The sequence below is a fragment of the Sphaeramia orbicularis genome, chromosome 14, assembly GCF_902148855.1.
Source record: "Sphaeramia orbicularis chromosome 14, fSphaOr1.1, whole genome shotgun sequence".
In the NCBI taxonomy this organism is placed as follows: Eukaryota; Metazoa; Chordata; class Actinopteri; order Kurtiformes; family Apogonidae; genus Sphaeramia; species Sphaeramia orbicularis.
The window spans coordinates 50,724,023-50,845,930 of NC_043970.1; the positions used below are offsets into that span (position 1 = coordinate 50,724,023).

The 121,908-nt window shown below is 37.9% G+C and overlaps 5 protein-coding genes and 2 pseudogenes across 9 annotated transcripts; 1 reads left to right on the plus strand and 6 right to left on the minus strand.

Moving 5' to 3' along the window:
- Nucleotides 1–9,074: 9,074 nt before the first annotated feature.
- On the plus strand, nucleotides 9,075–24,305 carry LOC115432446 (uncharacterized). Its single transcript, XM_030153287.1, has 10 exons — nucleotides 9,075–9,099; nucleotides 14,810–15,110; nucleotides 15,340–15,402; nucleotides 15,770–15,832; nucleotides 15,932–15,988; nucleotides 16,070–16,098; nucleotides 19,139–19,159; nucleotides 19,260–19,691; nucleotides 21,705–21,935; nucleotides 23,132–24,305. The coding sequence occupies exons 2-10, from the start codon at nucleotides 14,810–14,812 to the stop codon at nucleotides 23,390–23,392; spliced, it is 1,458 nt and encodes a 485-aa protein (XP_030009147.1). The 5' UTR covers nucleotides 9,075–9,099; the 3' UTR covers nucleotides 23,393–24,305.
- A 3,339-nt stretch (nucleotides 24,306–27,644) lies between these two features.
- On the minus strand, nucleotides 27,645–60,591 carry nup98 (nucleoporin 98 and 96 precursor). Of its 5 annotated transcripts, none has more exons than XM_030153869.1 (35): nucleotides 60,434–60,591; nucleotides 58,613–58,722; nucleotides 58,292–58,381; nucleotides 57,574–57,759; nucleotides 57,154–57,290; nucleotides 56,710–56,817; nucleotides 56,215–56,395; nucleotides 55,974–56,137; nucleotides 55,192–55,329; nucleotides 54,803–54,938; nucleotides 54,583–54,675; nucleotides 52,761–52,910; nucleotides 52,451–52,584; nucleotides 51,871–52,058; nucleotides 51,062–51,178; nucleotides 49,943–50,132; nucleotides 49,464–49,563; nucleotides 47,867–47,980; nucleotides 47,633–47,771; nucleotides 47,106–47,283; nucleotides 46,693–46,848; nucleotides 41,504–41,758; nucleotides 41,282–41,417; nucleotides 39,692–39,948; nucleotides 39,052–39,233; nucleotides 38,273–38,535; nucleotides 37,281–37,556; nucleotides 36,273–36,430; nucleotides 35,351–35,491; nucleotides 35,075–35,226; nucleotides 33,574–33,795; nucleotides 32,372–32,613; nucleotides 31,599–31,753; nucleotides 30,479–30,590; nucleotides 27,645–29,232 (listed from the first exon to the last, which is right to left on the minus strand). In XM_030153869.1, the coding sequence occupies exons 2-35, from the start codon at nucleotides 58,689–58,691 to the stop codon at nucleotides 29,033–29,035; spliced, it is 5,529 nt and encodes a 1,842-aa protein (XP_030009729.1). In that variant the 5' UTR covers nucleotides 58,692–58,722; nucleotides 60,434–60,591; the 3' UTR covers nucleotides 27,645–29,032. The 5 variants fall into 5 exon arrangements, with proteins under 5 accessions (XP_030009729.1, XP_030009730.1, XP_030009727.1 ...); XM_030153870.1 differs by having other exon boundaries at nucleotides 52,767–52,910; nucleotides 54,803–54,935; nucleotides 58,292–58,387; XM_030153867.1 differs by having other exon boundaries at nucleotides 54,803–54,935; nucleotides 58,292–58,387.
- A 3,057-nt stretch (nucleotides 60,592–63,648) lies between these two features.
- On the minus strand, nucleotides 63,649–64,611 carry LOC115432639 (odorant receptor 131-2-like; annotated as a pseudogene).
- A 2,200-nt stretch (nucleotides 64,612–66,811) lies between these two features.
- Nucleotides 66,812–67,774, minus strand: LOC115432640 (odorant receptor 131-2-like). The gene has a single exon (XM_030153548.1). It carries the CDS (start codon nucleotides 67,772–67,774, stop codon nucleotides 66,812–66,814), a length of 963 nt encoding a protein of 320 aa, XP_030009408.1.
- Nucleotides 67,775–77,380: 9,606 nt separating this feature from the next.
- LOC115432641 (odorant receptor 131-2-like) lies at nucleotides 77,381–78,342 on the minus strand (annotated as a pseudogene).
- Nucleotides 78,343–87,770: 9,428 nt separating this feature from the next.
- Nucleotides 87,771–88,733, minus strand: LOC115432642 (odorant receptor 131-2-like). Its single transcript, XM_030153549.1, has one exon. It carries the CDS (start codon nucleotides 88,731–88,733, stop codon nucleotides 87,771–87,773), a length of 963 nt encoding a protein of 320 aa, XP_030009409.1.
- Nucleotides 88,734–100,962: 12,229 nt separating this feature from the next.
- On the minus strand, nucleotides 100,963–101,907 carry LOC115432643 (odorant receptor 131-2-like). The gene has a single exon (XM_030153550.1). It carries the CDS (start codon nucleotides 101,905–101,907, stop codon nucleotides 100,963–100,965), a length of 945 nt encoding a protein of 314 aa, XP_030009410.1.
- Nucleotides 101,908–121,908: the final 20,001 nt, after the last annotated feature.

Below are 121,908 nucleotides of genomic sequence, written 5' to 3' on the forward strand. Positions count from 1 at the left end.
TATGGTGTAGGCCTGTTCAATATCAAAGGTGCTCTGAGATGCTCCATGATTCAGCACTACATGAATGAAACTGACACCAAGGCTTTGAAAATAGAAGATCTGAGCTGAGAATTCTGAGCATTTTTAAACTGTTCTTTAGTGTCAGAAGCAGAGCCAGGAGCCAGTAGTGATGAGGGGATTGTTCCTGTCAGGATGGAAGGAAAAGGTGAGCTGTTGGAACAGACTGTGTGAACAAGCAGTAGTTCCAGTAAAACCACTTTCTAGACCCAAACGATAGTCCTGACCTATTTTATTTTTTATCATTAAAAGTGAGACAGTAAATACACAAAGCCCACAATTGAAAGGCAATAGCATAAAGTAATATTAAATAAGCCTGCATATTTGGCCAATGTAAATATCTGAATTGGTTAAGTAAGTCCAAATGTCTGTAGATATTATTTTTTATTGTGATCCAGGTGCAGGCGAGTCTAGGGAAACTGGAGGAAGTGTGAAAGGGAGAGCAGAGTCTACTGATGACAGAGGAGCAGCTCAGCAGCACAACCCTGAACCACTAGGCACAAATGAGACAGATGAAGATGAGTCTGTTGTTAGCTTTGATTACTTTGCTCACCCTCAGTCACAGGATGTGCATACATTTTTTTCTTATCCTCGTTAAACCCCTAATATCACTATACCAACAGTTTTTTAATAGCAAAATTGGAACAAACCACAAGTGGCTGACTTAATGTGAAAAAATTCAGTCTCTCTACTGCTCTGTTTGTCTCAGGCTTTGCAGAACAGTGTGTAGACCTAACGTGTAAGATTATAATTACATGATTTTAATAATAATCGGTCATGATCGGAAGTGGGCCGGTCAGAGGTATGAAACTCCAGGGCTGAAAATGAGTCTCAGTCCGGCCCTGATTATGTGGGTGTTCATATTCATGCAGTAAGTGTTTTGTTCCTGTGCCTTGGCCTTGTGTGAACATGTGCAGAGAGTGGGGAGAAAAAGAAAAGACATACAGCTGTGTGGCTGTTCGGTTGATCAGTTTTAGCGGCATAAGTTGTGGCTGTTACAATAACTTGTGTTCCTGTCTGATTAGTCTATTAATAAAGCCTGAATCCAGTGGAGCTATACTCTGTCTCTATGAAAGCGATTAGTTACCATAATCTAAACTAAAATGCATCAGCAAAAATGCTTTTTCATTTTAAGAATATGGCTGCATTATTTGACTCCTAAATAAAATGAGTAATCAATCATCCAGTCTGCATTTTCATTTTCTTATTCAAGACCGCTCATTTTTTAACTTCATTAACATGAAAAACTTAATTGAGATTTAATTTAAAAAATCTAGCCCAGCAAATAGTTACCAAAATTCAATTTGAAATCCAAAATTTGAAAATGCAAATGCATTAGCAAAAATGCTTTTTCATTTTAAGACTATGGCTGCATTATTTGACTCATAAATAAAATGAGTAATAATTATCCAGTCTGCAGTTTCATTATCTTATTCATGTTGCACATTTTATGACACAATCAAAAAGAAAACAGAGGACATTGCTTTTTCATTTTCGTGGTCTGCCCTGCAAAAAAATCTACCATATTTCGAAAATGAATTTGCAAAGTAAGCGGCGCAGAAGAGTGAGGTCAGCAGCCTCTCTTCACCTCTGTGCTGACTGTGGTGGTATAGAGGGGCGAAGTGGACATTTCCGATCTCTAAACCATTTCCATTTAAGGATCATGGAACTAGTTTAGTTTACAGAACTCAGACCCAAGCCGTGCTGCAACCTCCAAACCCTGCTTAGCGCCCTCAAAGCTGCAGCTCCTGTGGGGCTTGGAGGGGCTCTAAACCCCAGTGAACTGAGACACCAAGCCACACCTCCACAGACCTCGGATCTAGTTACGAATAATGCTCTCCATCAGGTCCGAGGCATAAATAAACACACATTTGCACTCTTCTGCTGTTCATATTTTCTTTAATGCTGGTGAATGTCATTTTGTTTGACTTCATTAACTCTTTCAGTGCCATGGGCCGATTAAATCGGCTTTACGAATACAACCTTTAAAGTGCCACGGGCCGATCAGATCGGCTTTGGAGAACACGCCATATTTGTGTACAAACAAACCATCCACCCCCATTTCTTTCTCACATTTCGATGACGTTCTTTCTGTGTCCGCCTTTTGAGACCAATCAGACGGGAATTTGAGGTCACGCAACCGAACAATATTTTTATATCTTTTTAATGTTTCTTATTCTCCGGTGTTTCATCAGAGGGAGCCCTCCATGCCGGGGGGCGGCTGTGGACTCCGGGGGCTGTGGCGCCTTCTCTCACTGTAGTCCGCTCCTTTCTGGTGGGTGGGGGTCCCAGTTGGCCCTCTCCCACTAGTTGGGATGCGGGGCTGTGTTGCTGGTGCCTGGTCGCCGGGGTCGGCGGCTGCATCCTGGTGCGGATGGCTCCCTGAGACAGCGCCTCCTAAACTGATGTTTTACTTTTACTTGTACATTTTTGTTCTGGTCTACCCGTGCTCAGTCAGTCTTCTTAAGTATGTGTGAGCTTGTGGGTTTGCATGTGTATGTGTGTGTGTGTGTGTGTGTGTGTGTGTGTGTGTGTGTGTGTGTGTGCGCGGGTGAGTGTGTGGGTGGGGGGCGGTACTGATTTTTAAACTGATATGTAAAGCACTTTGTGCTACAGTTTTTAATGTATGAAAAGTGCTATATAAATAAAGATTATTATTATTATTATTATTATTAGAAATTATGCAAATTACGATCAATAATGAATCGGCTGCGTCCGGTGCGTTTTGAATCTAATCAGCAATCGGTCGGATGTTACCGAGCGGTTTCCTGCAGGATTCTTCAAATATTATAAAAACGACGCGGAATACTGAAAAACGGCCAAATTCTGTGGCACTTTTAAGGCTTATCAGCCCCTTAACTGTCTGGCACCGAAAGAGTTAATGCCATCCCCAACTCCCACATCGCGCCCTTCAGGAAGCTGTGCTCCAGGCTCCGAACACCGGCTCCTGCGTGCTTACAAACCGTTGCACGTTGCTGTCAGCCAGATCCGCTACTTGTCTCTTACACGCAAACAAACACGTCACATGACTGAGCCGGAGGTGCAGCACAGGCCTAGGTCAGGGAGAGGTCACTTGGGGAGAAACTGAGGCGGGGGGGGGGGGTTGTTGTTATTTACTCATTTCTTTATATTTAATACGGAGCACTGGAAATTATTACTTTCTCTTTTTTTTTCTCCTTCCCGTCCTGCGGCACCCCCTCAGGCAGGTGGCGCCCTAGGCGGTCGCCTATGCCACGGGCCGGTCCTGCCAGGGGTGTCGAACTCATTTTAGTTCAGGGGCCACGTACAGCTTAATTAGGTCTCAAGCAGGCCTGTTGGGGAGGTGCTAATTAGGGCTAGTTTGTTTAGGGGTAAACTGTAAACAAGATGGTGCGTCGGTCAGAACGCAGGTGATGAAGAGACTGGACTCCAGTATATCTGTCAGCAGCCTTTACTTGATGTTCTTATATACAGATGTAGCTGCATATATATATACACACACATTCATTTTACTCTGAAACCACAAACAAATCAAAGGCATTAAATTCAAACATTTACAGTGCTCAATCATCATAAACAAACACACACATACATAAAGAAACCCGAGTGTGTTTCATGGTATACATATAGCATGTAAACCAAACCCATAACTCATTTAAGATAATACAATGGCGCCATCTAGCAGCGTTAAATAAACAAACATGGCGACTACATCCACACACGATCTACAACTTTATATCCACTCCCGCACCGACACAACAATAACAAACCTTACAGCACTACATGGCTCAGCAATATGTTAATGCTCATTGACGAGCTCTAAACTACGCATATTAATGACCCCGACCGGGCCGCCGCCCTAAGCTAATAGGCTAGTGTGGCTAACGGAATCGCACACAGAAGTTACACTTACATCGACCGTATGCTATGAACACACACAACATGCACTTACTTTTTTCATTAACTTGGTGCTTAGAACATCGGTGGTAAAGGTGAAGAAGGAAAAAAAAAGCTTGTACTTCGGTGTGTTTCACATCAGCTGAAACAGGAAATCAAAACGAAACAACGCGAGATCAAATACATAATCTCGCGTGACTTCCCTAATGAAGGGCTGAGCCTTTGTTACAAGACCAGACGAATAAGATAATAGAATAAAAACCTATAAATTATGTCAACTCCAAACTTTTCTCTTTGTTTTAGTGTGAATAAAGAAAATATACATTATTTACATCTACAAACTACCCTTTAAAAAATTTAAATAGCATGAATAACCATGGAGAATCTGAAATTTATAAAGAAAAGTAAGTGCATTTTTAACAATTTTTTGCCTCACTTTATCATTTACACATGTGTATTAGCTACAACCTACAGATCACAGTGGATCTACAAATACACAAAACATTTAGTAACAGGCAGTCATGTTACTGACCTGTTTTGTAAAGGGATAGTTTGTAAACTATCAGTTGTCACTGTATATAGGTTATGTTATTATTTTACTGGTCCAACCCACTTAAGATTTAATTGGTCTGTATGTGGCCCTTGAACTAAAGTGATTTTGACACCAGTGATTGTTAATATCTTCAGTGTAATTTTTGCATTTCACAAATTTCCCATGGGCAGGATCAGACCCTTTGGCAGCTCGGTTTTGGCCCATGGGCCATACGTTTGACACCCCTGCTTTATATTGTTAGTAGTAGATGAATTCAGATCCTTTACCTCAGTTCAACAACTAATATCACAAAACTAAAAAAAAAAAACAACCTTGACAACAAATGAAAGTTGTGCATTAATTGAAAACCTTTGTTTTAGTAAAAGTACGTGAACATGATCAGCAAATGTTGTTAGCCCACATATTGTGTTCCAGTCAAGTTAGAACACTTTACAGATTTACATGTGTTAAACATACAATTTTTTCTTTTTTTGGATCAAAATGGGGCTTCATTACATCTCCAACAATCAACTGACGAAAACTTTTTAAGACATTCCTTCTGTTGTTCTGGGTCAAACATGACCAGGGTCATTTGCATAGATGTAAATTATGGAATATTCCAATATGTAGTGTGACACTGACCAAATTTTATGCAAACAGAATCTTTACCATCACATTTCATGACATACAGTTTGACCAGTGAAATTAAAAGACTTAAAACTAATTAATTTTAACCAACTTTTGTGGTCACATCCAAATACGCTTTCCTCTTCATTCAACATTTCTTGAGTAATTTATCGGCAGTTATTATTATATTATCCTCTGCGTTTAGCATTTTTCTGTAAAATTCAGGTATTTTCCTATATTTAATTTAATTGATCATGTAGATATTCATGAAAGCTCAGTGTAAATTCGAAGATTATTATATCAATACAAAGAAAACCGAAGAACAGTGGACTTTTTCAGCAAAAATATCCAAAATTGGACATGAAAACAAGCATCTAAAACTATTGTCATTTGTCAAACTACATGGGCTGTATTTATGCATTAATGTTGCAAAAGACAATTACAAAAAAGAGCTATTAGAATAATTAATAAAGTAGGATATTTTGAAGTGACTAGTAATTTATTTATTAAACTCAAAACCTTAAAATTGCAGGATATTAAAATATTAGAGATGATTTATAAAGTAAAAAAAAAAAAAAATTGTTCCAAATAGCATTCAAGATTTCTTGAAATTAAGAGAGAGTAATCATAAGAGGTCTTTATATTTTTGAATGTACTAAAGTGAGGACAAAGGAGAAGTCTAGATGTATTTCAGTTGTGGGTGTGAAATTATGGAATGGACTTGATGATAAATTTAAGTTTTTCACGTCTTTGACAAAGTTTCAAAATGCCTTAAGTATAAAATCCTTCAGTAATATTAAATTGAGATGGTAGATATGTCTTTGTTGTTGATTCTTTTGTTATAATGAGAATGCTCAATGCTGTATATATTTAATTTAATGTAAGCAGTGGATCAGAGGAAGAGGATAGGCAAAAAAAAAATAAGCTTTTACTTCTAACCTATTCCTTTTTTGGTTTTTATGTGTATTCTAATTATTGTACTATGTGCAATGATTAATGTACAAACCAAAATAAACCATTCATTCATTCATACACAGTAAAAAAAACTGTGTAAGTTTAACTCTTAGAGAGTTGAATTTACTTCTGTTTCAGGTAACATTTGGTTCCACTCAAAATTAGAGTAAAATTTACTCTATGGCCAGTGTCAAATTTTTAATTATACTCAATTCAGAGTCAAAATTAACAATGAAATGTGCAAAAAGGTTTAACACTGTGGTGTTTTCATGCAGTTGGACTAATATGATTACACTTCATACAGCTATTTTTACTCAAGATTTAATTTTAAAATGACTATAATGTTTTAATATTTATTTCTCTGCAGTATGATCTACTTCATCACTTTGCACCCTCTGCTAAATATTGAAATGTGTGAAATGTGTGTGTGTGTGTGTGTGAGAGAGGGGGTGTATATGTTTTCTCTATAGGTTTTGGTCACCCTTTAACGTGGTTTTCCTTTGTAAGTTAAGTCTTACCTGCTTTTAAGACAGTTACAGTTTAACAGCGACAATCAGGTAAGGCATTGTTCTGCCTACACGTTTGACTAATGGTGTCACATTAATAAAAAAATAAACATAAAAAGGTCAATAAATGTTGTAAAACAGACATATTAACCTAAATAAACATTAACATACCCCCCCACCCCCTGCACATAAAATAGAAAACAATGAGTAAAATGTCCAGTACCCACAATGCAATGTGGCAGACTGGCACTAATCATCAGTCTGTAGAGTTGAATTTTATACTGCATCTGTGCAGAACTTTACACTGACTTTTAACTCTATTCTTAGGGCTGGTTTACTCTCCATAGAGCTATAAATACTCTATCTAGGTTAAAATAGCATGACACTGCATTTTTTACTGTGTACATACAATGGTGTTTTCATTTTCACTACGAAGCCTCTGAACATCCATATGTCATATCTGATGATGATGAAAAACTGAGAAACTGCATTTTACCTGAATTATTTGAGGCAATAGCCATTTTGATTATTTTAACCCATAAAGACCCAGTGCTACTTTTGTGGCACATCTGAAAAGATTTTTTTAATCTATATTTAACATTTCCTAAGTGATTTATCAACATTTACTACAAAGTAATTATCCATATTTTGCAGTTTTCCAGTTTAAATCAGGTATTTTCCAATATTTAATTCACTGATCATGTAGATGTTCATAAAAACTCAGATTACAGCTGAGGGTTATGATATCAGAAACAGAGAAAACTGAAGACATAGTGACTTTTTCAGTCAAATCTATCATTAACTGAACATAATCCCAGTGTGAGCCCTGCGATGAACTGGCGACTTGTCCAGGGTGTACCCCGCCTTCGCCCCTATGTAGCTGGGATAGGCTCCAAGTGACCCCCGTGACCCTAGTGAGGATAAAGCGGGTTCAGAAAATGAATGAATGAATGAATCCCAGTGTGTCCGTCCACTGTCACTGATGCAATTCCATGGGTTTTACTGGTGAATCAATGTTGTAGAAGATGACGGTGTTTCCATGGTAACTACGGAGCCTCTGAACGTCCGAATGGATCAAATCTGATGACCATGAAAAGATGACAAACTGTATTTTACACCAATTATTTACATGTATTGATAGGATTAGTGGATCAACAGGTATTAAATATTTTACATCAGTAGATGGTTTTGGTCACTGGTGGATGTTTGGGTCTTTATGGGTTAATGCATTGATAGGATCAGTGGTTTAAAGGTTATTAAACAGTTTAGATCAGTGGATGCTTTTGGTCACCAGTGGGGTGGATGTTGAGGGTCAACATTTGCTGAAAGATGGAACCTGGACATTATTACCTCCGCCAAGGAGGTTATGTTTTTGCCAGGGTTTGTTTGTCTGTCTGTTTGTTTGTCTGTCCGTTAGTGTGCAACATAACTCAAAAAGTTATGGACAGATTTTGATGAAATTTTCAGGGTTTGTTGGAAATGGGATAAGGAAGAAATGATTAACTTTTGGGGGTGATCCGGAAGAAATCCTGGATTCTGGATCACTTTGAAATTTTCGTTAACATTGTGGTAAATGGGGCCAAAATTTTCGTTTCCCAATATCTCGCTTAATTATTGACCAAAACTCATGAAATTTAACTCAGGAATTGACAATGGGGTCCTCTATCACATTTCAAAGGCTGATCCGGATCTGAGCCAGAAGGCGGATTTTATTTTAAAAAATAAATGTAGGATTTGTATCACCGATTATGTGGGGAATTTTTGCACTTGGCGGAGGTCTGCGCTCTTCGAGTGCTTTTCTAGTTATCATTATATAACACTCAAACAATCAAAAACATTTTAATGCTCTGTATGATAGATGTGAAATATTAGAAGCAAAATAAATGAAAATTGTTGTGTTATTGTGAGGAGCTGAGTCTGTGATTGTTAAAGATGTGGAGAGTTTTTGCTCGGCAGTTTTCATCATGCAAAAATGATCTGTAAATGTGGAGAAAAGCCACACTTTATGGGTGTGTTTGTGAACGTATCAATAAAAAAATCCTATGTAAATATGTCTTTGAAAATGGAGTGGAGTCCAGGTGTAAGTATCATGTAAACTTATACTAATAGTTGGTAAAATCCTGTCTGAGTGGATTTGACTCTAAGCCACAGTGAGAAGAATTACTTTCGCTTTCATTTTTGTACTAAAACACTATGGGAGGTTTTGTTATTCTTACCTACAGGTGGACATAACTCACACTGCCTCAGTTTTTGGGCGGGAAACCCTAGACTGCACCATTTTCATCTGAGAGGGGTGAGGTTTAGTGGACTGCATAAAGATGAACACCCAAGGCTGAAAAAAAAAAGTCAGATTCAAGATCAGTACAAGTGGCATATTTGTGTGTTGTAACATTAGTATTTGAAAACTACAATTTCATGCAGTTTTCAGCATGTTTGAACTTGGTATGTGCCAGTCACCTGGTCTGAATCGAGTCCACCTTCTTCCCACCACAGGCTGCTGTTAATCTGAAGGAAGAAGCCGTGGGATAAAGAAACATACGCAGCACAGTGAGTATTTGACTTTTACGTTAACAAAAACATTTACTATGAGAAACCATTTTAATCCAGGTTGGGGGGTGGAGTGTGTGTGTCTGTAATTAAGACTAGCTTGAAGCAAAAGTGAAACTTAACATGGTTTCAACCTCTGACTCCTGGCTTCTAAATCATCAAAATCAAATCAAATTTTATTTATATAGCACCAAATCATAACAAAAATTATCTCATGACACTTGCTTCCATCAGGTCGCAAATACAGTATTCCTAAATGCAGGACCAATAGGATGAGGAATTCTTTGGTTCCGGCAGCCATTGTTCCGCTGAATAATTCTTTGTAATTTTGGTGCTATTGTTTTTAATGGATTATTTATTGTATTTATTGTTGGTTTGGTGTCTGTGTGAAACTGCTGGCTGTAGAACAAATTGCCCCTTGGGGATAATAAAGTTTACTTTGAACCTTTACATATCGAGTTGGTCAAAACCAGACTCTAAGACAATTTACAGAAACTCAACAGAATCCTCCAGGAGCCAACACTAGTGACTGGTGACAGTGGAAGGAAAAACTTCCTTTTAACAGCAGAAACCTGGAGCAGACCCAGACTGAGGAGGATGGACGACTGACAGGAGCAGTTGGGGTTAGAGATAGAGGGTAAAGGAGGAGAAAAAGAGAGAGCGATAGAGAGAGACTGGGGGAGGGGGGGAGAAGGGGGGAAGTAGGGGGAGACACATGGATGCAGCTGATGCACAGATAACTGAACTAGAACTGTCAAAAGTAGATCAGCTGGTGTTAGTATAATTATAATTACTAGAAACCAGAACAAAGGTCCATGACTGTTAATATTACTACTACAAATACAAGTACTAACAGTGGATATACTACTACTACAACAGTTAGTACAAATAATAGAAACCTCTACCATCTATGGGATTACCTATCTATGTCTCTCTTGTAAGGCAGACCTTACATGAAATTTTCACAACTTCTAACCTGTACCCACTGGACCCCCTCCACTGCTCTATGGGTCACCCAGAAATGCTGGGCCCCATGAATTTGTCACTTTAACCCCATCACTCCCCCCCACCCCCCACCCCCTCCAGCGCCTTTCTGGGTAAATATCATATCCACTGTGCAAAATGGAGAAATAACAAGCCCTCCTTTTCTGGATTTACAAATGAATTTAAAATGTTTGTCTTGTCCCTAAGAAAATTAGAAAAAAAAAAAAACTGCAATGAAAATAAGCCAGAACGTTGCTTGTTATCTATTATTTTAATTTAAAAAGTCTTCTCTGTTGCACCTCTGCTTATATACGTTAATTTAAAATGTCTAATGATTTGCACTGTATTGGATTTGAATGTATTTTTGCTCTTGCCCGACATATCCCCATGATTTTTGTACTTTATTTTATTTATGTTCATTTGTATTACTGTATTATTATCATCGTTGAGAGTTTGTAATTTTCACAAGTTCAGTAAATAAATAAATAAATAAATAAATAAACAAACTGGAGCTGAACATAAATAGAACACTTTTTCTCAACTAGTCGTGTTTCTTTCATTTCTGGTTCTATTTTATCATATAAGATTATCATTATTTTATTATTAGAGGTCCAAGCTCAGGGGCGAAATCTCAGGACTGAGGAAATGACGTAATGATCATCGTCCCCGCCCCCTTCTGTCACTTCAAACCAACAGGCACCATTTGCACTCATAGCACTCTAACAATCTTAGAATGTAATAATGTTTAAAAAAAACCTCAATAAATAAATGAATATATATATATATATATATACATATATATATATATATACATATATACACACACATATATATATATATATATATATATATATATATATATATATATATATATATGAAAAACTTCCTCCAATGGAATGCCACTGACATTTTGCCCATCCCAGCAACAAATCCTACCTTTGTGTATCAATGCAAGATGCATGTGGTTTTCAAGGTGAACTATATTCAAATAAAGTGAAATTTACAACAGTAAATCATAAATAAACAACAGGACTGTTGCGAAAAACTTCAGTACAGCTTAAAGGGGTATGTTTTATTTGTAGATATATAAAAAAATATATATTTTTTTTAGATCTATGTAGCAGTATTATTGTAATGGGGTATAATTAGCACAGGGGGTAAATTTAGTACAGCTTGAATGTAAATTCAGCATGTAATAGTAATAGATCTCCTCAATTGCAGTAACGCAAATACTAGTATGCAGCAACTCCTCTCAAGTTGATCACAATTAACAATTCCATTGTATATCATGTATACAGGGTGGGGAAGCAAAATTTACAATGAACATTTAGTTGTTTTTTCTCAGCAGGCACTACGTCAATTGTTTTGAAACCAAACATATACTGATGTCATAATCATACCTAACACTATTATCCATACCTTTTCAGAAACTTTTGCCCATATGAGTAATCAGGAAAGCAAACGTCAAAGAGTGTGTGATTTGCTGAATGCACTCGTCACACCAAAGGAGATTTCAAAAATAGTTGGAGTGTCCATAAAGACTGTTTATAATGGAAAGAAGAGAATGACTATGAGCAAAACTATTACAAGAAAGTCTGGAAGTGGAGGAAGCAACAAAAAACGTACCAAAGCTTTTATTAAAGCTCTCAAATCCAAAATCCTAAAGGATCCAACCAAATCCATGAGAAAAATGGCAATTGAACTTGAGTTAGACAACAAGACCATTAGAAATGCCGTAAAATATGATTTGAAGTTAAAATCTTACACAAGAACACCAAAACACTTGTTGACAACAGCAACAAATCCAACTTTAGCAATTTTTGGGAACCATGTTTATGGCCGCCTCCTAGCCCAGATCTACACCCTCTGGATTCTGCTATTTGGGGCGTTTTAGAACATGCTACCAATAGAACATCACACAGCAATGTCGACTTTCTTAAAGATACTATTAAAGAAGAATAGGAGAAGTTGTCACCCGAATATTTGAGGAACACTTGCGCAAGTTTCAGGAAGCGTGTGAAGGCAGTTATTGAGAAAGAAGGAGGACACATAGAATAAAAACATTTTCTATTATGGACATTTTCTTGTGGCAAATAAATTCTCATGACTTTCAATAAACTAATTGGCCATACACTGTCTTTCAATCCCTGCCTCAAAATATTGTAAATTTTGCTTCCCCACACTGTATTGTAATTTGCAATTAATTACTGACTGTGTAACTGTAAGAATAACACAGCATACAAACTAATAATCATACATTCATTCACTATTGACAAAAATGATGCCAACTAGATAAATAAAGTTAACCCATAGTCGACTGTTATAGTGATCCAAATAATATGGAAGTTAACTCGTCTAATGGTTACTGTTTTCCTCAGAAAATCTACATAGGCGTAAAATCAGTACAACAGGTTTCACTACCGGATGTTTACATCGAAAAGAATGTGGTTGCACATGCCTGAGGGTTTGGAGCATGCGCATAATTCTTAGGGGGTAAAAAAAAAAAATATGGGGTTAAAAATTGTACGCGACACTTGTCCTTAGCGAAGAGACTAACAGTAGCTAACGTGGACAAGCATCAGTCATTTTTACGAGAATGTAAGATTATTATTTTAATGCCATCTTTCTGGGACCTAAATGCAAAGTTTCTTTGACAAAATGTTTCTTTGATTAAACATGTCAGCGTATAAAACTTACCGCCACTGACGACTTCAATATACACTCGACAAATCGTGAACCTGCTACGTCCAGAGATTACTACTACTACTACTACTACTACTACTACTACTACTACTACTACTACTACTTCTTCTTCTTCTTCATTTACGACAGTTGGCATCCAGCTTAATGGTGCATTACTGCCACCTTTTGCTCAGGATTGTGGAGATTTTTATTCTGTCAATCACTTCAGCAAAATGGCTGAGTCAGATGTGGGCCGTCTCACAGGTCGCAGCAAGATGCTTCTTGAAACTTGTGAACTGTACCACTGTTAGGAACGGGGCAGGGGATTGTAATTTCCAAAACTTAAAAAAAATCCAAACATTGTTTCACTTTTGTTATATATAGAACCACTTGTATCATGCCTTCATTGCATTATAAATGTCAATATTTCTTTAAAGTTTATTTATTATTATTATTATTATTATTATTATTATTATTATTATTATTATTATTATCATCAATAATAATAGAACATTCAAAATTATAGTCATGGATTTTTATAAACATTCATGAGAGGACACATCATGTCTACAGCTGTAGGATGTCCTGTTCATACTGATTTGAGATAAAAACATCAATATTTCATTAAAGTTTAATGGGAGATTTTTTTTTTTCCTAAGTGAGATGTGAAGAAAGTAGATGGTTAGTTGTGGTAGAAAATTATTATTGACAGTCAGAGCACCAACAATATTTTAGAAATTTAGTGGTAGAACATTTAAAATCATAGTCATGGATAGGGCTGTGCAATTAATCGAAATTCGATTACGATTTCGATTATTACACGCAACGATTACAAAAATTATGTAATCGAGAAAAAACGATTATTAATTTTGAGTTGTTTAATTCACGCGCACGCAAGCTCCCATGAGCTGCTCTGCCCCGCCCCCCTCTAAGCTACTGCTGCCTGCTAGCCGGCAGGTCCACCCCAAGAGGACAGTTGTACCTAGCGACCTGGAAAAACGGCAAGAGAATCACAGCAGAAGTGCTTGGTAAACAAAAAAGGCAAGTCAAATTCAATTGTATGGAATCACTTTGGGTTTGATGAAGAAGACGAAGAGCAAAAACACAGCACGTGCACAAAGTGTTTGGTAGTTGTGTCCGCACCGACCGCTAACACAACAAACCTTTGTAACCATCTAAAGTTTAACCACCGCCACCTTTATCATAATCTTATGAAAAACTAAAACACATAAAAACAACTCCGTTTACAACTTCGCCCGCAATGCAATCTTCAGTCTCCGAATCTCTTTACGCTGCAACTCCCGTATTAACCTAACCCTAACCTGTATAACCCTAACGTGTGTATTCTAGATGGCTGATGTATACAGAAGGCCTGAACTGAAACCTCACGGCACGCCACTGAATTTACTGTTTCATACTACATTGAACATACTGGAATTTATAATTTGCACTTTACGTGAGTTTTTTTTTTTTTTTTTATTGCTGCAGTTCTATGGCAGGTCTATAGCAGTTTAATTACAGTGCACTATTTATTTACAAAAGGAAACATACTTGAATTTACAGTACACTTATTTGCATTCAAAGATTTTTTTGTTTCGTACAAAAGTGAACACACTTTGTTTTAGTGGTTAAAAGCTTTATTTATGTTTAAAGAGTATATTTTACATTGTTTTGCTAGAAAAAAATAAACAACTTTAAGGTTAACAAATAATCGTTTTTAATAATCGTGATTTCAATTATTGCTAAAATAATCGTGATTATTTTTTTTTCCTATAATCGAGCAGCCCTAGTCATGGATTAAAAAAATCAATTTTGAGAGAAATTGCGAAATTAAGTAAAAACCTTCTCTGAGACATTTTGGAAACAAAGATAACAATTTAAACCAAATTAACCAATGCAATGATATTTATCACAATAGAAAACTATATTATGACATTTGTCATTATTGTTTTGTATCCCAGACCCCTGTTAGAAAAGAAACACCTGAATTCAATGTGTCCCAATACTTTTGTCGATATAACATATGTTTTCTTGACTTCTTTAGATGTCGAAGGCAAGTTTTGAAAGACACTGGAAAAAAGACCTAACGTGCATCCTGGAGGAGCTGACGGATGATCAGTATCAGAAAATGTTGGAATGTTTGGACAACATCCCTCAACAGAAGAAAAGTAGCGTTAAAAAAGCAGAGATGCCCAAAGTCATCATTGAGCACCTGGGAGTAAACGATTCCATCCTCGCCATCTGTGAGGCTATGGATCAGATTCCGAGGAAGGACACGAGGGTCCAGGAACTGCTGCGCCCTTTTGTGCACAGAGTTGAAAATAAACAACAGAAGAAGAGAAAGAGTGAGTCTCAATGGTTGTGAATTACTGGCTCTGTTCAAAGTGTAGAACTATGCATGTGTTAACTCAGTTTGAGACATAGATGATGCCAAAGTAAAAGTTTTAAGTTTTATGGACAAGTGTCACTGCAGCTACAGCTCTAAGTCTAAGTCTGTTTCTGCTGGTGATAGGTGATTGAGTAAAAGACCCTTGGATGGGAGGCATTTTATATCTTCTTGAATTAAATTTTCAGAGATGAACGGGACCCATGACAGTGACTCAAACGAATCAGAGGAGGAACTGAAGCCTGTAGCCGGTAAAACAACTTTCACTGCCATTTTTTTTGTCCTTATATTGTGTCATTAAGCTCTGACAAAAGGTAGGCTAATGTAATTATGCAGGAATGTTGAAATGCATATTAAGTAGTGACCTAAGTGAGTAACAAAATCTATATGACTAAACTATATGGAAGTTTATTGCTGCCAGGCCATCAAAGGAAAACACTGTAATCACATTATTACAAGAAAAACTTGTTCTAACAAGATATTTTCTTGTTACAGTATGAAAAACATCTTGTCATAACATGACTAATTCTCTTCTCTTTATCTGGCCTGGCACCGACACACATTTACTTTCCACTAACCTGACCACAGAGCTCAGCTGTGTGCGTATGTTATTTTCAGGGAAGAAGAGGAAACGTGAAAATGACTCAAATTTATCAGAGGAGGAGCAAAAGTCTACAGCTGGTAAAAACCAAATCTAAAAAAAAAGTTTGCCTTCAAATCCTCCATTTTGTTTCCATATCAGTCAAATGCAGGGTTTCACTTTTCAATTCTAATTTTCAGGACAAGAAAAGAGTAAAGTGGAGACTGATTCTGATTCCACAGAGGAGTCTTCAGTTGGTGAGTTTACATACAAATGCACAAATCTCTTAAACCTACACAAATACATAGTGCTGACAGGTGACGTTTCTTTTCTTACAGAGGAACAGACAAAGTGCCAACCTAAAAAGGTACGATTCTAACAATTAAAAAAATATGCAATGAATTTTATTTAAACACATACGTATTGGAAATATTTACATAAATGACATTAAGGATTAAGGGAAAGTTCTTTCCAGAGGTGGAATATAAAGTATTTGTACTTCGTTACTGTACTTAAGTACATTTTTACGTATCTGTACTTTATTTATTTAGGTAAAAATAATAATGTATACATTTTATTTTACTCCATTACATTTTGGGGCAATTATCTGTACTTTCTACTCCACTACATTTCTACAATTTAAGCCGTTACTCATTACATTTAGTGAACACAGTTTCCTCAAACTCTTGCCTGTAAAAATAGTTCTCCTACTGATTGCGTTGTGGCCTTGTTTTCATTGCATCAGGTGACTCTATTAGCTCCAACGATTGCAGAGCGTGCATTTGGCTGAATCTCCATTTTAATTTGTGTGGAAAGTGCAGATGTCAAACTAATGCTGTAAAGTCAATCGTGTTGAAAGGACAAGTTAAACCAAACTTATGGGACACAAGAAAAACATAATTCTTCAGCAATAGTGTGCGCGTTCGGTGCAGGAAGAGAGGGTAAAAATGGGCTTCTTAGTGAATGTCTTACAAGCATGAAGTGCTTGCATGAAAGAAAACATCACTGCGTTTCTGTTGGTGGAAAAGTGCATCATATGGACCAATCAGAAGTTCATACTGTGCTGTGCGTAATCTGGTTGCTGTGCAACAAGGAAAGTTGTGGGAGTAATGGTGACGGAAAAGAGACAGCAATAGGATTAGCGAACTTTTCAGAGATTTGTGCATTTTTTGTAGTTTTCAAGTGTATAATTAGTGCGTGGTGCAGTGCGAGTCTAGTGTAGTTGATTTTTGTTTTGTGCGTCTAAAAAATGCTGCACGTTTACTGCTCTTAACAGAGCACAATGTTTTGAATAGTTTTGCAATTTAATAAATGATTTAAAGATATCATGTTTTAATTGGTTTAACTTAATAAATTCGTGGGTAGTACCTCGTAGATAACTTGTCATCCACAGAGTTATAAGTTAGAGTATGCGCAGTATTACAGAGAGCAAAAAACACCAACCTTTCCAATACACATCTACTGTGTAGTTGGTTGTAATTATTACAGCAGTGACATCAGCAGAAGCATAAGTCAGTATATCTACATTCTTTATAAGAATGGCACAGCCCAGACATTGAGAGAACCCACTGAGTGAGTACTTTTACTTAAAGGTGCAGTATGTAGGAATTCTGTTCTAAGTAATTATAAAATGGCCTTGACTGTCACCGGACATTAAGGAATCATGTTCATTTCAAATACTGATTTCACTGACAGTAGTAGTCCAGCCAGAATATTTGCAGTTGAAAAGCTCAGTGTCAGCCCCGAAATTATGTTTATGCTGACATTGTGTGTTTTGGTCTGAGGCTCCGCCCATCACCTGTCTTCCAATCACAGAGTCAGTAGCCTTTCAGCATCCAGGTTGCCAGTTCCCACTGAGCTGCAGCTGGAACATTTCTGATCATAAATGTCTGACGTTAATAAACCTAAAAAGGACTCTTATTATTTCCAAATACATCATGACGAAGTGAGAAACAAAATAAGGAGATGTATAGGAGATGATTTAGAAACATGGAGACAGCTGAAAGCGGAGAAGAATGTGAAGACCGACGCCGGCTCTGCCTTAGTCTGACCCCCGGTAAGAACCACTGAGAGCCGGAGCCACGGCCTCTTCACCCAGTCCCAGACCATGTCTTCTCCCAGGGCCGGGCTGCAGTCTCTTCACCTGGCCCTGGTGAAGAGACTGCTGGTCCGGGACTGGTGAAGAGATCGGGCACTGGTGTAGGACTTGTCTCTGTCCATGGTAGCTCCTTGTAGTTCAGTGTTTTCTGTGGAAGTGACCTCTTCATGTAGTGGTGTGTAATCCAGAATGGGGTGGGGGGGTGGTACAGTAGTGATCTGTGATCCGGGGGGGGGGGGGGGGGGGGGTGGTCCGTGCCTCTTGTACTTGGTGGAGGTAAAAGTGAAACTTAAGGCTCATTTCCCTTTTCTCTCTCTCCTGAATCTGTGCAAACTTTCATTTGAGTGGGCAGGATGTTTGTCCTGGTCTATTATATATTATACTTATGTAGAATAAGTCTGGTGATAATTTTTTTGTATTAAATTTATGGTGTGGCGGCAAGGATTAGTGGAAATGCTAGTAGTAGATGCTCATGTTGGATCTGGCAACCCCTAGTCTGGGGGGAGGCAGAGAGGATACCATGCTCTACAGCAGGGGTCTCAAACTCAGATCCTCGAGGGCCGGTATCCTGCATGTTTTAGTTGTTTCCCTCTTCCAGCACACCTGACAGTCGTTATCAGGCTTCTGCAGAGCTTGATGGTAGGCTTATCATTTGAATCAGGTGTGTTGAAAGAGGGATACATCTAAAGCATGCAGGATAGTGGCCCTCGAGGACCGGAGTTTGAGACCCCTGCTCTACAGTATTTTGAATGTGATTGCAGTACCAGTTTTAGCCACAATCCTACATACAGCAACTTTATAAAAAAAAAAAAAAAAAAAACTTTAAGTAAAATTAAAAATAAGTACTGATCACCTTTACTTGAGTAAGATTGTTGATGTAGTACTTCTACTTGAGTATACATTTTGCCAGATATTTGTACTTTTGCTTAAGTACTATGCTTCAGTACTTCCTCCACCACTGGTTCTTTCACATATAGATTTCAGATGTATTATTTCTTAGCGTAGATGAGAAACGTGCCTTTCAAGCTCACATTGTTTTGATGTTGAGATCTGACATTAAAAAGTTTAAGGTGGTGTTAAATAATATAACTTTATTTTAAATGTGCTTCCTGTGTAGTGATTTAACATTATTTCTGTTATTTGAGAGGTTTAAGACATGAGCACAAAAAGATGAATCACATTTAATCAAATACATTTTTCCATCATTGTGACAATTGTGCACAATAATATAACGTTTCTTACATAAATAGGTTACAGTTGGTTATCACTGTCTGTTTTATGCTGAACTAACAAAATGCTTACCTTCTAGGAGGAAAAAAAGCCGTCATGGGTGAGTTCGTTTGTGATTTATTTAAGACATTGCCCTGATCTGTTTAGATACTATGTGTTTGGTTTTGATGTTTTGATGGATCTTCTTCTTTTCTATCCAGAAAATATCAATTTATGATATGATCTCCAGCAGTCAAAATGAAACAAAAAAACCCATAGCTGGAAAAGTTCTTCAAAAATCTGGTCTGCGCAAATACGACACAAAAATCAAGCAGGGAAAGTTTTTCTTCTACCTTGGGATCGCTGATGAAACGGACTGCTACAAAGTGATGGTGTATGGAAAACAGAAGTATGACAAATATGAGGAGGGGAAGTGCTACTCGTTCAGAGATATAATTGTGGACAGGGAATGGAGTGTCTTCAAAGTTACCAGACGGAGCACAATATCAAAGACGAGCGCTATTAACGTCCCAGAAGACATCCAAGTGAAAGCCCAGACGCTCCTTTACCCCCATGCTCCAGTTTGCTCCATCGCAGATATCAAAGCATCCTCGGAAAACACACCAGTGAGTGTTGACGGAGTTATAAAAAAGGTGAGTTTACATAATATACTTCCTCTGATTCCACACACATCTAGTTAATTCATTCTTAAATTTGGTGAGGCTACAGTCACCTGGTGGACTGAGGCGTTTAACTACAGTATCTGTGGAGAAGAAGCCTCTAGACCAATGGCTCTCAACTGGTCTGGCTTCAGGACCCACCATCAACAGTGTCAACAGTGTTGGGGAAGTTACTTTTAAAAAGTAACTTTTGCTTGTTAGTTACATGTTAAACATTACTTTTTTAACAAGTAATGCATTACTTTACTTACCCTCTATGGAAAGTAACTTTTTACGTTACTTGTTACTTTTACATTGCTCGAATTTACATAAAGTTCTACTATGGAGGACATAACAGGTATTTCTTTTTGTGCTCTTTGTTATAAAAAATGCCACAGAGCACTTGACAAGAAAACATTGAACTACTACAGGCTTCAACACCAGCACTAAGCCCTGTCAAACAATATGAAATAACATGGCACAAAATACATAAGGGCTTCTCATTTTTTGTCCAACTCTTGTTTAATTACCTGGTTAAACGAGGTGAAATGAGAGCCTGTGACTGTGTCCAGGCGCAGCTGTTTCACTACCAGATGACTACTGGATGTTTACATCGAAAAGAATGTGTTTGTGCATGCCCAACGGTTTGGAGCATGCACATAATTCTTAGGGTGTAAAAAAAATTTGGGGGGAAAAAATTGTGACACTTGTCAGATCTGTCCCTAAGAAAAGTAATGTTGTGCTGAATTGAGAAAGGAACTATGTTTTGTTACCAACTCTTCAGTAGTAACTCGTTACACTACTTTTTACCCAAAAAAGTGGTTAGTGTAACGTGTTACTTTGTAACTCGTTACATACAGCACTGCCCCTTAATGACAAGCTGTGACCCAAACTGGTAAGTTAAACTTAAATGTCTTTAATAAAAAGATGGTGTGAGATTAAATTGGTATGTGACCCCTGAACTAAAATGAGTTTAAAACTGACTGTAAATACAGAATCTTCAATGTAGTTTTTGCGCCTTGTAAACCCATAAGTTTGACACCCTTGATTTTTTTGTAGACTTCAGTTTTTCTTTGTAGTTTCAGTTTAAAAGTGCAGTTCTTGTAAGTTTAAGCACTAAAACTATTGATTAAGTTTGGCTACTAAACAACTGTTAGCTTTAAGAAAACATCATGGATTTGGCCAAAATAATACATTTTGAGAACGTCAGTGGAAAGAGAATTTGGCCAGAGTTACCGTACAAGGTCAAGAACTGCAGCAGCACAAAGTTGGACCAGTCTAAGTTTAGAGTTAATTAAAGGATTTCTAGACAAGTGCTGCTGGAGTTTTTGAACTGTTTTTTTTTTTTTTTTTCCTCTCCATGCACCTTGGAAGTGGCCAAAGTTGTGCTTCCTACTGAGAACCATTTCTGCTGAGCACCAATAAGTGTTTCTCTCCACTTCTTGTTCCCAAGATAAAAAAAATAATACGGAAATAAATTGCCTGTCAGTTATTGAATTTACCAGTAATTATTGGTCCAGTGGTGGCAGTTGTCTAGATCAGGAGTGTCAAAGTCAGTTTAGTTCAAATTCCACATTTAGCCCAAGTGGGTCAGACCAGTAAAATAATTCTAGAAGTTAGAAATAATGACAACTCCAATTTTTTCTCATTGTTTTAGTACAAAAAAGAAAAAAAAATACAGTATGAAAATGCTTACTTTTATAAACTATATTTAAAAAATGTGAATAACCTGAACTTCCATTAACAACCTGAAATTTGTGAAGAAAATAAGTGCAATTGTAACAATATTATGCCTCTGTCTATCATTTACATGTGTACATTATAACTAACCACACAATGGTTCTACAAATACACAAAACATTTATAGTAACAGGCATCTGGAACTGAAAAATGTAGAATTTAACTTCATGGTCAAAACAACTTGGTTGTCAATGTCTTTGTGTAATTTTGCTAATCCTGTGGGTCGGATTTGGCCCACGGGCCGTCTGTTTGACTCCCCTGGTCTAGATCAATGCTGCTGAACGGGTTGATGTGGAGAAACAACAGAGGAAGACAAGAAGGCAGGAGTTCTGCCTCAGCGATGGTGAAGATTCAATATTCATCAGCCTGTGGGGTGAACACATCCAACAACTCCGTGGAAAATCTGAAAGAGACTCTGTCAGGGTGACCAACGTGAAGACCAAACACTACTATGGAACGACCACACTGAACTCCACTTTGTACACCAGAATTGTCACGGTATCTGTAATCTTGTCATGTTTGTCATCTATTTATTGGTAAAATGAGGCGATTAGATTAGATACAATTTTATTGATCCCTTGGGCAGAGCCATCAGGAAATTGAGGTTCCAGTAGCAGCACAACACCAAATATACACATAAGAAATACACACCTGACCAAAATTTTAAGACTAGTTGAAAAACTGCATGAATTTACATTTAGCACTGTTGGATCTGAAGAAGGTTCTAAGTAGAGTTTCAAAATGCAAAAAGAAGAAATGGGAGTGAGACAAAAAACAATGTAAGCAATTATTGTAAACAACAATTAAACTGAAATAGGCTGTTCATCAGCTGATCAAAAGTTTAAGACCACGACTCAAAAAACCGCAAAACCCCCTAAAGTAGAAATAAAAGTTTCAAAATAGGACTCACTAATGAGTAGCTTCACCGTTCTTGTTGATCACTTCAAAAATTTGTTTTGGCATGCTTGATTATTATTATTATTATTATTATTATTATTATTATTATTATTATTATTATATGTGTGAGTGTGTATTTGGTGAAACTTAACTAAGTTGTCACAAAGTGGTGAAAATAGCTTCACAGAGGGCATCCACTGCCTGGAACTGATGTCCATTTTTGTAAACTTCCTTTGCCATCCATCCCCAAATGTTCTCAGTTGGATTCATGGATTCAGATCAGGGGAACACACAGGATGGTCCAAAAGAGTGGTGTTATTCCTCTGTTCTCAGTCCTTTGTCAGGTGGGCATTTTGAACTGCAGTGTTGTCCTGTTTCCAGCTGCTCTTAAAATTTTGATCAGAAGTGTATTACAAGAAAATAGTAATAACAATAACTATAAAAACAGGCAATGGCACATTGGAAAGTACTGCTAAAAACTACAAATAAAGTAGTAATAATTATAAAAAATAACCAATTATGTTATTAGAGTTTACAGGATAAAAATTATAAAGCGTTAACAGTATTAGTAGTCGTAACAACAATATATAAGTAATAAGTTATGTAAGTATGCAAGTAACAGTAATAATAGGCAATTAGAAATCTAAACTGACAACAACAAGCAAACATTTCACACTGGATAAAATCAACAGTGCACAACTTAAACTGCAGGTTGTCATCAATATCATGTGGCTGAAGAAACGGAGCATGAGGGACTGAGGAGTTATGAATAACTGATTATCAATCTGTGTGTGCAGGTCCAAAGTGCACCGGTTCAAAATGTCTCCATTGAAATAGTCGGTGTCATAAAGGCGGGTAAGCTGAAGACTCACCTGGAGGCAGAGTTGAATGAAGAGGTGCAGACGTTGGTCGTAGGATCGAAACATCTGGCGGCAGCATTTGGAATCACACTGGACGAAAACTTTGAAGAAAAGCTCCTGGAAAGAATCCCCCTCTCAGCAAAAGCAGAAATAAAAGGAAGTAAAATAAATGCAATTACAGCCACTGAAAATGTGTAGCTTCTGGATTAGATTGGGTTTACGCATCCACCATGAAAAATCCCTCCTGTAAACTGATAAACATGTATAACTCACACTTGTATCTGTCATATTACAGTAACAATGTGTGAAAGTGCATTCACAGAATCAAAGACCTGTACATAGATAATACATTTGCTAGTTTTGACAGCTTTCTAAAAAATATTCTTTAACTAATTCTCATTTTTATTGCTATTTACAAATCAGGGACTTTGTACAAAAGAAATTTGCCAATTTTCCAAATCTGCCCCCTCTATCCGGTTTGGATAATGTCCCAGAGGTCAATATGATGGACAAAGGCAAAGTGTCAATGATTTATGCTCGGATTTTGGAGGCTCCGAGTCCGTCTGTATCTCACCTTCATGAACAGTGGGAAAGTGACAGGGATGCCACTCTCAGACAAGGAGTGGGACATGGCGCTTCTTAGGGTCCATTCCTCCATTTGTTCATGACATTCCTTAATTCAATTCAAGATTTTACATAGATTGCAATTCTCTAAAGTTAAACTTGCAAAAATATTCCCCGATATAAACCCTATCTGCGACAGCTGCAAGCAGGCCCCAGCAACAGTATACCACATGCTATGGTCCTGCTCCAAAGTTATGCCCTTATGAAACTTTTTTTGATTTCATTTCCAAGGCATATGGGTGTCGTATTCAGCCATCTCCCCTTACTGCTATTTTCGGTCTCATTTCATGCACAGATGACTCAGTTCCTTCAGCTAACCTAAAAAAGTTGTGGCCTTTGCATCTTTACTAGCTAGGGGTACCATTGTCTTCAAATGGAAGGACTCATCACCTCCAACACATGATCAATGGATTAGAGACATCATGCTTAATATATAGTTAGAACAAATTAGGTGCACCCTAAATAACTATCAATAAATTTTACAAAATATGGGAGCCTCTCTTACACTGCATGAATATGTTGCCTGGCCTGGAACTCTAAAAACATTTTAGGTGTTTATATTGTTACTGACCTGTTTTGTTCATTTATTTATTTATTTTCTTTCCTCCTTTAACGATACCAGAATGCACTGTCTTGACTGTCTTTATGCGTGTCTTCATATTTTTTTTTTTTTTTTTTTTTCCTTCCCTTGGGTTCTGTTTATCATGTCCAGTGTCAATCTTTGTATTATGAATACATTGCTTGAAATTATAAATGTTAACTTGTGAAATGAAAAGTTTTATAAATGGTGAAAAGTTCTATAAATTAAGTTTGAAAAAAACAAACAATGTGTAAAAGTAATACTGGACATGGACTGGTTTAAGGCGAGTCCAGGTCTGGTGTTTTTTAGAAGTTAAACGGTAAAAGCAGGAATTATGAACAGTACACTAAAACCAATTACAGGACAGAAAAATGTCACTTTGTAATGAAATTCTGTATTCTTCCCATTGCATCATATGTTGAATTCTATATGCAGCTTTAATTTGTAGGATTATTGGTGATGCAGACATACATTACCTGGACAAAATTATTGGGACAGGTTGAATTCAAGTGTTTCTTTTCTAAAGGGTTTGGGGTACAAAACAATGATAAATGTCATAATATAGTTTTATATTATGATAAATATCATTGCATTAGTTAAATTATCTTTGCTTCCAAAATACTTCAGATGTTTTTTTCTCTTAATTTAACGGTTTGTTTTTCATCCATGTTTTTTTTTTTGTGTGTGTTTGTGGTTTTAGTAATTTCATGTTCAGTCCTTTTTATTGGCCTATTCTAAATATTTATTCCGACTTCAACTGTTTCATGTTTTGTTGGTCTGCTTCTCATTTTGTTTTTAGGCAAGGCAAATTCATTTATATAGCACAGTTCATACACAGTGCAGTTCACTTCTCAGACACTGAGGTTCTCAGGGTTCAAGATGGTTCATATGGGACCGACATGTCACAGATGTGCTTTGGTGCTAGACCATGGACACACTTACCCGTGAGCAGAGCTGTTTTAAAGTATTCTGATGACAGGAAGTCAGTGCACAGACCTGAGCACAGGACTAATATGGTCGTACTTCCTGGTTCTAGTCAGGACTCCAGCAGCAGCGTTCTGGATGCACTGCAGCTGTTACAGAAGTCTGTTAAAGTAGTCTAACCTGCTAGAGATAAATGCATGGATAAGTCTCTAAGTCTGGTTTAGACAGTAAACCTTTGTTTCTAGCAATATTTTTCAGATGGTAAAAGGCTGTTATTGATTTAATGTGGCTGTGGTGTCCCTGCCAATCTTCAAGAAGCTCCTGAAGACCCAGCTCTTCAGAGAACACCTCCTGTCCTAGCACTTTCAAACATTCCATTTTAATTCTATTATCTTTATTCTGCTGTTTTACTTGGTATTTTTATTTCACAATTTTAATTGTACAGCTATTTTTATGTCTTCTTAATCTATTCTTGTATTTTAGTGTATCGTTTTGATTTTTTATTCTTCTGTACGACACTTTTTAATTGTACAACTGCTTTATGTCTTTAATCTATTGTAATTTATTTTATTTATTTTTTAATTTTGGTTTCCCCTTGTAAGTCACTTTGGAAAAAAACACCTGCCAGATGCATAAATGTAAATGTTAAAGTGTAGGTCTGAGTCCAGAAGAACAAAATTGGTTAATCTGTGAAAATAAAATGTTTGCTTCACAAAGCACTAATAAACACATTTGTTCTTTGTATTAGTTTTGTTTTAGGTATCTTAGAATTTGCAGCACTGAAGTGGTATGAATAAGCTTCACCCTTATCAAACTCAAAAATAATATAATAACCTATAAATAATGACATCACCAATTTTTTCTCTTTGATTTAGTGCAAAAACCCCCCCCCATTAAATTATGAAAATGTTTACATTAACTATCCTTTAACAATAAAATGTGAATAACCTGAAATGTCTGAAGTAAATTAAGTGCAATTTTAACAATATTCTGCCTGTTACTGAATGTTTTATGCCTTTGTAGATCAGATCTGTAATTCATATGTATAAATGATAAGTTGAGGCAGAATATTGATATAATTGTGATCACATTTCTTAACAAATTTCATTTTTTTTCAGGTTATTCAAATCCTTTTTGTTTGAATAGTTTGTAAATATAAATATTGGCATAATTGAATGTTATTTTTGCGCTAAAACAATTTGGGGTTCTCATTATTTATTAGCTGTCATGCTATTATTTTACTGGTCTGGCCCGCTTCAGATTAAATTGGGTTGAATTTCGCCCTCGGAAGAAAATGAGTTTGACACCCCTGTTTTAAAGCATTCAAGTGTTTCTCATGAGCTGCAGTTCAACACTTAACATTTTTCATAATGATGAAACGGCTGCGTATTTCAACTTGACTTTATTAAAAAATATTAGCAACAAACTCATCAGATAACATGCACACTCGCACACAAAGCCATATTCATCCATGTAAACACACACACACACACACACACAAACGTCCTCAAAACAAGATTTACTTTGGAAAATTGAAAAGAAAATCTTAGCAAGCTGGCAGTTAATCTACAACAAAAAGCAAAAAAAAAGACCAATAAACCATTTAATCATTAAGTGAAGAGTTTCATTCCCAAAACACTTTGCATCCAATTTATCAATGGTTAACATCGAAGATAAAAATGACCTGATATTTCCTATTCAATTTCCAAAAATATACAATATTTCTATAATTACAGTGAAATCTGCTTAAGAAGGAAACACTTCACTTGTTTGTTGTCATTTTCTGCTTCAAGTTCACATCCAAAACAAACAAACAAACAAAAAAGCCAAGAAATCTACAAAAATAGACCATTATGCATTTTTATCTGTGTGGAGTCGTCTGTACAACATCGCTGCTCGGCTTCTTCTGCTGCTTTAATACAGACGCACTGTTGTATTCACATATGGACAAATACACTGAGCTAACGGCTACTGTTATCATACGACTGCGAAAAACACAAGTGTAACTGAACAATAATGAGCATATATTTAAAACAAAAAAAAAAAAAACAAGAACGTGTTTTCTGGCACTTTTCTCGGGAATCAGACATCAAATGTTCAAAAGTTTTTACATTTACACCTTTTACAATTTAAGTCTTTTAAGAGGGAGTGTTTCAGGAAAATAACCGAACAAAAAGACGTGTCAGATTTCAGCTCCTCTAATGCCAACAGCAACTTCACATTTACATCAACTATGTGGAAAATGTGCAGCTTCTGGTTTACATTCATTTCGTTTTAACTAAGATGGATGAACAAACTCCAAAAAACTCACATGTATTTAAAAAAAAATGGGATCATGGAGCCTCGACTCGATACAGGAGACAGAATGGCCGTGCTAATAGTTTTTCATACCTTTATCTTAAGATCACAAATCAAGCAAAAGATAAACAAAGCTAATTTTAATCAAAATAACAGATTAATTTTTCATGTTTTCTCCAGACCACTAAAGGTGGTTTCCTCAAATTACATATAATTAGAGACAAACGGACACTGGTCAATACGTGACCAATGTGACGACATTTATTTGATGTGTGATATAAATAAAAGGCTGTGTCTTTCAATGTACGATCTAATTTATGCTCATTCAACTGTGTGATGAAGGCCTGAGAGGCGTGAAAGATTAAGTGATTTCCTCAATACAAAAATGATCAAAACATCAGCTATCGGCCAAATGATTTTAAACATCGGAGTGAGCATGAATCTGTATCTAACATTACATCATCGCACACTAGTTTCAGATCCATCATTCACTCCAAATAAGTTGGTGTCGAGCAATATTTGATCAATGTCTAAAACAGTGTATTACAGTAGCTGTGTATGTTTCTTGACTCATTGCCTTACCCTGGTGTTCTATTGTGTTTCACATCATTTTTATTATGAATAATGCATCCACACATTTTGCTGGAGAAAACTGTTTTTGTTAAGACATTTTGTCATCAATCATATGTTCATACAAAAAAAGATCCATTTATAAATAATGACTCATCCATTCAAACTACAGATTTATTATTTGGTTACCTGGACAAAATACCTCATGAAATCATAGTCTCTGAAGACAAAGCAACCCATTATCACAAGAAAACTGACTTTGTTACTTCAACTTTATGAAATATTCACTTCACAATCTCAGGATGGTAGTATTAAAAAATATTCCAAGCATGACTTTTCTTATTTCCCTGCATTGGAGCAGGTCTGATTCCAATGAACGAGTGAATCTGCAGCTTTCATCTCTCATCTGAGAGTTTCAGTAGTTTGTTTGAATATTAATGTTAATGTTCATTAGAAACGAGGATAAACTGCCTGGAAAAATACAAAACTTCCCTTCGAGGTCTGCAGATGGCACAGTACTTTTATACAGGTTATATGAGATTTGGATTAGACAGGCTGAAATATGACAGGAGACTCATCTTTTAAGGGGAACTCAGGTCATTTTGTGTCGTTCTCCGATTGGTTATGACCAAAACACTCCCTAAACACACACACACAGACACACACACATACACTTAGTGAGGAATGGCATACTGAAGCGCTGACCTGATGTTTAACTCAAGGCGCTGGAGAAGCAGAAACACAAATCATCCGAACTAAAACCGAGTCGGCGTCAGTAAACATTGTGTGTCTGAATGTTTGATTTCTGTCATTTCCCGTCCCCTCACCGCGGTTCTGAGCACTCACTGGCTGACGATGAGCTGCCTCAGGTAGGACTGTGTGAGCCCTCGCAGCTCCTCCAGTGTGTAGTCCTCGGGCATCGGCAGGCGGCTGATGTGCGGCGCCAGCTGAGCCAACGGGATGCTGAGGGCGTCCGTGGCGCCGTCGCCCTGCTGCAGACTGAGGACCACGCGCAGGATGTTTGCCACGCGCTTCGCCATTTCTGAAAGTAGGGGGTGGGGTTTGGTGGGAGGGGTGGGGCTTAATTAGAGTTCGGTTTGTTGGGGAGAAGCCGCCAACAGAAGCAGAAACTGGTTTCTTTTTTGTCCTGGTCCTACAGACATATGTCTCGAGTTCATTTACACTATATGACCAAAAGTATTGGGACACGTTAAATTCAGGTGTTTCTTTTCTAACAGGGGTCTGGGATACAAAACCATAATGACAAATGATATAATACAGTTTTATATTGTGATAAATATCATTGCATTGGTTAGTTTGGTTTAAATTATCTTTGCTTCCAAAATGTTTCAGAGAAGGTTTTTATTTAATTTCTCTCAAAACTGATTTTTTTTTTTTTTTTATCCATGACTATGATTTTAAATGTTCTACTTTTAACTTTCTAAAATATTTTTCATGCTCTGACTGTAAATAATAATTTTCTACTACAGCTAACCATCTATTTTCTTCACATCTCACTGAGAAACAAAAATTTTCAATTTAACTTTAAGGAAATATTGATGTTTTTTTTTCTTATCTCAAATCATCATGTACAGGACATCTTACAGCTGTAGACATGATGTGTCCCAATACTTTTGTCCATATAGTTTATAAATATCAATGTTAAAAACCATCTCTGAGGCACTTTGGAAACAAACATAACAATTGAAACAAAATTAACCAATGCAATGATATTTATCCCAATATAAAACTATACTATGACATTTGTCATTATTGATTTGTATCCCAGAGCTGTTAGAAAAGAAACACCTGAATTCAACATGTCCCAGTACTTTTGTCCACATAGTGCATTTCAACTTTTCATGCTGTCCTTCATTCTCCTCGGAGGGTTTTTTTTTTTTAAAACGGTTTTAAATCTTTCATTTTAGCTTTTACTGCTTTTTAAGCATCTGGTAGTCGTGGGATTATGCAGTCCTCTCATATTCTTATTCAGTTCAAGTATAATAACAGAAAAAGGCAAAGCTGTGGTTCTTTTTTGACCGTGTTCTCCAAGATGGAGCTGTAACAGTGGAGCGACCAATCAGCTTCCACCTCTTATCAACAGAAAGAGTTTGTTAATGCAGTGGTACTACTGTAGTCGGTTCCACACGGTCTGACCTGAACTCAGAATCCAGTCCACATGAAACCAAATGACACTGACCTTTGTAAAACATCAGCCAATCAGAAGGCTGATGAGGGAGTGAACCAACTGCTGCTGTTTTTCAGAGTAAGGCTGCTGATTCTCTTACCTGATTGGGCGAGTCTGTCTCTAGCGGTGCTGCATGGCAGTAACTCAATTCTACTGCACAGAGATGTCACCTCGGTGTAAAGACGCTCCAGCTCATAACCAGTGTTCTCCATCTGACAGAACACATTGATATCAGTTACAAACATACAGCGGCAAAACAAATACTTCTAAACAACTCATCAACTGGTTGAAACAAAAATTCATCGGCATCTGTTTTAGTGAATCGTTACATTAAAAAAACAAACCAAAAAAACAAACATTTCTCAACATTCCTGTTTACAAGAGATCTTTCGGTTTTAACTTCTACTGTGATCAGTTTGTTTTCCTTTTCATTCTATTTATTGCTGATATTAGCCTTGTGTAATGAAACTGACCAAAAATCCGGTTTAAAGATTAGTGGTTTTCATTTTTTTTCTGTACTTTTTCAGCTGAAGTTGAAAAAAATCTAGGTTTAAGTTTTTCTAATCTGTATAAGAGCTGCAATAACTAATCCATTAAAAATATCAGCAGCTATTTAGATAATAGATCAATAGTTTCAGAGATATTAAAGTAAAAGTGTAGAGTGGCAACCGATTAATCAACTCAAAGTGATCCAAAAAAATCATTCAACCACAATTCTATTGAATCAAAGCTTTGTTTCCTTCATTTCTCTGCTATTAAACATTGGTTCCACTGTTGTGTTTCACACAGATGCTTATTATGACATACAAAGAAGCTTCAATTCAGGAAAACCGCAATAGAATATTTTCCTTCAATCAATTCGAGTCGATTAATCGAATCGTAAATTTTTGCATTCGCTTATAGCACCTAATCGATTAATCGGTTGCAGCTCTATAAAAGTGACAATGATTTGGTTATTTTCTGGTCTTTTCTGTCTTACTTTAGGTTTTCCATTGTTGGTTGGTGAAAAAAGTTAATCACCAGCACAATATGAGTAAACTAATTATTTAAATGCAAATTTATCCGACTCCCGTGTTCCCTTTGGCTTGATTATTTAAGTAATAGTATCCACGCTGTAAAAAATGTCTCCAACATTAATTAAAACACATACAAAAGTATCACATGCTTTACAATACAAGTTGTAGAACAGAACTTCCTTGTCCTCAGTTGTGTCGCAGTACCTGCTGAATGTCCTGCAGAGTCTTGATCACCCTGATGTAGTCCAGGTAAACCCTCCCAGCCATGTCCCAGTCCTGGATAGTGGCGCAGTGTTCAGGGACCGCCAGCCCCTCCAGGAACTCCAGAAGGTAGTCGTGATTATCGTTGATGATGCAGTCTACTTAAAGAAAGGGAGGGTTAGTGTTGTGGTCAAGACAAAGTCATTACCAAGACCAGAGTATGTTGAGACAAAGGCAAGACCAAGACTGGACAAACTTTGACTGGACATGATGCACAACGAGGGCACAACAGCAGTCAAGTTTAAGTTTACACAAAATTATGACTACTATGATATGATGCAGCCAAACCAGGTAATTTTGTTCTCATGATACTGGCATAAGAATAATAATTGAGCCATAATTGGCACTAGCTAATATAATAATTATCATTGTCATGGCCTGTAATTAGTCCCAAACTAAGGCCTGAAAATGTATTTTGCTCTTGTTTCTGTTTGCCTGAACTTGAGTTTGAACTTAACAGTGTAGGGATTTAAGGATTTATTTCCAATACAGTTAAAGTACTTTGCATGTTTACAGTAAAAATGGCAAAATAAATAAAACCTGTATGAAATGACTACAGGCAGAGATAGTAATAACCGACTTATTACAAAGTAAAGCTGCTTAATTAAAAACCTGTGTTACCATTTGTCACTTGAGCGATACCTCATAACATCATCTGCTGCTTCGTTTACTCCTCTTGTACAAGAAAAGATCTTTGTCTAAAACTGGTGACTGACCTGAGGCCAGGTGCTGGATCAGCAGTCGGTGACACTGGTTCCAGTATCCAGCCCGGTACAGGTGCAGAGCCTCCTGGTGTCTGTCGCCGTCTCGTCGGGCTCTGGTGGCTTTGGCCTCGTGGATCCAGCGCTCCGGGATCAGCAGCCTCTCAGTCAGGAAGCGCTCCCTCTGAACAGACTCATCTGTGTCCTGCAGGGGGCAGTGGAGGGTCAGCAGCTCTCTGACAGCTCGCTCTCGCTGACTGAAAACCAGAGAATAAACAATTATCACCCAGTGCTCACTGCTGCCACCTGTTGTTGAAGATTAAGCACTACTGTAAGAGGGGGGAAAAAAATCAGATACAGTAGAACCTTGAAGTACGAGTTTAATTCCTCCCATGATCAAGCTTGTTTTGTGATTTACTTGTTTTACAAATCAATTTTCCAAATTTAAATTAACTGAAATATAATTAATCTGTTCCAGACCCCAAAAACCACCCAAAAATCCTTTTTAACGGCTTTAAACCAGAAAAAGTGCAGCTACAAAGAAAATAACAATTATAAAATCTAATAAAAGAGAATGCAAAAGAAATAAACTGGTTTTATTAACTTATTTACCTTAAAGATGAAATAATGTGTGCTCAAGGAAGGTGGTGGAGTGGGGAGGAGAATTATTGAAACATCAGGTAGAACAATTCCTGGCGTTTTCTCTCTCTTCACTTAATTTGGGCTGTTTCGCCTCACTTTCTCCACTGTCTGCACTTGCAGCTCAGTGCTGACTAGCGGTGCCTAGTACAAAGCTCGCTTGTACTGTGGATTTCTACACATATTTCTAGACAAAAATGCTCACAAGCTGCGGCTCATAAAGCAAATTACTTTTACAATGGTACACTCGTACTGTGATTTTCCACTATATGTGTTTCCACCTTTTCATCAGCTACAAAGTTGAATATTTACTATAAAAAACAGATTTAACACAAATTAGTTACAGATGATACTGTCTGAAATGTGTATAAAAGTTAATGGTGACCAGTACACTCCAGTTTAAATGTTTGTCTCCTCTCCTTTTCGTGTTAAGGTATCCTGATCGGTCCCTGACAAAAGTGAAACAGCACAAGATGTGCTTGTTTCGGTGAAAAACAGAGTGGAGTACTGATAGTACATGGTTAAATACATCAAACCATTCACAGGTGTGTGAACACAGGAGGAACAGGTAAACATACATGTGGTCAGGGATGTGCAGGAGGATGAAGACAGCCATGTGCCAGAGGCCAGCGCTCTCCAGCTGAGCGGCGTAGCTGGCGTGGAGGAGTCCCTGCCTGGAGGCGCTCAGATGGCTGTAGTGAAGCGACTGCAGGACGCCCCACAAGTGCCAGCTTAGACGATAATCCAGACGCTCCCAGGTGACGCTCAGAGGGTCCAACAGCTGCTGCAGACTGTAGTGTCTGCACCGAAACAGCATTAAAAAGGACAATACATGTTAAAATCAATGAAGAAACATAAGCCAAAGTCATGTTGATGTGTCAGTAATCTACAGTTACTGTACAACAGGCAAGTGTATCAGAAAATAAAAGACAGGACTGAGTTCAGTATTAGGCTTTAAGTTTCTTAACATTAGATCTAGATGAATTTGGCTCACTTTGACGAAAAGGATCAAAATGACACTTGTTATGACTTAAAATTAAAACACTGAATTAGGGACATTTTACCCCTATTAAGCCTGTGTGTCTCAACAACACATTGTGTATTTTATGATGTTCAGAATACCCTAACTCCGGAAGTGTTCTCACTATTGCCAAAATTCAAATGGCATCTGAAAGCTAAGATCCAAAGCTGTTATTGCTAAACACATTATGGTAGAGGCCTGCATTTCCTGAGGAGGAAGGGCAGAAATGAGCTGAGCAGAGAGTAACAGACCGAAGCAGGAAGCAGGTGCAGCTGGTGAGAGACACTTACATACAGCAGTGTTTTAGCAAGGTCTTTGCATGAATTCTTGTCAACAATTGTATATAATAGTGTTAGTGCTGTTTTGGACTGCTCTACTAGAGTGTTTTTGTTGAGTTTTTCTTTTTTCTTTTTTTTTAAACTTTCTGTATTTGTCCAGTTGGAATAGTTCATTGATAGGTGTATTTTGGCTGCAAATATTATATATACTGTATATAAAAAAATGTCTTTTACTTTTTGGCTATAACACACAGTTTTAACCATTTATTGCATAAAATAATGATAATTTATGGCTAGAGTTAAGTTCTTCCTGAAAAAAAGTGCAAAAGAATTGGCACAAAAGACATTTTCTGAGACTTCTGTTGCAAAAACAGCATATAGAAATCTAGGCCTGTTATTAAGGTACTCCTTAAAGGGGTAAGACCTGAGACGCATCAAACATCAGAACTTCACTCTACTGTTGTCTGTGGTACCACGACCTGGATAAACTAATGCAGCCAAATACCATGAACCCTATCAGAATGACTGTGTATTAACTGTACATTACTGTTCACACTGTTTTTACCAGTGTACATACCGTTTCATGTTTCTTTGTATATATACACAATGTATGTATTCTGGTGTGTTGACATTTTATCTTGAGTATTTAACTAGGCACCTTAGCTCAGAACTACCTGCCTACATTTCGTTATGTGTTCACATAATGACAATAAAAAAATTCTTGAATCTGTAATTAGAGTCTGTTGACATGTGCTGGTGTCAGGTGACATGGTAGGTTACCTGTCGCTGTAGAGTTTGAGCAGGTGAAAGCAGAGGTCGTACAGTGGCCGTTTACTCTCCTCCTCCTCTTCACTGTCCTCCAGATCTGGCTGCTCGGTTTCTAGGTATGGAGGCAGAGGGGCGCAGGCGTACTTTCCACCCTCACATAAACCCTGCATTACAGAGAGGAGGGAATGGGAATTCTTTCATGTGACCGTTTTACTTTATAATAACCCAGTTTATCACGGAAGAAAACAGAGAACACTGTGTAAATATCACAACCTGACTGCAGCTCACCTTAAAGGCAGCTTCGTACTTGGCGAGGGCGTCAGCCACAGAGGCAGTAGGAGGCAACATGAACCAGAGGTGAACGGCCACACAGCGTTTCCAGTCCAACTCAGAGCAGACATTCACCACTGAGTCTGAAGACTGCCACACCTGCAGCCACACAGCAAACAAATCAGTATCAAACGACAAGAGAGATTACTGCAAAATGTAACACAACACATTAAAAAGATACAAGTGGGCTGTTCTGTTTCAGAGCCATTATTGTCTATTTTATTGGTCTCTAAACACATTAACCCTTTATGGTATACCGTTAGAACAGACCGCCTAGATTTCTTTTTGCACTTTTTTTTTCCCAGAAAGAACTTAACTTTCAATATCTGGCAACTGATTATCAATATTATATGTAATAAATGCTTGAATTTTTTAACTTGAATTTTTAAAATTTATTTACAGCTAAAATACACCTATCTATGAACTATACAAACTAGAAAAAAAACAGCAAAACTCAACAAAAACACAGCAAAACACACTAGTAGAACACTTCAAAACAGCACTATCACTATTATATACACAATTATTAACAAGAATTCACAGCAAAAATACCACTAAAATGTTGCTAAAAGTAATAAATGTCTCTCACTGACTGCACCTGCTGGTCTCTGCTCCCCTGACTTCCAACCCTCCCCTTCAGCCAATGCAGGCCTCTGCCATAATGTGTTATCAATGCAGAGCTCTGAATCTCAGCTTTCAGATGCCATTTAATTTTTATCAATAGCAAGAACAGTTCAGGAGGTACAGGCATTTGAAAGCCGTAAAATACAAAATGTGTTGCCAGACATGCTTCGTCTTAAAAGGGTTACATAAATCTAAATTCAGTAAATTTATACTTTTGTCTGTGACTCAAACCGAACGTAAACTGAATGTGTCTTACAGGTTTCCCGGTGAGCAGGGCAAAGATTCGAAGCCTCTCTTCTGTCAGGTAGCTGTCGGTCTGCATGCGGTTCCAGTCTGCGAGCTGAAGGCCCAGTAGGTCTCTGCAGTACTGCGAGCCCATAGCCTGAGACAGCAGCAGGGACAGACGGTGGTCTCCTGAGCACATGAAAGACCACGTTATTGTAAAACACAGAAACATGCAGCAGGACAGATGCTGTTATTGCAATATATATAGATATCTATAGACTGATAGACTTTATTTTTAAAGTCGGCAAAAGAAATTAAAAATTTAAACAGGACACTCCAATATATTGAAGGAAATATGTCCACCAAAAATGAAAAACAAATGTCACACAATGTATAACTATGCCATTGTGGCTCTTTAACAATACTTTATGTCCAAAAAGAAGAAGGAAGAAGCTGAGCTCATATTGTCCTACCCCAGTGGTTCTCAACCAGGGGGGGCGCAAGCACAGGACAGGAGGAAAAAAAAAAAAAAAATTATGGATGCACTGGCTATTAGTACAAAGTAGATGCAGCAGATTCCCCCCATGTTGAAATGCAAATGGTTGGACTATTACAGTACTTCTCAACAGGAACAGTACCCCCGCATAAAGACCCTGTCTAAGCTCTGATGTATAACAGAGGCACATACGTATATTTTCATATAGACTTGCATTCATAGATATACATATTGTTAATATTGTGTCTATTAATATTCTAATTTTATTCCACTTTTGATTGCATTCTTATTTCACTTTTGTAAAATTTTATATTCTATTTACTTATTTTTTAGCTTTTGTAACTTTTATAGTTGTTCTATTCTTATTTTCAGATGTATTGGGTTTTTTATTCATATTGTTAAACTGACTGGAGTAGCACTCCTATTTTCAATACACACAACAACAATAACAGATATTCTATTCTATTTTCTTCAAATCTCAATCTCAAACATGCTGACTTTATTTGCTGTGTTTTCAAATTTCTGTGTCACCTCAGACCTCACCTTCCTTCTGAGCGAGTCGGCATGCCTCGCTGATGCGGTTTCCTGTCAGGTAGCTGAAGATGGCGTCTGTGTGACGTCCTTTTCCTGCCAGTGACACCTCATCCTCCACCCTGTAGGTGGCACCATGGGCCAACCAAGCAGAGAAAGTCCGCCTCCTCTCCAACTGCTGCTGATAATCGGTGGTGGTCTCCACGTCAGACTCCTGGTCTGCGGGGCCCAGTCGCCCCCACAGGGCCTCACACAGGGTCCAGACCTCGGCCCAGTACCCAAGCAGGGCTGTAGAGACAAGGAACAGGGCTTTACTGTTCGTCCCAGTAGATCAGAGTTTAATGGAAGCAACCGAACATTTCAAGGTCATTCACTACAACTAAGGATATGTTACTTTGTTTTTTAAAATTCAAATTCAGGAACAAGTAACTACTAGATCTGATTTAGAAATTAGAGCACTAAACACTTAGATGTAACAAAGTTTATAATTATGACTAATTCTTTTATCGGGTAATAACTTATTTAAGCTGTTGTCTTCTGCTGGTATTTATGCTGTTTATGCTTAAGTAAACTTAACTTCTATTACGAAAAATCTTTGGTTAGAATCACAAAACCTATCATTATTTGAAGACATACAGCGGTGACATGAGAAACTTTTATCACTGTATATATTGACTGGTTCCTCGATAAGTTCTGCAAATTTAAAACAGTATAAGAGGGAGAGTCAAACAGTTCTCACACAGAAGACTGTGTTAAAGATAGCCCCAGCAATTCTACAAAGACGGAATCTAACAATGGAAATACAGATTGCAAAAGTGTTTAGACTCTAATGGAGCTTACGTAGGAAAATATTTTTTCTTATTTTAATAAACTTTTTATTACATTTGTCTGAAAAATGTTTGACTTTCCCTCGTATGTGTCCAAATACATCAACCAGCTCTCCACACAATGTACCGTCAATAATAATAATAACAATAATAATCTGTATCCCGTCCTCCACTCACGGTCTGTGTCACCCTGCTTGTCGTTGAGCTCAGTGATCCACTCTGCGTACTCATGCAGCGCTGTGACACCGGGCTGAGGTTGCACCAATGGGCATTCGGACATATCTGAGCTGCTGACAGTGCTGTGCTTCAGGCAGATTTCCAATGGGCGCTGTAAGACCACCTGCCTCTCTTCGTCCTCCTCTTCCTCAGCGTTCTTCCCTTCCGTGGGGCCTAGACCCACCAGTTGCTCCAGAACCACCTTATAGGGGCTCTCAGTGAGGCTACAGGGGCAAGAGCACAGTTCGGTTAGTACTGTTGGGGACATTTGGCTGCTTGTCCGTTTACACTCAGTTCTATGCAATTCACACAAACCCATAAACAGTTTTTCAGAATGAAGTAGAGATGTATAACCAAAAGACACAGTTCCACATTAATCCAGACACTTTTACTCTATTATACTTACTTAAATTATCAAATGTATTCATTTTTGGATCCACAATAAGGTGAAAAGGCCATTTTACATTTACTGTGGACAAAAGTCTACTTTTATCACACAAATGAACACTTGCAAGGAAAGCAAAACATCCCTTTAATGTTGGTGTCTCAATTTAAAATATGCATTCACTGGGCAGTACATTTTGATAGTGGCTTTTTGATTAGTAAATCAGACATATAAAGCCACAGTAATAGTAAAATCAAACTGCCATTCAGTTTTATGCTCTTTTGCTGACACTTGAGATACAATACATTCATCAGTTCTATCGATCACGCTGTGACTGTGCTTGTTTGTCTCTTACGGTTTGCTCCTGGCAGGTTTTGGCAGGAAGCTGAAGTCAGTTTTGGTGGTCTCTTGGTTGTCAAGTTGTTTGGCCGGTGGTGAGCTTAGCCGGTCTCCACAGTGCGCCAGAGTCCAACCAGGACCCCATCCAACCCGAAACGAACGCCCAGCGAACAGCCCTGCATCCATCAGTAACCCACCCTGCAGACAAAGGACATACACTGTTATATTGTGCTGTTAAGTTATGTTGTTTATTGTATAACCTTGTGCAATGTTTGTTTTTCATTGTCAATATATTTTTCTTATTATTACTACTACCAATATTATTACTTTATTATAACTTTTATCCTCAGATTATTAAAATATGTATAAATAAATAACAATTACTTATTTATTATAATTACTACTTTTTTATTTGTTGTTTCTATTGTACTTTCTAATGTCAAACTGACTGTTTTTTTTTTTTTTTTATAGTTATTGTTACTGAAATTTTTCTTATGTGTATATCCAGTGCTGTACTGCTATTGGAATCTCAATTTCCTGAGGGCTCTGCCCACGGGATCAATAAAGGTCTATCTCATCTAATCTAAAAAAAAAAAAGTAATCTCAGGCTCTACTCTTCAACACTCTGGCGCCTGATGCATAGACAACAAACTCACCTTGCCCTGAGTGACCGACTCTTTCAAGGGCACAGGGCCCCCAAGCCTCCGGGCCCCAACGGTTCGAATGGCGGGCTCTGCAGTCCGAGGTGGTAGCATGAAGAAGGAGGGCCCAGGCCCCGCCCACTGTATGGAGCGGGAGCTGTCGATAGCAGCCGGAGATGCTCGGGACAGAGAGGGAGGGGGGAAGGGAGGTTTGGGTGAATCTGGGAGCTGGGAGAGGAGGCCTGAGGTGAACCGGGCCTGAAGGAGACCACCTAAGAGGAAAGAGACGAAGAGATCAGATGAATAAACCAGGACCCAAAACCTGTATAGACCTGTGTAAGTCAGAACAGAACTGGGAAAGATAGCTTTTAAATGTTCTGCTCCCACTGCCTGGAACAACCTACAGAAGAAGCTAAAACTAGGACCAATGTCCCTGTATCTCACCGGTATGTTCTATCAAGAATCAAGTTGAATTTGTAAGGTTGTCAGGTTCTGTCTCTATCGTTAGAGTCCTGTGGTCTTCATGCAGGACATTAATCTCCCAGTAGAAGTGGGTGGTGCTTTCACTGGAAGAGAACTCAACTAATTCTATCAGTGATCAGTAGCTTTTTTCCTGATACTGGCATATTTACAGAAATGTTCATTAATGTGCACTGTCCCTGCTAAACAAACAAACAAACAAACAAATAAATAAATAAATAAATAATAAAATAAATCTGTGACCATTTCTGTCATAAGCCATCAAAATATGGCTCATTATAAGCAAAGGCAAATTTTTAACATTTCGAAAATTTGTCCAAAATTTTAAAAAAGTCTCAAAACTGTGTTATAGCTCAACGGCCGAGCTGAACATGAAGGAGCTGGTCACTTTAAATGCATTCAAAGTCACTGTAAATGAATGTGAAAAGGATAAATATGGATATTTTCTAACTGACGGAATCAGGTTCTGCTTTGAGATACTTTTAAGGAACATTGTTGTGTATTTTTAGTACCATTTTAATTATTGCTGGTGTTGTATATCTGCGTTTTTACTATGTGTTTTATGTACATTTTTATGTGGATGTATGGCTGAAATTTCTACTTTCTGTAACTTCTGCTGCTGCCGTCTTGGCCAGGACACTCTTCCAAGAGAGATTTTTAATCTCAAGTTATTTTTTTCCTGGTTAAATAAAGGTTAATAGAAAAAAAAAAACTCTTATATTAGTAATTTCATATCTAGATAACAATATACTATATGAGATGAAATCACATTGTCTGTAAATTCAACTAATAATTTTTTATAAAATGATTATATTTCATAATGTAACATTTGTTATGCCATATTGAATTACTGCATAGGAGGCAAAAAGTTCTCAGACAAATGTAATAAAAAGTTTATTAATCAACATAACAAAATTACTTTTCTACATGAGCTTCATTAAAGTCTAAACACTTTTGCAATCTGTGCTTCCATCTGTAGATTCCTTCATTGTAGAATTGCTGGGGCTGTGTTTGACATTTGTCTGAGAACTTTTTGACTCTCCCTTGTATATGAAACAAAACAGTGCGGAACTGATCAAGCAGCTGATATACACTGAAAATGCAGAGACAGTTTACTGTTGGTACCAGGCGTTCGGCTCGGAGCTCCAGGCAGGACAATACGAGGAGATGAGATGTCAGTGGACATCTTCATTGCTCCGTGATCATGGAACAGGTCTCCACACTCCTCCTCATCCTCAGCGAACAGAGATGCCTTCATGATCTGCAAATACAAGAGAAGAGGATTTAGCACTTAGGTGTTTGGAGGTGCGTGTGCCTCCTATGTGTGGGCGGGGCCTGCGTCGTTACCTGCAGCGTGTGTGGGTTGATTCCCAGTGAAGATGCAATATGTGTGGAGGCGGACAGAGAGTCGTGCTCTGCGGAGATCAAACCTCCGAGTTGACTGCTTGTCATGTCCATCTCCCCCGCCGTCAGCCCACCACCACTGAGGTCACCCTCCTGTTCTCCTCCCAGCATGCTCTCTGTCGGGAAGCTCTGGGTGATGTCAGCCATGTCGCTGTCCACCTCTGCCACACCGCTAGGAAGATCCATAACGACTGTGGACTGCATAGGAGACATTTTGGTTTAAGTATCGTTTATTCAAAGTAAAGGTCAACATAACTGGTAGCTTCTTAAGCCTGGTTGCCCCCGGTGATGGAGGCAGCCACTGTTGCATCTATGTTACTATGGTAATGCTACATGCCACTTGTAGCAATACGCACATGTTATGAACACATGTAACCAGAAGAACATCAGCTAAAAGCTCAACAACCCTATAAAACTACATACATTCATTTCTGTTAATGATTTTAAAAGTATCATGGAGAATGCAGTGAAGGAGGAATGTCACTGTTTTTCTTGATGCCGTTATGGATGAATAGTTGTTATTGTGTTTTATTGTTCATTGTTGATCATGTATGTGCTTTATGTTGTTTGGACTTTGTATGGCTGCTACTTTGGCCAGGTCTGCCTTACAAAAGAGATTCCTAATCTCAATGGGACTTCCTGGTTCAATAAAGGTTATAAAAAAAAAAAAAATTCAGACCACAGAAGACATTCCAAATAATAATCGGTAAATATCAGAAACACGCCAACAGTCCGAGAACACTGCAATCAATTGCATCGCTAAGCTAATACGAAGCAGATCCAAAAGTACAAGCATTATTTTTCTACCATAAAAACTCACTGAACGAGCCAATGAAGAGGAAACATAAAAGTCATATTATGAGGCGATGATTATGGATTTTGTCTTATGTTCGCAGCTTTCTGATCAGAATTTGGATTTTGGTGCAAGGATTCCAATGAGAAGCAAAAGCCTCAGAGCTTAAATGCTTTTCTTTCTGATCCACAGTCAAATATCACTGGTCAAAAATGAAAACCTAAGTAAAATGAGCCCAACTACATGGTTCATTGATGAGGTTAAACATTAACAATCTGGGAGGCTACAATTTAAGAATATTTTTACTCTTCCATACAAGAATGATGGTAAATTCTGAAAACCACTTGCTCAGCTCTTTATCTTTCTGTCTGACTGATGTCACCTTCAGATCCTGGTAACAACAGTTTCCTCTGTTCTAATGACACTGCATCAGGTTGTTAAGTCCAAAAACTCTTGTCACGTCATGAAAGCAAAAGCAAATCTGCAAAAGTAATGTCTACCATCTCTAGTAATTCTATTACATGTTAAAGGGGTCATAATTTGCTAAACCCACTGTTATTAGTCTTTGGTACGTTTATTTATGTATTCTGGACCCTAATAGTTCATGGAGTTTGAATTTGAACCCTCCAGTGCTGAACGGGACCGAGCAGCTCAGTCAACAAACATGTGGGGGTGGGGCGTGAAGTGGCTCATTTGCATTTAAAGAGCCAACGCTCAAAACAACCTGTCTCGTGTCATTACTCAGAAATAGGGTTGAATATGGACCTGTGGAGTTGAATTAATGAAGAATTTAGACCCGAGCATAGCATTTACAGTTTATGTAGACCACAGGGAAATGTTTTAAAATGCATAATTCCATTTAAAAAAGCAAAATATCACTCCTTTAAAAGGACAATTTAAGACAATTTTGTATTTATTTGTTAGTTTATCTTTAATCCACCTTCAATGTGCTCCCAATAGGGCTGAAAGATAAAATGATTAAAAAGATTTAAATTTTATCTCATGTCACAATTTCCCTTTATATTGTGATAATTTTCCTCTGAGATTATCTAGGATTATGGTGCTAAAATTTTACATTGCAATAATTACTATTATCTTAACATGGAATTAAGTTTTTTTCTGTAAACAACATAACATTTCCCCTCTAGATTCCTGAAATGTTCAAGTGCTTGTTATGTTCTGACCATAAAGACTGTAAAATCACAAATAACTGTTTTCATTTTGGTGAAGACAATTGTATTAGTTTTCTTTACTTTTACTTATTTTATTTACTAAAGTAAATACCGAATCACTAGGTGTGTTTTTGTCATCTTCTGTCTTTCCTGTCGTATGTTTTTATCTTGTTATATGTTCTAGAAAATATAAGTGAGAGGAAAGAAATTATTTGATACTTATGTATAGATTATCAATATTGACTTACAGAAATCTTTTTTTAAATCAGGACAATATTTTTGGATATATTGCCTGGGCCTTAGTTCCCGATACTGATATATTTCAGACTAAACTGATACGATTATAGTATCTTCACTTACATTTTTAAAAAGTTTATTAATCAATACAGTGCCAGCCCTAGGCAAGCAGGGGGCTGTTTATCATTTGCCACTGATGCACTAGTAAACAACTGCTCTACCCTGTGTATATTGGTTTTTATCATCTCAAGAATTAGAAGGCTCCTCTGAAGTCAAAGTCTCAAAAGAACCTCAGATTTAACCCTAAAAGCAGATGCATTTCTAATAACCTGGTAAATATGTCCTAATAGAGAAACTGTTGGGTTTGAAAAAACAAAATAAAAAAACCTTTTAGACAAGACATTAATGTCATTAACTTTATTTTCTTTGAATGGTCTGTGAGAAATAGAAGAATGTCACATGAGTCAAAGCAGGTTTGAATTCAAAATATTCTCTCTCTCTCGTTCTGTTTTTTTTTTTTGTTTTGTTTTGTTTTTGACAAATGGCAAACTGCCTTAACACCAGTATCTTGAATGTTCTCAGACAACATAAACATCCCTTTTCAACAAACTGAATGTACCCCCTAAGGTTTAAAATCACTGAGTAAAAGCTCATTTGTGGGTCAATCTGTTCAAATTAAAACTGCAGCAGAAAATATATTTGAAGTGGAGAGATTAAGATTCTGCTCTTCTGGTACATATAAACCCGGTCACTATCTGACATTGAAACCCTTTCAGTGAAATTCAAGCCACACTTGTGATAAAATCCGGTATGCTTCAGATTTTGATAAAGTAAAAACCCAAACCAGCAGCCAGAAAACCTCAAAAGAACCATCACATTCACACAGATGGTCAGTGCACACAGAATAAAGAATGCTGACAGAAGAGTCCGAGATACTGTAAATGAAAGGTATTGTACAGGAGGGCTGCGCGATATTGGAAAAAACTGACATGGAGATTTTTTTTAACCCTGCGATATATATTGCAATAAGAAAAACTACTCAGGAGGATATAATAGCTGTGTGGTGCCGACGTAAACGGTCAAACCAATTAGTTGTGTTTCTACTCGTTGTGGCAACAGGTGCAAGATACTGTCAACACAGAACATGTTTTTAAATCATCCTTCCTGTAGCCGAAACAATTCCAGATAACTGATGTTGCTTTTCTTTTTGGCACCAAGTCTTTGTTTTCGGTGATTTTCTCTTGTTCGTTGCTCATTTTTCAATGTTGTTACCAGCGACTCACTCCATGTGCAGGGGTGTGGTCTGCTTCGGCAAACTGATTAAGAATGACTGTGATTGGTGGATCGCTGTGCGCAGTGTGTGTCAGATACCCAGGCTGAAATTAGATGAGAACACGTTGAGTTCATTTGCCTCCTACATTGCAGGACCTGTGATGTGACTATTGTGCACAAGTACATTGCGATGACGATGCTCAAACAGCTCTGTTCAACTGTGCATATAACAAGTGAAAGGGTTGTATCTGCACTCTTCTCTTTTACTTTGTTTTAACTGATTATTTTTTATGTTGTATTGATTATGTTTTAATTGTAATTGTGTGTTTTTTAACCCGTTTCTTTTCCATTTTTGTAAAACACTGTGAATTGCCCTGTGTATGAATTGTGCTATACAAATAAATCTGCCTTGCCTTGTCTTGCCTCAAACGATATACTGTGTAGCTCTACTGTACAGCAAAAATTGTAAGGTTCTGATCACTAGGACTAAATACAGGAACTGGAAAAAACTCAAATGAACTGATCCAAGTCACCTTCAAATCAGGGGGAAAAGAATTTGAAGGAAAAAATAAGTAAAAATAATTTTTCTACTGCAGCTTCTCCTCCGAGTTAGCTAGTCACAACTGAGAGAACACCAACAGCTATTTGGACTTACATCCATGAATCTATATACACCGAGCAAAAATATAAACGCCCCATGTACAGTATTTGTGTAACACGAGACGCACTGCCCAAAAAGAGCTCATGATATTTTACAATTGTACATCACGGTTAATTCTTTTGATCTGCTAACAAACTTTGTGTCCATCTCTGTGAGTGAACACTTGATCCAGTGATCCCACCCACAACACAGGTGTGGCATGTCCAGACCTTTTTGCAAAGTGTATAACCCCCTACTGATCTGAAAACACACGAAAGCTACTAGAACAACAGGGAAAATAGGGTTCCAATAAGGGGGTGGAACTCTTGTCTCCTCTCAGATGACTCAGGAAATCTCTAAACCCTAAAGATTAAATTTGGGAGATATGGATACAGATTGTGCAACACATTGTTCCTATTCCTGAGGTTGTACAGTAGCAGAAGAACTGATTTTTAAAGTTAAACATCCAATGAGTGTCTATCACATTGTTTCCTTCTGGTTTTAATGAAAGGAAAACATACAAGTTTTATCTTCAAAATGCGACTCCGTAAGAACAGAACTGTTTTATCATTTTTACAAATGTCGATAGAAAAATCAACATGTATCAATCAAATTGTTATGTTAAACATCCGTGGTAGTTTTTACACCCGTAACCACATCTCATCTGTAAGTAAAATAAAGACACTGCAGCACATTAAATCCAAAAAAGCCTATTGAGTTAATGATGCTTTGTTAAAAATCACTTCAGAGGCTTTTCACCCTGAACAAACTCAACTAAACACCTTCAGATTTAGAGTTAAACAATGTTTTGTGTATGTCTTTTTTCAAAGTGCTTTGGAGCGAAAAAAGCCAGGTGAAAAAAAGTTCTATGTTTGCACTTAAAGGGTTAAAGTGAGCCTCCAGACCAAACAGAACTGAGTGAAATGCTCCTTTAATCAGCTCAGGTGTAACAATGAAGAGAAGGATGATGATGATGATGATGATGAAGGTGAGTGTGGATGGGCGCAGGCTGCTCTACCTGAGCCTGTGGCGCCACCTGCTGCTGTGTAGGAGGAAGCTGCTGCAGCCTGGAGGGAGGGAGAGTCATCGTCTTCAGCTTCTTAGGGTCGACTTTGGGAGGGACTTCCTCCTCCTCGTCTGAGTCCTGGAGGCCATATTTGGAGAAATGGGCCACCTGGGAGAGATGAGGGGAAGGAGCTTAGTTACTCCTGAATGACAAACAAAAACCACCTTCTAATACGTGGGCCTTTTGTGGATTCTATTATTGTCATTTATATGGTCCGTGTGTGTCATTAGTCTTAGAGGCACAAAAAGCAACTGACATCAACATCTACAATAAACACACCTTCTGATGTTTGCTAATGTGCAGAAATAATAAAAGGGTGAATAAGGTTAATGACTCAAATACTTCAATGCTGACGTGTAACTGACCTCAAAGACCCAGGATCCGGTCTCAGGTCTGTACTCCAGGAAACGCGCTCCCTGCTTGCGTGAAGCTTTCTCCAGTCGACCCTCATAGTTCATGTCGGTCAGACGCTCTGGACTCCTGATCTGAGTGCAAGTCGTCTTATCATTTGGCCAAACACCATCCAGGGTCACCTCTGCCCGTCTGGGACAACAAAGACAGAGTTGTATTAGGATTATCAGCAATGTGATGATGCAGCGAATAATCAATAAGAAACCACATTAAAAAACAATAATAATAAAATGTATGATGTATACTTTACCTCTAACCTGACCACAAACATATAAACTCAGAATTAGCTCATACGCTGTTTATACAATGTTTTCTCATTAGATAGCCTGAGGCGGACATATTAAATGTAATCCAGTGGAACACGCATTCTGACATGTTTATACCAGTATAAAACACTCGTAATCAATGTAATTTGATTTCTAATGATTTTGATTCGACTTCACCAGAGTGCTTCCTCTGATTGGTGTCTCCTGTCACTCACCTGTTAAGGCCCTCCCCCTCAGGAGGCTTGTTTTTGTCGTCAGGGTATACAATGACCTCTTTGCGTCTAAAGTGGACGATCTCATCGAGGTGCAATCCTGTCACATTCACTTCTCCAGGGAAGAAGATGGAGCCATACCCTGTGAAAGGCAATCACAGAGCCATCACAAAGCTGTCCAAACAGAGCTCACATACTCAAGGGAAAACTTCGACTCAAGTTTTTATTGGATGCTACCTTTGCGGCCGACAGTGAAATTTTCCACCACACAGTCTCCATTACTATCAACCATCTCAGCCAGATCCTCCAGAGAAGGGATGGTGTAGTAACCCACACGGTTTAAAACAATGCCTGAAAGAGCAGAAACACAGACAGGACACATTCACTGAGGGTTCTCCACAGCAAAATAACAGCAGCAGTTTGTTTAAAGTTGTCTGAGATATAAGTGATCTTCTACTGAAGCTTTGGAGCACATTTTCTCAGTCAGTCCCTGATGCTGCAATATAAAACACAGTGTTCTCACATGTTGTCTTTCAGAACCACAATTGTGTTTGTAAAAGCTGCTGCTGGTTATTAATGGGGAACCAAACAATTTGAACATTCTGTGTCACATTATTTAAGTGTACAATTACGTATGCATTGAGGCTCAACAAGTACTCAAATTGCAAAATCAATGCATGTTATTATACAATAACAAACAGCTGATATTTATAGGTTCAATGTTAGGAAGGTTTAGGGTTATCTCAGTTGAATGGTGATACTTTCAATTTGGTGACACTGAGCAGAGACGTATTCTGTAAAACAAAGCTATCCTTCTTGAATTTTAAGTTTCTGTACTTTTCTGTTTTAAGTTTCATATTTGAACTTCAAAAAATTATATTTCAGTATCAGCAATCTGTGCAATCTATGGCTGCTAAATGAGAATTTGCCCTCTTATCACATCAATTTTCTCTTTTTCCATCATATATTTACTAGACATGTGGGAATTTCTTGTTTCTAATATTAATCCCAAAGTGGACTTCTGCACTAATGCAGATTTTTCGTTCTTTCAAATCAGCATTGTCAAGTCAGACTGTTCACCGTAATATTTTTGGTTCATTGCAATATCATGATGCAGCAAAACACACAAACAATCTGTATCATGAATGGAAAACACTGGGTTTAATGTTTATTACAGGAGGTGGATCTGCCAAGTCAAAATCTGTATTTTTATCAAATCCAACTCTACTTATAATACACTGTCTGCAGATGGATTTGGGTTTTGTTATGTCATGGTTACAAACGGAGGTTGGCACACAGACACTGCTATGGCAGAATGCAGCTCTTTATATTACAGACTCTTGCAGTCTTGATTTTTTTATAATACCCATTCTTAACAAGATGGAGTTAAGATTCACCTGTCTGAACACTGACTGCATTAACTGACGGAAATGTAAAAGCACAGTAAATCTGAGAATATGACCATTATGATGAAATGCATATTGTTGACAGGTGAATCAATATTGAATCGACTGATGTTGCCAGGGAAGATTCACAGCCCTGATATTTACAACTATAAAAGTTGCAGCTTGGTGCCCAGTATATTCATAATAGTAACACAATCACATTGCAAGGACATAAATATGCAACTGACAATCTAGCAACATGTAGCTTTATAAAACCAGGCTTTAGCTACTTTCCACTGTAGACAGCAGAGGCAGACCAACGCAGCTTCTGTGGAGTTTAGCTATAACCAATGGTTTTTTAGATGTAGTGTAAAAACACATTTGATCAGTTCAATGTAACATACCGGGCCATCCCTCTGACTGTGAGTTATGATGCATGTGTGTCTGACCTGCTGGATGTGGAGATTGTTGTGACTCCACCTGCTCCTCCTCTTTATCCTCCTGCAGAGACTCCTCTCCCAAAGACGCTGATACATCATCACTGCTCAGCTGGGGAAGATGCACACAAACCAAACACACTGAAAATTGACTTGATCTAACACTAATTCATTCAAGCAGTTTGTCCAAAGCTGAGTTCTTTGCTCTTAAAACACACCCGGATTGTTTCAGTTCTACAGAGACAAAATTAGAAGAATTACATCATTGTCCAAAGACTTCTGACTGACAATTTGTAAATACAGAATGGATTAACCCTTTGCTTGTTATTTTGAGTTCAAACATATGCAGCGGTGAAAGTCTTTTTCTTCTGTAATGAAGATACTGGCTGATCTCTGTTTGAATGTTCATATGTTCCACTAAAAAATGCAACTATCCCGACAGAGAGCACAAAATAATAGGATAGATTTTAGTGATGGCCATCGACACTCACCTCCAGACTGCTCCTGGTTGGTTTGTGCATATTCAGGTCGCTGATGGTGTCCTGGAGGCTGGTCTGAGCTCGGCCTTGAGGGATTGGTTTGGCGATGGGGTTGACATAGAACTGGGTGACCTCTGGGTCATCATCTGTTTGGTTGCTGGGGCCCGGGGCCTCCCTGAGCTCCTCCTCCTCATCCATATGGCTACAGAAAGAACAAACTAAAGTGAAAACTAAAAAAAAAACAAACAAAAAATGCAATATTCAAAAGTAACTGAACATTGTTGTATACCCCGATGTCGCTATTCTAACTCGGCACAACTAGAATGTTTGACTGCACAGACTGCAATTCTATTTTTCCTCATGTTTGAAGCATGTGCTCTGAGTAAGCCAATTAAAACAAGAAATATCCTAATGTTAATGATATCTAACACATGATCAGGGCTTTCACTCCACTGCTAAAGCCTGTGTAGGAAGATACATGTGGGGAAACATCTTGTATTCTTCACTGTTTTACACGTAAAAACATGTGGGTGCCAACATGATAAAATGTTACATTCAAGTACACATCAAAAAATTGAGAAATCAATACTCATACGGCCACAAATGTTATTTAAAAAACAGGAATTTATATTTTTTCTCTTCTTTTCCTAGATTTGAATGTATGGCAGTCTATCTGTCGATTCTCAAAGAATAAAAATGTTTTCCCATCTTAATTATTATACAGAATAACTTAATGAAATGCACACCTCTGTGAAAGCATCACAGTATAGTAATGCCATCAAATACTACTCTACAATGTTCAAAAAAGTGAAAACAATTCCTGACTGCTCCCCTTCTTATGGATCTGTGACCATGATGTAACATTTTTTAAACAATACCATATCTCAATGAGATGTACTCGAATATATGAATATGTGACAAGAAAAGGCAATTTGTTACTATGTATTTTTTTCCCCTCCATCTACCCTTTGGTGGTGAGTCAAAAAGTTCATGTTCAACACTGAAAGTTTGAAATTAGGTCGACGTAGACTGAACAAAATATACCATTAAAATGTATAAAATAGCATTGTCATTTGACTTTCTGAGCAGGCTAAACAAACAGACAGGAGGAAATAGGAATGTGTCTGGTACTTGTGTCCATTCTGTGGATACTCTGACGGTGAAGCGAGGTCATCTGTCTCTTTGTTGAGTGGACTGCTGTACTGACTGCTGTTCAAGTTTTTCAGCACCAGCTTCTTGATGCTCTTTCTGAGTACAAAAGAAAAACAAATATTATAAACTACATGTAACATCTTTTACTTCTTGAGTATAAAAAGTAAAATTTTAACAAATGAAGAGTTTGGTAACATGTTGAGAAAATGTCTGTAGCACCTGCATTTGACCTACAGGTGAAAATACTAAAAAGAACTGTGTTCAACACTGGGCCTGTTCATATGACCAAAACAATCCAATAGCTGGGAGCAATCAGATAAGTGTAATAATCAGATCTGATGTGTTTACATTGACTCAAGTAATATGATAATCAAAAAACCCTGGTTTAGGCGTTTCACTCAATTATTGGATTTCTTTCGGAATACGTACGTACATAATGATGGTAAATCAAACTTCCTGTTATCGTATTCCACTCAAGTTTGACTATGTAACTTCCGTTTTGTATGATTTTTAATCGTGTTTACACATGCGCAGATGTAAAAGAATGAAATAAATCAGATTAACCTTTTATACAAGCAGGACGACGTAGGGGTATTGTAGAGAAATCCAGGTAAATTAATTCAGTTTCTCATAATTAGATTACTGTGGTTATATGATAAAGCATACTGGATTATGCTGTTTACATGAGCACTAATAATTTGATAACTCCAGAAATCGGAGAATAATTGGAGTGTTAGTGTGCGTGTAAACAGGCTCAGTGTTGCTATGGAGATTTGGGTGATGGATACCTGGGTATGAAGGCCCCATTGGTGAGCGAGGGCTCATCGTCATCCAGGCCGTCAAAGAGCTGGGACTTCGACGCCCCTGAAGACGTGAGTGCTTTTGGCCGGACTCGGGTGGCGGGTCGAGGGGTCAGCTTGTAGTGGGCGGGTGTGGTCAGAGCCTTCTGAGCCGTTGGATTAGTTGGTTTCAGACGCTGGGAGTGGACAAGAGATGACTTGTGATGTTTTGGCTCAGAGATAGCATGAAGTGGTAACTCAGTGTTAACATTTTTAATCTTTGCATTCATTGTGTTTTAACTTTTATGTTTTGGCTCTCACATCCTTAGACAAAAATTTCTGACCTGAATATATCAATTTAAAGACAAACAAATAATACTGGAAAAAAAAAAAAAAGACAATGTCAACTAGAGTTATTATAGTTAACAAAACCTAAGACTTAAACACTAGCAGTGACATAATTGTCAACTTTTGCCACATAAACTATGAAGTTACAAAACACAAATTACAATGAATAACTAAAATAACAGAAACCAATGCTTTCTTCAGTAAACCTAGTGAAAGAATGACCTTTTTAAATGTCACTGACCTCTTCTTTCTTTTTTGGGTCTGACATGGGGTTTCTAAAAAGAGGTGAATCTCCATATGGTGAGTATGCCAGAACACTGAGCTGTTGCTGGAGCATGGCCTGCTGGGCTGCTGTTGCGTTCGGATCACTGAGCGCTAAAGGAAAAAAAAAAAAAAAAAAAAAAAAAAAGAACACCTCATTATCTCCTAGTGTCCCAGGATCACACATGTAATGGAAGCCTTTTATTTTTGTGAAAAGTGTACATGGATTAGACTAATGCAGCAATTACAACACAGTCTAAAACTTGTTTTTAAAATAAAAACAGACACACACTGACCCACAGGCTGTTGCGGAGCGCCAAAGCATACATTGCTGGTTCCACTGTTAAAACCTGTTGCTCCGAACGTCCCCATCGTTCCTAGTGTGGTGCCCAATTTGTTCTGGTTATTCCCGAACAGAGATGTCTGCCCAGTGCCCACAGCTATAAACACACATGATGCTGAATTAACACACTTGTGATGACAGTTCATCTACTTTCTATTTACAGTGTCCCAGAGGTTGACCATTAGTGAATTTTAAAAAGATTGATATGATATTGGGTGAAATTGTTACATTTCAATATTATTTGTCTAAAACAATCTGAATAATTACTGAAATGAACATATAAGTTAAACATGGGCACGCTTGAAAACCTTCAGCCTGACTTATTGGTCACACTACTGCCACCCAGGGGTCTGACTTATCAGTGCACGCTAAAGTTTTTGCACATACAGACAGACGGCGAACCGTTGACAATACCCTGCGGCGAGGGCCAAGGATAAAAATGTAAACACCATAACCCATTAATCTGGATCACTGAATACAATGCTCCATGTAATTAATGAATAAATAAAACTAAATGTAAAATACCAAGTTGATTCAAGGTGCAGTTGCAGAGATGACATAAAAGACTCAAGAAACAACAGCACATAATTTTTTCAAATAACTGAATAAATCAGGTAAATTGTTTACATTTACCTTTATTCTGAGTTTGACAGGTGTCATGTAAACATCTTACTCCACTTGGATATTCTGAATACAGATATAATTCCAGTCTTAGGAGTATTCTTTGGACATGCGCATTCAGACTGCCTAATTTGCTGTTTTGAACTGCAGGTTGTCACATACAGGCCCCGTTTAGTAAGCTGGAGCCCGCCCTGACAAAGACCTCCAGTGTCTCTGAAGTCTGAGATTCTGGTTGGACCTTTTAAACCTCATTAAAGATGATTAAAAAAAAAAAAATAGGACCAAAGGCCCTGTATGTCACTGGCATGTTCAATAACAACTTGAATTTGTCAGGTTCTGTCTCTGTTAGAGTCTTGTGGTCTTGATGTGGAAAATCAATCTCCCAATAGAAGTGGGTGGTACTTTCAGGGGAGGAGAACTCAACTAATTCAGTCAAAGTCATGACGTCCTATCAGTGATCAACAGTAACTATATTGACATCTCTAACCATTTCCATGTTATAAGTCATTAAAATATGGCCCATTATAAGTAAATTTAAATTTTCAATATTTCAAAAACTCCTCAAAAATCAAAATTTCTCAAAACTGTAAGAGTTTGTAGTAGTGGTAGAGTGTAGTAGAGTGTCTACTGAATTGTCTATTAGATCTAACCAGTAGTTTGGTCACAGATGATGTTTGAAGAAATTGCTAACAAAGACAACAACACTGGCCCAGCGCCTTCACAATAGCTCACAGCCTCATCAGCCGTTGAGCTAAAAAATTACATTTTTAAAAAGGAAATGAAAGAGGGAATCTGTATTCACAGTAGAAAACTTTAAAAACAAACATATTTTAAATGGATATACACTACTACCTGTAAACAAGAATATTAGAGGAATATTCATTTAAACAGGTCATTTGGCAGAAACACAACAAAGATGTTGTGTATGTCAACACAGCCTCTGTTGATTAGACTTCTCATTCTGCCGGCTTGGTCCATTTAAGCTGAACCAAACAATGCCAATATAATGCTTCCTCAATGTAATTTTAGTCAGTAAATGTATCCAACTTTCTTATGCAGCATTTTATTTCAGTCTCTCCTCATTAACTTAATGAATGAAAAGCTCAGTATCAGTGTGTTCTTTATTTAATTCTTAACAAGCTGTTAACCTGTTCCAAAGCCAGTGCCCAGTCCAGTCCCCAGTCCACCAGCAGCTGGCTTGTTCCCAAACAGACTTCCTCCAGCAGGGTTTGCACCAAAGCCTTTAGCCAAACACCAAGTGAAACATATTAGTGAATGGAGAAAGAATCCATACATATTTAAAACAGCAGATAAGTAAAAACAAAAATATTAGAGAGCTTTAAATGTAAAATTGAAGGTGGGACTTGCCAAAGGTTGAGGTGTTGGTTCCTGTTCCGAGTGTGAGCGCTGGTTTGTTACCAAAGAGACTGGTGCCAGTGCCGAAGGATGGTGCACTGGTGGTGGTGGCGCCAAAACCTGTGGTCTTATTCCCAAACAGACTCTGCTTTAAAAGATGGTAAACACATCACATTAAAACCTGACCAGAACAACTCTGTTTCAGTCTTTAAATGTTCCAAGTCTTTCAAAATGAACAAATTCATCCCGAGAAGAACCTGTAAATTAATCCAGGTTCAAAGTAACAACTAGCTGTAGCTCAAATCTGTAGTAAAAGTAGTGTAAATATGAATTCAAATCTGGAAAACAGTTTCAGTATTTTTTGGAAGGTATAAATCTAAGTTGTGCATTGGTCTCAGTACCTGTGTGCCGACATTTCCAAATCCAGTGTTGGTTTGTCCAAACAGCCCAGTGCTCGTCCCGAAGCCAGTGGCCGTACTCGTCTGAGCGGTGCCAAACAGTCCGCTTGATTGAGACGCTGCCGTGTTCCCAAACAGACCCTGAAACACAGCAGAGGACCACCATGACACCTTGAAATTAGCAGTTAGCTTGTGAAACGACAGCACGCATCAGCATCAACTACCAGATTTTCTTTGTCTTATTTAAATGCAACTGAAAACAGGGTTGTTCACACATTTATACCATTTCAAAACATTTCCATGATGTTTCAAGGACAACTTATGTAATTTCCAAAAGCAATGACAAATTTAAGAACATGAGCAGGAGCTAACTTATTTATTGTATGAATAAAAAAAAAGCCAAATTCGTCCCGTCTTACCTTTTAGGGTCTTATCATAATCACTTGAAATACTCAGAACAACTATTAAGCTAATAAGCCAAGAATTTTACTATTAAAGGCCTTAAGTAAGCACAAGGTTAAATGTCCAAAAGCCATCCCAGCCTCAGTCTCCACACACCTGAGGAAAACTAAGGTCAATTCATTTAACATTATTCTTCAGGGTAAATCTGACAGATTTGCTCTTATATTACATTAGTTTATTTCTACAAAGCCATGTAATTAAGATAATCAGTATCAACCCCTTAGTCTGCCCCTTCAGTGAAGGACTTTTGTTACCTAGTATGACCGCAGGGAATGATTGTACTCCATAGGGAAAAGGGACATGGTTCTAAGCAATGACCTTACCATGCTGCTGGTGTTGGCCTGACCCATGGTGTTTGTGTTGCCAAAGGAGAATCCAGTGCTTGGGGCGGTGGTGGTCTGACCAAATGGTTTGAAGAGGCTGGCAGCCTGCTGTGGATTCTGCTGACCAAACAGACCACCGGTGGTCGTGCCAAAGCCACCAGTACCTGTCACAGAGAGCAGCAAATGTTGGAAACTGATCTGTATAAAACCATATGCTACTTGACTTCTTTTTGTTGCTTACTTGTGCCAAAGGTGCTCTTGTTCTGTCCGAAAGAGAAGCTGGTGTTGGGGGCAGAGGAGCCAAACAGGCCAGTGGGAGCACTAGATGTGGCTGTGGCAGAACCAAACAGACTGCCTGTCCCTGCAGCCATGGGATTGGTTGGGCCTTTCCTGCCAGCCTGGTAGTCCTCAAGTCTCAATTCCTGCAGGACATAGAGAGAGAGAAAACTCAGGCAGCACATGACATTCATCACACAGAAAAGAAAACTCACAGCTTGCAAAAATAAAATAAAATGAGACTCTTCTGGCTCCCTTCCTATTCACACTGTACACTGTAGACCGAGTACAGCTCTATGGCCTGTTTCTGACAGTCTGAGGCCACCATCAAACTTCTCCAAGACCAAAGAATAGTAGTGAACTTCATTCAATAAAATCCAGAAAACACACTGGGAAAAGTAGGGAATTCTCAGTGACTTGGTTCCAAATGACCCATTAGACAGTATTCTCAAACACTCACCTCCAGAGATTTGTTTTCATACTCCTTCATGGCTGTGATACACTGGTGTTTAGTGTTGATGCTTGTAGTCACACCTGCTTTCACCATTGTATCACTTCCTGTTGGAGGCTGAATGCAGAGAGAAAAAGTCAAAAATGCTATGATCTTTAGTTTCAAAATCAGTTTCACTTTTTTATGAGAAATGTCAACACTTTTAGGCTACCTCTGTTGAGGATTGTACAGTGTATTCTAAACCTTACTACATACTAATCAGAGCTGCTATCATCTCAAAATAAACTAAAAATATTGTGGTGGGTAGTGACCAACTTAACAAAAACACGCCACTTTCCAAATCACTCACATACATATATGACCTGCACTAACACAGAGGATAGGTAAGTGCTGTGACTCTTCAAGCCTTAACCCTGTTAACCCAGGAAACCCTGCTGTCCACTCATGACTCACGTTGAATTTCACTGTAGTCCCTGGTTGCTGTGCAGCAGAGAACCCAGAGCCTCCAAACAGGGAGTTACCACCGAATGGGTTAGAGGTGGTGTTTGTTGACCCAAACAGCCCTCCGCTGCTAGTACTTGTCCCAAAACCTGAAGAACACAACAAGCAGTATATTAATACAGATACAAAAAACTGTCAAGCTGGATTACTTTTAGCCAACACCCATTTTGCCAGCAAAAATGTTCACATATATCAAACACTAAAATGTGGCCTGTTTTGTTCTAATATTTCTGACATTCAGGTGCATTGTCTTCAAATGACTGTCGCATGTCCACTGAACTGGTAAATGACAATACCTACAATATTAGTAGTACTAATTGCTACTAGTAGCTATTGTTGGTGTTAAGTGTAAAACATTCCAGCAAAACTCACTCCCAAAAGATGCGGGTTTATTCGCTCCAAATGCATTGTTCTGCTGAGAAAAGAGACCTCCACTGGTTCCTGTCCCTGTGTTTCCAAACAGACTGGTTGAAGTACCGCTGGCAGGTCCGAAACCAAAGCCAGTGCTGGTGGATGATGTCGCCGGCTGGCTGAATGTGTTTGTACCAAACAGACCACCTGAGAAAAGACATGGACATATATAGATTAAAAACCAACAAAGATATGAACAAATATGTATGAAAAATATGTGCTGTGTGAAAAGATAAATATGTTGAATAGCTATGACAAGCACTCAATGCCTAGTTTATAATACAAATTTAAAAAAAAAAAAGGCTAGTTAATAGAAAAGTGATACATGATCATTATAGTTAAACTTGTTTGTACAGTTGGAACTTAGTGCTAAAAGAGCTACTAGCTTTGATATGTTCTGTACATTGGGTATGTGTAATAACTGGTATGATAACCAAGCTTCAGTCTACATCTTTTTCTTAATTATTAATTACATCTATTGTAATTTAATGCTCTATATCCATCATCAGATTTTGACAACTGATTTGCTAATACAGACTCAACAACACAAACTACGGCTCAGAAAGTGCCTTCAGAAACTCCCTGGTAGGTACTGTCTCTTCTCTTTGGAGGAGATAAACTGAACAAATCTCTCTTGTTCCATTTAAAACATTAGCAACTGAAACAAAAGTCGACAAACCTGGTTTATTCTGAGTGGAACCAAACAATCCTCCAGCATTACTGGTTGTCCCAAAAGCAGATGTCCCAAACCCTCCTGTTGTTCCAAAACCTGTATCTGCAACGACAGAGACCCCAGTCATGATATTAAAACAATGTCAGGAGAAAATTTTAAAGTATTCTGATTCATGTGTAACAGTCTGAAACTGTTACAGTGCAATACTACAGCTTAAAGTAGAAATGTACAAGTTCATGTGCAGAAATATGTTTAACTGGTGGTGTCATAGATTCATAAATTACTGCATTATATTTATAAACAAATTAAAAATAACAGAAAACTTACTTTGCTGACCAAATGTCGATGATGTGCCGAATCCCCCGGTCCCTCCACCAAAGGGAGTGCCGAACGACTTGTTGAACATCTTGGCCTGCTAGCAGGACCACATACGTCCTCTATACGGAAACAAGATCAGATTTTTAAAAATCATAAATAAAAACAAGTGGAAAAACTAAGTAAGCGGAGCTTACTAATACCCCCACCGGGTTGTACAACACTTCCTGCTCACTGATACCCTGCCTACCTAGGGATTAATTTTGAATCTTTTGAAAAACTTTAAAAAATTTATAATAAATAAATAAATAACATAATAATAATAAAATAAAATACAAAAAATACAAAAATAGAGAGAAAGTCACATGTAAAGAACATGTGTGTGAAGTTGGAAAAGAATCAGGCAAATAATGTCAGAGAAATCAGCTGGACAAATTTTCTATATCACCCTCTCTATAACATCAATATAGAGATATCTAACAGACTTCTCAACAATCAGTCAACAATCACAAGCCTGTTCCACTCTTGGTTACTGGCTGTGTTAACCCTTTGGCATAATACTGCTGAGCTATGTGATAACAGTGTTTATTATGTGGCAAAGAACATGACATCATGACATATAATGTTCATTTACTTTGCTGTGATTTCATCTTACAGATTAAAATTTTAATTTTAAAAATCTAGCGAGCCCACACCTGGGCAAACTCGTAGTTAATGGTGCTTTCATGCTATTACGAAGATGATCCTTCCCACTTATGAATTCTATCTGCATTGTGGTCGAGTGCTTTTGATGTCGTACCAAAATGAAAAATGGCTGACAATTTATAACCTGCTACTTGAGTAAAATAGTTTTGGACGTGTCAATTCATTTGCTACAGCATTTGTTTTTGCAAGCTGTGCATATTATAAATATGCAAAAATCATCAGCTAACAGGAGCATAAGTTTAATAAAAGCATTGTTTGTTGTTTATATTTATAACAAGGCTGTGGTATTTTAAATATGATTTGTTTGTATCAGCACAACCAGCACTTTAAAAAAAAAAAAAAAAAGTCAGGGACTTCATGTATGTCTTGTCTTGATATGTCTCGTTTTGCGTTTACATATTTTTTTGTTAAGTCAATGACCCAAAAAACAGCTTTTAAGCTTAAAAAATAGTTTGATATATCGTGTCGATATTGCATGTATGCACTGTGGTAAAATTCGGCACTTATCAGCCAGCCCTAGAAGATGTCAGCCTTAGAATCTATCATTAAGAAGGGAAGGCTTTGTTTTGAGTTACTAAGCAGCGACGACGAGTAAACACCAAAGCAAGTTGTTGATCATTATCAGCCTCTTCTGAACTCTGGAGAAAAACACCGGTTCACACCGGACTCATCAAGATCCACGTGCAGCTAATCGGGCTGTGCCATTACTTACCGCTGTTTATCTAGAATACTACATCACCGCTAACTCTTTCTAGGTTAAGGAAAGCCCAACCAGAACCCGTTACCTGAAGAGTCGTAACCTGGTGACACCGAATTTAAACTCAGCCCAGGTTAGCTAACATTAGCACGTAGCATAATTTCAGCTGCTGCTAACAACATGGCAGGTCCATGAGTCCAAAGAACAAACAACAATCAACAAGTCAACTGGTCCCAGGGGCAAATTTCGTCTCCCAGAGTAAAACCTCACGCCATTATCGAATTTAGTCAGTTAATAATAAGTTATAAGCGGATTTCAATCAAAATGCCACAGCTAACTGCAATTCTAGATGCTAACTACTTAGCGCTAATGCGTAGTTAGCAGTTAGCAGAAGAAAGCCACAAAACAGTCGTTATTTTTTGTATGTTTACCTTCACCTGTGCTGTACTGATGTTCAGTTTGTATTCAGCCTTTCCCTTCTCAACGGAAATCAAAACGGTGAACAGTAAAAGTGTCTTCAGCTAAACATTAGCACGGCTCGTTAGCTTAACACCGAGGAGGGAAAACTGACTTAACAGCCACCTCGTATACGCACTTTCATACGTCATGCGTCATGATAGAGAACGTCATTACGTACACACGTCCAACGCCTTAGAAGAATCCTCCTAAAAACATACTTTCCGGTGAAATGTACTTTTATGTTCAATGGTAGATGGTTTAGGGTAAAAAATTAACCATCCTAGCAGATAGATTATAAATTATAAGTATATAAAAAAGAGTAAGAATCAAGGCGTTATATTTTGAAAGAAAATATATATTTTTCCAAGAATAAATTCATAGTGTTAAGAGAAACATGTGGCAATATTTAAAGAAAAGAAGTCTGAGTTTTATCAGAATAAACGCACATTTGATCTCTATAATTTTTTACATCAAAAAAGTCATTACAAGGAGGAGGTAATTAAGGCTGCACTGTGGATGATTTAAAAAAAACAACAACAACTCATTCTACATAATTACTACATTGCTTCACTGCTTGGACTTTTTCCTCTAATCTCTTTGTCAATACACATTATTACTTTCTAAGAACTAAATTAGTTTTTTGTTCCATGGAAACAAAGGTACAGAGCAACACAGATATCCCTTTGCAATTATGGAATGAAAACACGAGTTTCATATTTTTCTTCTGTTCTCTTTGGATACACGTGAGAGGCTCAGTGTGTAAGAGATATGTAGTGACATCTAGTGGTGAAGTTATAGATGTGAACTTAAGTCACACTGATGTTGCACCTAAACAAAATTAGGTTTCACTTCTTGCCAGTCTAAGTTACTTAAAAGTACGACAGACACAGAGAGAAAAAGGACAAAACTGTTGTGCTTTTTCAGAACAGCTTACAGTCCAAAATGGTGGAATAGCAGCTGTGTTGGTGGTGGGATTCTGATGATTTATTGGCATTACTGGCAGTCAAATTTTGGTGGTGAAATGTTTGAATCTTCACTCCACCTTCTTCTGCAGCAGCTGCAAAAAATGGGAAAACCCCATTTGGAGAAAGTATTCATTTTGTTTGCCCTAGACTTTTTAGCTAAGGGGATATTATGGTAACAGCAATTAGAAGCTGCTAGTTTTGGGACACAATCGTATGATCAGGGCCAAAAAGGGAAAAATAAATAAATAAATAAATAAATAAATAAATATCAGCAGGAGTAGGTAGGAGACGGGCTTCTATGATATCATTCTGAATGCAATAGATCAGAACATTCACCTCCAATGCACTGACAAAATATAATGTTCTGTATCTGGTGCGTTTTAAACATTACAAACCTCCATGGCCCAAAACTGTGATGAACTGGTTGAACATACAATTTATGATATGCAAATACATCATGCAGGAGAATGTCAGGCTGATACCTGAGAATTAATGAAAATAATGACAAAATTGATGCTCAATTTGTTTATTATTCGTGCATGAACACACATATTACAGTTAGTACTGACCTGACCCCTTCATCCACTGTTATTTATTTATCTGTTTATTGCAGTTTAACAACCAGGTTTTGATCTTATATGAATCATACCATCATTTATGGATGTTATGTTTGGCAGTTTAACCCATAAAGACCCAAACAATCACCAATGGCAACCAAAATCAACTACTGATATAAAAAGTTAAATCACTGTTGATCCACTAATCCTACCAATACATATAAATAAGTGGTGTAAAATGCAGTTTGTCATCTTTTCATGGTCATCAGATATGACCCATTTGGACGTTCAGAGGCTCCGTAGTGAACATGGAAACACTGTCATCTTCTACCCATAGAGTTGGATCAATAACAGTGGATGGAGACACTGGCTTCATGTTCAGTTAATGATACCTTTGCTGAAAGTCACTTTTTCTTCAGTTTTCTCTATTTCTTATATAATAACCCTCAACTTTACTCTGAACTTTTATCTACATGATTAGTAAAAACAATGTAGGAAAATACCATATTTTCATTGAAAAAAATCACAAAATACAGCCGATAATGTTACAATAAATGGTGATAAGTTACTTAAGGATGGTTAAATAGAGAGAGAAATTCATTTGGAAATTACCACAAAACTAACACTGGGTCCTTATGGGTTTGAAGATAATGTTAGAAGGTGCTTGTACTTTGGGATCTCCTAGTCGTGATATGTGCTAATAGTGCATCCGAAAACTAACTTGCATACTACGCCCCACCAAAAAATAATTTCACCAGCCGCATTTGCTAAAACCATAGCATCAACACATGCAGTAATAGTGAACATTTACCTGCTTATTTATTTTTGGCTAGCCCTAGCAATTCCAAGTTTACAGTTTAACCTGACATTGGTACACAACTTCACACAAAAGCTTCTGCTCAGAGTGTGTTTAGTAGTACTTGGTCCACAGCATCCACACTTTAAAAACTAGAAGAAACAATGCTTTTGGATCGGGCTGAGTTGAACCAGGAGCTGGTGGGACACTTTCCTGTATGTGGTTGTTATGGACGAGGAGTGGAATGCAAAGTTCTGTGTGTGTTTGAGGTGCTATCTGAGTGAGTTTCTTCATCCTCACATTGTAGTAGAAACACCAGTGAAGAGAGAATCAGCATTTTGAAAAGGTTATCTGCACAGTCCACTTCCTAAAAAAACACCTGTGCATGCTCAGAAGTTCAATTTTAACTTTCAGTTTAACAAGCTTCACATTTAACAGTGAACAAGACTCTTTTACTTGTAGATGAACAGGTAAGGCATAGTTTGGCTTACGGCTTTCACTTATGGTGCACCTCAACAAAAATAAAAAACAAACACAAAAAGGCCAATAAACATTGCCATACACACATTAACCCCAAATTCACACGAACGCCATGACCCTGCTGAACCCCTGCACATAAACATACCACATACTGCAATCAAGTAACAAGCCCAACACCCACAATGCAATGTGGCAAACATGCCACACTATTATATGATGACTGAGTTATTTAATTTACAGATGAACATCAGGTTGATATCAATTAAATGATAGAAACTATGGAAAAGTGTTGTTTAAATATTTATTAATTCTCAAAACAGACTTAATATTCTAATAAATAACACTTGAACAAAACAACTTTGGATGACTCAGGATGTAAAAAGATAAATTCATTTAGGATCAACTTTTGGCTTGGACAGTTTTAGTCGACAACAAAGGTGATACATGAAATAGAGTCTGATGGTCTGGTCTCTGAGGCCATAGATGAGAGCACTAAGACATTTAGGGAGGATGATAAGACACACATAAAGAAAAGTCTGAATACGCACAAATATTATCCTACTGACAATTTTTACGACAGTTAGGACTACAGGATTATGTACAGTTGATAAAAGACTGAATCCAAGCTGCACCAGATGCAGCAGCAGTGTGTTTCGAGCCTTTGAGGAGGAGGATTTTTCTGTGGAGGCCGACCTGGCTGCTACTGTCACACCAACATAAGAGGAAGTTATTGCAACAAAAGCTGAAACAAACACAAAAATATTATAGGCTTTGTCATAATGATCAGACACTGGTGAAAGAACCATCACTAGTGAATTACAAACTTGTTTCATTTCCAAGCTCTGCAAGTCTTCAAATGGAAAGTCTAACAGCAAAACAACTCAGAAGAGGATGTTTAATGAACTGAAGGTCCAAATCACAGTGATAGCCACTGATGTGTTTCTGACAGTGATGATGGTAGAGTGTCTCAGTGGGTAACACACAGCTACATATCTTTCCAAAGACATCACCACCAGTGTTTGAGGAGAGATATCCTTTGTGAGACTGGCAAGCATTACAAGAAAACCACACACAGGATAAGTGAGTTTTACCCTGACAGTAGCCAGGATGAACAGTAACTGACTCAGTACCATCTGTACAGTGTCTGCAAAAAGGAGGTTATACAGAAGAATGTACCGAGAAGTCTCACAAAACACTGGTCTACTCCTCAAAGTGAATAACATGGACCCATTAATGAAGAGGAACACACAGCATGGTAATGAGGCCACGATGGAAAACAATACTCTTTCCAATACCCCCTGATACTGCTGTTCAGAAGTGATGTTGGTCTGAGACTGAGCTACAGTCGACATCTTACAACCAGTCTACATAGAGAACAAGAGTAAATAAAACAGATTTCTAAGAAAATTTATGTCCAGTTAATTCTACCATCAGTCAGTCTGGTTATACTCACGGATAGCTGAAAAGAAATCTGAGTCAGCGTACACTGAATAAAATGATGACCTATATTTTACATTGAAAGAACAATTTAAGTTATACTCATTTAAAACATGTTGCTGTTCTTCAAACACAAAGAAACAATTATATTCTAAGGTAGATTAGAGGATACAGAAAAACGTTTAAAGCATGAAAAATACTAACCTACTTCTGCCATTCAGACTCAAAGAAACAAACCCCTCATTATACAGGTTAGAGGCGGTGCTCTGACCATGGCAGCCGAGTTCTACTGGGTTTGACTATCCTTGAATGTTTTATATTATTTTGATCCCACAATGACTTCACACAACATGGTCACATGTCGATATGGTTACTGATGTAATGTTTATTTCACCTTTCACCTTTCCACACACTTGTAAAGAGTATGTTTTGTATGTGTGGCAACCAGGGGGTTGAAAAGAGGAGTTAAGGCCCACTGATTCCCCACTAATCCAACTTGACGTGATAATTTTTGCTGACAACGCCACCCTAAGCCATAGGCCCAGGGATAGAATCCTAAATTTAGCCCACTCTTTAGGCAAACACAGGGTAGTTTAATTATTGGACCAGAGACAAAAGTTACAAAATAATTCAATATTTATATTCATTGGCATAGACAAAATAGAAATCTTTAATTAATTACATGTCTAAAAAGCAACATGAAGCTCTCACACACACACACCGGTAAAATAGCTGTACAACTAATCATACCCGCTTAGGACGGCAATGGTGTGACGCTGGGAGTCATGGTCCGGAGGATGGATACATGCCGTGCACAGCGAGTGCAGGAAGCGCTCAGTCAAAAGGGAGGAAGAAGAAGACGAGGCTCATGAGGTTCTCAGCTCCTATAGATTTTAACAGTAATATTTAATAGATTGATAAGCAGTATGGATTACTCCGCTCCACCTGACACAGGATACTCGTCATGTAGGCAAAAGCGTGAACGCACCACAACCGCAAAAAGGGGGTGTGGGGGGGGCACACCAAGCTGGGCCAAAAAGACACACCACTAACAATTTATTTTATAGTGAGTGGGGCACACAGACAATACCATATGCTGTGTAAGCTGAACAACATGGGAGCCAGCCCCTATAAAATAAGAAAACAGAAGTTTTAGGCAATGATCAGCTGAATGAATGAATGAATGAGCGAGCATACTACAGTGATCGGATGAATGAAGAAATGAATGAATGAGCGAGTGTACAACAGTGATCGGATGAATGAATGAACCTACAATAAGGTTCCTCACCACGGCTGCCTGTGCTGGCAAGATTACCGGGCTGTGAGGCCTTTGATTGGGTGGAGGTCTTTGTCAAGTACACGGTATTAGAACAGTAAACCGTGTGCCTGTCCCCGGTTCCACTACCGACCACGGTGTGTGACTTCAGAGGTGTCCAAAACAATCGGGCCAGGTAATGGACCCTCCCTTTATAGAGTTTGGGGGCTAGCACCAGGAGCTGACCATTGGATGTACAGGTGTACTGCCACATATGTGTTTCTACTTCTGTGTTTTTATGTGTCTCTTTTCAAATACTTTTACTGTTTGTATCTTACTGCTTACCTTATTGCACTGGACCTGAGTTCACATTTCATTCTTTCGTGTGCAACATGGAATGAACGACAAAGTGAGCCTAAAACCTTCCAATGAACCGCAGTGTTATTTAAAGTAAATTTATATGTCATGTATTTATCAACACAGTTCAGAGAAGCATTAGAAACATGAAATCTGGTTTGCCTTCATCAGTATTTTTTAAATTCCTGTTCCTATCTGGGCCTTTCCTCTTCAAATTACATTATTTAAAATACAGTCTCATTCTTAAGCCTAAAGTGCTTTATAGATATAAAAATCGTGTGATGATTGTAACAGCTTACATGGAATTGAATTGGGCTGAAAACATATATGATGACTGAGTTATTTAATTTACAGATGAACGTCACGTTGATATCGATTAAATGATAGAAACTATGGAAAAAGTGTTGCTTAAATATTTATTAATTCTCAAAACAAAGTTATAATTCTCATAAATAACACTTCAATAAAACAACTTTAGTGACTCGATATGTAGAAAGATAAATTCATTTAGGATCAACTTTTGGCTTGGACAGTTTTAGTCGACAACAAAGGTGATACATGAAATAGAGTCTGATGGTCTGGTCTCTGAGGCCATAGATGAGAGCACTAAGACATTTAGGGAGGATGATAAGACACACATAAAGAAAAGTCTGTAGGCGCACAAATATTACCCTATTAACACTTTTGAAGACAGCTAGGACTAAAAGATTATGTACAGTTGATAAAAGACTGAATCCGAGCTGCACCAGATGCAGCAGCAGTGTGTTTCGAGCCTTTGAGGAGGAGGATTTGTCTGTGGAGGCCGACCTGGCTGCTACTGTCACACCAACATAAGAGGAAGTTATTGCAGCAAAAGCTGAAACAAACACAAAAATATTATAGGCTTTGTCATAATGATCAGACACTGGTGAAAGAACCATCACTAGTGAATTACAAACTTGTTTCATTTCCAAGCTCTGCAAGTCTTCAAATGGAAAGTCTAACAGCAAAACAACTCGGACGAGGATGTTTAATGAACTGAAGGCCCAAATCACAGTGATAGCCACTGATGTGTTTCTGACAGTGATGATGGTAGAGTGTCTCAGTGGGTAACACACAGCTACATATCTTTCCAAAGACATCACCACCAGTGTTTGAGGAGAAATATCATTTGTGAGATTGGCAAGCATTACAAGAAAACCACACACAGGATAAGTGAGTTTTACCCTGACAGTAGCCAGGATGAACAGTAACTGACTCAGTACCATCTGTACAGTGTCTGCAAAAAGGAGGTTATACAGAAGAATGTACCGAGAAGTCTCACAAAACACTGGTCTACTCCTCAAAGTGAATAACATGGACCCATTAATGAAGAGGAACACACAGCATGGTAATGAGGCCACAATGGAAAACAATACTCTTTCCAATACCCCCAGATACTGCTGTTCAGAAGTGATGTTGGTCTGAGACTGAGCTACAGTCGACATCTTACAACCAGTCTACATAGAGAACAAGAGTAAATAAAACAGATTTCTAAGAAACTTTATGTCCAGTTAATTCTACCATCAGTCAGTCTGGTTATACTCATGGATAACTGAAAATAAATCAGAGTCAGCGTAGACTGAATAAAATGATGACCTATATTTTACATTTAAAGAACAATCTAAGTTATACTCATTTAAAACATGGTGTTCTTCAAACACAAAGAAAAGTCACATTCTAAGGTAGGTTAGAGGATACAGAAAAACATTTAAAGCATGAAAAATATTAACCAGCTTCTGCCATTCAGACTCAAACAAACAAACCCCTCATTATACAGGTTAGAGGCTGTGCTCTCTCTATGGCAGCCGAGTTCTACTGGGTTTGACTGTCCTCGGGTGTTTTATATCATTTTGATCCCACAATGACTTCACACAACATGGTCACATGTCGATATGGTTGGTGATGTAATGTTTATATCAGCACTGTCCACACACTTGTAAAGAAGCATACATCCTAATACTTGTAAATAACCACACATTCACATTTTCTCCTCTACTCATTAACATTCTCATTATAAACTTCAGTCTTTAACATGTCTTGGTTATGAGGTGCATCCTAGTTTTGACTGTATTCGGGATATGGTGTTTGCATGACACAGTGAAATCTGAATACTCTTATCCCTGTTTGCATGATAAATACTAGTATTCTGGTTACGCATGAATGCTGTGTGCACCTGTGATGTTTACAATGTAATATTTTAAATCTATGGGACATTTCATTAACTGCTGTTACTGTGGCAGCAGAAAAAGAGACCACTTCAATATATAGCAGACTTAACTCTATTAAATGACAGCATGGCTTTGTGGATTTCTCTTTCCTGTTTTCATCTACTGTCAGAAACACAGATCAGATCAATGTCATGAGATCATCAGATCAATCCGCAGTTCTTCAGATTTTCACTGTGTTAGTCCTCCCGTGTGTCCCTGACTCTGCATCAGCTTCCAGACCACCTCCTACAGCTGTCTCCTCACCACCTGTCGAACTCTACTTCAAACCTCTGCTGATATGTGGATCTACATTAATATCTAGCAATGACCTGCCATTATATGGATGACTGTGTTAAACTAGCCACAGTATTTTCGGGACTGCTGCCTTTCCCTGAAGCTCATAGAGCTGGTATTATCACTGTTATAATGAGGTCTCTCATGGAGGAATGGGGCACTGAAGGCAAAGTGACCTCAATAGTGACAGATGTAGGAGTTAATATGATTTCTGCCGTCAGAAGGTTAATTCTAAAACATGAACTTTGCTTTGCTCATTCATTCATTCATTCATTCATTCATTCATCCTGGCGTGTAAGAAGAAGACCTTCGCACAAGGGCACGAAAAGTAGTGACATTCTTTAAAACTAGCACAACAGCAAAGAAGCTTAGAGAAGTGTAGCAGCAGATGAATCGACTCGTGGTAAAGCCTCTTCAGAAAGCGGACACGCTGGAACAGCACCTTTTTCATGTTACCATACCTTTTTAAAAAGAAACAGTCGGTGGGGGCAGCTCTTTTGATGCTGAAAGCCAACGTGAGACCTCTGTCCTATGAGGACTACGAAACAGCTGCTGCATGTCTGCAATTGCTGGCCCCCTTTAACCAGGCAACAGCAGAACAGTAGAAGTAGAAGAGAGTGTCAGGGACAAAGGTTATGCCAGTGACAAAATTGTTAATGTTATACTCATATGACACAACTAGCGCGTTGACCAGTGCGGGTCCTCGGGTTCTAGATGTGGTAGTTTTTATGTTGTTGTGTATTTGTGCACGCTGTACTGCATTTGACCAGCAGTCACCGCCAAAGCATTCTGGGCATAGCAACATGACTGTAAGGATATTGTATTCCAAAATTACTAATATCTCCCAAAATATACTAAATGTCCAACCAACTTGCTGTTTCCATAAGTGTCTTCCTTGACCAAAAATATATAAGTATGTCAAACTGCAGCAGTCAGCGCTTACCGGATTTTGTGTGATTCCTGAGACACACATGCACACACACACACACACCTACATCTACACACACACACACACACACACACACACACACACACACACACACACACACACAGAAGCCACTTGGGTTTTACAATATAGATGGAAAAAAATAAAGCACAACACCACTAAAGGACTGGGATAGAACTTAGTGTCACTGATGCAAAACAAGTTTGACACCATAGAGAACTAAACAACACTGACACTTTGAACACTGCTGGATCCTCGTTTCAACACCATTGAATTCTACAATCAAGTACACGCACATGCATCAGTAAAACCACCGACAGCAGTGTTCACAAGTGGTGAAGTACACACCACCTAGAGTGACCAGGTGTCCCGCTTTGTGCGGGACTGCACAGCATTATGACCACTTTTTTCCATGTCCCGCAAATTGAGACGATGTCCCGCATTCCATTGGCTCTGTCTGAACAAAGTGCAGGACAGTCGCCTTTCTCCAAACATAATTTTCATTTTATACCGGAGACAGCACTATCACCATTGGCTATGTCCGCTGTCAATCAACCAACATACACATGGGGTCAGGAGCAGGCCCGGACTAGATAATCGGGAGGACCGGGACAATTCCCAGTGGGCCAGTGTAATATTTAGGCCGCGAGGGCCGGAGTTCACTGTAAATATATGCTTAATATTTTATTTATTTATTTTGGGGGGCGGTGTTCAGTCATAGCACTGGATTGATAACGTAAGCTGCAACCGCTGTTCCTGGGTCCCACCCCCTCTAGTAGCAAGCTGTTGTTTTTCTTCCTTTTTTTTGCAGACGCACCTTGGCGTAATCTGTCCTTGCCAGGGCCAGATTAACACTTCATTGTACCCTGGGCAACAATATTCAAGGGCCCCATCATCACAACCCCAGGATCCCCATAATCTGGCAAAATACAGAATGAGTTCCAGGAATATATGTAAATATACCCCATACTTCAATATCTAACTATCATCAAATGCATTTTGATGTACAAATGTGTAAATGCTGGTAGAACTACAAGTGCACCACTATAGCCTCTTGTCAAGGCCACTCACTTGCATATGATGATATGAAAACAAAACACATTAGCATCAGTATAATCTAAAATTGATCCACTACATTAGAAAGAGAGGGAAGTGTCCTCCATTTTCACAAAAAATAAATAAACCATTTCCAAAGTATCCAGTATTTATTTAAGAACACTTTTTGCAGACAGTTTCATTTATAAGCAAAAGATAACCAGATATTTTCGTTATGCCCGAGCTACCCAGGGCCCTTCAGAGGTCGCAGGCCCCTGGGCAATTGCCCAGTTGCCCATATGCTTAATCCGGGCTTGGTCCTTGCATTCGGTTAGTAGCTCTATACTGTAGCTGTGGAGCATATACGATCTGTGCTCTGTAGGCTGTCAATGGTCAGCTGGTTTGCTGTTTGAAACATGGATAATAGAAAGAGCAAAGGTGGTGCAGAGAAGGCAAGAATTAAAAAGAGGGAAGCTCTGGAAGCAAACGCAGCCAAATGTGACAAAATCGGCAACTTTTGCACAAAAACGACCTCCCGGTTGGAGACAACTAAAGAGGACGATGAAACGGGTAAACCACCTTTAAAGGTAGTTAATTATCGAGTCAGTGAATTGTGTGGCATTGTGGCGTGTAACATAACGTTATGCATTTTAAATAATAGTATGATGCGACGCCACATAACTGGGAAACTTTGTCTTGTAGCTCCTCAGAGTCAGAAAGCAGATCCAGCAGCAGACACCAGCCATGAGCCCACAAGTCCAGAGTGGGCAGGAAGGACTGCTCATAGAGGGAAGAGGATTAGAGGAAATAGGCTCCAATGAAGAGTATGGTGTAGGCCTGTTCAGTATGAAAGGTGCTCTGAGATGCTCCAGGATTCAGCACTACATGAATGAAACTGACACCAAGGCTTTGCAAAAAAGAAGATTTGTGCTGAGAATTCTGAGCATTTTTAAAATGTGATTTAGTGTCAGAAGCAGAGCCAGGAGCCAGTAGTGATGAGGGGATTGTTCCTGTCAGGATGGAAGGAAAAGGTGAGCTGTTGGAACAGACTGTGTGAACAAGCAGTAGTTCCAGTAAAACCACTTTCTAGACCCAAACGATAGTCCTGACCTATTTTATTTTTTATTATTAAAAGTGAGACAGTAAATACACAAAGCCCACAATTGAAAGGCAATAGCATAAAGTAATATCAAATAAGCCTGCATATTTTGTCAATGTAAATATCTGAATTGGTTAAGTAAGTCCAAATGTCTGTAGATATTATTTTTTTATTGTGATACAGGTGCAGGCAAGTCTAGGGAAACTGGAGGAAGTGTGAAAGGGAGAGCAGAGTCTACTGATGACAGAGGAGCAGCTCAGCAGCACAACCCTGAACCACTAGTCAGAAATGAGACAGATGAAGATGAGTCTGTTGTTAGCTTTGGTTCCTCTGCTCGCCCTCAGTCACAGGATGTACATACATTTTTTTCTTATCATCCTCATCAAACTCCTAATATCACTATACCAAAAGTTTTCAATAGCAAATTTGGAACAAACCGCAAGTGGCTGACTTAATGTGAAAAAAATCAGTCTCTCTACTGCTCTGTTTGTCTCAGGCTTTGCAGAACAGTGTGTAGACCTAACATGTAAGGTTATAATTACATGATTTTAATAATAATTGGTCGTGATCTAAAGTGGGCCGGTCTGAGGTATGAAACTCCAGGGCTGAAAATGAGTCTCAGTCCGGCCCTGGTCAGGAGTCCATCAACTTGTCACCAGCATCCTTCTGAGCTCTGCCCACCAACACACAAAAAACAAAGGAAAAAGCCTCAGACACCAGCATATGCAAATATTGGCAGAAATCATGGAAACTACGCGCAAAAAAAATAAGATAAAACTACAGAAAAGAATGGGAAAATGTTTATACATTAGTGAAAGCAGTGGGGATGATTCACAGAGGGTATTCTGCGAACCATGTCAAACTTATGTTTCTGTCGCGCATGGAGGCGAGTACAACCTGAAGCGACACACTATGTCTGTGATGTTTGGTCAGATTTGATCCGTATTCCTTTTACTTATTTTTTAGCTTGGAGTTTGAACTGAGAGACTTGAGGTGACAAAATATGCTTTTTGTTTTTACAAGCAAAAAAAAAAGTTGCTGAAACCTGTGCAAAAAAAGCAAAAAATAAATGCCCAGTGAAAAAATATGCATACTATGTGCAACCAAATTAAATTGTCATTATTCATAATTCATTATTCATTATAAGCTCAAAAATAAGATTCACATTGTTTAAAAATCTAGAATTTGTTCCAGCATTACAGTTACGTGTCCCACGTTGTCCTACACAAACACACCCCTTGTCCCACATGTGGCTCATAAGCACCTGGTCACCCTGACACCACCTGATACACTGACAAAAGAGCAGTCCTCCACATCAGTGTAGTTAGCACTAGCAGATGATGAAAATCCATCATCCACAGGTAATGTTAAAAAAATGGAATAGTTAAAAATTCATTCATTCATTTTCTGACAGGGGTTGCTGGAGCCTATCCCAGCTACTTAAGGGCGAAGGCTGGGAACACCCTGAACATGTCACCAGTTCATCGCAGGGCTGACATATGAAGACTAACAATCACTCTCACATTCACACCTATGGGCAATTTAGATTAACCTATCAGTGCATGTCTGTGGATGGTGGGAGTACCTGAACTGAACCCATGTGGAAGCGGTAAGAACATGCGAATTCCACACAGAAAGGTCCCACCCCCATCGACTGGTGTTGGAATTGAACCCAGGACCTTCTTGCTGTGAGGTACGAGCGCTATCCACTGTACCACTGTGTCGCCCAGAAGAGGTAAAAATACACGACAAAATAAGTAAAAGTAAAGCAGATGCAAATTGATACATAACAGTACTGGTGATTACTGCCATGTTTGTCTTTCAGACGTTAAACTTTGGGAAACTCTGGACAAAGATGTTTTTGGAGCAAGGAGGAACGAGGAATGCCACAGGGGATGCTATCAGTGGTGGACCAACAGGGCATGCAAAGCCTTCTCTGCTTTCCTAAAAAAATATCTGACTCACAGACTGATGTTAAATATATTTTGTCCATGAATACTTATTAAATAATTCCAAATGGCCTGTCTGCTTCCTTTCATAGCTTTTCCCCTGGTTGTGCTGCTTCCACACATGTATTAAAGCATTGAACCAATCACATTTCAGCCATCATTTGTTGCCAGGCAGGGGGGAGGCCTTCGCAATTAGTTCTGCAGGCCCTCTAAGCAAAGCATAAGTTTCGATGACACTGTTGCTTCAACCAATCAGATTTTGAGTTGGCGACACCAAGGCCCTCTAGCAGGCGTACGGTGACATGAGCATATTCACACCCTTTGATTGGAGAGTCAGAGAGCGTACTACCCAAAGCTAGCAAACTGCATCTGTAACGAGCTGCACGAACAGAAATATAGTTGTGTTGGTTTAACGGCTGTTTTGTCAAAACACAATGGCTGAAGGAGGAGAAGAAATGGATTTCGTAGCAGATTTATTGTCAAAGCCATTTTCAAGATGGACTTTTCCAGAAAAGCTGGACATCGTTAAGAAAGGTCAGAATATTCCGAAGCTAGCAAGCTACTCATAACCAGGAAAAGGATTTGTCTGTCACTTTCACTCCACTAACTACAACCGGTACCTGCACAGATAATCTGTACAACAGAGTAGTTGAACTCTTTTTGAGGAAAGAAAGGAGGATGGATTTTGTGTACAAATAATCAGAATTTTTGGTGGGTAAAACATTGCTATTTTCCTAAATAATATTGCAAGTTAATGAGGTTATTATTGATGCTTCTTTAAGCCTCAGTCACAAGGGTTCGTACGAATCTCCCAGTTCGTATGAGTTCTGGAGTTCATAGAAATTTGTGGACATTCGTGGAGGCAGCAGTAGTTTCTTACGGCCGTCTTACGAAGTCGGTACGGCTACTATTCAAAATGCAAGAACATGTTGAGGCCGTCGTGAGAAAATTACATGATTTTGAGTCGTACTAACACTATACAATTGTCACGGTCTTCCTAAGAGTGCTTTGAGACCTTCCTATGTCAGACCTTCGGCCACTTCATCAATTATTTTGTCGTAAGGTCAATGCACGTCACCCCTATGTGAAACTCAAAGCGCTCGCTAGTCGATGGTAGGAAGATCTAACGCTGTTTCAGTCCAACAGCAGCGGAAGAAGAGGGACATTCTAAAGCGCTTAATAAAAAACATAACTTAACGTAGTTTAATGCCCCAGACCAGTGATCAATCAGCACCAAAGTTCGTGTGGACATCTGTAGTCATGTCCACTTTCACCTTTGCAAAAAAAAAACTTAACATAGTTTAATCTAACAGTACTGTTCATTCATCATTTTATTCATTCATTTATTTTCTGAACCGCTTTATCCTCCAGATGGTTACAGAGGCACTGGAGCCTATCCCAGCATTAAAGATGTCAACGTATAATTTGGTGATTATTGATGCTCTTTTCGGATATTAAACTATGTTAACCTATTTTTACATTAAGCCTTTTGTGACTGTGTGTTTTCTGTTTGGGATGGTGCACTGTCCATGGTGCTGAAATCACACATTACTGTATGAAAATGGACATGTACTGTTAGAAATTAGGAGTCATAATAAGATATCCAATGAAGAAATTTGAAGTAGAAGGTATAATAATAAAACAAAGATACACAAGAATAACAGAGAAGTGAACGTTAAAAAAACTAACCATCCAACACGCACATCCATCAGCCTGATCCTCGTCCCAGTGGACTGTGCATTATCTCTGCAGATTTGTTTCAAGTTTATTTTTCTGTTAATAAAAGACTTTATTCTTTACATGTTCTGCACCGTGCGTTTGAGACCAGTCATTCACTCCGTCTTGACAATTTGTATTCGACCCCTAATAAGAACGTCACAAATGTCGTACTACTGCTGCACTGCACCTTACGTCCACCTGTCTGTATGTTCATTCGTGTCAATGTCAGATGGGACCCCTAATAACATTGTAACATGTTCTACTTTTGGCCACTGCAGGAACATGTGGGTCCTGGAAAAGACCTCCTGATCCACGAACGTAATGCGCTGTTCTTACATAGTTCATAAGACATTTATTAGTGTGCCGTGCGAAGGGGGGTTTCGTACCGCGTTCGTAGAAAATCTTGGACAAGATCGCTCACCTGGCTATGAACTTAGGAACGGTCCACGAGCACTCCATGAACGCACCATTCTTATACGGCTGCCTTGAGAAGGTCAAGCGAAATGGTCCATAAATCGTTCGCACAGTGTTCGTAGCCATGCGTAACAGCACTTGTGACTGAGGCTTCATGTATGTCGCAGTTGTAGCGACAGTGGAAGGAGACTTGTGCACCCCGGGTTTGTTTATTCAGTAAAGGCATTTACTGTGGCTACACGAGTTATCTATTTGCGATGCAACGGCTCTTTATACTGCAATTCTGTATAATAAGATGGTTTTTATAACCATAAAATAGTTATTGAGGGGTGGATTGATTCAGACGGAGCACTACTGAAGGCCTACGTGTGAAATGTACGGTCCGCCACTGGATGCTACAGTGGGGGTGCAGCAGTGCATAACTGACCCACCACTATCAAAACATGTACCCTCATCTGTATAAACTTGCAAAACAATTTTTATGCATGCCAGCATTATCTGTCCCTGAGAAAATGTGAGCAAAAAAAAAAAGAAACTGGCTCAATCCAAAAACTGTTGAAAGAAAATAATAATTCTATCTCAATAAAAATTGTATTTACAATGACCATCTGACCTTTGTAAATATAACATGATATGAAGTTTAAGTGTGTGTGCAAATCAAAGAATTTTCAAGTCAAAAGCCTCTTTTCCACTCAAGGAATTTTAACTTCTCCCAGGATTTAGAGGAATCATCCACTGAGACTACCCAGATAAAAAAAATATTCCTTAAACCCCAAACTATGTATTTATGTTGTATGTATGTATGTATGTATATATGTATATGTTTTTACTTATGTGTGTGTTTTTATGTCTCTTTTCAAATACTTTTACTGTTTGTATCTTACTGCTTAACTTACTGCACTGGGACCTCAGCTCACATTTCATTCTTTCATGTGCAACATGGAATGAATGACAATAAAATGAACCTTAAACCTTCCAATGAACCGCACAGTGTTATTTAAAGTATATTTATATGTCACATATTGTTCAACACAGTTTAAAGAAGCATTAGAGACATGAAATCTGGTTTACCTTCATCACTATTTTTAAATTCCTGTTCCTATCTGGGTCTTTCCTCTTCAAATTACATTGTGTAAAATACAGTCTCATTCTTACACATAAAGTACTCTATAGATATAAAAAATGTGTGATAATTGTAAAAGCAAAACATATATGAAGACTGAGTTATTTAATCTACAGATGAACATCAGGTTGATATCAATTAAATGATAGAAACCATGGAAAAAGTGTTGTTTAAATATTTATTAATTCTCAAAACAGACTTAAAATTCTCATTAACAACACTTGAACAAAACAACTTCAGTGACTCAGTATGTAAAACGATAAATTCATTTAGGATCAACTTTTGGCTTGGACAGTTTTAGTCGACAACAAAGGTGATACATGAAATAGAGTCTGATGGTCTGGTCTCTGAGGCCATAGATGAGAGCACTAAGACATTTAGGGAGGATGATAAGACACACATAAAGAAAAGTCTGGATACGTACAAACATTATCCTATTAACACTTTTTAAGACAGCTATGAGTAAAGAATTATATACAGTTGATAAAAGACTGAACCCGAGCTGCACCAGATGCAGCAGAAGTGTTTTTCGAGCCTTTGAGGAGGAGGATTTGTCTGTGGAGGCCGACCTGGCTGCTACTGTCACACCAACATAAGAGGAAGTTATTGCAACAAAAGCTGAAACAAACACAAAAATATTATAGGCTTTGTCATAATGATCAGACACTGGTGAAAGAATCATTACAAGTGAATTACAAACTTGTTTCATTTCCAAGCTCTGCAAGTCTTCAAATGGAAAGTCTAACAGCAAAACAACTCGGACGAGGATGTTTAATGAACTGAAGGCCCAAATCACAGTGATAGCCACTGATGTGTTTCTGACAGTGATGATGGTAGAGTGTCTCAGTGGGTAACACACAGCTACATATCTTTCCAAAGACATCACCACCAGTGTTTGAGGAGAAATATTTTTTAAGAGACTGCTAAGCATTACAAGAAAACCACACACAGGATAAGTGAGTATTTCACCGACAAAAGCCACAATGTACAGTAACTGACTCAGTACCATCTGCACGGTGTCTGCAAGAAGGAGGTTATACAGAAGAATGTACCGAGAAGTCTCACAAAACACTGGTCTGCTCCTCAAAATGAATAACATGGACCCATTAATGAAGAGGAACACACAGCATGGTAATGAGGCCACAATGGAAAACAATACTTTTTCCAATACCCCTGATACTGCTGTTCAGAAGTGATGTTGGTCTGAGACTGAGCTACAGTCGACATCTTACAACCAGTCTACATAGAGAACAAGAGTAAATAAAACAGATTTCTAAGAAACTTTATGTCCAGTTAATTCTACCATCAGTCAGTCTGGTTATACTCATGGATAACTGAAAAGAAATCAGAGTCAGTGTAGACTGAATAAAATGACGACCTATATTTTACATTGAAAGAACAATTTAAGTTATACTCATTTAAATCATGTTCTTCAAACACAATGAAACAATTATATTCTAAGGTAGGTTAGAGGATACAGAAAAACATTTAAAGCATGAAAAACATTAACCTGCTTCTGCCATTCAGACTCAAACAAACAAACAAACCCCTCATTTTACAGGTTAGAGGCTGTGCTCTCTCCATGGCAGCCGAGTTCTACTGGGTTTGACTGTCCTTGAGTGTTTTATATCATTTTGATCCCACAATGACATCACACAACATGGTCCAGGGCTCAAAATTAACTTTTTGACCTAGGAGCACTGTGCTCCTAACCCTAAAAAGTTAGGAGCACAGGCTAAAATCTAGGCGCACCACTATTATATAAAAAATTTGGAGAACAAGCAAAACTCTTGGCCATACCAAGTAATATTCCTATATGTATTTAAGCAATGTTAACAACCTAGAATAAAGTATTTGAATAGAGTATGAAAGAAAAAGCTTACATTGACACAGGTGCAAAACAATTGTCAATGTGTGGTATATACTTTAGTTGGTTCTTGGAGAAAAAAGACGAATCACACCATTATTTGCAACAACCAACTTTTTTATTTCATGGCCTAAAGGCCCTTAGGGGCCGTTTACACGGCGTCGGCTTCAGTCGACTCCAGGAAGATTTCATCACGGATTAGCCTTCTGTTAACATGGAAACGGTGCCTAGAGTGCCTGAATTCGGAAACTTTTGATACCAGGGTCCAGGGTGGAACGTTATCGATACGCTCCGCATTCCAGCTCCGTGTTAACGCGAGTTGGAGTGTTCCGGGGTAAAATATGACGTCACCGCATGCGCGCGCAGCCAAGAACCGCCAGTTAACCCACTCTAGGCCAGTTGGTGGCGGTAATGCGCCTCCAAGCTGGTTTGCCAGCCTCTATGACACAATAAAGCTGCAGAAAAAGAAGGAACAACCACAACAACAATGGCCGGTTTCAGAACAACATACGTGCTGCTAACTGTGCTCAGCTCGTCTGTCCAGACAAAGAAGTCCTGCGTCTTTGTACGACCACTCGCCATTGTTGTTTGTAAATAGTGTCCTCCTCCTCCTCCTCCTCCTCATTTAAAGGCTGTCTAAACCGGAAATTGTTTGTGCGCAGGCGCCTGTTTTACCACCACTGTTTCACTACAGCTCTACATCGCCGGCTACTGGTCTGGCATGGCCACTACAGCGTATTCAGCCGTCCTCGCGGACTCATGTTAACGCAGATCGTTATCATAGCGGCGGCGTCTTAACGCGGAATGATTTTATAACGCAAAGGAGAAATCTCTGCGTAGTGTTGCCGTGTAAACGTACCCTAGTCACTGTGGTCTACACCACGCCTGAAGTCAGGAGATTGTTTCAAACGTCGGTGGAGTTATTTGATCCCTTTGTTTATGCTGCCTGCGCACGCGAGGGGCGGGGACTAGATTTTCCACTTCAGTCAGCGGGGCGTGGAGCTTGTTTATTTTCAGCTGACGAGTTACTTCTGCAGCCATTATTCTAGGCGCACGTATTAATTTTCGCTCATTTTTTTATTGGCGCACCGTGCGATCGTAATCTCAAAAACAGTCGCACTACCGAAATTCTCAGGCGCATGCGACCGTAATTCAGTCGCAGTCACGAGCCCTGTGGTCACATGTTGATATGGTTGGTGATGTAATGTTTATATCAGCATTTTCCACATACTTGTAAAGAGTATGATTTCTATGTGTTTTTACTGAAGTATTTGTGTTTATGTGTTTCTTTTCAAATACTTTTACTGTTTGTATCTTACTGCTTTCCTTATTGCACTGGGACCTGAGTTCACATTTCATTCTTTCATGTGCAACATGAAATGAATGACAATAAAATGAGCCTTAAACCTTCCAATGTACCACACAGTGTTTTTTAAAGTATATTTATATGTCACACATTAATCAACACAGTTTAAAGAAGCATTAGAAACATGAAATCTGGTTTGCATTCATCACTATTTTTTAAATTCCTCTTCCTATCTGGATCTTTCCTCTTCAAATGACATTATTTAAAATGCAGTCTCATTCTTAAACATAAAGTGCTCTATAGATATAAAAATCGTGTGATGATTGTAAAATGCCATGGCAACTCAATTTGAGAAATTCAACCCGTTTTCACATACTCTACCAAACCCAGACTCAGATTTTTTTTTTTTTTTTAAACTACCACATCTAGAACCCATGGTTTCACATGGGCCAAGGCACTAATTTATTTGTTTTGAGGTAAAACTTTATGCATGAAGTTGACTAAAATAAAAGACATTATTTTTTCTGGGTACATTCTGAGTAAGGTACAGCAGCTCTAAAATAAGCCACACTTTTGAACTTTATTTAATTTTCTTTCCTCAAAAATACACGGAGAAAAAAAAGAAGTGATATCAGATTTTTTTATATTCAGATTTTCAATTTTGTAGGCATGGAGCATCTGTAAACCCCATTATTAAATATGTGTGGCCTAACTATAGGGGAAAATAACGTTGGGCCATAGGGTAATTTCTCAGGAAGACAGGGTGGGGGCACTAATGAAACCAGTGACTTTTTATGTGACTTTTGGGATGAATGTAAAACGATACTGTTCACTACAGAAAAGAGTGGAAATAGGGTAGGCCTATAGGTGCTGGAGAGAGCAGCTGACATGCCCATGTTGGCCTATCTACTAGCAGTTGGAATCATTATGTCTCATATGTCATAGTCTCTTTATGATACATAGTTAGGCTTCAAATCTTGTAATCCATATTTTTACACCTATGTGTAACGGAGTTAATGTAGATAGTGTGTCATTCCCAGTGTTGGGAATAATGGCGTTAAAAATAGCTGCTATTGTTTTCTAGTAACAGGTAATCTAATGAATTATTATTTGAAACGTTACGCCATTACCTTTACCGGCAGTGAAATGTGGTGCGTTACCATGCACTGATATCTAACAGCTGTTATCCATCCTGGCTCAGCCAGGCACGAGAGGTGTGATGTTCGCAGACGAGTCGAGTCTTTTGAACGGCTCTTTTCAGTGAACGATAAGAACCGATTCATTGCGAGCCATTCTCATATTCAAACTGCCCACAATGCCTTCATGCTTCACCTGTGTGCCCCATGAGTCTGAATTGTCCATGCTGCCTTCACCTGAACGACTAATGACATGTCCGAGTTTGAGTTGTCCACAGCACACCACAGTCACCTGAACGCAGCTCTGTGTGCAGTTTAACTTAGGGAACGAGTTATCAGTGAGAGTCCGACTGACTGGACTGAAGACATTTACCGCTGAATCACGGAGGAGCGACTGAAAGAGGTGGAGGCGCATGTTCTTCCTATAAATGCAGATATGCATTTATGTGGTGGAAAAGCCAGGCCCTGGTGGACCCCAGCCAGGCCCTGGTGGACCCCAGCCTCACTTAAGTCATGGTATGAAGTACCTGTCTGCTGTTCTATTCTATGCAACTGACCCGTGAAACACGCTCAAAAATCAGTTTCCTTTTACATATTTGAAGGTTTTTCAAAAAAAGTAATGCAAAAATTACTTTCCCTGGTAACTAATTACATTTATGAAGGAGTAATTTCGTTACTAATTCAATTACTTTTTTGGGAAAGTAACTAGTAACTATAACTAATTACTTTTTTTTTAAGTAATTTGCCCAACACTGGTGATTTCACTTGCCATCTCACACTGTTTTATTGTATTAATTCCAATTTTTTTTTTTTTTATTGTCATTGAACACAACACCCCTGCGGACTAGGGTCATGCACCCAGGGAGATAGCAACAGTTTTGCTGTGCCGTCTACCTGGTAAGTACACACATTGTTAGTCCCGTCATTATTTTACATTTTTATTTTAATTTCACATCTAAATGATTGTATTACACCATTTCATTTGTGTAACGCTTAGCTCCCTATCGGTTGAGCATATTCTTGAATGAAAATGACAATATGTTTAATTATATGTTCATAGCATGATTAACATGTGATGTGTCAGCTAACTTTGATTTTTTTATTTTAGCTTAGCAGTGTGAGAACAAGGCTCGGGTGTTACTAATGAGACTGACTGTATACTTTTCGGCCAGGAATAAACGGCAAGTGTCCAAAGAAGATCAGCTTTGTCATATCTTACTCAACACATGAATACAACTGCTACATATGGATTTATCATATTAATTTTGCAACACAGAACTTCTTGATATACATTTTTACATACCTTTTTCTTTCCGTTTCTCAGCTAATACAATGCACCGACTGTCTGTAAACCTTTGGCAGCACTTATGGTGGTAGCCATATGTTTCTACTGCTGCATTGTTAACATAACGTGCGTAAACTTAAAAACCCTCGGCCTTCAGGCCATGTCAAAGTTTTTTCACATACAGATGGATGGACAGACGATGTGCAGGACTTCGATAGATAATTATAAATTATCTATCGAATTACGATAAAGCTGTGAAAGTGAGCTCCCTCACCTTATCATTGGTGACTATCTGCTGCCCCTCGCAGTTGAGAACCACTGGTGCATGCCAAAGTTTTTGCACATACATGGACAGATAGACAGACAGACAGACAACCAACTGATGACAATATCCTGTGGCCAATCTGGCTGAGGATAAAAACTAATTGTCTCACTACCTCCTGCTCTGTGCCATTGAGGGTTTTCTATTTTTCATTGTTGGTATTAAAAATAACCTGTGATACTTCCGAAAATGACAGAGTGGGCTCATTTTCACTGTCGGTTACATGGCAAACACAGTGTATTTGTTTACATCGGACGCCATGTTTGCAGTGAGTTCTAATACATGCTCTAATTGGTTGCGATGAATTTGGACAAATCACAGAGCTTCTTACTCAGAGCAATCTAGGAGTGAGAAAGATGACAGCCACTAGCAAAGTTGATGCTGTATGCTTATGGTCAGCTCATGGTGCGTCAATATCCACTTTAAAAAGGTAGAAAATAGCATATTTTGATATTTTTAAACCTCATTGATGTAATCTACTTTCAATTTCATACTCACCAAGAAAGTTCACAACCAACACAAAAAACCTGGTCAGCCCACTGACTACTGTATTCATCACTATTTTTTAAATTCCTGTTCCTATCTGGGTTTTCCTCTTCAAATTACAATGATTAATATACAACCTTATTCTTTAACATATTGTGCTCCATAGATATAAGAATAGTGAGATGATTGTGAAAACAAACATGGAATTAAACTGGGCTGAAAACATATTGTAGCGTGGTTGGTAGGGCTGGGCGTATCGATCTAAACATTGCTAGTATTGATATGAAGGTGAGTATCGGATCGGATCAATACTAGCATGATGAGATCAATACTTTTGTTGCAGTTTCTCTTCTATATGTCCACCACATTACTAGAATTTCTTCACAGAGTTCAGGCGAGCAGAGCTTCTCTCCAAGTCTGTCTGTCTGTGCAAACAACACACTTCTCTCTCTCTGCTGTTCTCTCAGGCACATGTTGCCGGAGAGCAGAGAGTCAGAGCACTGACTGAGAGCAGCTCGTGATGGCGGAGAGAAAGAGAAGTACTGTGGGGAGCTTATTCTCTGCAGCTGACCGGGAAACTATGGTAACACCACAAATTTAAAAGGGGAATTATTTTATTCTTCTTATAATGTTAAATTAGGGCTGCATGATAAATCGATTTTAAATCGAAATTGTACTTTTTGATTAGGACCGTTTTCAAAATAGGGATATCATCAAATCGATTTCATCTCTCTCATGCCTCCGAGCCGCGCGCTACCATAGGCTCCTCCTCCTAATTGTGAGAGTGGGCTGATGGGCCTGCAGTAGTGATACCAATGTAAGCCGTGGTGTCACACACGGATCCCAAAATTCAAATATGACTGCATGGGGATTGTTGTGTTCTGCCACTTATATGTTACTTCTTTTTACCACTAGGTGGCACTCTTAAAAAGCAGATACTGCTACAGACCCTGTAGATCAGGTAAGTAGTAAGATCGTGGAAGTTCAAGGAGGCAACTACTGAATGTATGCTAAGCTATGTGTTGCTGTAGTAATGTTTTGCTGTAATTCCTTATGTATTAAGTAAACAGCGCTTGTTCAAGATACTGACAGTCTTTATTCATTAATCATACACCACAGGGATCACTCACCTACATTGTCCTGCTGCGATCCATACTGTACCATCTTCTTCCGATCCGGGTCTGGGTCACGGGGGCAGCGACTTCAGCAGAGTAGCCCAGACAGCCGTCTCCCCAGCCACATCCACCAACTCCGGGGGAATCCTGTGGCATTCCCAGGCTAGTGTAGCGGCTGTACGTGTGCTCTGAGAATAAGTGGCCAAACCACGATCCTCTCTCTTTCTTTCTTGGCTGTTTATTCTGGCAGAAAAAATAATATAAGTCTCATGAAAAACATGCAATCTGTTCTCATACTGTCAAGCTAAAAAAAAAAAAAAAAAAAATCACAGTTAGCTAACACCCCAATCAGACTATGAACATACATAAAGAACATTGCCATTCAGAAAAAACATACTCAACCAACAGGGAGCTAATCATTACACAAACACAACGGTACATAACAACCATTCAAATATGACATCAAAATTTTTTAAAAAATGTAAAATAATGACGGGACCAACATGCGTGGACTCACCAGGAAGAAAGCGTAGCAAAACTGCCGCTATCTCCCTGGGGTGCACAACCCTAGTTTGCAGGGGTGTGGTGTTCAATGTCCCCAAAATAAAATTGTAATTAACACAACAAGACAGTGTGCGGTGGCAAGTGGAACCCTAGACTACATACATTAAAGCTATACCTACCGATGTGGCATTTCTCACAGCACTTAGTAAAAGTTTGAACATGAACAACCCGCCTCCCTACAAAGCCCCGCCCCCTTCCCTCTGCCTGAGCTCTGAGGCTCCCCTCCTCTCTCCTCCTCTCACCTGATGCGTGATGGAAACGGAAGAGGAAGCAGAGGTGGAGGTCCATTTTGGCGTGTCCGCGGACCCCTCCCTCAGTAATCAGATGCATCATCCACCTGCCGCGGGCCCACGGCTCCTGTTCCATCAGTAGACCTGGTCTGTGCAGTACTGGGTCAGTGTCTTCACTGCAGTGCCCAGGGGATGGGCGCGTGCACTGTGAACGCGCAGCCTCCGCAAATTTTCCGTGGACATTTGAAGTTTCATAGTCCATACATATATCATCCTACATCATCTTACATTGTGTGACACCATGTACATGTACCTGTATGAGTCCCACCGTCATAAAAGCTGAGCTTTATGCAGACCTGTTCAGTCCAGTACAGCTGACTTCCAGACTTTTATCTCCATCTTTCACTAATCAGACTCCCGTTTGTGCCCCTCAGTTGTTGTTTCTGTTCATAAATCTGTTTAATCCCTTCCACACGTGCATGTCAGTTCTATCCAGACACATCCTAAACAGCAGACTGTGGTCAGTGACAGGAGAAGCAGCGCGAGTGAAGCGTCAGATTCAGAGGAACACATTTCGGATGTGAGACGGCGATAATGGATCGGATGCTGGACGGCCATAATGGATGATTGACAGGAGGCTCAGCCAGGTTCGGCCAATTATTTTATTCGGACCAACTAAAATGATTGGTCAGACTTTTATCAGAAATATATGAGAATTAAACATTTTTGAGTTTCAATACCTGGTGGATTTCTTTTACATTTTAGTTTGACACACATGTGGTGGAAAAATTTACTTTTTATGTTTTATACTCTTTATATTTTATACTGTTAGTACATCTTCTTTTAATGCTGAGTCATTATTCATTATGTGTGATGTTTACCACTCTGTAACACCCCCAACCCAGGAACGGAGTTCTTGCCTTGAGTTAAAACCCAAACACCTAAATGTCTGAATGTGTAGATAGAGAATGGCGCCTGCACTCCAGATTGGATCCAAGCAAGGTTAGAGTGGAGAGGTCATCATGACCTCTTCACGGAGCAGAGAAGGAGTAGTAGGGAGTGGTATGATGTACGTAAGGAATGACATCATAGTTTGAGGGGGTTGGATTTGGTTCTATATAATCTTTAGTTTTCTCTTGTTTAAGCAGACTTCACTTACAGAGTTTCTCTGTGATTGACTTCTCAATAAATGCATTTATTTGTTTTAACTCTAACTTTCTCTCCTCCTCTTTGTGTGTGGGTTATCAGTTGAACATTTCCATAACACACACTTATTAGGAGCATTTTAAGATGATAAAAGAAAAGTGTAAAAATGCCACATCATACGGTAGAGCTTTAACTCTGTTACACGAGCCCAGAGATATGATCCCTTCAGTGTGTCCTGGGTCGGTCTCCTTCATGCATGGATACCCCAATTTAAATATAGCCACATGGGGATCATTCATATTACGTGGTCCACGCACACACGCAGGCACAAAGGATGTTATTTTTGGCCAAAATTGTGTAGCCCTATGTTAAATTGTTTTATATTGTTATTAGTTATTGTTAGTTAATTAAAAAAAAACATGTTTATTTGCCTAAAATCTTTGTCCTGTGTTTTATCATAATCATAATCAACTAACTAAAGGCAAAATCACAAAATTAAACAAGGACCATGACATTTCAAGTAAAAAGTATTGGTACTGGCGATACTAGCCCTGTATTTACTTGGTATTGGATCGATACAAAAATTCCCAGTATGCCCACCCTTAGTGGTTAGAGGATTAGCAGGAAGTTCAATTTCCTGAGGGCTCTGCCCAAGGGATCAATAAAGGTTATCAATACAGTTCTATCTAATCTAATGTAAGTTAACTCAGTGCAAATTAAAGAGCACAAGGTGTGCTTTCAATTTGACAAGCTTCACATTTAACAGTGAACAAAACTTTATCACTTGTAGATGAACAGGTAAGGCATAGTTCGGCTTACAGCTTTCACTTATGGTGCACCTCAACAAAAATAAAAAAACAAACACAAAAAGGCCAATAAACATTGCCATACACACATTAACCCCAAATTCACACAAGCACCACGAGCCTGCAGAACCCCTGCACATAAACATAGCACATACTGCAATCAAGCAACAAGCCCAATACCCACAATGCAATGCGGCAAACATGCCACACTATTATATGATGACTGAGTTATTTAATTTACAGATGAACACCAGATTGATATCAATCAAATGATAGAAGCTATGGAAAAAGTGTTGTTTAAATATTTATTAATTCTCAAAACAGACTTACAATTCTCATTAATAACACCTGAACAAAACAACTTTAGCGACTCGATATGTAAAAAGATAAATTCATTTAGGTTCAACTTTTGGCTTGGACAGTTTTAGTCGACAGCAAAGGTGATACATGAAATAGAGTCTGATGGTCTGGTCTCTGAGGCCATAGATGAGAGCACTAAGACATTTAGGGAGGATGATAAGACACACATAAAGAAAAGTCTGGATACGTACAAATATCATTCTATTGACACTTTTTACGACAGCTAGGACTAAAGGATTATGTACAGTTGATAAAAGACTGAATCCGAGCTGCACCAGATGCAGCAGCAGTGTGTTTCGAGCCTTTGAGGAGGAGGATTTGTCTGTGGAGGCCGACCTGGCTGCTACTGTCACACCAACATAAGAGGAAGTTATTGCAACAAAAGCTGAAACAAACACAAAAATATTATAGGCTTTGTCATAATGATCAGACACTGGTGAAAGAACCATCACTAGTGAATTACAAACTTGTTTCATTTCCAAGCTCTGCAAGTCTTCAAATGGAAAGTCTAACAGCAAAACAACTCGGACGAGGATGTTTAATGAACTGAAGGCCCAAATCACAGTGATAACCACTGATGTGTTTCTGACAGTGATGATGGTAGAGTGTCTCAGTGGGTAACACACAGCTACATATCTTTCCAAAGACATCACCACCAGTGTTTGAGGAGAGATATCCTTTGTGAGACTGGCAAGCATTACAAGAAAACCACACACAGGATAAGTGAGTTTTACCCTGACAGTAGCCAGGATGAACAGTAACTGACTCAGTACCATCTGTACAGTGTCTGCAAAAAGGAGGTTATACAGAAGAATGTACCGAGAAGTCTCACAAAACACTGGTCTACTCCTCAAAGTGAATAACATGGACCCATTAATGAAGAGGAACACACAGCATGGTAATGAGGCCACAATGGAAAACAATACTCTTTCCAATACCCCCAGATACTGCTGTTCAGAAGTGATGTTGGTCTGAGACTGAGCTACAGTCGACATCTTACAACCAGTCTACATAGAGAACAAGAGTAAATAAAACAGATTTCTAAGAAACTTTATGTCCAGTTAATTCTACCATCAGTCAGTCTGGTTGTACTCATGGATAGCTGAAAAGAAATCTGAGTCAGCGTACACTGAATAAAATGATGACCTATATTTTACATTTAAAGAACAATCTAAGTTATACTCATTTAAAACATGGTGTTCTTCAAACACAAAGAAAAGTCACATTCTAAGGTAGGTTAGAGGATACAGAAAAACATTTAAAGCATGAAAAATATTAACCAGCTTCTGCCATTCAGACTCAAACAAACAAACCCCTCATTATACAGGTTAGAGGCTGTGCTCTCTCCATGGCAGCCGAGTTCTACTGGGTTTGACTGTCCTCGGGTGTTTTATATCATTTTGATCCCACAATGACTTCACACAACATGGTCACATGTTGATATGGTTGGTGATCAGGGCCGGACTGGGAGACTTTTTCAGGCCAGGAGTCAGTCATGTGACCAGGCCACCCTGGCCTTGCCCACACATGCACGTTCACACCAACACCAATGTTCATGGGCATGCATCCACGCACATGCACACACACACAAAAGTATGTTTTTGGCTGACTTTAAACAAATATGCACTCCAATATAGACATAATAGTCACTACAACACTCACCCTAACGTCACATGGATATTTTCAGGGCATGACCCATCTGTGGAGGTATTACTGACTGACTCATCAAATATTTTGGAACAAAACATGACACAGACTGTCATTACCATGTAAAAAGGTCTATTATTAACACTATAGCAAATACAGGTCAATACAAAATATTCCTTTCAGTCTTTAAACATACTGATGATCAAATGAAAGAATACTGTTGACAAGACAGGTGAAAAAACTCTTCAACTAGCAAAGCTAGGACCAAACGTAACAATTAATCCACAGAGGGACAGCCTGATTAAACATACAGTAGCACGTATGCACACAACACATGCAAACTGGCACGCATGTGTGGGCGCGCACATGCACGAAAGCAAGTGAACTTATGCACATACACACACACACACACACACACACACACACACACACACACACACACACACACACACACACACACACACACACAGTGCATTATAAATAGAAGTCCAAATTTGGAACCTACTGTACAATTTAGAGTTGGAATACAGCCTACATTAAATTTTTTGTTTGGGCAGGTAAATACAGCAACACAACAGTTCTCAGCAAAACCCATTATCACACAAAAAGTAGCATTATCACAACTTCTAATTCTTTGTTGGGCCAATAGGTCATGGGGCCAGTGGTGCAGCGTATCTGATGTCAACATGCTACAGAGCATGCTCATGCTCATACCTGTTCAAATATCATATCCACTGTGCGAATTGGAGAAAAACCAAGCCCTCCTTTTCTGGATTTACAAATGAATTTAAAATGTTTGTCTTGTCCCTAAGAAAATTAGAAAAAAACAAAACTGCAATGAAAATAAGCCAGAACATTGCTCATTATTTATTATTTTAAGTTAAAGAATCTTCTCTGTTGCACCTCTGCTCCTATACATTAATTTAAAATGCCTAATTATTTGCACTGTATTGTATTTGAATATGTTTTTGCTCTTGCCTTATATAGCCCCCCCAGATTTTTTTTTTTACTTTATTTTACTTATGCACATTTGTATTACTGTATTATTATGTTTGTTGAAAGTTTGTACTTGTCACTAGTTCAATTAAAAAAAAAAAAAAAATCATGTTGAAAGGACAAGTAAAACCAAACTTATGAGACATAATAAAAACATAATTTTTCGGCAATAGTGTCATTATGTTTGGTGTGCTTTCGGTGTAGGAAGAGACGTAAAAATGGGCTTGGGAATTTCTTGCAAGCAGGAATGGCTTCACTATGTTTCTGTTGGTGGAAAAGTGCATCACATGGATCAATCAGATAAGTCCATACTGGGCCGTGTGAAATAACAGTGACGAAAAAGATCAGCAATAGGATTAGCGAACTTCAAGATTTCAGACATTTGTGCATATTTAGCTTTTTTTTTTGTGTATAATTAGTGTGCAGTGCACTGTGAGTCTGTCGAGTAGTTGGTTTTTGTTTGGTGCATCTGAAAAATGTTGCGCTTTTACTGCTTTTACTAACAGAGCACAATGTTTTGAATAGTTTTGTAAACAGATGATTTAAAGATATATAATGTCTTAATTGAATGAATGAATGAATGAATGAATGAATGAATGAATTTATTGGGAATGAACGTGTCAAAAATTGAGAAAAAAAAACCCAAAAACATAAGCATCATCAAATCATAATATGAACAAGTTCGGAAAAAAGGTTTCACTTAATGGTAAATTAGTGGGTAATACCTCGTGGATAACTTGTCATCCACAGAGTTATAAGTTAGAGTATGCACAGTATTGCAGAGAGCACACAATAAGTACACCAACCTTTCCAGGACACATCTACTGGATAGTTGGTTGTAATTATTACAGCAGTGACATCAGTAGAAGCATAAGTCAGTATATCTACATTCTCTATGAAACAGTGGCGGCTGCTCGTCCTTCAGACAGTGGAAACTCATTGTTGGCTTACATCAAAAAAACATTGTTAAATTATTTAAACATAAATTTGGCCCTCCATACCTTTTCAAGAAAATGGTCAGTGACCTTATTGTACCAAGTAAACAAGAAAACGTTGAAATTATGTTAAATTGAAACAAGGAAGTACAATGAGTGTGTTTAATTTACAGTGCAAAAAATGAACAAGAAATTTCGTAGCGGTTTCTCTCTCCATTTCACAGCAGAATGCACAACGGTATTAAACTGAACTCTGTCAAGTGAAGGAGTAGATCTCAAAATAGCTGTCAGTCAAACGGAATTCAGCCTTTTGACTGATCCTCCAATCAGCACGTGGAAGCCCAGCATCCAGCCCGGCCAAGGTCCGCCCACAGATGAGTGTCCGGGGGCAGGACAACATTGTGGCATTTATCCAATTACCATCCAGTATTGAGGCAATAAAAAAAAAACAGTTCCAGTCAGTCCCATTGAAGTGCATGGACGCCGAGTGTCTACGGGCAAATGCACTGAGCAGAGATCGAATGAGAAAACAGAGACACAGGAATGAAGGAGAAGTGAACAACATCAAGTCCGTTGATTTGTGATAAAGCTGATTCTGAACGCACTCGTCTGTGAGATGAACGTATTGTAATACTTTTGTAGTCAATGAAATGTCAACACAACTGTACATATTTGACCATTTAATCTTCGTAATTTTAGGGGAAGCCGAGCTTCCCTTGCAGTCTATGAGAAATTGCCACTGATCTACATTCTCTATAAAAATGGCACAGCCCAGATATTGAGACAACCCACTGAGTGAGTAATTGTGCTTTAAAAAAAAAAAAAAAAAAACCCTTTAAAGTCAATTTAAAAGTAAGTACGCAGTAGTTTTACTTAACTAAGATTGTTGATGTAGTACTTGAGAATATATCCTCTTGAGACCCAGCAATGCAGTTTTTTGCTCTGTAGGGGACAAGAGATTCACAGCTTTTTCTTAAAAAATAAAAACCAAAACCAAAAAAACCCCCCAAAAAACCCACTGTCTACTGCAAAGGGCATTTCATAAATAAATAAATGTATCTGAAAAAGCTGTTGCATTCTACTGTTTCCAATCAAGACAATTATTTAATGTAAAAAAGCCCAAACTTTTACTTTCCTGGGTCTCAGGAGGATATTTTGCAGGATACTTGTACTTTTGCTTAAACTAGCGGCATTGTACCCATGGTGTCATTGTACGATAGCACGAGAGGCTAAAATCGCCCAGCATACCTCACAACATTTGAATACGGGCATAAAATGGTGCCTAGTAGACAGTCAGGTAATGTTTCTATCAGTGGCGGCTGCTCGTCTTTCAGACAGGGGAAGCTCATTGTGAGCCTACATCAAAAAAAAAAAAAAATTGTCAAGTTATTTAAACATACCTTCAGCCCTCCGTTCCTTTTTAAGAAAATGCTCAGTGACCTTATCGTACCAAGTACGCATCTTTTCCAGGGACTGGACCACTGTCCTCTCAATGTCCAGCAGAGCTGGGCTGCTTAGATTGCTTTGGCCCATTGTGTTGTGGGTGTTAGACTTCAGCCTTTTTAAACAAGAGACGCTCCTTTCACTCCGACCTAGCCGACAGTTTGATTGATTTAACTATCTACAAAATGATATTAAACTCGAACAAGAAATGATTAAATTATGGAACTGAAACAAGAAAACGCTGAAATTATGTTAAATTGAAACAAGGAAGTACAATGAGTGTGTTTTATTTACAGTGCAAGAAATGAACAAGTAATTTCGTTGTGGTTTCTCTCTTGATTTCACAGCAGAATGTGCGACGGTGTTAAACTGAACTGTGTCAGTGAAGGAGCAGATCTGAAAACAGCTGTCAGTCAAACGGGATTCAGCCTTTCAACTGATCCTCCAATCAGCACGTGGGATTCTGGCGTCCAGCCCGGCCGAGCTCCGCCCACAGCTCCATTCACCCCCAGAGATGCCCGGCATCCGGGGGCGGGACAACATTGTGGCATTTATCGAATTACCGTCCAGTTTTGAGGCAATGAAAAAACCTGTTCCACTCAATCCCACTGAAGCCCAGAGACGCCTGGCGTCTACGGACAAATGCACTGAGCAGAGATCGAATGAGAAAACAGCGCAACGGGAATGGAGGAGAAGTGAACAACATCGCGTCCACTGATTTGTGATAAAGCTGATTCTGAACAAACTCGTCTCTGAGATGAATGTGTTCTAACACATTTGTAGTCAATAAAATGTCAACACAACCGTACATATTTAACCATTTAATTTTCGTAATTTTAGGGGAAGCCGGGCTTCCCTTGCAATCTATGAGAAATCGCCATTGGTTTCTATTCATTTGTCGAGTTTGGCGGCGATTGGGCCTGTGACGGCTGAGGAAAATCCATACAAATGCCCTCCTGTGCTGCAACATCGATCAGATGGACACAGAACGTGCATTATATAGTAGGATACTACGCCTCAGTACTTCCTCCACCACTGCTGATGCAAAGCAAGTTTGACACCATAGAAAACCAAATGGCACTGACACTTTCAACACTGCTGGATCCTAGTTTCAAACCTTTGAATAACTACAGTCAAGTACAGGCAGCGGCATCAGTAAAACAACTGACAGCACAGTGTTCACAAGAGGTGAAGTGGATGCCACCTGATACACTAACGAAAGAACAGCCCTCCTCATCAGTGTATTCTATGATTCAGGTTCTGTCAGTCACACACACAGATATACCAATGAATTGTGTCCTATATATGTCAAACTATATCAGAAATTATGCAAATATTGCATATTCAGACAACATTAAAACATCCTGATACAGAGTCTTTGATTCTAAAAGTGGCATGAGGATAAATTTTAGTGTCGACTTAAAGTTTAGATGGCACTAACTTGACAACGCCACTTGGAGGGATGGCTCCAGGACCAAACCAATTGAAAACAAGGCCGTGCTTGGTGTGGACATAAAGCGAGACATGAGACCGAATAAAACAAAATTACAAAATTAAGGTTTATTTTGTTTCCACAATTTGTTGAAACACTATAGGCCTGTAGGTACAGTAAACAGCAAGCATTAATCAACATTAAAACAGGAGATCATTTCCAGAATGGCGAGAGAACGGGGAAAGCAATTCATCCTTCAACTCAAACAAAACAGAGTGCAAAACACAGCAGAACATGCAAAGTAAATGGCAACATGCAAATCAAAAACATAAGCCATGCACAGCAAATATGTGTTACATACAGAGCAAATAATAATAAATAATCACAGCAAAATTAATAATACAGCAAGCAATAAAGTAAAAATAAAGCACGCAATACTTAACTTAAGTTTTACTATATAGTTTACATCTGATATCCAAGAACCCTGTCAGCACTTGCCTGCCAGAAAAAAACATAAAATACAACACTCGATGCTTTGTCATTTACCTTTTCTGAAGTTATTGCATGGTAAAATGAATGAGTTTTATTTTATCTTCCCTCACTTCATCCTGAATAACGTAGTCTGACTAGTGGAAGACATTTTGTGAATAGAACAACTGCTGTTCTGTTAAACTGGTCCCATCAGGTGTTTGTAGTCCAGACCAGTTCAAGCACAGGCTCAGCTGGAGGTTAGCGTGAAGGTGATGAACCTCAGAATGATTTGTTCTCAACATTTAACTTTTCCCAAGTAACTGATCACTATTTATTACATTGTTCAGTGAAAAGCGAGTATTTTCCAATAGTTCACTTTACTAACCATGTAGATGCTCATGAAAATCACAGGCTGTTACACCAAAACAGAGAAAACTGAAGTAAAACTGACTCTTTCACTTGTAAAAAAAAAAAAAAAAAAAAAAAAAAAGATGGGTTTAATTTTTTGGCAGAAGGTGGCAGTGTTTCCACATTCAATACAGAACCTTTGAACGTCCAAACGGGTCATTTCTGATGCCAGTTAAGAGCTGTAAAACTACATTTTACCATATTTATATATGACAGTCCAAAATGATTTGATTTGATTTGATTTGAATTCTTTGTTTCAAACATGTAGACAGTGAAATCAAAACAAAACCAACCAACAAAATATCAGTAATGATACATCAAAGGTTGATAAGTAAACAAAACAGAAAAAAGAGATATAAAATAAATAAAATAAAAATAAATAAAATAAAAAATGCTCAAAAAGGAGTAGGAAGAATGAGACATACGTATTATTAATAAAGCCAGCTACTGTGAACATACTAATATGAAATTCCATTTTATGAAATTTAATGATTTGGTTTGCTATAAAATAATGCAAATAATGTATAAACCAAAATTAAAGTTACTCCCTGTCTGTGTACAGAGGTAAATATGATTTGCAAGATGTTTGTAAATTTGTTGTACAAAAAGCCGGAAAAGAGACAAAAAGATGTATATGTGTTGTTCGATTTAAACTATGGAATGAGGACAGCATGGATTTACAAATGTGTAGCTCATTATTGATTTTTTAAAAAATGGTATGCAGGGGAATTTTTGAAGGTTTCAACTGTTAAGATCTAATAATTAAAAAGCAAATAATTTGTTTTCCACTTTACGTTAAATTACCATTAATTTGGTTGGTTATGTTTTCTGTTTTTTTGGTTCAGTTTCACTTCTTTAAGTTTTTGCTTGTTTGGTTGTTTGCATTTTCCCCCATATTAAACACTGGGTAGCTTAATTTATTATGTAGGACCGGCATTAACCCTTTCATGTACACTGGTCACTACAGTGGACAGTTCTTCTCCAGCTGTTCTCTTGTATATTCATGGGTTTTGTTGCTTTAGTTCCATATTAGCCAACACAGTGGACACTTATGCATCATCACAAACACTGCAATTCAGACCATTACTGTAACTTTGCTGTTCATGGTAAACCTGATCCACAGTAACGTGTTTAAGTGTAAATCAATTGCTAATTGTTATTAGACTGTAATGAACAGTTTTGTTGAACAAAAAGTTCTTTTTTTTTTTTTGCAAATTATCTCCATGAAGTGAGTAATAACTAGTATTAGAATGTGTTAAAATGTGAGAAAACGTCAGATTAGTGGCATCAAAAATGTTTTTATTGCATAGTTTTCACACGTATCACTTTCTGGTGATGGGTTTTAAATACATGTTTCAAAAATCAAACACATGGTGTCCAGCTGAGTGGACATTTTTGTAACTCCATGAAAAATAGGTTCATCAAAAAATTTCAATTGCATTGTTTTTTTCATGTCTAAAGAGGAATAAAATCAAAAATATTGATTATGGTTCTCATAATTCATACATGAAAGGGTTAATAGTCACTAACCTGTTGGTAATGTTTGTAGTGTTGACAGTAGTTGTATTACGTGATGCTTGAATTAAGAATTTCATCATCATCATCATGATTTTCATCATCCTGTGGGTTTCAGTAAGTGTGAGCAAGGTAAGGCAAGGCAAAGAAAATTTATTTGTACATCACCATTCATACACTAGCCAATTCAAAGTGCTTTATAAGGGCATAGAAACACATAAAGTTACACAGGACAATAGCAGAATAAAAAGGAAAGTGCAGAAAAGATGCTCCACTCCGGCAGAAACCACCGCCCCTGGGGTTACCTGCCTCGTCGTGAGTGCAGTTCACAACTTGTGTCCCCGTGGATTCAAAGAAACCCAGAAGCTCAACTGGTTGTTAACAGCTTCTTTGTGAACAGTGGGTAAACCCTGCTGTCCCCCCCTGCTCAAATTTGAAACCCTGGCAGCGGCCTGAACTGGCTGCTAGCACCTTTAAACCTGGCATACCACACAATCTGCCCAAAAGTCCCAAGTAGAGCCTCTAGGAAATAAAAATAATTTGCAAATACACTGGTCTACAAGCAATATGCTTACAAATACACTATATGGACAAAAGTGTTGGGACACATTGAATTCATGTGTTTATATTTATGGTGTGATAAATATCATTGCATTTTGTTTAAAATTGTTATCTTTGCTTCCAAAATGCCTCAGAGATGGTTTTTACTTAGTTTCTCTCAACATTAGTTTTTTTGTGTTTGTTTTGTTTTGTTTTTTGTTTTTCTGTGTTCTACCTCTAAACTGCAAAAATATTTTTCATGCTTGGACTGTCAATAATAATTTTCTACCACAACTAACCATCTACTTTCTTCACATTTCACTGAGGAAGAAAAATCTCTCATTAAACTTTAAGGAAATATTAATATCAAATCAGCACAAACAGGACATCTTATGAACTGCAGTCCCAATATTTTTGTCCACATAGTTTGTAAACATCAATGTCCAGTTCAGGTGTCCATATAGAGCACAGGTGTCAAACATATGGCCCGGGGGCCAAATCCGGCCCGCCAAAGGGTCCAATCCAGCCCGCGGGATGAATTTGTGAGATTGAAAAATTACAGTCAAGATATTAACAATCAGTGGTGTCAAAATCATTTTAATTCAGGTTCCACATACAGACACATACAGTCAAATTAGATTTTAAGTGGATCAGACCAGTAAAATATTATCATAATAATCTATAAATAATGACAACCCCAAATTTTCTCTTTGTTTTTTTGTGTAAAAAAGTAAAATTACATGAAAATGTTTACATTACCAAAATATACTTTTATAAAAACGTGAATAACCTGAACAAATATGAACAAATGGAAATGTCTTTAGAAAAGTAAATGCAATTTTACCAATATTCTGCCTGATACTAAATGTTCTGTGCGATTGTTATGCACATGTGTAAATGATAAACTGATAAAACGAGGCAGAATACTGTTCAAATGCTAAAAGTGCACTTGTTTTTCTTATGACAGTTCAAGTTGTTCATGTTATTCAGATATTTAAGGAAACTTTGGAGATGTAAACCTGATCATAATATAATTTTACTTTTTTCACCGTTATTATTTTACTGGTCCGGCCCACTTGAGATCAAATTGAGCTGAATGTGGCCCCTGAAAGGAAATGAGTTTGACACCCCTGATATAGAGGTAGTGAGACTTAACCAAATTTGGATCACTAATAAAGACAATGATACCACAAATCCTAATTTGTTACAGTTTTCAAGATACATTACTCCCACTCCACATATGTATGCACAAACAAGTTTCAATATCTTTTCCATTTGCTTATTGAAATATTCCAGGATCCACATAAAATAAGTGAGAGCAAAAAGAGACCAGTGTTTTTAGAGAGAAGTACAATTTAAGTTTATTCATGCAAGAGCTTTTTCTAGCCAGAATCTAATGACTGTCAGTGGCTTTACATTTTGAAATACCTGCACATAGGCTCAGATGTAAGTTGGGTTTTATGAGACTCATTGTTGCAAACTTGGTATCAGCTGTTAGTCACTCTGACCTTTGTTAACGAATCTAGTTTGGCTGTAAGCCTTCCTTTCTGTTGCAGTGACAGCAAGTGCCACTTTTTGCTTAAATTCATGCTCATACATAGGAATTTCAAGACCAAAGTTGCATGCACGCAGCAAATTATTTGGTTCTTACCAAGATAAAAAAAACAAAAAAATCCTTAGGTTTAAAAGTGTTAGATAATTTATCTTGTTTTAAGAGTTAATTTATTATTGTAAGTGTTCCTTTATTTTATTTTCATTAATATTATTATATTATATTTTTTATTATATCCTCCTGACACCCAGTAAGTAAACATTTTCCCCATTTTACATTAAATACTTGGCTTAATTGGAAACAGCATGATGCAACAGTTTTTTCAGATACATTTTTTTATGTAATGTCATTTTCAGTGGACATTATGTAATTTTTAAATTTTAAAACCTCTTTAGCCCTAGCCCTAATACATCAGGACAATGGATGTTTTTTTCAACTTTTGCTCAAAGTTTAGACCCTAATGTTAATAAAAGTACATCAAAAGTGTATTTTAGTACAAACTTTAATGTTCAAACATGATTTTTAATCTTTGTGGGGTGAAATTTACGCTATTATAAATCTCCGACACGAACAATTAATTTATGCATATCATCGTCAATCCAGTCAAAAAAAACTGGCGAGGATAAAAAAAAATTCAAATTTCTCTTCTAGTTTGTTACAGTTTACTCAGGCATAGTAATAGATACAATATTTTAGACAATGGGAATAGATTCTGCGAGGTCTCTAAATGTCCATCGACACCAAGAACATCCATATGAACCTTATTATTGTGAAGTAATTCTTCATTTACTTTGGGTATGTCTGTTTAGGTGTTTTTCCCCTGAAAATATGGTCAGGGTTAAACAGGTTAAAGTAAAGCTGTGAAACTCTTGTCCACTACAGAGGACAAACATGCATTGCTGGGTCTCAGGAGGTTATTCATTTATATTTAACCTTTATTTAACCAGAAAAAAAGATCCCATTGAGATTAGGAGTCCTGGCCAAGAGGCAGCATGAAATACAACACACAGTTACAACATACAAGAAATTTACAGGACAAGTCAAACTATGAAAAACAAGTGCAAGTTATTGAGCTAGTCTCTAGCACTTTGAGTTTGGATTTAAAAGCATTCAAGGAGATTGATTCAGTCAGTTTCCAGTCTTTAAGCAACGTATTCCATGTGTGAGGAGCAGAGAAGACAAATGCCCTTTGACCCAGTTCTGTACGGGTGTACTGATACATCTGTAGACATGCTTATTTCTAGATTTAACAATCTTAATTCAAGAAATCTTGTCAAGTGAAATTATCTTGCTGCATGGACAGATATTTCACTTGTTTTGAGTACCTTTTTCCTCAGATTTAGTGTTTTTATCTTGTTTTTAAACACAGTGCAACGTGTTGCTAGGCCTAGAACGTGTCCTGTCATTTAACCTCAAACTTTGATTGGCTACTGATTCTATTGTAAATCAGATGTGCAGTCTTTCAACAAAAGGCTAGCAATATGCGGAATTAGTGGTATCTTTTAAATCACTTCTTAAAACACATTTTTATAGTCTTGCTTTTATGTGATGTTTGTCCCTTTTAATTTTTAATTTTTTAAATTTGAATCTTACCCTGTTTGATTGTTGGTTTATATTCTCATACATGATGTTGTTTTATCTCACTCCTTTATTTTTGCATTGATTTGACAGCATCATGTTACATTATCCCTGCCCTCTTTATTCCAATTCATTTAATTTATTCGACGTGTCGTGTTTCTGCATTTGTTGTACACATCTCTCCTATTGTGCTGCTTCTGTTTTAGTGTTTTTACTTGCATCTTGTATCCTGCTGTTGAGCCCTCTACTTTGTCTGTCAAAAGCACTTTGTAAACTTTGTTTTTAAAAGGTGCTATATAAATAAAGTGATTATTATTATTATTGTTGTTGTTATTATTATTATTATTATTATTATTATTATTATTATTATTATTATTATTATTATTATTATTATTATTAATATCTGTTCTTCTGACACCAGCTCACTCAAATCATTTTGAGAGGGACATTTTGGATGTAGGATATTTCAGTTCAACCTCAACAAATTAAATCACAAGCAGTTTTGTGGACATTATACCAATGAAAGCGGCTAAACACTCAAGAAAGACACTTTACACACATTTAATTTCATTTTCTATAGAGCCAGCAGGGCATTCTCTGAAAGTGTCCACATACTGCATTTCAGAACATTTGAATTATGCTGCAATGAAGCCTATTGCCTACGCCCTAATATATTGCAAAATTTGTAAGTTGAGATCTCAGCAGTGTTAATTGGAGATGACTGTAGGTTTTTTCTGACAGCACAGATAATACATGAGGATGGGTCTGATGGTCTTGTCTCTAATGCCATAGATCAGAGCACTCAGACATCTGGGAAGCATAACAACAGTCATATAAAGAACAATCTGGATACGCATAGTTATAACTCTGTCCAGGCCCAGGCCCACTGAGATAGCTGCGACTATCGGATTATACATTGCTGAGATGAGACTGAGGCTGAGCTGAAACAGATGTAGAAGCAGGGTTTTATGAGCCTTACGGGCGGAAGTTTTATCCGTGGAGGCCGACCTGGCTGCTATTGTTACACCAACATAAGAAGCAACGACTGCAACACCAGCTGATACAAACACAAAATAAGTGTAGGCTTTGTCATAATGCTCTGACACTGGATTGACATTTATGGCCTGAGGAGAACAGAAACCCTCCATCTGCAGACTCCTCAGGTTTTCAGGTGAAACATTTAACAGCAAAAAAACTCTCATCAGGATATTTAATAAACTGAAGGCCCAAATCACAGTGATAGCCACCGCTGTGTTTCTGACAGTGACAATAGTAGAGTGTCTCAGTGGGTAACAAACAGCTACGTATCTTTCCAAAGACATCACCACTAGTGTTAGAGGAGAGATTTGAGTTGTAAGAATGGTGAGCATTATGAGAACACCACACAGAGGAAAAGCCAGCCGTACTCTGAAAGCAAGCAAGTACATGACTTGACTGAATGCGAGCTGTACAGTGTCGGCAAAGAGGAGGTTATACAGAAGAATGTAACGGCACGTCTCACGAAACACAGTTTTACTCCTTAAGGTGAAAAGCATGATCCCATTGATGAAAAAAAACACACAGCATGGTAGAGTAGTTACAGTAGACGAGATGACTTTTTCTATTAACCCCCGTCCAACAGTGTTGTTCTGAGACTGAACTGTATATGACATCTTCAAAGCATTTAAAAGACATTGTGAATATTAACCCACATGAATGTAATTGTGATGAGTGATGTGACCCTCTACGGCCTTCTGTTAGTCTTTATGAACTCTACTACCAGTTCGTGTGATCCAATCATGTCAGCGCTGTTAATGAATTATTAATGAACGGCAGCCACGAAAATTACATCATGAAATTATATATATCAAATTCACATCATTCACATTAAAGTTTTATACATAAATAAAATATCTGACATGTGTATCTGTCAAACATAAAAGAAGCAAAGATAATGACACTCACGTGATACAAAATATTCAAATTAACTTGATTGATTTCCCCAGGTTTCTGCCATCTAATCTTAATCTTAATGGGAAATCAATTTGCCCTTCATGAAAGACATTTTAAGTAAATTTAAAGACATGTAAAGCAAATAATCACTGAACTGATTATTTGACTTTAACTTAGGAGTGTTTTTTTTCTGTCTGTTTTCGGTCTGTTGTCAGTTCCCAGAGTCAGAACCAGACATGGAGAAGCTGCGTTCAGCTTCTATGCTCCACATGTCTGGAACAAACTTCCAGAAAACCTCAGATCAGCTGAAACACTCAGTTTATTTAAATCCAGGTTAAAGACCCGCCTGTTCTCAGCTGCATTTGAGTAGAGTTTTTATTCTTTTAAGCTTAAAGTTTTTATCTGTTTTATCTGCTTATCTGTTTTATCTGTTTTATCGATTTACCTAATTTTGTTTTGATTCGTTTGTTTGTGCGTTTGTTTTTCATATGCCTAGACTTTTTATTGCTTCTGCTGTAATGCTTTTAATGTTTTATGTAAAGCACTTTGAAATGTCTTGTACATGAAATGTGCTATATAAGTAAACCTGCCTTGCCTTTTCTGTTTCTGCACCTTAATAAAATGAGTCGTCCACTGCTGCCTCTCTGGTTGGTCTAAATGTAGTGAATAGGATGAAATAACCAATGATCTACCTTATTCAGTGTTAATCGTTCTACTAACAAGCCAAGTTTTCTCAAATCACTGGATCAGCTTTTTCTACCAGTTTGTCCATTCATCTTCCAGGACAAAAAGCACACCTGCCACCTCACTGTCTTACTCTGTCCCTTTTGAATTTTATGCATCTGTGTTCAGAGACTAGTCCATCATGTTGTTCAGATGTACACGGAGACATTTTGTACCACCCTGGTGTTTTCTAGGGGTGCACAGTGCTCAACACTTTAACCTCCTAAGACCCAGGAAATGTCAGCAAAGTACAAGCTTTTTTGTTTTTATTAAATAAGTGCCTATACTGGAAACAACATGATGCAACAGTTTTTTCTGATACATATTTTAAAATTTTTATGGAATGTCCTTTGTGGTGGACAGTTTTCTTTTCTTTTATTTTGTATAAAGTCATGAAACTCTTGTCCACAAATGTGGACAGAAAACCCATAGCTGGGTCTGAGGAGGTTAAGATAAGATAAGATAAGATAAGATAAGATAAGATAAGATAAGATAAGATAAGATAAGATAAGATAAGATAAGATAAGATAAGATAAGATAAGATAAGACTGTAATTATCCCACCATGGGGAAATTTCACAGTTAACAGCAGCAGCAAGTAAAGAGAAAGACAAGTAGAAAAACAACACACAAGTGAAAAAACAAACTATAAAGAGAGAAAAAACAAATCTAGTATTCATATAAATATTTTTTTAGGGCTGTGAAAATTAACGCATTAGCGCAGATTAATCCATCGTCATGATTAATCTGATTAAAAATTTTAACACAATTAGCCCATTTGTAGCGCAGAATGACTCTGAACGTCCCTAAATGCATTTGGGTTAGTTTGTCCAAGTAGAGTTAGTGCCGTGTATGAACAAATGGAAAGTTGATAAAGATGGAAGACACTAAACAGGACGTTGGCCCTCAGGATGGAAATATGAGGAAAAAAAAGCCAAGATGGGACAGTTGGTTACAGTTGTTTTGTTGAAACTGTTGAAAGTGTTTGATAAACATGTTAAATGCATATATATTCCCTTCTTTCTTGAGTCTGTTTGCTCATGCCAGATGAAACATGATTAATATAGATTAAAAATGAATGATATTTAATCGTGATTAATCAAAATTAATCCACAGCAACCCTGAGATAAATCTGATTAAAAATTTTAATTGTTTGACAGCACTAGTAGTTATATAATTTAGATTTAATTTGAAGGCTGTAGCATCAACAAGCTCTGATTATCTGTTCTTATAATGGTACTGGAGACAGACGAAGAAGAACCAGATTTCTTACATAATACAGTGACATAGCTGTTCCCTGGCAAACTTTTCTCATTAACTCAGTTTTTTAATTTCAGTTCAACTCTTAGCAGTTCATCCTACAGACAGCGGCCGGTGTTGACTGCAGAACTGAATAGGAAAATGGACACTTCATTCATAGCTGCGAAGAGCAGCAAGTCTTTTGCATAAACATGAGCGAATATCACACAAAAATCACAATTAGTGAAAATCTGTTAAGTATACTGCATTTAGCAGAATGAATGTACGCTAGCAGCCTGGAGGCGACACTGAAGATGAATAGTGACTGGCAGACAGCTGTTGTTTTGCTGTGGGTTTGTTCATAAATTTAATCTGAAGTAGTCAAAGCAGAGTTCATAATTTCTCAGATCAGAGCAACTGGATTTAAAGATCCAGAGGCTGTAGGTAAAACAGCAGCACTGCAAAAACACTGATGAAGAAAAAGTCCTACATTCAGTTTTATTCTTAAAAATGATAAATTAAAGAGTATTTTCTTGTGCTGTTATAATTATTTATCATTTCTGATTTGTTTCACATTACTATCATAGTAAAACTAGAATATATGATCGTAATTAGTTCAAAACAATGCTGTTGCACTTTCCTCCTAAAAAATATATATTGTAATTATGTTGCAAATTGGAACAATTACTTCTGTTCTCATTTGAACTGTAACACTAACAATAACTTGATAACGAAAGAACCAGTAAGAAGACTCTTAAAGTAGGGCATTGATAAGTAGTATATATACGAGTAGTAATGATTAAAAAAAAAGGTCAGATCTTTGGTCTTGGATGTGTTGAGGGGGTGACAGTTGGTGTGAGTTTGTGTGAGTCTTGTTAGAGAAGGCTTTAGTCAGATTCCTGTACTTCCATTCCATTCCATTCCATTCCACACCTGACACATGCACAACAGCAGTGCCATCAGCCACAGCTCTGGGTTTCCCTGTCCATGGAAGTGGAATACCTTAATGATTGTTATTTCAGTGTTGTTCTAGAATAACATTCATTTTCAAAGTACAACGATAGTACGATACCTCAGTTCAAAAAATACATTTTTTTTTACAACTTTATTTATCATTTTTCCATATCAACAACATTTACATCATTAAAGCATTTCTTACAAAAGTTGTGAACTTGCGCCCCACCCCCCCATCCAAGTGGCATCTCCACAAATACATCCACATAAACACACACGTATCAAATGGGCAAACAGAACACACACACAAAAAGATATATATACATATATATATATATATATATATATATATATATATATATATATATATATATATATATATATATATATATATATATATATATATATATATATACATATATAAAAATCTGTGTGTATCATTTTGGTCATACCACCAACATTCTGGACCTCTGAAGAAAAAAGTCTAAGAAAAAAGTCCCAGCAGTCAGAGTGTGGGCATTGAGAAGACTAGGATGGCAGTCGAAGAGCAAGAAAGAAAGCCTCAGTTCAGACTTTGACTAATCTGTTTAGTAAATCTTGGGGCTCATAAGATAAATGACATAATAATGTCAATGATCATTATTGCAATGCCATTTTATATTATGCTAAATATATCTAATTATATTTCTAATCATATCATGATATAACATCAGATCCACAAGTATTTGGACAAAAAAGTTTTTCAAAACCAAAAAGATTTTGTTGCCATGTGAACAAGACCTTGGACACAAACACAGTAATTTCTAGAAAATACTCTATTGTGACTTTGACCCTTGACCTTATAGAGTCAGACTTTTTATGGTGTTGATGCCATGTCAACACTAATATGGATATTTTTCTAAACATATTTTCAGTTCAGTTTAAAATTCTGTTCACACTACCTTGATTTGACAAAATATCTCTGTCCACATGACAACACAAAACTACCACAAACCAGTGCAGACAGTGTTGATGAATCATAGTCTGTTTTGGACTCCCAACTGTGGATAACACTGGACATAACAGAGGCAGAGCTAATATTTTTGAAAAATCTGTGATTTTGTGACGTAAAAACACGTGTGAGCAAAAGGCCCAAGGTAGAGAAAAAAATCAGTTTTGCCAAATATCCTCATTATATTGACACGACTTCCCCCGTCGTGGATGAGGTATTAATTTTGACACTCGTACATTTACGTAGCAAAGTAAAATTAAATTAGATGAAGTTTAACAAAGATGACAAAGTTTTCTCCGAGATCAGCGCCATTATATGGATTTGTTCCAAAATTTAGTTGTAGTTCTGACCCCATGCCTTAAGCCATAGGTGTCAAACATGTGGCCTGGGAGCCAAAACCGGCCCACCAAAGGGTCCAATCTGGCCCCTGGGATAAATCTGTGATATGCAAAAATTACATTGAAGATTTTAACAGTTAAGGATGTTAAAATCATTTTAGGTCAGACCAGTAAAATACTATCATAATAGCCTATAGCTAATGAAAACCACACATTTTCCTGTTTGTTTTAGTGTAAAAAAAATAAAAAATAACACAAAAATGTTTACATTTACAAACTAGCCTTTTACAATAATGTGAATAACCTGAAATGTCTGAAGAGAAGTATGTGGAATTTTAACAATATTCTGCCTGTCACTAAATGTTGTGTGTATTTCTGGAGGATTCTGTTGGTTTCTGTAAATTGGCTTAGAGTCTGGTTTTGACCAACTCTATATATAAAGTGTCATGAGATAACTTTTGTTGTGATCTGGTGCTATATAAATGAAATTTTGATTGATTGATTGATTTGATTGGTTTTCCCCTGTAAGTCGCTTTGGAAAAAAGCGTCTGCCAAAGTAAAATAAATGTAAATGTGTATTTGTAGATCCACTGTATCTGTACGTTAGAATGAACATGTATAAATGATAAACTAAGGTGTAATATTGTTAACATTGCACTTATTTTTCTTAAGAATGTTCAAGTTGTTCATATTTGTTCATGTTATGTTCAAGTACAGTTCGTAGATGTAAACTGTTTCATTACGGAATTTCTCTTTTTTTTTTTTTCAGTCAAAAACACAGACAAAACTTTGGAGTTAACATTATTTCTCAGTTCATATCCTATTATTTATATTATTTTACTGGTCCGGCCCACTTTAGGTCAGATTAGGCTGAATGTGGACCCTGAACTAAAATGAGTTTGACACCCCTGCCTTAAGCTGTCATGAAAGTTAGTTCATTTACTGACATCAGCACAAACTGATGCAGGCAAAGGAAAATATGAATTTATAGAAATAATGGTGGCTTTTATAGCAGCTGTACTTAAATGAAAACATGCTGTCTTAATTCATCCCCACTGAACTCAACTGATGTGATGTTCGGAACAAAACTGTAGAATATTATTTTTACAAAACTGTACTACACTGGACTGATTCAATATCTAATGGCTCAAAGTTGGCAGAAGCTAAACTATACAAAAGTAAAACAAAGTATAACCATGCTTAACTATTATGCTTAAAGTTTTACAACTAATGAGATGTGTTATTGTTGTTAAGACAGTGTTGTTTTCCAACTCCTTGAATCCTCGAAGGTATTGCAAAGAAATCTCAATCATCTGAACCAGTCCCTCTGTGACTCATTTGCACACATTAAAAATTCAGCCCTAATGAATTAATGTTTGCAGTAAATATTGATGCGTTCAAGGCCCCCTGAGGATATACATCAGCTGTTTTCATGCATGGGGATGTGTACAGCAGGGAAAGTTTCCCTAGTGCAAACAAGTCTGACGTAAACAGAAAAGTTTAACTGAACTCAAATGTTGACTTGAAACTTCTGACATGTATTATACTTTTGAAACACATTTCAGGATGTTCATATTAGAAATTGCACTGGTTGCAATTCAAGACATTCCTTTTGAAAAGTGAAGGTACTGATCAACGTTGTTCCTTTTTAGTGCAAAGTCCTCTGTGTTTCTTGAATCAGTGTTTGTTCACTGAACTATGGTAACAAAGGCAAAACCCACACTTCTTATGTGGTGTTTTTCACAGTGGTCATAAATGCACTTCCACATTACTCATCAGTGGCTAACTGCAAGTTGTATTTCTCAAAACACCACTGCTGTTGGCTCCCAGAATGTAGTTTAATGACTGCAGTTGATGAAGATTAAAATCTGTAGTGGATTTATAAAAAAAAAAAAAAAAAAAATGGAGCTTCTATTCAAATAATCACAAACATTTTCAGAAACATACTGACAACCAGTTTACTACAACAAAAATTTACACAAGCAGGTGGTCAGTGCTCATGGTGCCAAAAACAACTACTACTACTACTACTACTTCTTCTTCTTCTTCTTCTTCTTCTTCTTCTTCTTTTCTTCTTCTTCTTCTTCTTCTTCTTCTTCTTCTCCTCCTCCTCTTCCTCTTCTTCTTCTTCTTCTTCTTCTTCTCCTCCTCCTCTTCCTCTTCTTCTTCTTCTTCTTCTCTTCGTCTTCTTCTCCCCTTCTCCTCCTCTTCTTCTTCTCTTCTTCTTCTTCTCCTCTTCTCCTCCTCCTCTTCTTCTTCTTCTTCTCTTCCTCTTCTTCTTCTTCTTCTTCTTCTTCCCCTCTTCTTCTTCTTCTCCCCTTCTTCTTCTTCTTCTTCTTCTTCTTCTTCTTCTTCTTCCTCTTCTTCTTCTTCTTTCTTCTTCTCCCCTCTTCTTCTTCTTCTTCTCCCCTTCTCCCTCCTCCTCTTCTTCTTCTCTTCTTCTTCTTCTTCTTCCTCTTCTCCTCCTCCTCCTCTTCTTCTTCTTCTCTTCCTCTTCTTCTTTCCTCTTCTTCTTCTTCTTCTTCCCCTCTTCTTCTTCTTCTTCTCCCCTTCTCCTCCTCCTCTTCTTCTTCTCTTCTTCTTCTTCTTCTTCCTCTTCTTCTTCTTCTTCTCCCCTCTTCTTCTCTTCTTCTCTCCCCTTCTCTCCTCCTCCTCTCTCTTCCTCTCTTCTTCTCTTCCTCTCTTCTTCTCTTCTTCTCTTCCTCTCTTCTTCTCTTCTTCTCTCTCTTCTCTTCTTCTCTTCCTGTCTTCCTCTCTTCTTCTCTTCCTCTCTTCTTCTTCCTCTTTCTCCTCTTCTTCTTCTTCTTCTTCTTCTTCTCCTCTTCTTCTTCTTCTTCTGTTCTTCTTCTCCTCCTCTTCTTCTTCCTCTCCTCCTCCTCTTCTCCTCCTCCTCCTCTTCTTGTTCTCCTCCTCTTCTTCTTCTTTTTCTTCTTCTTTTTCTTCTTCTTCTTCTTCACCTGTTCATCAGTTTGGCCTCCAGTATGAGTGTACTGGATGCCACAAGTTGCTTGAAAGTTTGGATCTGCAGAGGATTTAGGACAGTAGTTCACAACATTTTTTTGGTTCATGACCCCATTTTAACATCACAAATTTCTGGTGAGCCCAGACATGCAAAATGGAGACTTTTTTTTTTTTTTGCTAAAATTAATTAGTTTTTGATCATGTAATAGTTTGCTATAGTATGTTGCAAAAAATGTCAATTTTAGCCGACGTTTAGTCTATATAATGTATATTATTCTGGACAGAGGCAGTAAATCCAGGTGTAGATTACTGCACAAAGGGAGAATTTGATTTTCCTTGGTCAGAATATGTACAGTCAGTCCAGCTGTGATTTACAAGGAGGACAATTAATACTGAACGAACAAGAACTCAAACTATGAATTATGAAAGAGCTGCAGCATCTGAAACTGACCACAATGAACATTTGACAGATAAACAGAACCACAGTGCTGCACTTTCAGTTTCACAGTTTGTCATGTCTTTTATGTTTTGTGATTGTCTGTCATCTCACCATGTATTTTTTATTCGTAAGTTTTATTTATTTATTTATTTTATCAATTACTAGAAATTTCAGGTGACTCCATTTGAATTCCAGGTGACCCCACGTAGGGTCCCAACCCTAAAGTTGAAAAACACTGACTTAGAACATAATTCTCACATACAGCTCCTTTAAGTACAGATAGCTACATAAAAAGTTTTTACTGAGGTACAGTAATGAAGTACAAATACTTTGTTTCATTCCACCGCTGCATTTAACAGGGTTAAGTCTTCTAGGCATTGAAGTGGTCTCTTTTTCTGCTGCCACAATAACAGCAGTTAATCAAATGTCAGATACAGGGGTTGGACAAAATAATGGAAACACTTTAAAAAATCAACAAAATATAATTTAATATGGTGTAGGTCCGCCTTTTGCAGCAATTACAGCCTCAATTCTCCGAGGTATTGATTCATACAACTTGTGAATTGTTTCCAAAGGAATTTTAAGCCATTCTTCAGTTAGAATACCCTCCAACTCTTTTAGAGACGATGGCGGTGGAAATCGACGTCTTACTTGAATCTCTAAAACTGACCATAAATGCTCAATAATGTTGAGGTCTGGGGACTGTGCCGGCCATACGAGATGCTCAACTTCATTAGAATGTTCCTCATGCTATTCTTTAACAATTCTAGCTGTATGGATTGGGGCATTATCATCTTGAGGTGAAGGTGTTTCCATTATTTTGTCCAACCCCTGTAGTTTTAAAATATTAAATTGTAAATATCACAGGTGCATAATGTACTCATTATGAGTAACCAGAATACTAGTATTTAAAATGTAAACAGGAATAAGAGTATTCAGATTTCACTGTATGTTATGCAAACACCATATCCCGAATACAATCAAAACTATGAAAGCACTCAGAGAGTGCAGACCTCCGCTAAGGCCGATCAGTCGTCCCCGCTCACCCCCAAAATTTAATCATTTGTTCCTTGTGCCAGTATCAGCATTTCCTGAAAATTTCATCCAAATCCATCCTTAACTTTTTGAGTTATCTTGTGAACAGACAGACAGACCAACAGAAAGACCCCATGTGGGGTCTCGACCCCAAGGTTGAAAAACACGGGTTTAGAACCTTGGGACAATTCCCCCTATTGTTTTGGATTTATTACTGAATATAGATCACCTGGTGGGAGAGCTGGACAGGGGATATACACAAAGGGACATTGACACAGATCTAGAAACAGATAAGTATCTGTTTTAAGAACGGCCTTTTCTTGAAAACTGTGTCCAGAGGGGTTGTGGATTAATCTGGGCTGTGAAGCATCTGGTCTGGACTGTCACCAATAAATATTTTAGGTCTTTTTGGAAAGAAATGAACACTGTATGGTCTGTACCAAAGATGAAAAGGGCCAACCAGACTGTTACCAACAACTAGTCCAGAAGCCAGGGTTTGTCATGGTCTGGGCTTGTGTCACTGTCGTTTACTCTGTGATTCTAGTACCATTAATACTTTCAGTTCATGTTTGAATGTATTATTATTTTTATTCTGTGGTTTAATTTGGTATTTTCTATTGGTTGTTTTTATTTTTATAGTTTTTAAATGTACAGCTGTTATATGTCTCTTTAATCTATTCTTGTATTTTATTCTTTTATTTTGGTTTTTATTTATTATACAGCACTTTGGTCCACTGTGGTTGTTTTAAAGTGCTTTAAAGTAGAAAGAGAGAGTTTAATTGTTAATCTTCCCGTTGTAAGTTGCTTTGGAAAAAAGCATCTACCAAATGCATAATTGTAAATGTAAATACTGAAAAGTACCCTGGCACACATTCTGCCTTCAAGACTCGAAGGTATTGCAAAGAAATCTCAATCATCTGAACCAGTCCCTCTGTGACTCATTTGCACACATTAAAAATTCAGCCCTAATGAATTAATGTTTGCAGTAAATATTGATGCGTTCAAGGCCCCCTGAGGATATACATCAGCTGTTTTCATGCATGGGGATGTGTACAGCAGGGAAAGTTTCCCTAGTGCAAACAAGTCTGACGTAAACAGAAAAGTTTAACTGAACTCAAATGTTGACTTGAAACTTCTGACATGTATTATACTTTTGAAACACATTTCAGGATGTTCATATTAGAAATTGCACTGGTTGCAATTCAAGACATTCCTTTTGAAAAGTGATGGTATTGATCAACGTTGTTCCTTTTTCGTGCAAAGTCCTCTGTGTTTCTTGAATCAGTGTTTGTTCACTGAACTATGGTAACAAAGGCAAAACCCACACTTCTTATGTGGTGTTTTTCACAGTGGTCATAAATGCACTTCCACATTACTCATCAGTGGCTAACTGCAAGTTATATTTCTCAAAACACCACTGCTGTTGGCTCCCAGAATGTAGTTTAATGACTGCAGTTGATGAAGATTAAAATCTGTAGTGGATTTATAAAAAAAAAAAAAAAAATGGAGCTTCTATTCAAATAATCACAAACATTTTCAGAAACATACTGACAACCAGTTTACTACAACAAAAATTTACACAAGCAGGTGGTCAGTGCTCATGGTGCCAAAAACAACTACTACTTCTTCTTCTTCTTCTGTTCTTCTTCTTCTGCTCTTCTTCTTCTTCTTCTTCTACTCCTGTTCTTCTTCTTCTTCTTCTGTTCTTCTTCTACTGTTCTTCTTCTTCTTCTTCTACTCCTGTTCTTCTTCTTCTTCTTCTTCTTCTTCTTCTTCACCTGTTCATCAGTTTGGCCTCCAGTATGAGCGTACTGGATGTCACAAGTTGCTTGACAGTTTTGATCTGCAGAGGGTTTAGAACCTTGGGACAATTCCCCCTATTGTTTTGGATTTATTACTGAATATAGATCACCTGGTGGGAGAGCTGGACAGGGGATATACACAAAGGGACATTGACACAGATCTAGAAACAGATAAGTATCTGTTTTAAGAACGGCCTTTTCTTGAAAACTGTGTCCAGAGGGGTTGTGGATTAATCTGGGCTGTGAAGCATCTGGTCTGGACTGTCACCGATAAATATTTTAGGTCTTTTTGGAAAGAAATGAACACTGTATGGTCTGTACCAAAGATGAAAAGGGCCAACCAGACTGTTACCAACAACTAGTCCAGAAGCCAGGGTTTGTCATGGTCTGGGCTTGTGTCACTGTCGTTTACTCCTCTGTGATTCTAGTATCATTAATACTTCCTCCTAGCTCCTTCAAACAGGCCATCATAGAACCTAAACTAAAGAAAACCACGCTGGACCCCACAGACTTCAAAAGCTACAGGCCCATTTCAAAGCTCCCCCTATTGGCCAAAATCCTTGAGAAAGCAGTGTCTAAACAACTTACAGCTTTTCTGGAGACACACCAGATCTATGACACTTTTCAGTCTGGGTTTAGACAACGCCACTCAACAGAAACCGCACTATTAAAAGTGTCTAGTGACATCCTGATGGCGGCTGACTCCGGGAAATCCACGGTCTTGGTCCTGCTAGATCTCTCCTCGGCCTTTGACACAGTGGACCATACCATAATGATTGAGAGACTGAGGGACCTGGTAGGGATGTCAGGTCCTGTGCTAGACTGGTTCTCCTCTTACCTGACCGGCAGAAGCTTCACTGTGTCAATAAACAACTTCCAATCTGACTCAGCGGATCTACTGTGTGGTGTGCCCCAAGGCTCTGTCCTGGGACCAGTCCTATTCTTACTCTATGTCCTCCCACTTGGCCACATTATCCGACAGTACAGTGATGTCTCCTATCATCTATTCGCGGATGACATCCAGATATACTGCTCCTTTAACTCCTCTGAGCCCCACAAACTGAGTTCCTTAATCAACTGCTTGTCAGAGCTGAAGCAGTGGCTAAATGATAACAGCCTCCAGCTGAACTCCAGCAAAACTGAGACCCTCATCATTGCCCCGGATAGTGCAATCCCAGGGATCAAACATCACCTTGGAGACCTGAGTTCCTCGGTAAAGACCAAACTGAGAAATCTGGGTGTCATCTTTGACCAGGACATGTCTTTAGAATTCTACTCCAAACACCTAGTCAAAAACTGTTTCTTCCACCTACGCAACATCTCCAAACTCAGATCTATGGTGTCCACAAATGAGCTCGAGATGATCGTTCACGCTTTCGTATCTTCTCGCTTAGACTACTGCAACAGCCTGTTTACATGCTTAAACAAGAAGGAGCTGGCCCGTCTACAGTTTGTCCAGAACTCTGCTGCCAGGCTCCTGACCCGCACAAACAGGAGAACCCACATCACTCCCATCCTTAAATCTCTCCACTGGCTCCCTGTTCTATATCATCTTCATTTCAAAATTCTTGTGCTAACTTTCCGGGCCCTACATGGCCAGGCCCCTGCATACATTGCTTCCCTGATCCAGCCCTACAGCTCGACTCGTAGCTTGAGGTCTTCAGGACAGCACCTGCTGATGGTTCCACGGACCTGTTTTAGCACACTCGGTGACAGGTCTTTTAAAGCTGTGGCACCACGTCTATGGAATGACCTGCCTCTACACCTACGGTCCATGGACTCTGTAGAGAGCTTTAAGAAACACCTCAAAACCCTCCTGTTCAAAAAGGCTTTTTAGTCTCCCACCTGACCCAGGACCACCACAGACTGATTACACTCTATGTATTCATCATAACGTACTCCATGTGTCACCCCCCCCAGTCTCTCTATATCTCTATCGCTCTCTCTTTTCTCCTCCTTTACTCTCTCTCTCTCTCTTTAACCCCAACTGGTCAAGGCAGACAGCCATCCTTCAGGAGTCTGGGTCTGCTCGAGGTTTCTGCTGTTAAAGGGAAGTTTTTCCTCGCCACTGTCACCAATCACAAGTGTTTGCCCCTGAAGGATTCTGTTGGGTCTCTGTAAACTTAATTTGATTCTGATTTGAATTGATAAAGCACTTTGTGACTCTGTCTGTGAAAAGTGCTCTATAAATAAAATTTACTTTACTTACTTTACTTACTTACTTTCAATTAGGGATACACCGATACCACTTTTTCCAGACCGAGCACAAGTACAAGTACTTACATTTGAGTACTTGCCAATACTGAGTACCGATACGACTACTTAAAAATCCCATTCCAGTTGTTAGTTGCTTTTGTAAATGTGCTTTATTGTCGTTGTCATTAGTCTGACTGGAACAAGGTGCTGCTACTGACATTTAATGTGTTGGAGTGAGTGTTTCTCAATGATCCACCAGGGGGCGCCACTCTCAATTAATCATACTGGACAAATACCACGAAGAAAAGTAAAGTTTTCAAGAAGAAGAAGGTCAGTTATAATAAACATGGAGATGACAGAAGTAACACTACTGTGATACTAATACTGAAGTGTTTTTGCTGGTAAGGTTTAAAAGCTTAGCTTCAGGAGGTAGAGAAAAGAGAAATGAGCCATAAGTTTGGTTTTCACTTCCACTGGTGGTGGTCCACACCGCTCTATACCCCCGGCCCAGCCCTGGGTAGTTGTCTTAAATGTGTCAGTAGTTTTTCTCTAACTCACACAGTGGCTCTTTGAACAGATCCTCTACCTCACAGGTGTCAAACATGTGGCCCGGGGCCCAAATCTGGCCCGCCAAAGGGTCCACTCCGGCCCTTGGGATGAATTTGTGAAATGCAAAAATTACACTAAAATATTAACAATCCTTTGAGTTCAGGTTCCACATTAAGGCCAATTCAATTTCATGTTGACAGGATTCAATAAAATACTATCATAATAACATAGAAATAATGACAACTCCAAACTTTTCTCTTTGTAAATGTAAATATTTTCATGTATTTACACTAAAACAAAGTATAATTTCGCAAACATTCTTGAATAACCTGAACAAACATGAACAACCTGAAATGCCTGAAGAGAAGTAAGTATAATTTTAACTATATTCTGCCTGTGACTAAATGTTTTGTGTATTTGTAGATCCACTGTGATCTGTAAAGTTATTATGTACATGTGTAAATGATAAACTGAGGCAGAATATTGTGAAAATTACACTTATTTTTTCAGCTTGTTCATGTTATTCACATCTTTTGAAAGGATAGTTTGTAGATGTAAACCTTCTCATAATGTAAATTTACTTTTTTCACTCTAAAACATTGAGAAAAGTTTGGAGTTAACATTATTTCTATATTATTGTGTTATTTTACTGGTTCGGCCCACTGCAGATCAAATTTAGCCGAATTTGGCCCCTGAACTAAAATGAGTTTGACACCCCTGCTCTACCTCCACGGTTCCCGCTGGTATTCTCTGTCTGGGTACACACCTGAAAAATGGATGGAATGTTCGCAGAGGATGGACAGAACGCTGCGTCTGTAGCCGTCTGTGTCTTTAACGTTACTTGCAGTCAGCGTTACTTTTATCACCATCATCTATTTTGAAAAATCTCCACACTCTTCACACTCCCCACACATTATTCCACTGCCGTGTACCTGCTGCACTGAACTGTGAATGTCACATGGCCTTAAGTGGTATCGGTGCAGTTGTATTGGATTACTTTTACAAGTACAAGTACAAGTACACACACTGAGTATCGGAGCCGATGCCCAATACTGGTATTGGAATCGCAGGAATCATCCCTACTTTTAATTCATGTTTGAATGTATTGTTATTTTTATTCTATGGTTTAATTTGGTATTTTCTATCGGTTAATTGCCTTTATTTTAATAGTTTTTAATTGTACAGCTGTTTTATGTCTTTTAAATCTATTCTTGTATTTTATACTTCTATTTTGTTTTTTATTTATTCTTCTGTACAGCCCTTTGGTCCACTGTGGTTGTTTTAAAGTGCTTTACAAATAAAGTAGAGAGAGAGAGTTTAATTATTAACCTTCGTCTTGTAAGTCGCTTTGGAAAAAAGCATCTGCCAAATGCGTAACTGTAAATGTAAATACTGAAAAGAACCCTGGCACACATGCTGCCTTCAAGACTTTTCCAGGGACGCTCATGCATATGTCCTCCATACAGTGCAAAACCATATTTTTCACACATTACAAGCATCTTGAAACAGATTGGGACAAAATCACGTCTAAAACACATCATCACCTGGTATGTCCAGTCTCTGAATGTCTTTTAAGTGAAAAGAAACGGGTGGTGAATGCTTTACTGTCAAATTTTTTTTTAGGGTTCAGAGTCAAAATCCAACTTTAAGTGGTGAAATTATGTTCTGTTGCATTGTTTAAACTGTAACACGACCAAGGTAATTTACTAATCATGGTTTTCAGTTGAATTTGAATTTAACTTCTCAGACTGACGTTTTCTAATTTGGGGTTGAACTCTGTGTTCTATCCGACTCTCCTGGAAAATGAGAACCCTGTGACCTTTAACATTGTATCACACAGCAAAAAAAACTGTTGAATGATGCAGTGAATTTGTCTGTCTTGATATGATTCATTCAGTTTCGTTCAGTTTTCAGAGTTTCGTGATGTTATTAAGTGTTAACGTTGCAGTTATTTTTTTTTTTTTTTTTTTTTTAGGAATTATTGTGTTTTTAAAAAAGCCTAAGCAATGAGTAAAGTCAAGGTAAAGTGTTCTTTAGATGACGTTATTTGTTTTGTGTCTTCAAGTTGAGGACAATATTACTTAGACATTGCATCATTACAGCACACTAAAAAAAGTTTTCATTACTAGTTTGTTTGTCATGAAGGTGAATCATCACTCATTATAATTACCCAGAAGTAAAAGAAAACAAAAAACAAAACAAAATATTCTAATAATTAAAAACAGCCCTGTGTGTTTTCCAAATGTTTTTGTGGTGTTAACATTCTCAGCTGATGAAATTCCCAAAGGTATGACTAAGAATAATCCCTGCAAGTTCATAATATGGTCCCCTGATAACTCAATCAGACACATTTAATATGCAAACAATTGGTCATTAGTGATAGTTGTAAATATTGACAGGATTAATTCCTTTTGGGGCCACCTCTTGGAATCGTCATGGAGAGGATGATGCGTACCTCTGTGTGGAAACGAAACACAACAACAAAACTTAAGTTAATAGAAACAGGGAAAACTTCTGTAATGTTTGAACTTATTAAACAAATTTACAGGTTGCACTGGCTGACTTTGAATTGTACTTGTTGGTTCAATGAATGAAAAAATATCTTTAATTTCATATAGACCGGTGACAAAATAAAGAATAAACCCACTTTGAGTGTCCACAGCTCTTTGACTTTAACCCATTAAGACCCAGTGTTATTGTTGTAGCAGTTCTCAACTTAATTTTACTCTAGATTTCCCCTTTCTTTAATGATTTATCACCATTTATTCAAATATTATCTTTTGTATTTTGCATTTTTTCAGTGAAAATCATGTATTTTTCCTGTTTTTAACCCTTTCATGCAGAGTGGTCACTACAGTGGACAGTTCTTCTCCAGCTGTTCTCTTGTTTATTCATGGGTTTTGTTGTTTTAGTTCCATATCAGCCAACACAGTGAACACTTGTGCATCATCCCATACACTGCAATTCATATCATTCATGTAACTTTACTGTTCTTGATAAACCTGATCTGCAGTAACATGTTTGACTGTAAATCAGTTGCTAATTGTTGTTAGACTGTGATTTACAGGAGGTTTTTTTTTTAGTATTATTTTTTGCTTATTATCTCCATGAAGTCAGAAATAACTAGTATTACAGCATGATAAAATGTGAGAAAACATCAGATTAGCGGCATTAAAAATATTTTTATTTCATAGTTTTCACACTTTATATCAGTAAATACATGTTTCTTTGCTTCAAAAATTAAACACATGGTGTCCAGCTGAGTGGACATTTTTGCAACTGTGAAAAATAGGTTCATAAAAAAATGTCAATCACATTGGGGGTTTTTTTGTTTGTTTTTTTCCCCCATGCCTAAAGAGGAATAAAAATCTTGATTAAGGTTCTCATAATTCATGCATGAAAGGGTTAATTCACTGATCATGTAGATGCTCATAAAAGTTCAGATTAAAGTTGAGGGATATTATATCAGAAACAGGGAAAACTGAAGAAAAAGTGACTTTTTCTGCAAACATATCAATAACTGAACATAAAAACAAGTGCCTCCATCCACTGTCATTGATCCAACTCCATGGGTTTTACTGGTAAATTAATTTTATAGAAGATGATGGTGTTTCCACGGTAACTACGGAGCCTCTGAACGTCCAAATGGGTCATATCTGATGACCATGACAAGATGACACTGCATTTTACACCGATTATTTACATATATTCATAGCTTTAGGGATTCAGAAGTTAACTACAGTCTGTAAAGTCAACAGGAGGACACAACACCATTCTAAAATTTGACCTTATTTGGTGTTTTCTCTGTCCCAGATGACAAAATATACTGATAATCTTGTTCGTGGCAATAAAAAAAAATCACAGCTTTGCATTGCACAGTGACAAAGGTTCATCCACAAGGTTCTACAAAGCAAGAAATAACACACTGATCAACATGAAACATATGTTTATGTAGCTATAGCAACTAATGACCAGATTTCCTCCTTAAAAAAGAATGCAACAACTTCTTTAGGGCATAATACTTAAAAATTACATTATGCATTACATTATATAAAAAAGAAGAAGAAAAAAAAAATTACATTATGCAACCTATTTGCAAAGGGGCATGGTGTGTAACATATTTGTTAATATGATCAATTGTCAGTGGCTTTTCCATTGAGCATTTGTGCAAAACTTTACAGATTTTATTAGTAAATGTCGAAAAAACAGAAGTATGTAATGTCAGTTTTTCCATTAAATCACAAATGCAATGATTTGTTTATTTATTATCTAACAGGATAAGAGAAGTCATTCCATAAACATGGTGATGAACATAAATATCGTGTTGATTTACAGATGTATTCATTATTATTATATATTCACCCTCTATCTCGAACTAAATTAAAAAATGATTCAGTTTCCTGGTGTGTCCAAACATACTGCACCATGTTTCTTTTAACGATGTTCTTCTTCATTTGTTGTAACGTCCGTCAAAATCTTTTTTTTTTTTTATTCACATGACTCTACCAGCGCAAAAACTTTTCATTAAAAACGAGAGTTTCGGCAAAATTGTCATTTTTACATTAGACAAATTTTTGTGCAACTTGGTCAATGGAAAAGCGACTAGTGAAGGTTTATGGACATAATTTAGATGAAAACAAAGAAATCATTGAACTGGGGTTGAAGAAAATATATTTCTACATATACAAAGATATTGAGACAACAGTCCGAACTTTCAGTCTGTTGACTGCTGTCGGCCTAGTGCAGTAGTGTGATGGATTTTAAGCATTTTTACAAAAAGCACTTGGCCAATAACATGAAAGGTCAAGTGTTATGTCAGTGGCCAGTTTTACTTTTCACACATGCAGGCATTATCTGTTTTTACAGCAAGGTTATAATGATCCCCACAGGTGGTATATTAACCCTTTCATGCGTAGTGGTCCCTCCAGCGGACAGTTACTCTCCAGCTGTTCTCGTATATTCATGGATTTTGTTGTTTTAGTTCCGTATCAGCCAACACAGTGGACACTTATGCACCATCCCATACACTGACATTCAGACCATTACTGTAACTTTACTATTCTTGATAAACCTGATCTGCATTGATGTGTTTGAGTGTAAATTAATTGTTAATTGTTAGAGTGTAATTAACAATTTTTTTCAAAAACTTTTTTTTTTGCATATTATCTCCATGAACTAGGAAGATTATTACTGATATTAATTATTTAAGGAGAAGGGGTGGGATTTTAGAAGCTATGCTTCCTCTCACTCCTTTTCAAATATGTGTTATATGTCTTATGTTTAAGTGTTTTATTTATTTTCTTCTGTTTTCACATTCATATTCGAAATAAATACACCAATCAATCAAATCAATCAATCAAGTGAGTCATAACTAGTATTAGAGTATGTTAAAATGTGAGAAAACATCAGATTAGCAGCATTAAAAATGTTTTTATTTCACTGTTTTCATATCACTTTCTGATATTGGGTTTTAAATACATGTTTCTGTGCTTCAAGAATAAAATGCATGGTGTAGCCAAGAGGACATTTTTGTAAATCCACAAAAAAAAACCTCAATTGCATTGTCTTTTCATGCCTAATGAGGAATAAAAACACCCAAGAAAAGACCTCGACAAAGGTTCTAATAATTCATGCATGAAAGGGTTTTAAGCTATTTTTCATGAAGTTGTAAAAATGTTCACTCAGCTGGACACCATGCTTTTAATTTTTGAAGCAAAGAAACATGTAGTTACTGATATACTGTGTGAAAACTAAGAAATAAAAACATTTTAATGCTGCTAATCTGATGTTATCTCACATTTTAACACACTCTAATACTAGTCATTATTCATGGAGATACTATGCAAAAAAAAAACAACAAAAAAAAACAAACCTTTTTTGTTAATTGCAGTCTAATAACAAAAACAAGGAACTGGTTTACACTCAAACATGTTAGATCAGGTTTATCAAGAACAGCAAAGTTACAGTAATCTTAACAATTGTAGTGTACTGGATGATGCATAAGTGTCCAATATGTTGGCTGATACGAAACTAAACCAACAAAACCCATGAATATACAAGAGAACAGCTGGAGAATAGCTGTCCACTGGAGTGACCACTATGCATGAAAGGGTTAAGATGACAAACTTGAACATTTTGTGATTTCTGTGTAGTTTTCACACAAAAAGGTTGCATAGTACATGATACAGTGCATGATGTAAACTGGTGTGGCCCTGAACTCTGGTTTCCACCATTCACACAACACTGCCCGTGCTCAGACCTAGGTCATCTGAGGTGATTACATGACTTCTGTTTTTTTAATTCACATTTTGAGTGGAATATCTAAACTGCCCATAGGTGTGAATGTGAGAGTGATTGTTTATCTCTATATCCTCCTGACACCCAGTAAGTAAACATTTTTGCCATTTTAAGTTAAATAATTGCCTTAATTGGAAACAGCATGATGCAACAGTTTTTTCAGATACCTTTTTTTATTTTTATTTTTTTAAATATAAT

Bases quoted from the DNA above. Each gene is read 5' to 3' on its own strand.
- LOC115432446 (XM_030153287.1), top strand. From the start codon at position 14,810: ATGTCGAAGGCAAGTTTTGAAAGACACTGGAAAAAAGACCTAACGTGC. The intron at 15,111-15,339 runs GTGAGTCTCAAT...TTAAATTTTCAG, and splicing joins ACAACAGAAGAAGAGAAAGA to AGATGAACGGGACCCATGAC. The intron at 15,989-16,069 runs GTGAGTTTACAT...CTTTTCTTACAG, and splicing joins CACAGAGGAGTCTTCAGTTG to AGGAACAGACAAAGTGCCAA.
- nup98 (XM_030153866.1), bottom strand. From the start codon at position 58,691: ATGTTCAACAAGTCGTTCGGCACTCCCTTTGGTGGAGGGACCGGGGGA. The intron at 56,396-56,709 runs GTGAGTGTTTGA...TATGTCCTGCAG, and splicing joins ATGAAAACAAATCTCTGGAG to GAATTGAGACTTGAGGACTA. The intron at 52,911-54,582 runs GTTAACAGCTTG...GTGTGTTTATAG, and splicing joins GGGCACTGGCTTTGGAACAG to CTGTGGGCACTGGGCAGACA.
- LOC115432640 (XM_030153548.1), bottom strand. From the start codon at position 67,774: ATGTCGACTGTAGCTCAGTCTCAGACCAACATCACTTCTGAACAGCAG.
- LOC115432642 (XM_030153549.1), bottom strand. From the start codon at position 88,733: ATGTCGACTGTAGCTCAGTCTCAGACCAACATCACTTCTGAACAGCAG.
- LOC115432643 (XM_030153550.1), bottom strand. From the start codon at position 101,907: ATGTCATATACAGTTCAGTCTCAGAACAACACTGTTGGACGGGGGTTA.